Below are 120,252 nucleotides of genomic sequence, written 5' to 3'. Positions count from 1 at the left end.
ATCCCTTTTGCATTTCCTGCATTCTCCATGCATGTCCTGCAGGGAATGCATTTTTTAAATGGAACATATACATCACAAAGGTAACCTCTGTACTGAGGCTATGGACCTCAAGCCATACAGCTGCACTTGATGCAGCCTGAGGATTTGTAAGTACCTCACCAAGGTTTCTTCTGGATATGAAACATTCAAATACATTAAAAGACTCATTGTGCTACATGCACTGAGGTAACTTGGCAAAAAAAAAAAAAAAAAAAAAAAAAAAAAAAAAAAAAGATTGTCAAAAGTCTTTGATACTCTTTAGGAAGCCGTGTTTGTAACTAATAAAGCCAGAAGATCTCTGGGATCCAGGGACTACTTTACAAGACTTGGCAGGGGTTGGGCACAGACTCCAACATTTTAATCTGGCTAAAGTATGTGGCTGTAGATCCAGTAGAGGAAGGTGGTGGAAGTGAAGAGAGGAATACAATCTGCCTTAACAGCCACCACAATCATAGGCTTTCCTATAGATCAGAGCCTGTAGAAGATCTGGAAGATTATGGTATACACACCACACAACTCTACCTACAACTAATCAATCTCAGTCAACCACAATCTTCTCTAAGACAAGAAAAATCACCAGTCAAAAACTCCCTTTATGGACTGGAATCATCTTTCAGATATGGCACTATGTATTTCAAATGGTATTGCAGTGATAGATTGGACAACTATGGAGAAAACTCATATGGTTGAAGTGCATTGGAGGATGAAAGCCATCCTGAAAAGGAACACAGTGGAATGCTTTCAAAGAATAGAGGATGTTGCAGTAAATAAGGTACAGTACAGACCACCCAAAGCTATTAATGTAAGGACTGTGTACCCCATGAGAGAGAAGAAAATGTGGAGAATGCTTGTTAGCATTGCTCCTTACCCAAAAAGTTCACAATTCAATCTAAGTGATTATTTTTTAGAAGTCAATGGTCAACTTCTAAAATGTCAAGAAATCACATGACAAGGAAGCTAATAAAGATGCTCTGGAAGGAAATACTTGGTACTGAGGTTCTGTGGTTCCCCTCTTGTCCTATCCTGATACCCACTGCCTTAGTCCCTAGAATCCCTCTAGTCCCAAAAGAAGGCAACATCACAGATGGGACCAACCTCAGTCCTTCTGTACTCAGTCCTGCCCTTCAACCACAAGGGTGTCTTCATCTCATTTCCCCACAGTCTGCTGAAGCTATACTAAGAGCACTGCTGAACCCTGAACCACAATCCAGCCTGAACACGGAATTTGTATTTATCGAAGATACAAAAACAAATACTATAAATATTAAAATGTAAACATATTCATATAGTGTGTGTTCCCCCAAGGAGTCTGCTGGGTTTGTTCTCTATGGTTTTTCAGGTTCAGACTTTCTCGAGTACCTAACTTGACCAACACACAGGCAGCAACAATTTGATTAAACAGTTCTTGTTTTACGTAAGAAAACAAGAGCTTATGGTGGTTATGCTACCTGTTATCTGTTTGCTCATGTGTCTGTTTCCCATAGCATCTTTGGAACTGGTTAGCTAATTTCAAACAAATGTAGGACAGAGGTCTCAGGGACAATTAATTTAACGGAAATCAGCACTTTTTTATGCTTGTCCCAAGGCAGACAGTGAGAAGCTCACCTCTTTGGGCAGCAGATTCTCCCATCAGTATTGGCCAGAGATTCTCCAATCTAGGCATTTTTTCCCTGCCAGAGGTATCCAGCAGGACACAAATGGGAGACGGGAAATACTGACACAAGTGCAAGAGATGTGCCCAAAAGAGGGAATCTGTAGGAAGGCAGACTTCACAAAATGTGTACTCTTTGTTACCAGTGGCCAAAGTTCCTTGTGATACATGTGCCCTGCCAGCAGGCAAACAAGGCCATAGTTTGGTGATTCAACACTAACAACAAAATTGGTCCTTTCAAATCCTGCCAGCTCTAACTAGAGGATTCCTTCATTCTCTTTGCTAGCAGAGGGAAGAGCTCCTGATTACCAACGGGCACCCAAGTTGCTGCCCCAACATCACAGATAAAGAATAATGAAAAGATCAGCAGTGCTGAAATATGGCACAGCATTCACCCTTTTTCACCCTTCCCCAACTCTGCATCGATCCCAGCAAGAAGTTCTTCCTGGCATATAGAGGGCAGAGCTGCATTGCAATGTTTAATCTTGAAGCATCCTTGATTGTTCTGGTAGTCACTCAAAATGTAGAAGGCTCAGAGAAAAAGGGCTGGCTCTTGGCAGTAGCTGCCTGTTATCAAACCACTGTAAAAATCTTTAGGTATAAATACAAGTTACTTTGTCACAGAAATTGACATTATCTTAGACAAGATGTGTGGGAGGAACCTGGAAGGTCAAGTAGTTCAAAAATGTCGCAACTTTCTTTAGTCAGGAAAGAAAAGGTTACGAGCCATTAAGCATTACAGGATCTGAGAGTGATTAGCAGGGATGGCAACACATGGGTAAATTACTTAGTATTTGGTGAAAGTGTTGACCAAGGTTTTACAAAATGGTATTTTTCTCCCAAAATGTCAAATAATGCCTCAGAGTAGGGGGCAGAGATAGGGGGCTAGGTGCAGACTGAGGGGTATCTTTAGATTGTTTTCCCATTGCCCTTGCTTGCTGCATGGGCCATGTACATCTCATGGACTGTTTCTCTGCAGTCCATATTTCACAGGATAAAGATGCTAATCTAGCCCATACCAGCTGTGTGAATGCATGAACATTATTTTAACCATCCCTATTATTTTTGGGCCTGATATCCTTCTTTCTCCCATGTAATCTTTTCAAATGTGTCACTGTCTTAACAAGTGGAAAACATCTAATCTGAATTTCCCTTCCTGTAATTTCAGCCAGCTGCATTTATCTTATCGAGCAGAGAGAACAGATTATACCTTTCTCTTCTGAAGCACTCCTGTAATTACATGAACAAGGATCATATGACCCCCAAGTTACCTCTTCTCTAAATTAAAACAACCCTGGCTTTTGTTCAACATTCCTTGTAAGTCCTGCTGCCTGTGCAACTTGTTTATATTGAGACAGGCACAGCAGTCAGATATAGCAAAAATGCAACAGTCTACCTTCTCATTAGACCTGAGCATGATTACTGAAGCTACTGAGTGTGAAGAAAATGTTCTAGGCTTGTAGACTATACATTTTTGGGACATGGAGCTAGAAACATCTAGATTCAAACTCAGGTTCTGCAGCTGCCAGTCTAATCCTGGGCAAATTGAATCCCAGTCCACAGCTCCTTCACTTGAGAGAGAGGTCTAGAAATAACAACTTGCTTTAGTGAGCGAAGGATGGCCAAAATAATTTAAAGCTGAAGATTGTGCAGATGTTGTAAATTCCAGTGGAAGAGCTCACTGTTATGATAGTCTTCCAGGTGGCCAGGTGTCCTTTTAGAAGTTATTTTAATTTTTTTTCTAAAATATTCCAGGTGTTTTTAAAAAAATCAAAGTTCTTCAGGAAGACTACATCAAACTGTTGGGATATCAGTAGCTTCCAAGTAAACATGGGGAAGTTCAGGATTTCAGAATACCAGGAACCTCCTGGGTAAGTATTGATATTTGAAGCTCGCCAAGTGAATGATTAAACCAATTTGCCTAATGTTGCTGTGACCCATGAGTTTCCCAATATCAAGCATCCAAGCCTGCTGGGAGGATTCTCTCTATAGTAGGTGTATTCCTTCCTGAAAGTTGATTACAAGTAACAAAATACTTTTCAGTGTAGGCTGTTTTTTTAATTCTTGGTTCACCGTAGGAGAGATCTACATGGAGTCACTAAAAACACTTACTGATGAGACTTTTTCTCCAGACTGGAACTTTCCATAAAAGCACCTTTCCTTAGTTGTTCTAGCTGAGAGACTCTGTATCAAAGCTTCATACACGTTTCCTAACCTAAAACAAGAACTATTTGATTTTTTCTGGGCTTAATACATTAAATTCTAAGAGACATCTCTCTTCAGAAACATTCACAGAGAACACTATTTCAGAGCATTTTCTGAAATAGTGTGGACATATTAAAAGACATCAACTTTGTTTAACTCTATTGAAAGAATATGTCCCACATGAACTGATATAAGCAAGCAAAAAGAAGCCTGTGGTTTTTTGTAAAAGGGGGTGTGCATTAATGAAAATTAACAATCCCCAGGTGAGTCAAGCCTACTTGCAAACATTCTTCACATTGCACATCCACTCACTGCACTACAGCCACTCCTGTGTGATAGCACGAGTGCTGAGGTTTAATCTCAGAGCTCCTCTGCTAAATACCACTCTAGGGACTACTTTGAGGAGCATGGTGGCAGAACTTGTCTGTTCTGCTCCCAGTCTCCATCCTCTTAGCCCACTGGGATATTTAACTGAGCTATACCCAGCTCAGCATGTTTAACCTGTGTTAACCATAGGCTCGCTCACAAGTAGATGAAGTAGTTCAGCCTTCAGCTCTGCCCATTGCACAGCATCCAGATCAGAAGGACAGAGACAGGGCTGGCACCATGCTGGATAAATGCTGAGGTAGCTGACATGTGCTGCTGCAAATCTGCCCTGTGTGATTAGCATGAATCTGCAGCTCATTACCCTAAAGAAAGATCAGTAGTGCCTCCTGAATTTTAGCAAGAGACGTATAACAGAGAGCCGCTCATCTTGCAATACTAAGAAAGGCAAGTTTTTTAGGGTTTGAGGGAAGAGCAACCAAGGCAGAAACAAACTCCTATTATCAGTGCTTATTTCAATGCAACTTCAGGCAAAGAAAGCTTTGAAAGACGTTATTTACTGAGAGTGGAAGAAGGAATAACTTTTCCAGGCAAGTGGGACAAGGCTGTTTTTCTACAAGAAAGAGATACTTATCTAGGCAATGCATCAATAATTAGGAGAGGTGAGCTTCTGGAGTTATTAACCCTTGCTTAGAAAACTCACTTACTTATTTTTGGCTTTTCATTTTTAAAAAATCTTCTGGGACTTTATCCCACTCAGGAGCTGAATTAGGACTGAGGAGGTTGCTCACAACAAAAGAGCAACATGGGTTGCTGCCTCTAACCCTAATGAGGCCAAGTGCAGCCATCAGGGAGCTGCTGTCATTAACACAGGCAGTGGGACTTTGGCTGCAGGCTGCATGGATCAGTGTCATGAGCAGTTTTACTTGTATTACAGTAGGTCACACATAAAGAGATAAAGAACAAAATACCTAGAAATTAGATGTTTACTATGTGCCAGCATTGGTGGATCTCCACCCAGCTTGATGAGTCCCACAGTAAATAAGCAGTGCTGTCCTTAGACTTGGGGCAGTGCAAGGGTCAGTCACACTCTCCCCACACACACTTGTAGTGCCCGCAAAGGACTGTGTCTTTTCTCCACCTATGGGCTAGGCCTGGCATGACACTGCAAGGTAAGAAGGTGCCTTCTCTGGTCAGCTGCCTGACACTGGACTCTCTCTTCCTTTACAAAAATTTGAGGCAAGGGGTGTTCTGTCACCTCTATGACATAAGGTATCAGAAACATTAGGAGGTTAAGAAACATAATATTTATCCTCAGCTGAAACCACTCAGGATTTCTCCAAGTTAAATATGGCCAGGTCTCTTTGTAGAAGACAGAAAACATGGGCCCAAGGAATGGTGGGGTGGCCCTGAAAAAATGACCTGTGCTACCTGGCTTTACCTACTCTCATACAAGAGATGTTAGAGCCTGACATAAAACAATATTTAGGTCCCATCTTACAGTCATTTCTCTTCAAGAAAACATGAGCTCACAATGATGTCGAGGTGTAAAAAGAGAAATTACTTTGTTGGTAGAACTGCCTTGTTAAGGTTTAAAGCTTAACATGCTTCAGTAATTTCGGAGCTAGTGGCAAGTTAACAAAGCTTGGGGAGAAGGGTGTACTGCTGATAGTGGACAAAAACAAAGCAGAATTTATGTGCCACAAGGACTTCAGGCACAACTCCTACGATAAGGAAGAAACTAATAAAGCAAACACAGCAACTGTGCTGAGACGAGCTCCAACTGGGTAAAAACTAATTCTAGAAGAGGGAGACGAGGACCACTGACTCACAGCCCACTCACTCAAAAGAAAAAAAATCTGTACCTGTGAACTAATTATTATGACAAGAGAGATAATAATTTAACCAGTAGAAGGTATAATACGAATTGATATGAGAACCGTGTAACTTGTAGAGAATGAAGTGTGATTTCTTTGTTTACTAAAATAAACAGCTGGTGTAAAATTTTGATGATTGGGGGCCAGCTTTTTGTGGGTAACCACCTAGCTCATACTATGCACAAACTAGAATAAAGAAACAGAAATACCTTGTCTCAGTGTGTATGTCAGTGCTGCATTTGAGACAAGAAGAATGCAAGTGCAACTTTGGCTAAATCCTAAAGAAAATCTCACTCTCAGCTTCCAGAATAAAGCGTGTCATACACATAAAGGAGAAGCAAGTAAGAGAAGCCTACAGAGAGTTTTAACTAAGGCAAGGTGATCTGGGTGATTTATCAGCACCATTTAAGGTCTTAATTTTACTAGGGAAAATGTAAATTGAGCTACTTAGTACCTGTGAAGTAAAAAGTCAACCCAGTTAGGTCTTCCCCATATAAGCCTCTCATGTTGAATCCTTTCACTGCTCTTTGTAGCAAAGGCCTCCCAATTCTCAGCTGCATCATCCTTTAAATATCTACAGTGTGAGAAGCTACCTTATGTCACCCCATCTGTGAAGACATGCAAGCACAGCATTTGGGTTTTTTCCTAATTAACTAAAAATGGATTTACTAAAAGGAATATTTCACCCTCAGCTTTTAAAAATATCATTTGCAGAGCCCGAGTAGATATTCTGAAAGGAACAACTGCAATTAGAGTGGTCAAGTAATAAGCATAAAAAATTAACACCATTTTTAAATATTGTAATATTTTTGGCCTGTAGACAGGGAAGAGCTTTATATATATATATATATATATATAATTCAGAAGTTTTGAATAAAACCATTTGTACAAAAACAAGTGGAGGATTTCAGTGTGTATGTTAACATGTCCTTCTTCTGGAATCATTAAACTTTAACAGATTTCCCAGGAAATAAAAAGAAATGAAAAGTCCATTAATGAATGAAGAAACAGGCCTTCTAAAAAAAGAACAGGGAACATTTATGAATGTTTTCTTTTGAGCTTAATTCAAATGAACATAGTGGCCTGCTACCAGGTTTGTGCTACAGCTACTTGAAAAATGAGCAGAGAGCATTTTGATACAGTAGAATTTATCTCCTCCAAGATTTGATATAACCATTGACACAATGTATCATGATGACAAACATCAAAATTAAGTGTTTTAAAAAACCCAAGCACTATAAACAATTCCCTAATTCCCTTCCACATAGCCATAAGCACCTGCTCTGCCCTTTTTCTTCCAGCTGTGCAGCTCTGAAAGACAGTGTCTCAGCCAGTCCAAGAGAGCTGATGGGCTCCATCCTGGTATGGTCAGGGAATATGTCAAACCTCAGCATATATTTGGGTGTGGAGTGGATGAATCCAGAGGGAACAACACAGACTTGCTTCTCAGAGAGATGAAGTGCTATGTTGTTGTCCTGCTGCCTTCTCCAGCAAAGCAAAAACATGGAACCAATTTTCTCTGTGCTCATTCACTGCCTGGTAGAGCACCTGCATATGACTCTGGTTCAACCGTGTCCCCAGGCCCTCGGTACAAAGAACGCTTAGGTGACTCTTAGCCCTGTTAAACACAAAGATGGACATTGGTTCTTTCAGGCATGCTAATCAGTTCTACACAATAAATATTTATACACAATACAGATTGTTTTAATGAGATGAGGAATGTACACTGGCTAGGAAAAACAGAGAAGAAAATACCAAGTTTGCTAAGTTATTATCCAGATTTTCATATGGAACAGCTGAGAGAATGGAAACCAGAGGATATTTACATGTTCTGGCCTACTGGGAACATACCAAGAGGCTGCATTACATTCAGGAATGTTGCCTTGTGTGCATAGCAGGAAACCACTTGTTGCTTGCTCACACAGCAGTAGACTGAGAGAGAGGAAAGGAAGCACTCAGTATGAGAGATCTGTGAAAACTTAACAGCAAAAAGCCCATATCTAACAAACTAAACAAGCTTGTTGCACACCTTTCTCAAGCCTACAAACAGCACAGCACTATATAATGGAAACCCTACTGCTACTGAAAGAAAATGCACAGTGCATTATACCCTCCTATACTTTTGAAAACTGCCTTTCTGAGAAAGGAATTCAAGCTGAAAGATTTATGGAGAAATGGAAGGAAATGTCTTTGTTTTATCACTCTTGCAATAGCAAACTGGAAGCTGTGATTTGCTGGAAGCAAATGGGAACATCCCCCTAGCTAAGGAATAGGTATTGTGCTTTCTCATTTTCCAAAATTCTGAGTTACTTTGTGTTTAAGCAAACATTACAAAGGAAGTTTAAGCTGCTTTTGAAAGCGTTGAACCTTTTGATACCTTTTATCCATTACCACCATCTCACATGGAGTATAACCCCTACCCAGACCCACATTCACAAGACACTTACAGATAAGATTAAAAGTGTTTCCTATTCCCTGGGGAAATGAGAATGGATGAAAATGTTTCATGCAGGGATTACAACATGCACAAATCACTTTCTTACATTTTGTCTACATGGAGCTGTGGCTTCCAATAGAAAGAAAACTTTTAAATAAACCCTACTTGGATAGCTCTATCAATCACAGCTACATAAATTGAACATAGCACAATTCATGAATTCAGTACCAAACTAAAAATGTCCCATCAACAATAGGATACCATTCAGTATGAGTTCTTCCACATTCCCAGATGTTCAGTACCATCTGTGAGTTGTCTGTGAAGCACAGCTCCTGTTCCCCATTCTGTGTATTGGTAAACAGCCTCTCAAGTGGCTGACAGGAGTTGGAGCTACAACCTTCTCTCTTTACCACTGTCTCTGCCATGTCCACATAGAAAGACAGAGATACACAGGGGCTTCTAGAAGAATATGAATAGCAAAATACCAGGAAGTCTAGCAAACCCAAATTCCAGGCAAAATTGCAGAGCTGAAAGAACAGTCTTCTCAACAAATTTTATCTTAGTCATTTACTTGACTGCAGTTTTCTCAGATTTACTTGCTGTGCAAAATCATTTGCTGACTTGTTTCAGGGAATCATTTCAGGCCTTCATTGAATTCCAGGGCAGTTCTGCACATTTTAACTCTGCACTGTTTTGAACTGTTATGCTCAATTATGAAAATCATGATCATTTTTGTATTCCCCAACCACACAAAAAATAAATTAAAAATCAAAGCTTCTTCTTGGCTATTCAAGTTAGCAAGAACAAAATCTGCTTTTTATCACTACTCACTACAAATCTTGGCTTCTGTGAACTTTACTGATGAGAAAGCAAACACAGAAAATGTTCAAATGATAGAAATAAGAAAAAATATAATTTTTTCAAAAAATAAAATCTTTTAGGAATGTGAAGGAATATTCCACTACAACATGGTTATGAAGAGCATTACTTCAACCACACAATTAGATAAACAATGGAGAAGCTTAAATATTTTGGAATTTGCCCTCTCATTCTTTGCCTTCAGCTGAAACACAATTTGTTCATAAGTGAAAAAAACCCCTCCATGTTAAACCAATTTTAAACTGGCAGCAACTGCGTCAGTAATCACACTTCATGTCATTCTGTGATTATGTGATTCTGCTGGAGAAACTCTGAGATTTATTTCATGCCATATTGCAAAAAATCTGTAACAAAAGTAACCACTTGCAAAACAACATATAACACATACACAATGTAGGTGCTTCATTCTTTCCACAATACTCTTTTTATTAGAACAACATTTTCTATCTTATTTTAATTTAGACAACCTTTCTTCCTGAATTTGTCTTTAACAAAATAAAAATTTGTTTATTGTGAAAAAAAGTATGAAAGCTCGATAGGCATGAATTCATAATTGCTCTTATCACATTTAATTCCATGCAGAGACTCTCAAAATCAATTATTTGGTGTAGAGGAAGGAATGTGATGCCTCTATTAAGAGGAATCATAAAAGATGCCTTTTAGGTAGTCTTTCATAAAGCATCCTTTGCTAGGATCTGATTTGTCTACCGAGGACAAACTCTAGATGGCACTGATACCAGAAGAAAGTTTATCTTTTTATTCATCTTAATCAATATTTGACCCTGCGAAGATATCATCTCAGGCATCACAAAATCTCATCCCTTGGTACCTAGGGGGTTGGAAGAAGTCTGCAGTTGGGCCCAGAGCTGTAACGGGGTGAGGGCTCCTGGTGCTGTGCGGAGCCGGCACCTCTGTTTTCACTCGAACACCACAGAAGAGTGCCATGCAATTTTCTTACGGAGGAGAACTGCTGATGAAGGATTTGTATCTGCACAATTTGCAGTTTGATTCGGCAAAGGAGGATCAGTGTGATCAGTTTGAAGGTTGATCTTGGGGTGTGGGTGATCTTATTGAGTGATTTGCCCCAGGGCAGCCTGTGAGGGACAAGGTCCCAGGTCTCCTCAAGCAGTTAGGAGATACTTTTCATTGTATTAGGTGCATGGGCAGAGCTAGGGATACCACATTCCAGGCACCGATGCCGTGTAATTTAAACGTGCAATTCTCAGCTGTTGCCCCTAGTTATATCTAAAGTAGAGTTAATTTCTTCTCAGTAGCTATTACAGGGCTGTGTTTTGGATTTGGAATAGGAATACTCTTGATAACACACTGATGGTTCGCTATTCTGCCAAGTCGTGTTGATCGTAAGTCAAGGACCCTTTTTTTTTTTTTTTCTTTTTTTTTTTTCTTTTTTTTTTTTTTTTTTTTGCTTGTCTGATGGTCTGCCAGGGAGGCGGTACGCAAATGAAAGTGGGAGGGAGCAGGGCCGGGACAGGTGACCCGAACTGACCAAAGGGATGTTCCACACACAGAACGTCATGCCCGGTATGTGAAGCGGGGGGAGTCGGCTGGAAGGGCGGATAATATGGATTTAGGAAGGGGAGTCTGGCCCAGCCCGTGGGTAGTGAGCAACTGCGTTGTTACGCTTGTCGTTGTTGTCGCTTCAATGATTAAACTCTTCTTACGTCACCGTACAACTTGTAATTCGATTCTCCGCATTCCACCAATGGCAGGGGAAAGAGGTTGAGGGGCGGCCTGCTTTATCTCCAGCTGAGATTAAAACCACAGTAGCTCTGCCTTCCCCACCCCGATCCGTGTGCCCCGGGCCCGTGCAGCGGCGGTCCCACTGGCGGGGCGGGCTCCAGGCGGTCCCACTGGCGGGGCGGGCTCCAGGCGGTCCCACTGGCGGGGCGGGCTCCAGGCGGTCCCACGGGCGGGGCGGGCTCCAGGCGGTCCCACGGGCGGGGCGGGCTCCAGGCGGTCCCACGGGCGGGGCGGGCTGCAAGGCAAGGCGGTCCCGGCGGCGCTCCGCCCGCAGCAGGGAGGGCCCGTCCCCCGTGCCGCCCCCAGGGGCAGGCGGGCGGTGTCTGTGGCCGGGCAGTGCTCGCCATGCTGCCGCCGCCGCTGCTCCGCCGCCCGCTGGCCGCCGCCGCCCGCCTGGCCTTGCCGCTCGCCGGCCCGCAGGTAGCGGCGGGGCGCGGGGCGGGGGCGGTACCCTCTGGCGGGGCCTGACCCTGGCGCCGGGCCCTGCCCAGAGTCGTGTGGGGTCCTTTGGGATCCGTCCCGGGTCACGGGATCGATCCGGTTGGCAAAGACTGCTGAGATCAGCGGATCCAGCCCACGCTCGAGCACCACCCCCTGTAACCCGACCGTGCGCCGAGTGTCACGTCCGGCCTTTCCTTAAACAGTTCCAGGGGCGGCGGCTGTACCGCGTCCCTGGGCAGCCAATACCAATGGCCCATCGCCCCTTCTGTCAAGAACGTCTTCCAGATGTCCCGTCCGAACCTTTGCCGCTGCAGCTTGAGACTGTGATATCTTACCCTGTCAGTGTGCTCTGCCTGCAGTGAGAGGCCGCCCCGCACCTGGCTGTATTCTCCTTTCAGGCTGTAGGTCACCCCTGAGCCTCCTCGGGCTAAACACTCCCGCTTCCCTGAGCTTCTCCTCATAAGACTTCTGTTCCAGAGAACGGCAACAGAGCTGGTGAAGGGTCTGGAACACAAGTGATCCTGCAGTGTCCCAGTATCTGCCTACGCGGCAGAAAGCTTCAGGGCCTCTCATTTCCCGCAGAAATCCAGTGTGGAATGGGTCACTACTGCAAGCTCCCCACGCAGTCAGGATCCTGCTGGGGTTTGTAACAACCCCAAGGAGCTGTGACTGGTGGCAGCCAGTACTACATGTGTCGTGCTGCAAAGGGCCATTGAAGAACAAAGCCTTTGGTTTTCATCTTCTGTATTCAAGGACCTGGAAGTGCAGCCAGTGGGGGGCGGGTGTGTGTGTGTGTGTGTGTGTGTCAGGCTCTTCTCCCAGGGTAGTCAGTGACAGAATTGGAGGAAGTGGCGTCTAGTTGTCTAAACCAGGAGAGGTTTAGATTGGCTGTGAGGAAAATCTTTTCACTGAAAGGGTTATAAACCACTGAAACAGGCTGCCCAAGGGAGTGGTGGAGTCACCATCCCTGGAAGCATTTGAAAAAACGGGTAGATACATCACTTTTGGATATGGTTTAGTGGTGGACATGGCACATGTGGATTCACAGGATTGACGCAATGCTGGAGTCTCCTCTAGCCCAGCTGGCTCTCACTCCGGCACCACACGGAGAATGGGACACCTCTTGGGAGTGGCTCGACCCGAGGAGCAGTTTAGAGCTAGTGCTCTATGGCGGTCGCTTTTAGCAGGGCGCATGGCAGAGATAAAGGACGAGGAGATCTTCAGTTTGGGTTCCAGGGAACGATTTATCCTCTGAAGGGTCCAGGGACTAACCTGGAAGGCAGCTAATACAGGCTTGTGAAGACTTACAAACAGGGGAGGCTACAATTCTTGAGCCAACCCGAGGAGGCAATGGGAGCGGTAATTGGTGGGGCTTACATTTTAAGGGACCAGTGGGAGAAGGGAAGGGAGTAGGTCACATGGACCAATGGCACTTTATGGCTTGAGGGATATCCAAAGGGGAGGTCCAGACAGGGGGTTGGCCTACGGGAGGGTTGACAGCTGGGTAGGGTGACAGGCAGGGAACCTTCTAGAACAGGGGCAAGGGTGAGGTGTGGCTGCAGTGTAGGAGGATACGACTTGGGAACAAACCATGGACCTAGGGGATAACAGAACAAGCTATAAAAAAGAACACACACCTCAGCACAGGATGGTCTTAAAGTAATTCATAAACAGTTCTGTTCTGTGGCTTGAGTTGCATAGTACTCATGCCTGCAGAATCTTGTGAAATAGGACACGTCCAAAATCCATCCTGTAGCTGCCTCTGTGCAAACATGGGCTAAGGCCAAAGCTACGTTTTTGCCTTAATTTTTCGTGTTTTATTTGAGATGTGACCAGCATGTTCCAGGTTATTGAGGCAGTTGCAAAAGTACACTTAGTCTGGGACTCCCAAAGAGTTTTATCTGATATGAACAGAAAAACTGTTCTTGATCAGCCCTTGGGAAGCAGATAATAAAGGGCTAGCATGTGTACTTAAGCAATGTTATGTTGGAATGAATCACTCTTTCCCAAGCGTTGGTATCCTTTTCTTTTGTTTTCCGCTAATATGGAATTTGTTAATACTGGTATAAGATTGTAAGTACAAAACATGATGCAATAGCATGACTTGGTTGGGTAAGTGCAACACAGGCAGATGTTGGTGTTGCTTCCTTTTTGGTGGCATCTCAGCAGCCTTGCTTTTGAATAATCTGTTTAGCCAAATGCATCTCGCCTTTGACTTCCTGAGGAAGAGGTTGAGAAAAGGAAAATCTTGCTTTGTTATGAGCTAATAATTAAACAGTTGAGTGCATCAAATGAAAGACACATCACAGTCTGTTGCATTGCCGAAAGGAGTGGCAGTACATAGTGGACATTGGAACTACTTCCAAAGAAAAGTGTCAAAAGGTAATTTTTTTGTAGTGGATGTCATGAAGTAAGTACCTCCCTCCCAACCTACAGTAACAGATCCTTCTGTAGTATTGCATTAATTAAAAAAAAAAAAAATGGACTGAGTATAACTTTCTGGCTTGAGGACTATTTTTATTATTTTTTCTAACTATTTTCTTTCAGGCATGCCTTGCTACAGGGCCCAGACAAAATAATGGTGTTTTCTATGAAATTCGCACATATGATATTAAGCCAGCGAAGATGAAGGAGTTTATGGAAATGATCAACAAGTACTTGCACTTTCGCACAGCTCACTCGGAGCTGGTGGGATTCTGGTACTCGGAGCTGGGAGCAATGAACAAGGTGTTACACATTTGGAAGTACGGTACGGTCAGCATCCCTTTGCACTGCTCTGCTCTCTCTGTGCCCCCTGTCTCCTAGGCAAGAAGGTGAGGGGAATGCTTACCTGGCTTTTATTTGTTGCTCTTATTGCAAGGATGTGCCCCTAAAACATTGGTTCTGTGACAAGAACATTTCAGAGCTTATCAGGACAACTTTGATGTGTTGGGATGAGAAAGTTACAAATGTGGTTCTCGTACCACAGTCTCTGTTCAAAACAGGTATAGTAGAGGAACTGTGGCAGAGTGGTTCATTCATGGTAAATATTTTTAACGTAGGGTCAGTTCTGCAAATGTCTTGAAACTTTCAAAATTAATGGAAAAAACTAAATACACACACGTATGCAGTCTGTGTGTGTTTATATGCATATATAATTGTTGTGTTTTAGCTCAGAGTACCATTCATTTCCATTAAAAAATAAGCATGCATTTTACATGTTTAAACTCCTTCTGCAGTGAGCCTGTACTGAAGTAGGAAACCACTCCACCAGGTCTGACTTCTCAGGCGTGCAGAGTGTTTCTGTTGCAGCTTTAACCTTGCTAGCAATATGATTTTTGCGGTATGATCAACTTTGTATGTTATTGGAGTTGGTGCTGACATGGAAGGTGCTGGTAAGCCAAAAAAAGCTACTATTATGCTGAAAACTAGGTGTGTTGGCTGTGCTTTTTGTGGAGCCCAAGGGAAGTGATACTTGGGTTACAGAGGGGTAGGAAGGCACACGGGTATAATTCCTCTTGAATACCTGCTGCAATCCAGGTATATCTGCATGTTGAGACTGTGCTCATTGAAGTCCAGTGTGGTCACAGTACCTATTTAGACTAAAGGATCACTCCTTTTGTTTTGGAGGGATGAATTGTAGAGTCATAGACTCAGAGAATTGTTTGGTTCCTCCAAACCATGTTGCTCAGGGCGACGTCCAGCCTGGCCTCTAACATTTCCAGGGATCGGACATCCACAGCTTCTCTGAGCAATCTGCTCCAGTGCTTCAACATTCTTACAGTGAAGAATTTCTTCATTGTATCTAATTTAAATCTTGGTCCATCCCAGAAGGTATTTAAGGCCAGGCTGGATGGAGCTCTGAGCAACCTGGTCTAGTGGCAAGTGTCCCCGCACATGGCCAGGGGTTTGAAACTAGGTGATGTTTAGAGATCCCTTCCAATCCAAACCATCTTGTGATTCTAAATCTACCCTCTGTCAGTTCAAAGTCATTCCATCTTGTCCTATCACTACATGCCCTTGTAAAATGTGCTTCTCCAGCTCTCTTATAGGCTCCCTCTAGGTGCTGGAATGCTGTTGTAAGGTGTCCCTGGAGCCTTCTCTTCTGGATAGCCCAGACTCTTTCAGCCTGTCTTCACAGGAGAAATGCTTGAGCACTTGGATCATCTTTGTCACCTCCTCTGATGTCAGTCATTCTTCCCTCATCCACCAAAGCCATAACCCCATCACAGAAGGCCACCAAATTAGTCAAGCATGATTTACCCTTAGTGAAGCCATGTTGGCTGTCACCAATCACCTCGTGGTCTTCTGTGAGCCTTGGCATAGTTTCCATAAGGATCTGCACCTTGATCTTGCCAGGCACAGAGCTGAGACTGACCAAGCTGTAGTTCTGCAGTTCTTCCTTACGTTCCTTTTTAAAAAGGGCTGCCATAACTTCTCAAATACAACAAATTGTGGCTCAGCCGCTTCTTCTGACAGTTTCCTCAGGGCCTGTGAATGTATCTCATTGGGCCCCATTGATTTGTGTACCTTCGCATCCCTTAGGCGGTCTCAGGCCTGAACTTTTCCTGCAGCAGGTGGTCCTTTATTCTCATAGTCTCTGCCTTTGCCTTCTGTGACTTGCATGGTCTGGCTTGGCCATGTCTTTTCCTTCAAGAGAGGGCCATTCATTTGTCAGTATTTTGAGTTCACTTGAATTTATAAATTGTCCTGCATCTCAGAACATTTTAGTCTTGGCTATTGTTACTATCTCAAAATAAAATAAAATAAAATAAAATAAAATAAAATAAAATAATCTATGGGAAACCTTTAAAATGCGAAACTAAGGGGAAACCTATACCTTTTGTTTCCTAACAGTGTTTTACATGTCTAATTGTGGTGGTTCCTTTCCCCACCATGAGACCACATTATGATTTGAGAAATGAACAAACTTTACAACATCCTTCCTCCTTGATTCATCAGGCCCCTGCTTACATAATTGCTATATTTACCTCTTAGTCCCAAGATACTGATATTTCTCAAGGTTCTTCTCATTGTCAGATGCTGGATTTCTCTTTTGTAGTATCGGGAGCTGTCTGCATAAATATATTGCTTAACTTACCACTGCAGCCTACACAGTTGAATTTCACACTCTTAATTAAGTGGATTTGTTTTCCATTAAGAAAAAAAAAAATAACACAGAAGAAAAGGTTTTGGGCATTTAACATCTTTGTATGTAACTGAACACACAAACATTAATTCTACACTTTTAATGTCACTTTATATAAGCCAAACCACATTTATTCTTTTTTTCTTGGTAGGCTATTACTTCTCCTGAGGTTTTTTCCCACTTCATTTCCATTTCCACTGTGCTTTCTCCAAATCTTATCCTTGGTAACTGTTGCCACATCCAGTAGTCCCTAAAATTGCCATGTGTAAATCTTTTTTAACAGTAAAATTGCTTAGCTTATTTTAACTCTTCCGTGTACTTTCTAGGAAAATTTCATTTGGCTTGAATTCAGTTTAATCTGAGAGCTAAAGCAGATTTTAAAGAATGTTTTGTAAAATTTAAAAGAAGCTTACCACATCTGCTTTGAGCTAATATGATGTCTAAAAATACCAGTTTCAAAATTAGATAAGTGTAGTTTGCCTTCTTGTAATTATACATTTTGATTGAGCCTGACATGATATCATATGCATGTTTTTATGGGGTTTTTTTCCCTTTCTTACAGATAATTTTTCCCACAGAACAACAGTCCGGCATGCACTAGCAAATGACAAAGACTGGCAGGGAAAATTAATCTCTGCAATTCTCCCCTTGGTGGAGAAACAGCAGAATGAGGTTGCTTATCTGGTGCCCTGGTGCCAACTTGGGAAGCCTCCGAAGGAAGGGGGTGAGCTTATATTTTCTTTTGCTGATTAAAGTTACCAGTACTAACAAAAAAAGGCTTAAAGTTTAAACCAGGTATTGCATAGTTTTATGACCCTTTGTGTAACAAATGCATGTACATGCACCTGTGTGGAAAAGGTGATGTAACACAGATGAGGGACAGAGTTTTTCAGAAGGATTTTACACTAACATACATCAATAACTGACTAGAGTGCTGATCATTGAGGTTGTTAATGATCAGGATTGTGACTTGCTAAATGAACATGCAAAAAGGCAATGCCATAGCAGGGGTCAGAGCAGTCATCCCTGACTTCCTTTGTCTGTCCATCAGTGAGAGGACATTTCCTTGTTCTCTTTCACAGAGATTTTCCTCTTATCAATTTGCTTTGATGTTACTTCTTCTTTTGTATAAAGTTTAAAAGATTCTCTACTTTTTTAAAGATAAATGAAAGTCAAACATAAGGATCTGCTCCATGATTTTGCCAGGCACAGAGGTGAGACTGACCAAGTTGTAGTTCTGCAGTTATTCCTTATGTTCCTTTTTGTAATAATCATAGGTTAGGTGTAGAAGTCATCTGCCTGTATATTTTAATTCTCTCTGTAGCAAATTTGATGTTCATAATATTGACTGTTCCCCAGTTTATGAACATTTGCAGGCTTTCTTGCATGAAGTGACAGGGAGCAGACCTTGCTTCAGCCCTCAGCACATATATAGATACAGTAATCTTTGTTCTTTATTTCCCCAGAATTAGGAATTTTATGTTACTGTTGGATTTGAAAGCAGTCCAGATTTCTTAAAACCTGGAGAGATGACTTCAAACACTGTTGTAGTTTATGTCCAGCCTGTTGCTGGAGAGTGACACCAGACACTGCCAAGTAGCAAGTGGTCTGGCTTTCTAATACTGTGTCAACAATTGTGATTTGAAGTAACAACCTGAACAGAGAGAAGACAAGTAGCTTTTAGCAGGATTGGAGTATTTGTAGGATATCCCTACCAATGAGGGAGATCAGCACAGCAGAGGTGTTAAACTAGTCCTGCTGTGTTGATTACACTGTCAGATCTTACTGTGACTAGCTGCCAGGGGTCAAAGGGGTTGATAATGTCATAGCCACTTCAATGCCAGAAAACATCTCCAGTCTTAGAAGAGATACCTGGCATTACTCAAGCAGCCACCCAAATTCCTCAAACAAGTATGAACACTTGTGATACCTGCAAAGAAGTCTGAATGTCCTGAAGTTTCCTTGCAACATTGAAAATTGCAAAGTTGGGCTTTATGTGAAGTTTTCTGTTCCTCAGGGCCCTGGTACTTAAATTAACACTTGCATTAACTGCAGTTAGTGAGCCTGTGCTCTTGTGAGGCTCTGGATGCTGTGAGTTCTTGTGCATGTTGGGAGGAAGGAGCAGTTTCCTGCTGTCCCCAAATGACATGGAAATGCTATACTGGTCTCACAGCAATTACACTGTGACCATGAGACATGGTTCAAGATCTGGTTGTATTAATTTGTATTTCTTCCTTGTGGTAATGTGTGGTGGTGCTTAAATTCAATTCCAATTGGGTTTTCACTGCTCCAGTTTGGTTTTATAATTTGTGTTTTATAATTTTGTAATTATTACTATTGTTTAAGATGGCCTCTCCTTCCCTCTCCTTCTCTCCTTCTCCCCTTCTCCCCTTCCCCCAGACTTTCCCGCCAAAACCTTGGTTGTCCTGGTAACCCTATCCCATAATAGTTGTTTACCACCTTTCTGTTAAGTGTCAATCTTTAAGTTATATAACTTCCCCACCCCCTCATCATGTATTCCTCCTCCCCAAGTTACTTATTATTGGTTCAAAAGTTGTGCATCCCCTCATTATACCTTGGTTGAAGGTTGTAATTGGTCCCACGCAATCCCACCCCTGTAACCCACTCAATAAAAAGCCGTGCCATTTCGAGGCCAGCGTCTCTCTCCGGAGCGCTGCCTTGGGACCACGCATCCCTTGGTTGCACACCCTGAGAGTCCCGCCTTTCTATTCTGCGCACTATCCGCACCGTGGTCGGGTTTGCCCACGCCTCTGGCAAAGTGGCCCCCTGGATGTAGTGGCGGCAGGGCTGGCCGGAACTGCACCCATTGGAAAGCCGAACCACTGCAGTAATGTTTGCCTTTTCTTCTAGGTGTATATGAATGGGTTACTTTCCAGATGAAGCCTGGTGGGCCAGCATTGTGGGGTGAAGCATTTCAAGCTGCAATCAATGCTCACATCAACACAGGATATACCACCCTGATCGGTGCTTTCCACACAGAATACGGATTACTGAACAGAGGTACTTGTAGCATCACGTAGCTACAGAGTCCATCATGTCCAGGGGAGGCTGTAGCTGCTGGCACTGGCAGGGGAACAAAAGAGACAGGCCTCCATTTTGTTAAGCTTGAGAATCCATTTATTACCCCTGGGGACAAGGAGGGGGACACAGACAAAAGACCCAGTAAAGACAGGGTCGAGAGGATTTATAGGGCATTGCAGGGGTGGAGTTAAGGGTTTGGTCGAGGGAAGAGTTAACACAAGGGGGGTAACATCAAGTTCGCCCCTCCTCAGAATGAGAGCACTCCACAGGTACTCATCAATTTCTGATACAGACTTTGGCATGGGGACAAGCTCCCATCCTGCATCAGAATTGGCCAGCTTGCTGAAAATGTTGGTATGGATCACCAAAGTCCTGTAAACAGTCCTTGAACCCAGCTTTATGTATTGGGTTATAGGCTTAAGACAGTTGCTACAGTCTTAAAAGATGCAAATCTGATGTTGAAGTCAAACCATGCAGTGGCTCAGTAAAAGATCATCCCACCACTGGCATGCCTGGAGAATTGTTTCTGATAACTGCAGGGCATGTAGCAGATGAAGGCAGATTGCTAGGACTTAGCATGCATGTTGTATTGCAGCATTATAGTGCTCAGCTGACTTTTTTTGTACTTTCTCAGTCCATGTGTTATGGTGGAATGAGAGCCCAGATCACCGGGCAGCAGGAAGACACAGTGCCCATGAAGATGCCAGAGTCGTAGCAGCTGGTAAGACATGATTAATATAGAGAACTCACTTGTGTTACCTGCATGGATACTGAGAAAAGTATTACTTTTCATTGGAATACTGTCTTAATTAAACATGCATTTAATTTTAGTGCGCAATAGTGTCAAGTTCTTGGAGTCTCAGCAAAATATGCTTCTCATTCCTCTGCAATGCTCACCGCTGAAGTAACCTTCTCCTAAAGGATGTAACTGATAGCAGAAGAGACAAGATGGAAGTGCTGTCAGCAAATGACATGGATCCCCGTACCCTCATGAGCTGAGCTGTTGTGCAGTTGACAAAAAATGGATACACAATGCTGACCACTAGCAGTGTAAATCAGCACTCTGATACCAATTGTTAAACAGAAGTTTATGTTGTTCCTTCACCTCCAAGACCAAAGAACTTGAGCCGTATCATGACACAAACCATGCTTCACCAATCATCTATTGTAATCCCTAAGTTCTTCATAATTTTTTGCATAGCTAAATCACTTCCCAAACTGAGTAAATCAAGTTCTCTTGTCCAGCATTCCAGCCAGAGATGGTATCATTTTTATAATATACTTTGATGCCTCTTACAGTTATCACATCTCAGTTATTCCATACAGTTTAAGAAGGAAAGCTCCCATATATATGTCCCAATTATGTTTTAATCAGACTTCTCACTGGGATGCTTTGTATTAATTCTGAGCCATGTACCACACCAGTGTTGCTGGAATTGCACTTAAGTGCAACAGTGAGGCTGATTAAGTAGTGTATCCTATTGATCTCTGCCATGAGACTTTTTACTTAATAACTTGTTATGGTTCATTTCAGCCTTTTCCTTTTTTGTTCATTAAACAGTGCCTCAAAACTGTGAGTTATCCACACAAGTTTTGCCTTGGGTATTTTAATATTTGTTTAGAATGCTAAAGCTGATTAGCCCTCCTTGTTCAATTGTGTCATCAGACTCATCTGATTTACATGTGCTGGCATTCTTTGAAATACTTTTTGTCAGACTGTTACAAGCTAAATAAATGAGCATAAAACATTATTTTTTTTGTTTATGGCTCAGGCTCTTACTCTTTTTAAACTATGAAATGATAAATCCCATTCTCCAAGTACACTATTCATTTTGCAGGTCTTGTCTTTTGGTTAACAACAAATTGCTTTAGAACCAGTTAGCTAGAGTGAATAGCAGTAAGGCAGAGGGCACATGAGCTGAGAAGTCAAACTTCTATTTTGTGTACAGTGGTAGAGAGCACCCTCTTCTGCAATTTCTAAGTATTGACTATAAATTGCAGAGCATATGGGAGGCTTTTCTGCATGGTAATCATGGATCTGCAATGAGCAATTGAGTACTGAAGTATCTTTGTGCAGTTTGCCTAATGATTATTGCTTCTTTAAAGTGCATGAAGATCTCACAGAAAGCACTAAAACGAGCTGCAGGCCATTATGCTTGTGCCCAGGGTGGGTGCACGGGATGTGGCTGCTGTAGTTAAAGGAGTGTAACAGGTCTCAGCTGCTATATCCATGTCTTCATACACTGCTCCCTCCAACAAAGGCAGATTTAGCAATCTCAGGGAGGAACAAACAGTACTTCAGAGACCCCTGTCTTACATTTTACAAATCAACTTTTAAAGGTACAAAGAGTTGATGAACCAGTATGTTGTTCAGATCGTTGCCTTAAAACTGTTCTTTCAGAGGAAGATTTTTTTTTTACTAACAAAAATGGGTGTAAAAATGGGGAGAGAGAGTTGAAATTACTTATTTTTTAATTTGAATGCAAGAATTGTTTCACTGGGGTTGTGTTGGTTGGTTGTTTTTCTTTTTTAAAATTAAAACCATTTTCTTTAACACTAGCACTGAGAGTAAAGAACATTCAAGATGTTAGAGGTGTCCTTTATACTGAGGTGCCAGCTGGACAATAGATCAAAATAGAAAACCCAGGAAATTAAAAGGGCTGGACAATCATCAACCACATGAAGTTTAGCAAGGGAAAGTGCTGGATTCTGCACACAGGGTAGGGCAACCCTGGGTGTACAGACCTGCTGGGGAACAAGATGTTGGAAAGTAGCAGGAATGGGCCTGGGGGGTCCTGATCAAGAGAAGCTGAACATGAGTCAGCAGTGCCCTGAGACAGGAGTGTCACTGTGTCCTGGGGTGGATTAAGTACAGCATGGCCAGCTGAGCAAAAGAGGGGATTGTCCCACTCTGCTCTGCACTGGGGTGGCCTTGCCTTGAGTCCTGTGTGGAGGTTTGGGTGCCACTTATGCCTTTTGGGACTACCTAAAAACAAAGGCCAGACAAAATTAAGGGGAATAGAAACCAGTTATATTTATTGAAGGGCTTTCAGATACATTTCAGGAAGATAAAGCCTCCCCCAGGGGCTACACAAAAATGGACAACAGGTCATGGCCTTTCATAGTTTCGTAAGTTTGGTCCATTTGCAGATTCAGGGTTAATCTTCCAATTACAGTTCCAGGTAATGAAGTCATTTACCCAAGTTTGCTCCCCACCCACTCACTTTGGTTTGCATTTCTCAGGACCTGGAACAGTAAGGTGATCTTGATTCCCAGGCCTGGAGAGGAATGGTTTTGTCTGACCAAAATGGAAAAAACAATAGCTAAGATTGTATATTGAGTTTAGAGTTATACACTAAAAAATTGCAGGATTACAAATACATGAAAACTATGAAAGCTAAAATCTTAAGGCATCATTACATCATTGTCATAAATTTTAAAAAAAGATATTAAGCCATTAGAGAGGGTTAACAGATGGTGAAGGAGCCACAGGGGAAGGTGAATGAGGAGCATCTGAGGTCTCTTGGTTTGTTCAGCCTGGAGGAGATTGAGGGGAGACCTCACTGCAGTTAAAACTTCCTCCTGAGGGGAAGAGGAGGGACAGGGACTGACTGTGCTGGCACCCAGTGACAGGACCTCAAGGAATGGCCTGAAGTTGTGTCAGGGGAGATTTAGGCTGGATATTAGAAAAATGCTCTTCCCTCAGAGGGTGGTTGGGCAGTGGAACAGGCTCTCCAAGGAAGTGGTCACAGCACCAGCCTGACAGAGTTCAAGAAGTGTTTGGACAATGCTCTCAGGCACATGTTGTGACTCTTGGGGATATTGTGCAGGGCCAGGAATGGGACCTGATAATTCTTTATGGTCCATTCCAACTCAGCATATTCTGTGATTCTGTGAAATTTTAATTGGCTTCATATTTCAGGATGAATTTTCCTCATGAGTGTAACTTCATGAATTGTTTAGATACTGGAAGCTGAGTGATGGTGATACTATAGGCAGTAGCAAACAACATTTTAGGATCAATTTATCCTTGACCAATCACACCATTATTCTGCTTTCATTTGTAAACTGCTGTTCAAAATCAACTGAGTGTATAGGGTATTTTAGCAAGGAGGAACAATCAGCAACTCTCATCTCTGTAATAAAAATTCAGAGGCAGGTACTTGAAGTTGGGATTTAAGCATCCCAAAAAGTTTCTTACGCTTTGCAGCTGGATTTAACAGTTAATCACTTGCTAGAGATCTTTTTATTTACTAACTTTAGAAGTTTAATGTAGCTTTATACCTTGCATTTTCTCCTTTACCTGAAAATAGTATATCTACTCTGTACTAGTTTTTAAAGCTATTAAAATCTCATGCATCAAAGTTCACAACAAAATAAAACCAGGCAAAACAAAAGCTGCTAGCAGTGCTCCCTGAAATAACAAATGCAAAAATTACACTTGTGAAGACCAATGGTGCAATAACAGCTTTATTTTTTACTTAATACAAGGCAATTAGAGTGCCTTTTAATACTTCACATAACAGATATTAGCAATACAAATATATACTCCTTTTTTTTGCTTTTAATGAAAATGTCCATTTTTAAGGGTTTAACTTAGAAATTTCAGTTGTGAAATCTCTCTAGATTTTTGCAAAGTTAACAGATATTCCAGTGCAAAAATAGATCCCATTACAGATAGCATAAAGTGCTTGGAACGAAGGACCAACTATAATTCAGGAGGGAAGGATAAGCACAAAAGTGGGTGTTTAACCATGGGGAAAATACAGTAACTCCTTCCTGAAATACAAACATACTACAAAGAGGGATGCAACATGTCAATAGTACTGAAATTTAAAGTAAGTTAACACCTCAGTGTAGTTTCATTATCAAGAGTGGTTCATATAATGTGCATGAATCTAGAGTGATTTTTCCCCAACAAATACTTGAATGAGTAAAAATTAGTGGCTGTCTGAATGTATTCCATGACAAATCCTCATGCCAGTGTTGCATTTTGCTGCCTGTTCAGTATAAACAATGCAGATCAGAGCTGTGAAGTAGTTTGGTAAATATCCATATTTACTGCAACATTTTATCACAGATAGCAGACCCTGTAAGCATGACAGTCATGGGGCAACAGAAATCAAGAATCTTTTTGGTGGGCAAGGAAAGTATTACCATGTAACTGTTGTTTCCTGATACATGAGTAATTTAAATGAGCAGTTACCAAGAGCACATCACAGCCCTTTCAGGACCAAATCTGAATCCTCCTAGAACTCATTCTAGCTCTATGCGCACTAGTTTGGTGCAGTGCAAAACGTTAGCCCTTCACTTCAGTGATGTAATGCTGATTTGTAATAGTGACTTTGAGCAGTGGCAAGCCTCCAGTACATGCTACTTGTTCCATGATGCTGCAACATACTTGCAGCCTGTTTTGGAATCATGGCTGGAGCTCTGCTGTTTGTGCACCTGGAAGTCTGGTGTATTCATCACCCTGTTACTCATCCCCATAGAGTGATGATGTCAGAAAGGTAATAACAAAGCATGTTGTAAGTGAGGTATACCAATCCCCTTTACACTCCTTTTCTCAATCCCCTTAGCAATGAATTATACAGATTAAAAAAAAAAAAAAAATGAAAAAGGCACTTCAGCAGAGCCTGTACTAGGCTCTTACTTTACCTCAAGGCAGGACACAGAGGGACAAGGAACTTGTTTAACTGTGTTTTAAAAATATTGAGTTGGTCAGTGTTATTACCAAGAAGTATACCTGGAAATATGTAATCAATCTTCTTCAGGCTCATGCCAGCCTTTTCAGCATTTGCTGGGCTGCTATAGTCATTCACAAAAGAAAATGGTCCATGACTGATTCATGGAGTAGCACAAAACTAGTGCAGAACCTGTGTGGATATTTAAGGCAGAGGCATGGGATCCAGGAACAGCTCAGGAACTGCAGTTGTGTTCAAACCACATTACTGAACCAATTTTCAAATGTAAAAGCAACACAGAGGGGCCCAAAAACTATACTCTCCTCCCATGACCGTTGTACAATATGAACAAGAATTCTTACTATATAATTTCCCCTCTAATATTACTCTGGCTTTGTAAAACTTGAAAACTTGACTGATGCACTGTAGCATTAGTATCTTGAATTCTTTTGTTTTTCAGGGAGATTTTTACTGAAACAGTTGTTTGTCAAGTGTATAATAAGGGTGTATTCTCCAGTTAGGGATCACCTAATGACTGAAACTACACTGCACAACAGAAACAGAAACTTATACATTAAGGTTATACCAGTTTCCAAACAGGAAAATTTTAGGTGAACAACTTGCAGTTGTTTGCAGATAGCAGCTTGATTGCTAGAATCTGGAAAATGAATGCAGCTATCCACCACATGGACAGAAAGAGAGCATAGCATTACAGGCATATGTAAATACCGTGGCTACAATGATCGACTAAAAGCATTTTCACTCCCTAATTATGCTACCTACCTACTTAAAGTCATAAATAATACTGTTTAAAAAAAAAAAAATCTACATCTCGTTTCTAGTTTTATCTGGCAAAGCCAGAAACAGCAACATGCTTGTGCTAAGCAGTAATTCCAGATGATGGGTACCTTTCTGGTGCAAAGCAGGGGTTAAAGAGCAGATATTACAAATCTGAGTGACAGTTCATGATTTAGAATTTGCTCTTGGCATTAGCAGCTTGTACAACTACTGAGTTTGCTGCTGTGGTCCAAACCCTATGTCTGCTTCTCACCCACTTCTTTCTACTAGATGATCATGCAGCTGCAACAGTACCTCAGAGGAGCAGGAAAGTACTTAACTGCACAAACACCTAGTCAGAGTATGCTGTTGATTGTGATGCTGGTGGGACAATCATGCATTGGGAGGGTTCACAGTTCTGCCTATCACCACTTGCTGATGAGGATGTGTGGTTATGATGGCCTGTCTCTTGCCATCTCACCTGCACAGTACTGCTTTGTGGCCTCAGCTTTGTCACCACTGACCCACACCAGCCTAGAGAAAGCCAGCTGGTCAGGTAAGTTTTCACAACTTAGGGCTACAACACTGGTGGTGACTCTTCTTGCCACTGACTGTTTTGGTGCATTCATTGCCAGCAATGGATATAGCACCAGCACATTCCCACTCCTGACATGAATGTTCTAAAGACTAAAACATGCATGTCTAAAATATCTGTAAATAACCACTGGCCATGAATCCTCAATGAATTATTTTAGCAACCCTAATAAAAACATACTGTACAGAACAAGATATGGTATGGTTGAAAGCCCACAGCATCTAGTGGGGTGCTTTACCACAGCTTCAGAGTTATCCTGTAATGAGCTAAGTTCAAGTCTTTCATTGGAGAACAGTACAAGACGACTCCATGAGGCACTGCCCCTGTAAAGGAATTGTTTTCATTGCATTGAATTGCATTGCATTGAATGGTTATCAGTAGAGTGTCCAGTTGCTTTTCCTCTAGCTTCTTTGGGAATATCTTATCCCAGGAAAAGGAAGTTTGCATTCTGCTCATCATTTCTTTGACGAAACTGGCTCACACACAACTTTCTTTTACCTTCTCATCTTGCAGGAAGGAGTTAAGGATTGCAATGTCTACCACAGTCTGGTTTTTGTGCAATGACAGGTCCTTAGTATGGTCGTCATCACTTTGGTCCTTAGCAAAATTTACAAAAACCTACAAGAAAAAAAGGCCATGTCACACACCACCATAGAATTTCCTTAATTCATGGCATTTTAAAAGCACTGGACATCCTGAAATAGTCCTGGGATTCAGTTACTTTGTTTAAATGCCCTTATAAGATACGTCAGGTAAATTGGTGGATGTACTCCTACCTCTGCAAAAGTAGCTTTTGGCATCCAAGCAACTGAAAACTTACTTGGTCAAGTGTGGTCTGAGAAACGGAGTAGTCTTCTATGTGGAGTCTCTTCTTGTTCTGGGAGAGAATACTGAATATTTTGGCCAGGGAGGATGGTGAAGAGGGAAGCTGGTACTGCAGCATATTCCGATGTTTTTCCTTTAGGACACTTCCAGGGAAGGCATGTCCAAAGAACTCCTCAACAGGCTTCAGGTCTGGATTTGCCCCTGCAATTCTCACCACTATGGTGTAACCATCTCCAAACCTGCCAACAAAAGTGTCAGTACAAGTGTTATACAAGTGGGCTAAAAATCCAGCAGCATTTCCTATCGTCAGAATAGGAATGGAAATGCTGCATGAGAACTAAGCCTAACTGTATCTCCCTAAAAATGCAAACTCTGTGGTGTAAGCGAAAATAAAACACCTACCTGTTCTTTAGGTGCTGGACACTGCCCAGACACCTGAATCGCCCATTGACCATTATTGCCATTCGAGTGCACAGGGCTTCACATTCTTCCATGCTGCAGGCAGAAATAATTTCATTACTACTGCAAACAGCATTGAAGGGCAGAGCAGAAGGGCTGAGCTTAGCATCCAGCCCTGGCAGATGTAAAAGCTAAGGTATGACACAAGTGGGCTGCTGCTTACCTGTGAGATGTGAGCACCACTGATCTCCCCTCCTTGATTACACTCAGAGCACAGTTCCACAAGAAGCGACGTGCTTTGGGATCCATCCCTGTTGTTGGCTCATCCTGCAAAATGTATACAAAAACCAGATTGTGCTGCTACATTCTACTGACAAACACCTCATCTTTGTCCATTCCTGATTATGGAAACATTGAAAATAAGCAAGTTTGATTCATTTTCTAAAATGAGAAAGTAATTTATGCACTGGATTTTTAATTAGTTTTCATTTCTATCTGTTTTTCAAGAAAATATTGATGAGCAAAGGTTGCAGACTCACCAGGAACACCACAGGTGGCCCTCCAATGAGGGCAATGGCTGTGGAAAGCTTGCGTCTGTTCCCTCCACTGTAATTCCCAGCGTATTTTTCTCCATATTTCACAAGGCCCAGTTTCCGAATTGCCCACTCGCCAACCTATGACAGACAGCACACCACCACCTTCAATCAAGCATAGCAACATCTGCACAAAGATTTTTCCTACAAGCTTTGGCTTCAAAAGCAGCTTTCAGAGGGGCCTTCATCTGAGGATCTAATGTGGCATGGATACAGGTTTTGAAATATCCTGTGCACCTCTGGATTGATATATATGTAATCCTGTCCCCAGGAGGCCTGAAAAATCAAACGGGTGCAGCTTATTGGCCAATGGGCATGAGTTCAACATCAGCTGAGCCATATGAACAGTCTAGTCCTCTTAGCAGCACCAGCGTCAGTGAGCTTTCCTATTGCTGCAGGCTTACAGCCGGGACATGGACACTGCTGACCCACAGCACTCACACCATAGTGCACCTTAGCCCTTTGGATAGATGGAATAGACTGGTATTGTAACCTCATTCTGAATGCTGAAATAGCAGCACTTTAATGATGCACCATGGCCAACTGGAAAGCTTTTAAACTCAGCACAAGACTTCTGCTAAGCTGTAAAGTGTTTGCTTCTGGGGACTTTAAAGAATTAACACTTGACAGCAAGTGTTCTGCATGACCTGCAGTTCCACAGCCCTTAAATTCTTAAAGGAAGAGAGTTGTTCAGTGGAGATGAGCATTCACTATGAGAACACAGGACCCAAAATTATCTGCCCTTCCATTTAGTACATTTTTTCCAGGCAACACTGAAAAAATAGGGCAACTCTTGGACTGCCCTGAAGAAAAGTGGGCACATTTCACCATACAGTATCTTCAACGGCTTCACATCATGGCATTACATGACTTGCAAGGAGGCTGCACACAAGCAAGAACTTGCAAACTGGTCACTGGGGTGAGTCCTATGATGTTTCATTTACCTTGCAGACTTCTTTCTCTGGAACACCTCTCAGGAGTGCAAAGAACTCCAAGTGCTCTCGCCCTGTCAGCAGTTCATTAACAGCATCAAACTGTGGGCAGTAGCCCATGTTCTGATGGACTTCTTGGATGTTGGACAAGATACTGTAAAAGAAAAAAACCTTTGTTAGGATTTCATGAGCATATGCTGCTACTTTAGATGTTAAAACAGTGTGAAACTGTGTTTCTGGAATCACTGAACTAACAAAAACACAGGATCGTAGAAGTCCATCTTGATCAAGTTAGTTTTTATCTCTCTCCCTTTTCCCCTCCTTTAAAAAAAGACATTTAAATGTGGAAGAGCTGTTACACAGAACTGACTACCAGACTAAAACGACTTTCCTAAGCAACTGATACACTTTACTGGACTCAAACAAGGGCTGAAACAGATGCCAGGAGTTGTGGAAGAGAGTTTTGATGTAGAAAAAAAGCTGTTAGAACTGGAGGAGAAAGCACAGAAAAGATGCATTGTCTTTCACCTGTTTCCTTTGAGGAAAGCTTCTCCTCCTGTCACATCTGTATCACCAGTTAGCATCTTAAAAGTGGATGACTTGCCAGCACCATTTACTCCCAGGAGTCCAAAGCACTGGGGATATAAATAAGCACAGTGTATTTGAGAACAGGATCTAGCTGCATTATTTTCAGCATTGACGAGACGGGAAGAAGCAAACTTGACCCTCAGGACAGCTGGAGAGACTCTAAGTCCATTTTCAGAAAAAAAAAAAAGCAAAAAAACAAACCCTTCTGGGCTTTTATTTTAAGTATAAACCTTAAGGCTGGGAAGATGAACAAACTGTGGTATCACCTTCATACACTGCCACCACAGTTCATCTGTGCCAAACCCTGCATACTGGAGTTTGGCTTCTGGTCCCAGACACTGAGAATTAAGTATCTTATTCAAAGGCAGAGACACACAGAACCAGAAACTGCTTCAGTTTCTACTTTCCTTTTGTGCAATTTGAACATTCATCTGGTTTTGATCTTACTTTACCCTGTGCTGCCTTGCAGCTCCCGAATTCTGCAGTAAGAGCAAAACAAAGCGTTCAACGAATACACTTACCTCTCCAGGGGGGATTCCAACACAGATCCTATCAACTGCTGGCTTCCTCTTCATTCTGTAAATCTGAAACCATAAGAAAAAAGAATGAAAAGGACAGTGTCAAAGAATTCTAATCCGAGCTGTACATATTCAATGCTCCCAACTCGATCCAGTTTTGACCCCACTAAATTCCTCTGATAAGGCACAGTGAACTGCATAGTTTTGTGTCAATAAGTATGAATTCAGAAGTTCTGTCACCTTGGTTAGCTCCTTGATTTCCAAAATGTCACTCTGTCCTCCTCCACTAATTATCCTCTGCCTCTCTCTGGTTACATCCTCGTCTTCATCATTCACAGGAGGCAGCTTGGCATACACAGGCCTGAAGAAAGCAACATGATAAAGCCTTAGCAGAAAATGACAGGGCCTTCACAGGTAATATTCTCCCCATTTCATAGGCAACGTGAATGAAAACTTCACCTGCTTGTAGCAGCACAGTAGAGAGGACAACCTACCTAGGTTTGATGAAGAACCTGTACTGGATGAGCACTGTGATGAGAAAAAACACAACACCTTCTACTGCCATGGCAAAGAGGTTCCTTCCCACCAGCTCCCATGACAGAGGGGACACAAAACGATTCTCTCCTGCCAAAATGAGAGTAAAAACACAGTCACTTTTCCAGAGCAATGGGAGCTGTCTAGCATTTCTTCCAACAGAGCTCACCAAGTTGGCCACTGGGACAGCTGGTGATCAGCCAGTTGCAGGAGGAAAGGACTAGACCACACAAAGCACCAGGTATGGCTACATGCACATTTTTTACTGTAGCAAAGCTGGAACCTAGGCCTGAAGAATTCAGTCTGCCAAAGAGCTAGGCCACCTTTCCAAAAGGTTAGTGGAGCACAGAAAGACTATGACTCAGGCCTGGCATCTGCATGCCAGAAAAAAAAATAAATTTAAAAAAATCAAGCTTTCCAGAATCCACTCCTCACGCTAGGCCTAATGATCTCCATACAATTGTCTTTATACATTTTTATTTAATGCTCTTAACTCAAAACTCTTTGGATCTATCTGCCAGTTTCTCCTAATAACTTAGAGTGGAAGGCTTTGATGACTTGCTGTGTTTGACCAGGTCTGTGCTACAAACTGTGCACTTTCAGTTCCTGAAAAGTTAGAGGAAGTCGTCTGGAGCAGATTCTAGATTTCTCTGTTCCTTTCAGGCCATGGTCTCTCTGATACACAATTTCACTTACCAAATCTCTCCAGAGCATCAGCCATAGCCTGGTTTTTCACCATGTCAATAAGTCCCCGGCCCAGGCAGAAGTGGGGGAAGATGAGGAAGACAGACTTCAGGATGTCATTGATGTCCTTCAGCTTCTGTTAAGAAAAAAAAAAATCAAGTGCCAGTGAGCCAGGTGAGCAGAATGCAACCACCACCTCCCAGGAGTGACCGATGTTGTCACTGATCCTTCCTTCCCTTCCCCAACACTGCAACCCCACAAAAATTCAAGGATTAGAAATGTTCTCCCAGGAGCCAGGGCTCCTCTGGACAGTCAGTGTTGTTGTGTTGCTCAAGATGCTATTAACACAAGCGAACTGCAATAAAAGTTTTCCAAACACTTACAGTCTACAAGGCAGTGTCTGCAAACAATGATATGCAAAAAGGCTACTGGCTGAGGACACGGGAAAGTTGAACTTGCACCGACTGGTTATGTCAGTGGCTATAGGGAGTTCCTTCTTATCCCATATTGGCAGCTCTAATGCTTTTCCTTTGTTGTCTTCCAGCTGGCTTCAATCCCATGGATTGAACTGATAGTACCCCGAGTTCCTGTTCTGCCAGGTACTAATCTCTGGGCATATGCTCATTTCATCTGAGCTAGAACAGGCTTTGTAACAAAAGGAACCATCATCATCAACTCTGTCCTTATGCCCACAGGAAGAGGTACAATCAACAAGTAACTCCCATGGTGTCTCCTGAGCCTCCTCCCACAAGAATACCACTCTGGGTCAAACAGTGCTTGCTAAGACAAGCCTGAGAGGAACTTGTACCTTCCCCAGGAGGCATCTGGTGTTGAAAAGCTGAAGTAAAGTGTGTAAGTTCCCCAAATAACTAGAGATGTATCTACAACAGGAGACAAAATTCAGGGCAACTAAATGGTTGAGTGATTAAATGGCCTTCATAGATGGAAAATGCCCTTCATTAAGGACATACAAGAAATTCCATTTCAATGTAAGAAAATTCCTTTTTTTTTTTAACCCTAAGAATGACTGAAAAGTGGAAAAGGTTACCCAGAGAGACTGTGGAGTGTCTCCCTGGAAATATTAAAATCTAATGGCCCTAAGCAATCTGCTTGTAGCAGTTTGACCGTGGCCCCCTACTATGAAAAACCAGGCCACACAAACCCAATACACTGCTGTAGCTGATCCTGCTCAGAGGCTGGACCAGACAATCTCAGGAGCTCCTTCCCCACTTTAATTACTTTGTGAGCTTTTCTAAAGGAGGCTTTAACTCATTTCCACCAGAATACTGTTTAAACTGCTGCTGAAGCTAATGTGTGCAGGCCAGGGCCTAGCTTTTCTGGACATCTGGCAGATAAAGGCAACATGGAGCCAACACTGGAACTAGATTGTAGCGGCACAAGACAGTGAGGAGCCTCTGGAAAAACATACATCATTGGTGAAGAGCTCCAGGACAAATGTGGCCACACTTCCATTGATGCCAATGAAGAGATTCACACTGGTCAGCACAACATATGCCGTGCTAGGGATTTTGAACACAAAGGAGGCCGGATACATAAGAGGGGTGATGGACCACCTGGCGAGAGAAAAGGCAGCAACATCAGGCAAGAATCTTTCCAGTCCAAGAGCCTTCCCAGTTATCCTCTGATTAGAAATCCCTTACCCATACAGAAACAGAAGGAGAGCCAGCACAGGCAAGTTGGAGGAGGATACATAGGACTTCTGTTGGAAGCAGATGAAGATGATGACAACTAGTGTGGCTGGAACAATGTAGTTGCACTGGAAGGTGAAAAACATGACTTTAGATTTCTTTCCAGATGACATAAAAAAAGGAGAGATTTTTTTCTACTCTAATACAATAGTTTTCAAAACTCTTCAGTGTTCCCAAAGCTGTTTTCAATGGGAGACTCTTAGAAGTGTCGTATGTGTGAACTGTAATACGGTACACATGAATTTACATTTCTTGCTCCCTAGAAGTAGTCACTAGACTCTCAGAGGTTTCAGACACCACAGGTTGAGAAAACCTGCTTTGGACAGAGCAGAACAAGAGGCTACACAAACAAACATTTTTGGGCAAGTACTTTAGAGCAACATAATAAATGCTAATGATTTGAGCTTATGGTTGTCCTGCCATCCTCTGCTTTATTCCTTGACCCACTGAGATGAACCACTGCCCCATGATAGCAAACACAGAAGTCACAGTCACAGTTGTTACTGACTGAAATAACGTGGTGCCCCACTGGCCCAAACTGCACTGTGCGCTTCAAGCTACCCTGGAAAAACAAAATGAGGATAATTTAGCCAGCCTAAGTCCTTACCATATCCCACGCAAAGTTGGCCAGCCAGTAGATCACAGGCTTGACACCACTGATGAACTGCAAGTGTTTAGCCTTGCTGACACGTTCCTGAATAAGGAAAACCACAAAGCTGGCAGGAACAAAGGACATGGCAAAGATCACACAGATGGACACGAGGACATCCACAGAGGTGGTCATCCTGGATTAAAAAAAAGGAAGAAAGCAAATTGTTGGTATGCTGGTACTGGCTCCTTTGATATTAAATGGGGTAACTCACGCAGGGCAGAAACTATTTCTTCTGCTGCTGTCTTTATTTTGTCTTTATATTCAGAATCCTCATTTATACTCAGAATAAGTAAAGGGTTACCATGCAAGCCTCTCAACTGCACAGCTCTTCTCCTGCCATATAGCAAAGGGAACTTACACAGTCTCTTGGCATCTCAAGCACAGCATCACAACCTGGACACTGGTTAATAACTTCAGCATAATAGACTGCTTTCTGCTTTCCTTATCACCACCATTTTGTTTCCCACATAATCCATGTTCTGGGGTTGTTGGCATTTGTCTTTTTTTGGTGGTGTTTCAAAGTTCAGAAGTATCTGCCCATCATCTGTCACTGTTTTATGGATTGAAGGATATATATGCACACAGAGTATGAGTTCTGACTCTGATCATAGTGGGAGTGGACTAGTCAATGCCTCAGTGAAGTTAACCCTGTGCATTACTGTGTGGCCCCCAGCCTGAGACAGTGGGCAAAAACTCAACAGGACGTATTAGTGGTTCCTAGTCAAATAGTAGGGATAATAAAAATGACCATATTCATGGTGAGACACCTTTTTAAAGGTGGCTGAGAGGAATTTCCTAGAGTTGCAGAAGGCCTGACTCCTGGAAAGGACTGGTTCTTAGAAACTGCAGCGTCCAGGGACTCAAAGACAGAAAGGTTGTACAGCAGTGCTGTTCAACAAGTTCTCAGCAGCACTGGTTGCCAGCTGCCCAGACCAGAGAAAATAAGGCCTGCATGTTAAGAGCCTAAATAGCAGAAGCCACTGACTGTCCACCAGTGAATTCAAAACCTCCTACACTGCCTGTTTCCAGTATTGGAGCCCAAGACATCAGTCATCAGCAGAGCCCAAACCCATCCATATTCATGTCACAACTTACAGAGCTACTTCAGAGAGCTGCTGCTTGGTGAGGTTGAGTGGGTGATTGAAGGCAGTGATCCCATAAGCACTGGGGTTTTCACCCTGCTGGAGGTTGGCCCGAAGGATGGCATTGTTGATCACATTCAGGAAGGATGCAATGGCATGCCAGCCCTTGTTGTTAAACCACACCTACAAGACACCACATCAGCATCAGAAAGGCACCAGGTACATCAGCTACCCAAAAGCTTCCTAAGCCCTGCAGACCATCCTTTCCTCTGTTGAGGGCATATTTCTTCCCACATTCTTCCACCTAACTTGAGGAGGGGCAGAACACACTGCCCACACAGTTTAATCAGTAAACAGAAGAGGCTACTGGAAGCTATCACTGATCCAGCACTGAACTCCTTTTGGCATTTAGGCTTAGACTCCACAGGAGAAACAGATTTTGAGGAAGCCCACATAAAACTACAAGCTACATTTACTCCACTAGCAAATACAGAGAACTTTGGTCTACACAGTTTTCAAAGACAAACTGCTTTGACTCCAAGTCACCAGACCTTCAAATAGCAAGCAAGAAATGAGATTGGCTAATTTACCTTCACGTTGTTCTTTGTATCCAGGCCTTTCATGAAACTTGATAAACTGTTGAGAAATCGATCCCCAGAACTCCCCTGCAAACAGCAAAGAGACAGTTACTTCTCCTCTAATTCATGCCCTGGGGTCTAGCAGAGACTACACAATGTTTTTCACAGCTCTGACAGCTTTCTACCAACTCAACAGCCTTTACCCAAACTGCAGGTAGTAAGGCGGCTTCCCTTCACCCTTTCCTTTCTGCAGTCTCACCAGTAAGAGGAGTCAGTCTTATGCCTGTTTTTTTCCCAATAAAATTAAAGCTGCATGTAACCTTCAGAGACATTGCAGCCCACAGGCTGGAAGTCTCAGAGGAAAACTGTGGCCCAAATTCTCTTCTGAGCCGGGGCAGACTCAGCACAGTGAGGTTCAACTGAGGTTTTGAAGATGGCAGCAACCACTTCTTAACTCCAAGGCATTAAGGCACCATGTCCTGCCACAAAACATTCAGATGTCTGCAACCTCCACTGGCTTGCAAGTGATGTTGTGCAGAACCCACATCAGCAACATGGACTGGGTAAGCTTTAGCTGAGCTTGTCTTCAAGCCTTCTGCTATTCCCAGACAATGGCCTGGAGACCCCAGCTCAGAGGAAGTGGGGAGAAGTCAGTGGACGCAGCTAACAAACACATGCTCCTCATTTTATGACTTTCAAGTCATTTCCCAAGTAACAAGACTCAGTATCAGTGCATCCTGGGCTTATGGGGGACAACTGCTCACCTGTGCCAGCTCCAAAATTTTCTTCACCCGTTTAATGGCATCAGTGACTTCATGACTTGGAGGAAGCACGAGGGAACTGCTGGCTCCCAAGGAAAAGCCACCATACCTGAAAGTTCAGATAGATAGAAAGTGATGCTAAGACATGACTATTCACTGACCTCCAGAAAATGCCACTCCTCATCCCTCTCTCCGTATGTCTCCTCTTTCCGCAATACACTCAAGCCTAGTGTTTCCACTCCTAAATGAAGGGATAACTTTTATTCTCCTACATGGTTGCTTAGCCATGAAGTCTTCTACTCTTTGTTTCTGGGGTTAAATACTCATATTACCATTGCTCAGCATGCTGTCCATTTAATAAAGACAGCTATTCTCTGCTGCAGGTAAAGCACAACATCTCCCTGCTGCCCTTGCTTGGAAGAATAGCATCTCCCAGAATAGAGTTACCAGCACAATGGTCATGCAAATCTTTTCCAGACTGCTCTCTGCATAAGGCAGAGACATATTGTCCACTGCTCTGGGGTTGTCCCACTTTATCCTTAAAGATCTTCCTCCAACACCTGGCAGTTAAGAATCCTATAACAGAAACTGCAAAGCAGGGTGGATGTGTCCTAAATACTATGTTCAAGGTTTAGTGGACACATACAAGCTAAGGAAAAGGCAGTAACTCACCTGAACTCATTCACCCAGATTTTATTCTTTAAGCTGCAGAGAAAAAAAAAAATTGATATATAATACATGGAACTAGGAGACATAGACCTAACAAAGCTGCAGGCACACTACCAGGGAAAAGAGTGAAATAGTCTCTTACATCTGTTATAGCTCCCACCCTCCCTCTTCAGTGTAATCCCATGGCTTCCCCCACAATCTGCCTATGAGGGTCAAAACACAGAATCATTAATAAAGCAGAAACATCACCTGAGCTGAGGATCTGGGCTATCTGAGGACCTGAGTGGATTTAGCTCACTACTGAAGAGTTTTGGCTCACTATTGAAGAGTTTTTGCTGCCACAAATAAGCCTGATCTGTGCATCACCCAGGGAGCAAGCAGTGTTTGTCAGGGAGGGAAGAGAGAGTGTCCAACAGGTACCTTTTCCCAATGATCTGCGCGTAGGTCTTCACTAGGTAGTCTGATACATTGCGGCCTGTCAGATTCTGGAGGATGTCAGTTGTGTCTTGCTCACGCTGGTGTCACCAGTGAAAACACAGATAAATGCTCATCAGAAAACAGGTGCTGAGTGAAATAAATCTTGTGCAATGCTGCATGGAAGAACCACACCCAGCCACTCTACTCCTCATGAGCATTCCTCACTGCAGTACCACTGAGCTCCCCTCCTACCTGTGGGGGTGGCAGGCCACCTGCACCAGCAGGGCACACAGGCAGCATCTTCTTGATCTTCTCACTGCTGCACTCGCAAGATGGAGAAGGATTCTCCATGCTCCAGTTGCCTTTCAGGAAGATGTCCAGGACTGACTCTGGGACTGAAGCAGTGGTCCATTCCTTCTGCCCCACAGTGCAAGGAGTGTCTCTGTGTTTGGAAAGAGGCAAGAAAACAAACAGTTTTTAAGACAAATATGACGGCCTTTGCCTACAAGACGTTTAAAGATCAAACTCCACAGTCCCCAAAAGAGGCAGTGTGTTTCTCAAAGGACCTTGACCTCACTGAAAGAAACTGCTCAGAGCAACAGATCAGACTCTGCAGCTTTTAACAGATCCCACTCCCAAAGAAACTGAAGCCGGCCAACACTGAGTAGTGCCAGACACTCCCCCCTTTTCATTATAATTAAATGCTTTGTTTCAGTCAGTCCCAGCAGGCACACTGTCCAGAGTTCAGGAAGCATCCAGAGAATACTCCTAGTCACGTGATTTAGTTTGAAGTAGTCCTCCAAGGAGCAGAGAGTTGGACTCAATGATTCTCATGGGTCTCTTCCAACTTGGGATATCCTGTGATTTTAAGATCAGAGCAGACAATCTTCCTGGATGACTCCTTGGATAATATATCTGCCTTTGGGGCATCAAAACACTGCTCATCCCCAAGGTTGCGGTGGGAAGCTTTTTCCTCCATGGCCCATTGGTGGAATAGCTCAGCTTTCATGCTTGTTACAAAGGATGCAGCTTACTTTCCACTACTGGCCAGTATATCAGACACCTTGCCTCCCTCCCCATCATCCTGTGAACATGAGCTGCAGGTCTTCTGGACACACCCTCTTGGACTCTTGGAGTGTACTCTTCTACATTCCCAGACTAGATCTTCAATGACTCGCCCAAGGCCAGGCATCAACTCAGGTGGCAGAGTTGGGAAACAACACAAATGCTGTCCGGCTTTCTGCTCCTAATGCTGGTGTTTGTGGGGTGCTAACTCAGGTTTCTACTGCAGCTGGAAACAAAGGATTATGTAGTGGAAATAGCTACAGTCAACACCATACAGCAACATAAATAGGTCCTTTATCATGTTCAGGACCGAACAGTAATTTGAGTGATTCGCTCTCTTCTTTCAATCTCTGTCAGCAAGGACTTGCACTCAAACCTCACTTCCTCACCAGACTGAGGGCTGGCAACTTTTTAAAAGGTTCTGAGCAGAAAAACTGAATGTAATTACAACTCTTCTGGCTTAAATCCTGCTCTGGCCATGTATTACTATGATTTCCTAAAGTCAGCTAGAGCTACTAGGGGTGTGGTTCCTGTTCCCAGACCAGAGTTATACTTACGGGATGGAATGTCCCTGCATACAGCGTGTCCCAAACCCTGGCTTATCAAGAAGGGCGTCCAAAAGCTTGTGAGTGCCTGCATCTTCTGGAGCATCGTTGCTATGGAACAGCAGAAAAACACTATCAGTCAGTGTGGTAACAAGCACACAGAAAAAGAAGCAACAGAGCAAGGCTAAGAGTACAGTGAAAAGATGTGGGTGGGGATTTGCCCTTGAAGAATGCTTGGCCTAAGAGGACACACACATTCCAAGTCTTTGTACACAGTATTAGGAGAGTCACAGCACCATTCAGAAATGGACATGGCCTTGCCTGTACTTAGAGCAGGCATTCAAAGGTTGAAGAAGAAAACACCAAGATTTTTTTAAAAATTGTATGTCTGAGGTAAGCACAAAACCCAAAACAACCTGATAAGGAACTCAGTAACTCAAGTTTGCAAAGAAGACAATTTATAGGCCACAGAAAACATACCTAATAAAAGTGTACTGCTCATCATACATCCAGGGTTGTAATTCCAGGCTGGGATACTTCCCAAAAGGAGGAACAATCAGACTGAACATGAGGGCAATACAAACAAAGACAGCTGGCAGAACAATCTGAAATTGCAAGGGAAAAACAAGTCCTTTAAGCAAATGCTTCCAGAGTCATCAGGAGTAACATATGAGTCACTTATTGGATCAAAACTTTTTCCAAGTTTCCCAGGAATACCTTTGCTGTTTACACCAAAGTAGTGCTAAACATCAATTCAAGACCTGCCTTGGCATTCAATCAGGGAATTCACTTCAGATGCAGAGGATTTAGCTTGCAAATGCTGTTCTCAAGAGCAAAATTACATTCTGCTGTGCAAGAATACTGTAACTACATGGTTTATCATGCAACTCCTTTCACTTGCACAGGCCTCCTTCTGCCCACATGTGCAGTGAAGGCTAGTTTTGGTTATCTGCACTCCCTTGAGGGTTTTAGCCCACCATCAACAATACACAGTCCAGAGCTGTCCCTGCTTCATGACCTATGTCCTCCACCAGTCTTGCCTCAGGAACATGTTTTGTAATGAGATTTGTCCCTGCTGAGTGAGTCTGCTCATGTTGGAGCCTCTCACCTGGGCAAAAAACCCCTTTCGGCTTCTCCTGGCAATGAGCATCCTCTTCCACAACAGAGCCATGAACTGTTGCTGGGTGAGCTTCCAGCCCTTCATCTGGTAGGAGCCTTTTCCATCCATGCCACTGAGAAGGTCTGTCTCTCTGGATTCTGCTAGCAAGAAGAAATGACCCTCATTCAAAAATTCAGGTAAGTTCTCTGTGCTGAAACTATCACAAGGTGATAGCTAGAGTAGCCACTCCCACTCACAACAACAACAACAACAACAACAACAACAAAAAACAAAAAACAAAAAACAAAAAAAAAAAAAAAACAAAAAAAAAAAAAAAAAAAAAAAAAAGGCAAAAAAGCACAGTCAGCAACAGTAACAACAGAAGTTTACATGAATGTACCTTTCCCCTTATCTCTGAGCTTTGGAGGGAAGATTAAACTGGCTGTATATGCTGCACTGTCCACTATTCCTATAGGCAAACACATCACCACACCTCGGCAGTCTCAGCCTTCAGATCTGCAGTACTTATTAAAGAGCATCCACAGGAAGAAAACAGGCTTGAACTCTAGCAATACCTGGATCTATGTCTGAGTCATTAGGATCAAAGGCATCATCTTCTGTAAATGGACGAAGGCAGCTCTGTCTGTCTCCAAACACACGTCTGTTCCTTCTGGCTGGCAATGTACCATCTGAAAATAATGCACTTATGGTTAGCTGAACTGCTTCAGGTAATCTCCAGCTAGCCCCAGAAAAACCAAAGCAATACAATTTTCATTTTAAATGTCTTCCATTTGCAAACTGAAGAGTTCTGCAGTGGGTCATGTTTTATGCACCATAATAATTTGTGTGATGCCCAGAAACAACAACTTGTGCACTTGATGCTTTTTTTTTCCCCAGGGGAACAGCAGGCTGCTCTCATTGAATGAAAACTCACTTGCCACATGAGTCATAGGTGGTCACATGACTACAAGTGCAATTTGCTGTTATGAGCACTCAGTGCAGTGATCTGCTCTCAGAGAAAGTAATTTGGACCCTACTGTGGTCTGATGTGTCAGGAGTTCTTCAGAGCAGACCACAGTGTCAGTGAAGTAATATGCAATAAATTCAAACACTAGAAACTCTTCACTATTACAAAATAAATATGCTACCAACTGAGTCAATTGACCTTTACAGCACATAAAAATATGTATTAAATACACTAAACCCAGCTATTTCAGGTCATTAAAAATATTAGGGTGGAAGTGCTTCAGTTCAGTTTCAATCAGGGTCTGTCACACCTTGGCATGTGTCACTTCTGTAGAGGACAACTGTACCCACCTGAGGTTTCTGCATCCACACCACTATCATCAGCCACTTTCAGGAAGATCTGAAGAGGAATGGTAAATGTCAATGAAAATCAAAAGAGAAGAGATATGGTGGGTACTGCTTCAGAAGATGCCATGTGAGACTGGCAGGTGCAAGGAGAGAACTGATGATACTGAGTTTATCTTCTGCATGATGGAGATACAGACTTTGTGGCTTCTCTCCAGTTTCCAGGAGCCAGACTGCTACCAGCTGGTCCCCCTTTCTAATATCAGTTCTCAGGCCATCTCAAATGAGCTCCTTCCTGTGTCTCAGAAATAGACTGAGTAACTAAACTTGGTGAATCTCATATTTCCCCATGTCTAACAGTGGTCTCACTCTTGCTTGAATAGGCACCTTCATGGAGCTTGACCCATGTACTCTCCTGAATCAGAAATAACCCATTTTCAAATTGCAGATAACAACCAAGATCTTCACAGCTGTGAAGGACCTAGAGGGCAACCTCAGTAAGTGACAACACCAATATTTCAGTTTCCCTTGTCATTCGTCAAAAAGAAACAAAGATTCCACACAGAGATAATGATACTTCTGTGATAAAAAAGAGTGACTGGGCAGCTGGAACACAGTCACAGGGAATAAACTGAAACTGTAAAAAAATAAAATAATCCCTGACAAAAGCATATGTCTGAATTGTTTACATAATGTATGTATCCAGTACTGAAATGTACTGTTTCAGCTAAATGCAACACAAAGCATCTCTAAAAATAACACAGACATTAGAAGCCAAATCAGAGGCCAATGTACACATGATAGCACAGTGCAGACAAGTACACAGGACCTGCTTGTGCTTGTCTGTACCACATTTCAGTTTTTAATGCACACCTCTGTAAGTACACACTTACACAGGCAGAAGACAATCCATTTTGGAGAGGAATGCAAAGCTGCCTGTTCTGTCAATTTTTACAGGAAGCAATAAGGCTTCATCTCATTAATTCTGCCATGACTTATTTTGCCTAGTTAAAGACAAAGTGGAATCAGCAGCTCACTAACCTCCTCCAGAGTAGTTTCAGAGATGCCATAGCTGGAAATGCCAAGATCAGAAAGACGGTCATCAATTTCATGGAATAGCTCCACAAAAGCTCCCTCTTTAGCAGCTTTGTATGGCAAGACATAGGTTAATTCATGACCTATGTCCTCCACCAGTCTTGCCTCAGGAACATGTTTTGTAATGAGATTTGAAATTGCAGAGACATCTAGAAAAAACAAATATAAATGATAGTTGTATTCTGGTTACTGCTCATTAGATGGAAAAAAGAGCCCAGCCTTAAAAATCCTGCCAGAAGGAGGACAAATAGGACATCTCTGGAAATAAGTTCATTTCCATTAAATGTCTTATTTGTTTTTAATTTAACACAAGCCTGGATAAAAGTCTGGCTATACTTCTTATGTGCCGAACTTGGGAGAGCTTGTATATGCTACTGGAAGACCTGCAGATCATTGATGTACAGCTCACCAACATTATATATTGTTAACAGGCCAAGCAGCTACATAATAAGCTTATTAACTCTCAGGACAACTTAAATTCAAAATGGCTCACTCAAGAAAAGCATTCCAATATTTAAAATACCATCACTATGAATTTAATAATTGTCCCAAAACTGTAGCTACACAGGAGCAATAAGGTTAAGGCAGCTGTTCAAGGCAAGCTATAGAGCAATGTCAACTAGGATCCAATCTTAATTTTTTTTTTTCCAAGCCTCACCTATTGTCAATGTATCACTTTCATGATCACTGCCAAGGCCAGCATCAGAACTGCTCTGGGAGACACTGTCATCCTGGTCACAAAAGAGAACAAAAACATTATTTCCTGCTGTTTATTCAAAATGGGGCCCACCACATGCTACACTCTAAATAATGCTGTAGATGGTGACACAGCACTGCAAAGGGCTAAAACAGAAGTAAGAGATCATGAGTGAAGTAGATGTAATGAAGTATATGTGAAGTAGTGTAATACTCATAGAAGTGAGTATTACAAAAGTGTACTTCACCTATTCTGTATTCTCTAATCAGCTGGAGACTACTGCCACTGAACGAAAGTATAATGGAGCTGTATGTCCCACATGACAGTTTAATTAGACATGGTCTGGAACAATCCTCCCAGAACAGGTAATACTTTTTTCAAAGAACAAAGACTTTTCCTTTGAGACATTCTACTACAGAAAATCTTAGCCTGCTGCTTCCAAAAAGCCTACAATTTCATGAAGAAAGAATAAACATGAGCAGAAAAGGCCAGCTGTACCTTTTTCAAATAGGAAACTGTGCTGCTGCTGTTTCGGCAGGAGCTCAGAGAGGAATCCACATCCTTTTTGACTAGGGTCAAATAATAGCCTGTTCCCAGCTGGTTCTTCAGGAAGAGAGAAGAGCCAACACAGCAGAGCTTGCCATGAGAAATGATGGCAATCCTGTCCCCTAGAATGTCTGCCTCATCCATGTGGTGTGTGGAGAGAATGATAGTGCGACCTGGAAGAGAACAAGGAAGACATGGTAAGTCAAACTGGTAAGTCAAACTTGTGTTGCCATGCCAGAGCCACAATCACCTGCATCTTGCCGTGAAGTTGGATGGGGTTTGATGCCACAAGTTTGGCTCCTTTGAACAAGACTAAGATTAGGGAGAAGATTCACAACTGCTGCCATGGGTTTATTCTCCCTACTGTCTGCTGGCTCTTCTTGTGCTCAGCAAAGGCAGGTTTAATTTCATGTCTGCAAGGTTGGTTTTATGGAACAGAACAGGACATTGCTAAACACCAAGGGTTTCTTGACTTTACCTGCCCTCCCTCATAACCGAGTAAAAAAGTTTGTTCATGAATTCTGACATGAATAGGAGGAGAAAGGAATAGAGATGAGAGATCTGAGCATCCTTGTCCTGCATTGTGTTTGTTCATTCCTTGGTGCAACAAGAAATTTGCAAAGACACATTGCTATTTTGAGAACAGTCATTAGTCAGATTGATTTTCTTTTGCCTTCCACAATACATTTATTAAGAGCAGAGAAAAAGATGACATACCTTGCCGATACTTGAGAAGCAGTTCCCATATTCCTCTGCGAGAATAAGGATCCACCCCAGCTGTAGGCTCATCCAGAATGACAACCTTGGAGCCACCAACAAATGCTAAGGCAACAGAGAGCTTTCTCTGCATGCCACCTGTCAGGCACAAAAAACCAAAAAAACACACAAAAAAAAAAAAAAAAAAAAAAAAAAAAAAAAAAAAAAAAAAAAAGTGTTTAGGCTGATGCAGAGATGAATAGAACAGCAATACTTGCAGCATGGTGGATAATAAGTTCTCTGAAAGAAAGCAGACTGAGGAGAACAAGTACTGATGCTGTTTCAGGCCTTCAGGGTCCCACCACTTTCTGGACAGTGGATAATTCATCTGGACAGTCTTTCCTCAGTGGAGTCTAACTCTCCTACTGCAGGGAACCACACCTTGCATGCTCTTCCTTAAGTGAATTATACTGTCTCAGCACCAGGGCTAGCAAATTGTCAGCTTGCAGGCCTATACATATTTGAGGATCTGGAACACAGGTCTCCAGAGCTTGAGCTGCAGAAATAAGTCCCCATGAGACTCCACTTCCATGGAAGTGTTCCAGAAGCAAAAGCGAGGAATTATACTGCATTCCTCAATATTAAAGTCAACTGTGGTCATCTGCTCTCCCTCCCCGAAGTCAAATGTGCAGTCTGTACTGATAATTGAGTAAGAAAAAGGCGTCTCAGTCCCTCTAGTATGTAGTACAGACTGATACAAAGGTCCCTCCTGAACAAAGGACAAGGACACTCCAGGTCACCCCTTCTGAAGGGGCAGAAGTCAGTGTAAGGAATGCACGTATGCTTCACAAACAGCAAGAGACTTGGAGACTATGATCCAAGCCACTCTCACCTAAACTCATAAACCCCAAATGTATCAGTAAGCTTTGGACAACACACTGCAAATGCAGCTGAGCTATGTCATGATGGAAACAAGTACAAAATACTCAAAGTGAGTGATTTGTTATGGCCATCAAATAGCTTGAGACTGTGCAAGATTGTGATGTTTACTAAGATATGCTGATTAGGTACTTAATAAGTAACTGACTTCCTTGAATGCTTAATTGTACAGTAGTCTATATATAATTGCAGGAACCCATCAAGGTCCATAACACAGCCTCTGTAAAAGCCAATGGAGTGTTTCTGAGGCTGAGAAATGTAAAAGATCTGAACCTACCAGAGAGCTTGTTTGTCCTAGCTTTCAGTTTGTCAGGCAAACCAACATCTGTTGCCATCTGCTCCATCTCCTCTTTCACCTTCTTTTCCGGTAGCCCTTTGAGCCGAGCATAGAACCAGATGTGCTCCTCCACAGTCAGCCTAGGGAACAAATGTGGCCTCAGGGCACAGTTGAAAGCACCATGCTGGGATTTGTCCCTTAGTAATGCTAATAGCATTACTGAAGACATTTCTGTTTGCTCAGAAAAACATATTTTAGGGCTGAGGTTTCAGGAAGAAGCCACAGACTGAGTGCACTCAGCTTGGGCCTGAGTTCAGGGTGTGGCTCTATTCAGCACCGATGTAAAGAATCCTTTTTAAGGGTGCTTGATTTGACAGTACTACAAATAATCGAAATCACTAGGCACTGGGGAAACACTTGGCCTAGCTGAGTGGAGTAGATTATTAACAGACATGAAAGATGAAAGTATAAGCTCTTGCTGATCATTCCCAAGCACTTAGGAATGTGCTAATAAACAGATTGCTCCTGTACCAATCCCATACCACCCCACTGTCTCAAACCATGCACACACAGAAAAAGGACTGTCAAAGCTAAAAGCCCACTGCTGCATCCTACAGAGCCCAAACACCTGTTGGATAGCACCAGTCTCAGATGATACTCACAAGTCAAAGAGCACATTGTGTTGTGGACACACACCCAGGTTCTGCCTGATGGTGCTAAGCTCAGAGCGGATATCTTTGCCCAGGATGAAGGCTGTACCTGAAGTTGGGGGGAATAAGCCAGTCAAAATGGACCTGAAAGAAAAATAGAATTGATCAGCAGGCTCTGCCACTAGGAAACAGTGGATGGCTGAATTAAGAGTAGGTGGAAACCCTGGGGAAATACTCTATCAAGAAAGTAGCCTTAAAAACATCTCAGTAATGGATTTTAAATAAACCAAGGCACAAATCATCGCCAGTGATGATCAAAGAACACCCACATGGCTGACTGAAGGAAAGATTTTTTTTCTCCTCTACAAGCTTCTTGTTCTTTCAGTGCCAACTTGCTTTCCTTCACTGATAAGTCAGAATCACAAATGGCATTACTACAAGATGCCACCTACAGATTAATTTGACCCAGCCTCAACCTGAACCCCCTGTGGTTCTACTCCCCTGTATCTGTGGGGCTACCTAGAGTAAATCAGCAGAGGCACTCTAGTCTGCACCAGCATGCACACTGCAGTTCTATGGCTACCTCTACTATATGGATAGGAGTTGCAGTATTCAGTCACTTCCCTACTGTCTTAAATGATTATTTTGTTCTTACATAGTAGTGGTTTTCCCTGCTCCATTATGTCCCAGAAAGGAGGTTATTTGTCCTTCATAGAAGTTAAGTGTGAGACCATCCACAGCAACTTTCTTGCCATCACGGTAAACCTTGACCAGGTTCTGGATGGAAACACCAAGACTCAGATGCACTGGCTCTTCTTCCTTGCAGACTGGAAGAAAATACAACAAAGTCGAGAGATATGGTAGATTTTAACAGAAATTTCATTGGAGTTGTAGTAGGCATCACATTTCCCCATGCCTGTGAGGAAATGAGCTATATGAAGAACTGACCACATTTCTTCCTCAGAAACAGCAATCTTCCACAGAAGATTAATCATTTAGCTATTTTCTCTCTCCTGGGCTAATCGGGGAGCTAGCGATCTCCAGTGTTATCAGGGTCAGCAAAAATAAAAGGCCTTCTCACCTCCATGAGCCTGGAGTACCCAGCTGCATTCAGGTGGGCAAAGCACCTTGGGTTTATATGGATGCAGCCACCTGATCAGCATACCCAAATTCTGATAACAAAAGAGTTAATTTCACCTATCCATGCCAGCACTGCTCCTGCTGTCCTTGAACTCTCATTTCAGAAAAAGGTAGATCTTAACACTTCACTTCAGAAAGGCTCTGTGTCCAGCTCTTACCTTCTGAAGACTCCTTCTGGTCAAGATGGGAGTGTTGCCTGTCCTGTTGTTCCTCCCCAAACCAATAGGACTTAGTGAAAGGAAAGTACCAGGGTCTGGGAATCCCATACTGGCCTAAAAAGAAAAGCATTACATGACCCTGAGTGCATCTGTCCCTTTTCTTTTATTAGCTTTCAGGAGAAGAAGGGAAGTACTCTGACTCCAGTAAGCATCCAGATGAGGCAGGACTAAGAAGAAATCTTTCTATATGAAGACACAGACTTTGGGTAAGAGACATCCAACTTCACTTTAGAGTTAAAAATCCTATGCTGAAAGGTGCTAAGTAGCACATGTAGTACTGATACTCTTAACTCTTCCCTTGCTGTACAGTCTATGAACTTTAGAGGAGGGAACAAGTGAAGTACAGCAAAGCTTCTGAGGCTAGATCAGCCATGGCCACAATGGGGTCATGCTTCTGTGCTGGGCAACACTCACTGCTACCAGCTGGCAACAACCTTGCTGTGATGCTGGTTTTGCTCCACGACCTTTATATAGCTCTGCTTAAAAATGGGACAAATTTGCATCTTAGCAAGTGAAAAGGGCAAAAGGATTTATTTGAAAGCCTTAAGACATTATTATCCCTTAGAAGTAGACCTCACCTGGGAAAACAGATTCAATGTACCAAGTCATGACTCCATACAGGAAGGTATCAAACAGCATCATGACAGCTGATGTGGTGATGCTAAAGCCATCTTCTTCCAATGGGCTCTCAAAGAAGTTGTCCCACTGAACACCAACTCCCTGTTCCTCAAACAGTGCAAAGTACTCACAACCAAAACCAAAGGCCACTGGAGACAGCAGGCTCTGAAAATGAAGGCATGAACAGACACTGAGTATTTTTACGCCTACTCCCTAACTAGTTATCTCAGTTGTAGCGCAAGGCTAAGGGACATTGTCCATATGAAAAGTTGAAGTTCCAAGGACTGTCACTGTATTTGCAGACACAGAAGGGTAGATTTGGTCTAGGTTCCAAGATGCCTGAAATCTCTACTGGACCTCCATCCAGAATTGTTTGTTTCCCTATCTTCTTTCCCTTACTCTCTGAATTTTCCTGCAAGGGAACAGGTTGCTAACAGTCGCCAGACAGGTTAGAAGTGCTGCGCAGAGGAAAGGTAGGTAGTTCCTGCAGCCTTCATGTCTAGTGGTACAGTATCACAGCATACAGAGATCCAGACAGCTTAGTCCAGCTGCATTACTTCTACTACCAAAACCAACAAAACCCTCCCAGCAGCTTCTACCAGGTTCAGTAAACCTCTTTATCAAACCCAACCCTGATAGACTCTTACAGTGAAAATTAACTTTCCATTGCTACTTTCCCCCTTGCAACAGTGTCCAGCTGAATGCCATACTGGTGGAGACCCAATGCCCAGGAGAATTTCATCAAGACTCACCGCAAAAATCTTGAGTGAGAAGTTGATATGGTCCTGCCAGGCAACACAGAGCACATAAGGCAGGTACAGCGTGAAGTAGACAATGCCCCCACAGGCAGCTGCTAGGTTGGCCCTGGAGAACACGGTGCTGATGAGGAAGCACTGGAGGATGGTCACAACAGCGAAGATTGAGAGGAAAATGAACACCACACTAGGATCGCTATAAGGCAGCAGATTCCCCACCTGGCAGGAGAACAACAAGTGCATCAGGTTTTGAAAGGGCTCTCCAAGGTACCTCTGTAACAGGCAGCTCTGGAGAGGTGCTGCTCAGGGGAAGCAAGGCTTCCTGCAATTTGCACAACAACCTTCCCAGAAGTGAGGCAGTATCAGAGGCATCTTTTCAAGAGAAATGAATCTACAACATTCCCTCCTGCTGTTTTCAGCCACACAGTCCAGTTGTTCCAAAATCCTGTTCCCCAAAATGACTGGTCAACACACACCCACAAACTCCTCCCTACTAGTGTGCTAGTGCAGACCACTGCTTAGCAGGCTAAGGCTCTAGATTCTGCTGCCACAGGCCAAACCAGGCAACTCACCTTCAGGATCAGCACCAGCAGTCCTGCACTCATCAGGAGAGGTACAAGGCTGCTAATGAACCAGCTTAACCAAAGGATGCCATTGTCAAGTCCCATAATCCTCATTGTTTCTTTCAGCCGGGCTTCCTTCTCATACACAATGCCCTTAATTATTACAGCCACTGAGTAGATCCAAGCTAGTGTCATGAAGAGAGGCATGGAGCGGCTCATGACACGCAGAAATCTAAAAAAATGAAGAAAAGGGGCCAGGAGAACTGAGTGAGAAACATCACTGTGACTTCAAATATCACTTCAAGGACTATCATCAGAACATGGCGACAACTAAGGCCTCACTGCACATAGTAGCTGATGTGCAAAGCCTGACACAGGATCCGTGTCTCACTATGAGGTGAGGTGGATGGGTTTACAGCACACCACCAGTTAGGAGTGGGAGCTGGAGCTGCAATTGTCACTCAGTGGAAGAGTGGGAGCAAAGAGCCGCCTTGCCTGGGGACTGCTCTCAATTGCCCTCTTTCCTCTCTCCTGTGCCTATTTGTCTGCTTTTCCCCCCGGTGTTATTTCTGCTTGTGTCAAGTGTGGGGATATGGTCACACCTCAGGAAGGTACTTTGTATGTTCGGCTCCAGTACTCACAGGGCAGGACTTCCTGGGCAGGACTCTGCAAGCCATTACATATTCTAAATCCTCCATTTGGGTACCCTAATTCTACGGATTAGGAACACTATGGAGATTACCTCCTCACTGATAATAGGGATATAAAACATGCCCAAGGAGTGACAAAAGCCCATGCCCCCCAAGCACATCTCCCTGGGATCTTCTGAAGCAGCCTGCATACATACATGTCATCCACGTAACACGGATAGGGCATCTGCTGCACATAAACTCCTGTCTTCTTCTCCGTGCCTGTCTGAACCCTGATGATGGCCTGTTCTATCACATCCTGCAGGTAGACAAAGCCTCCCCAGACATAGCGCATGTCCTCAAAGGGGTCAGCACGGGGACCAGGATCCCAGTACCTGCACCAAGGGAACAAGATCTTTCCATTAGAAATCCTCCTCGCCTCATCCTTCATAAGAAATTGATCATAAGGCAGGATGTCAGGGCTCACCCATCCTTGATCTTGTTGGTCCTTTCCACATTATCAATGTCCATGCGTATCTTGTATTTCACATGTTGAGGAAGGTCTGTGCTGTCAGGAGATATTCCAGTGAAGACTATGCCAGCCCAGAACCTCCTTTCATCCAGAAGTTTCAAGGACTTGTTAATGAGCCGGACTTCCGTGGGCACAGCCTCCAGTTTGTCCAAGTTGACACACTAAATAGGGACAGAATTAGAAGCATTTATGGGATACACTGCCAAATCATAATGTATTTTGTTCAGCTGTGGGGTGGAGGGAAAGAAGAGAACACTCCAATGATAACGTCATGCCCAAGAAAAAGACAACAGCATCAGACTATTTTGCAATGGTTTGTTGTAGCCCACCAAGCTGCAGTCATTGCTTTTTGCTTCACAGCCACCTACCAGTCCAATATATATCAATGAGAAATACCCCAGCAAAAGCATTTCCTGTACAAGAGGCTACACTGCACTGCAGTATGACCTACAGGATCTCATCTAAGTATCAATTTCCATATATCATCTTATTTCGTCTGTTGCCAATAAATCAAGTCTGATTCAAAGCCTCTAAACATCAGTGGAGAGAGCTAAAGATTTGGACCAGGCTCTTAACAGGCCATGGCCTGTTTCTGTTTGCATTCATCCCCTCATCACAAGCTGATTAGGTAAAAAGTAGAACTAATTTTGTTCTGTCAATTTAAAGCAGCTTCTAGCTTCACCAGAGTTTCCAGTTAAACCCCAGACTGAAGTATGAGCTCCTATGCTGCTGGAGACAGCAGCAGCTTTCAGTCACCCAGTAACGGAAAGGCAAGAAACCATGCACAGTGACAAAAGCAAAAGCTTCAAATACAAGGCCTACAGTTAGGCTAATATATCTATACTTAGGCATCTGAAAAAATGATAATCTTCTCACATGCTATTCAGACCCACTAATGCCTGGCTGTATTCAGAAAATGGATGGAGGAACATCTATCTTCCCTTTCCAGAACACCCAACTGCATGAGTGGAGATCAAGCTGCTGCCCTCCCCAGCACCTTGCCCACACTAACAGGATCTCACCTCCATGAAGCGGGAGATGGTCTGGATAGCCCGGTCTGTCTCATTGAAGGCATCCACCCAGGTGTACACAGAGCCATTTTCTGTCTCAAAGTCCTCTGGACTGTTTGACAGGAAGCGGGCAACATCCTCCACTGTCCAGTTGGAAGCTGGCAATGACAGGTCCCAGAGGGCTTTGCCTTTCAGCAACGTCTGCAAGTGTATTGTTTTCAAAGAAGAAATAATTGTGAGAAGTAATGTTAGATTCCTCTCTCATAACAAAAACAAGCACTGCAGGGAAAACAGCTGTTAAAAAGTGTAGGAAGAGCCTCTGTCATACAGAGGGATCAGCACAGAGGCATTCTTCCCCTCACCTTTCCTTTGAGAAGGATATGCCTGCCATGGTACAGCTACACCATATCAGTGGTGTTTTGCAGCCTGGCTGGCTGCCTCTGTGTCCTGCCATCCCTCTCCCAAGGAGAGGGCAGCAGAGAGCCATGCACAGCTCTGTACCCCACATATGTAAACCAGGAAAGAAGGATATGCTTTTCCAGCAGAAATGCATTTGGCTAATACCGGTTGCCTAGCTTTGCTCACTTCTCTCAGAAAAATCTCTCCCTCCAATGGGATGGAGAGTGACTGAGGCACGGTTGAAGGCTTGAGCAGAAACACCAGCAACAGAGGCCAGGTGATTTTTGTATGTTGCTTTTGTGCCATCAGTGCTGGCTGAAGCAGCCCTGTACTGCCATGATATCCCACCTTTGCTCTCCTGTCTGGGATAGTGCTTTCTTCACCCAGTTTAACTGCCAGCTTTCTGAGGACAAGCTACCTGTATGCACAATGCCTAGCACAAAATACACTGCAGAAGAAACCACTCAACTGGGCAGACAATATAAGGCCAGGCAGGAAGGGAATAGTAATTGTAAAGGATATAGTTGAACTGAAGTCAGGGAAATAAAAACCTGCACAAGAGAAAAAATTGCAAAAACCCTTATGATTAAGAACAAGAAGTGGATTTTTTACTACCACAAAAATGAAAGAGGTAAAGATCTTCCCCATACTCTGCTGTTACCAGCAAACCAGAAAGCAGTGGGTCACACAGTTACAAAAACAGCTTTGCAAACTGGAAAAACAGAACAGACCAAGCTAGCAAAGGAAAACATACAAAAAGGAAATCCAAGTAAACAGGAATTGGATGTGCTGTGCTCTCTTCTCATTTGGTCTCCGAAGTTAACTTCTACCACCATGTCTGCAGGGAAATGGCTCAACCTCATCTTGTTCAAGTTCAACATTAAAGTTCCTTAATTCTATGGACACGTCTCCCTTCCTGAAGTTCATAAGCACATTAGCATCAAGCTAGAAGTGGCAGGGACAGGCAAGCAAATCACTTTCCTCTCCCTCAGCAGGAAGAAATATGCCTAACAGATTGTACAACCCAGAAAGCTGAGAGAAGCTAAACCCAGAAGCATGGCAATGAAGGAGATGCTGTCTGGGAGCTGCCAAGGCACTGACAATGAAGTACTCATGCCTGTGTGAATGTCAACAGGTGACAACAAAGGGATCTCTATTACTACACTGGTACAGTGAAGACTAGATTACTGGGAAGATCAGTAATTAACTACTAGAGGCAACAGGATTAACCAGCAACATAAAATACAAAACCATAAAAACCCAGAGCTCTGTAAAATTGAAGAAAAAAAAATAGGAGCAACATTCACTTTTCAGAGGCCATCACTGCAAATCAGTGTTTTAGACCTCGACTTTCTGCCTGAACTTTGCAACAATCTGTTCAACTGTCTTTGGCTCTCTAGTATGTCATGTTGATGGAGAAGTACAACAGGGCAGGTCACAGATTATTCAGCAGAGCATTGCACCGGGGGAAAAGAGGAATTAATTTCAAGGTCTATAAGACCTGGAGAGGTCTCTGTACACAAGAAGGTGCATTGTGATACCCAACCATGTTGCAGAGAGAGCTGGAAAAACTACTCTACACTGGTTGCTCTGTTTCTTGATGACAGTTTTACATCACTGTGCCTCCAAAGACATCAGCACAGGGTGCAAAGATCCATTCCTCAGAGTTGCACCTGAGGAACCATGGTGATGTGCACAAGACACATTAGGGCAACACTGTAGACAAAACAGCACATTTTCCAAGAGAAGCAGATTAGAATGGGGTGTTAAATGTGCACTGCTCCTGTTTGCAGGAGACTGTTACATGAAGGAGGGAATGCCAAGCAAAATGCAAGACCAGTACAATCAAAATATCTTTCAAGAAGGGGTCCCATCCATAATATTTATCTGCCAAATTCAGTACGGAAGCACCACCTAAAAAAAATATTTCATCACTTATTGCAAAAAATAACAGTGGTGGTTCAGGCAAAGGCAGCATACTGACCCGAATGAGATCCATTTCCTGACTACTTTCCATAAATGTCCAAATCTTTGGGCTTATCTCCTCCCACATTCCCCCAAGGTCACGAAACACACCCAGCTCCTGGAATGTCCTGTTCACCTGTCACAAAGAGGAGAGGAAGGTTATTTCCAAAAGCTAGCAGAGACCCATCATGGGCTGAGAGGGTACATTTAGCCTTCAACAGTAAGTGCATGGGAGGTGAGATTAGGGAGGCTGTGTTTTCGCAGACAACCCTTTCTTGGCTTGTGTTTGGGTCCAGTTTAACTAGAGAGGATCAGCTGCACAGCCAGAGAACATAGCTAATGCTACATTATCAGAGGACAGGGCTAGAGTTACCTCAGACATGACCTTCCTTACGGCTGGCGTATCTGGAGTGTACAAGATCTTCCCAATTAGCAGAGGTTTCAAAGCCCTCCAGATAATCCTAGAGAGTGGGCTGGATTCCAGGTTCTTCATTAGTTCATTGCAGTAGGGTGCTGAGGAAGAGTGCAAAGGTGAGTGGCTGAACAGCATAGTGATAACTGCAGAAGACAGAGCTTCAAGAACAATCAAAGCTGAAAGCAGATTATTTTTCAGATACAAACCCCCTCCTTTACTGCAAACCTCCACAAAAAGCCCCTTTTAGCCCAAGCCTGCACAGTCTGCCCAGTGAACAAGGAGCCAACAGGTAGCCTCCAACACTAAGAGCCACAGTACTAGTTCTGCAACACTCCCACAATCCCAATGCATAGCACAAACAAAATTTGTCCAGAAAAGGTGAGATTTCCAGAAGCTGCATGTGACTGTGCTCCCTCTCACTAGAACAGGTCCACTGCACAGCTTTCTGTGGACTCTACAGAAGGTCCTCGGGAGACCACAAGTTCATAACTTACTGGCCCTTAAGGGAATATGCAGGACAACATTTGCATGCCTTACTAAAACAGCAGTGAATATGTCCCTCAAGACCACCTGTTTTCATCTGTGGAAGTTTGGAAAACACTAGCAATGACAGTCATGAAGTAGATGAGATCTCAGACCATGCTGTTATTACACTTACTTGTGGAGTTATCATAGAAGTTAATCACATCATCTTCAGTGCTGTTGCCTCCAAACAGTGCTTTGTAATTGTTATCCTCATACCAGTTGAGGGATTTAATTTTGAGCCCTCCACCTTCCGGATGGCCACACACAATACGTGACACAGCCTGATAGATCTGTGTAGATGAGTTCGAGGCATTCACATTGGTCAGGAACATCACCTCTTGCCTCATGTCACTCCAGCTCTTCATGCTCAGCAGCTGGAGGGGAAGGGCAGAGAAAAGAATGGAAGCAAGTACCAAACAGCATTAGTAAAAGGAGATGTTCTTTCCATGCACCTTGAACACAACATCAAGGCTAAGAACCAGAGAAAACATTTCCCCACCACCAGAATGGAAGACTATAGAGGGAAGTCTTTTCTGCGGAATGTATCCTTGCCAAGTTCTTTACTCTTGAGTTTTCTCCTCCAGTGATGTGGGTGGTTCCTGGCCTCCCTGCCCTCTAACACAAGATGCTTGTCCTGCTGGTTGCACAATGACTTACATTCCACTGGAGTACCCTCACAAGAGCAGGTGGGGTGGGGTACATCAAGTCAGAATAGGAATTAAAGGAACACCACCAAGTGACTGCAACTCATGGGTCACAAGCTGGATAAGCCACAGACCACAGCAGTGTCACCTGGCACAATTCCACCAAGCCTCCACCAATTTACACCAGGCAGCCAGTTTGACCTCCCAAACTAGCATCACTTATCCCTGCCCCAGAAACTCCTTTTTCCATTGTCAACAGCATTTCCAGAAAATCCTTGAAAACAAGCCCTGCTGCAGCCAGGAGCCTGAATCGCAGCATAAGCTTTGCACACAGCCAGTCACAGCAAGGAGCCTTCTCCTGGCCAGCCAACCTGACACCAGGCCTGAGGTGACAACATACAACCAGCCAGAATGATTAGTACCTCCACACTCATTTGAGTGGCATAAGCCAGACAATATGCCTGCAATGTGTCATGAACAAAAGCATCTTGACCTCACCCTGAGATACTCACTGCATTAATGCTGCCATACTTGGACACAGCCAAGCTCACCCCAACAGGAAAAGCAACTTGCCTACATGAGCACTGGTTTCATGCTACACTGGAGTATTGCTTTGAGACCCTCCACATCCTGAGATGTCAGAACATCGCCTCTTTGATGGTGACAGTAAGTGGATGTTATGAAGAAATAAGACAAAGGCAAGAATCTAGGACACTTCCTCTAAGTAACCTTCCAGCTTCCATTTATTTTCAGCTCACTTCTATTTCCTAACTCTCAGTAAATTTCTTTCATGGTAAACTCCTAGAATTTAGAACACCCACAAGTATTTAACATCCAACATCACAGGAAAGAACCTCTTCTCTTCTCCTTATCTGGCTGTGGTTAGTTCCATTTGGTCTCGTGTGGTTTTGTTTTTTGTTTTTACTGCAGAAGACAGTGAACATTCAATTCCTATCTTCTCTTCATGTGCCACTCAACTCTATAGGTCTTTGTCATATCCCCAAGTCATCTCTTTTGCAAGCTGAACATTCTCAGCCTATTCACTTGTTCCTTTTGTGCAAGCCATTATACTTCTAAATGTCCTAACTGCCTTCTCTGAATCCAGTATTCCAGTTCTGCTATCCCTTTTCAGAGAACAAGAGCGTAGATCTGTGTTCCATATCAAAGGGTTTTGTACAGTATCATGGTAAAATGCTACAGTTGGTTCACTATACCTTTTTAAGTGTTTTCTAGAATTTAATCTGATTTCTTGACTGCTGCTGAAATATCACGTGACCTTAACTTGGATGTTCCTACTGTGCTGTCCTGAACAGGCACATGCATTAAACAGGGCAAGCAGAGCTGCTGAGACACCTATTTGTAACTGCTCATCAACTGCATCTCAGAAACAATTTTAGATGCTGTGCTTCAACTGCCCTGTTTTCAGAGACAATAAGAGAGTCAAAGACCATCTGCCACTTTTGCTCACTGTGCACTGGTCTGTCACCTTTGCTTAAATTAAATGCAAAAAACAAAGTCTAAGACAGCTGGTAAAGCCAGCAACAATGCTGAAACCAGCTGTGTGCTGGAACAATTCAATCCAAGTTCACCCAAGGAAAGCACAGTCAAGACTCTTTGGCCTTACAGTGGGAGGTAAACCTGACCCTCTGTGTGACCCATCTGTAGCACCGTGCATGTTTTAGATGTGCCAACATCTGGAGAAAAATTCTTGACGCTGAACAACAGCTACTACGTGTCACCTACACAAGGAGCCTCTGTTTTCAGATGCCTAAAAGCACATGATACACTGATAGAATGGGAGACAGTTGTGAGAACAGCAAAAGCCTGAGTGCAAATGTCCAGATTGACTGATCCAAGTGTACTTTTATTTCCTTGCTACTCACTGCTGCCTTTAAATGCAGCCTGGTGCCACTTAACCTGCCTCCACAGGTTCAGGTGACCTACAGAACAGCAGCATCATGGAACATGAATGAAGACTGTCACACAGCTATTTTTGTTTGTCACGTATGTTCATGCAGATTTTTGGATTTGATGATTCCCCATCCAAAAGGCCAAGGCTGCTTTTCAGGTGTGACAGTTTGAGTGTGCAATTCAAAGGGATCCCTTGGGGAACTTTTGGTATCTTAGCTAAAACAGCTCATTTTTGCTCAGCAAAAAGGCAGGTGGTTTAGCTAAAGTACCATAAACTCCCTAACATGATGAGCAAAGGTATGCAAATAGGAAGTGCAGCTAATTCCCATAAACATTTGAAGTGTCAACCATCTTAAAAAGGGACTGCATTTATAAATACATTTCTACACATTATTTTGAAACAGCTTGAGCAAGAAACTTTGTTTCGTCTTTGGCACCACCATCTTTACAATTTACATGCAGAGCTGATCTTTTTACCCTCTGGAAGCAAATATGTCAAACGTGAAGGGTTACTAAGCTGTTTCTTCTCCCCAGACATCAGACCTGGCTCCCTAAGTGTTTCTAAATAGCTGTCCTTGCTCTTGGTGTTTAATCTGTCCTCCCAGAACTTGATTTAAAGAGTCCAAGGACACAGTTCCAATCAATCCCCATACTCCAAGACAAATATTTTGTTCAGACTATTTTCTAATTAAAATTCCCTGCTAGAAAGGCTCCTAGACATGGCACAAACAATAGTTGTCTCCACCCCCTCAAGCTGCTGCCCTTTGAAACAAGGGAGCAAGTCCCTCTTTTTCACACAGAAATCCGCCTGACAGAAAATAAGTAACTTTCGGTCAAGCCATCTGGAGCAGCTCATGCTGTACACAGAGCAAAAAGCTGCCTTTGTTTGCACAGCAGGGCAGAATAAAAGGTAGTCCTACCCAAAACAGCTGCCAAGCAAAAGGCACATTACCCTGGGATGTTTTCGGCCACATCAGCAAACTGAGCATCACGTGGTTTCAATTATTTTAATCCCAGACAAGAAAAAAAGCCAAGCTTAAATGACGCAACAGGAAACAGCTGTAGTCAAACTCTGAAGAGCAGCCTTCCTGCTAGCAGCAAAAGTTCTTCCATGGTCCTAACTGGAGCTGATCCTGAAATCGTCCTAATTTCAGTGTGCAGGGACTGCGCAGCAGGTTGTAGGGTGCGAGGAGGGGCGCGTGCCAGGAATTGTTGGCTGGCAGGGTGCAGGCTCCCAGCAGCTGCTCCTTCGTGGGAGCGAGGCGCAGGCTAACCTGGAGTGACCCGCTCTCGTGCCTGCTCCCAGGGGTTACTGCCGTTCACTGCGCAGAGCTCGGAGCCCTGCTGCAGAGACCGAGACCAGAGAAGGGAGGAGGAGGCGGCGGCATTGTTTAGCTTAGATGGAGGCGGAGGCACTGTTTAGCTTAGATGGTTGTGATCTCTGCTCCAGGGAGAGAATGTTTTTGACTAATAGCAGCACTTCAAAGCCAGAGCCAGACAAAAAAATTAGGATAAGTTTCTGGCTCGACAACCAGCCCCCACCCCCCAGATTTGGACTTCTGAGTCATACTTAGGTACTTGGGCAAGGCTTTTATTCTTAATCCATCATTTCACCTGCAAAAACAAATCCTTGCAGCCTCTAGAATGTCAATTTGAGTCTGCAAATTGTTGTTTATGTTTACTGTTGTGATGTCATTGTGCTGAGAGCCCCACAAGACTGGAAAGCAATCTCTGGCCCAAAAAAGCAAGACAGATAAAGAGGAAACAGTAGCCTACTGCTACTATTTAAATTCTAACGGCCACAGCATCTTTTCCACATGCCATACTCTCACTGCACAAGAAACCCAGTAGATACAACTAAGTAATAACCCTGATGTGGGTTGGCAACTGGATGGAAAAAAATAAAAAGGAAAGCCTCAACATGTAGTTTGCAAGGCATAACCTGGCAGCAGATGTACTGTGAGCCCAACCATTGTGCCACTGCTGAGAAGTACAGAAAATGTCCTAATTTCTGTTATGGTATTTGTAACTTGAAGTGCCAAGAGGTTGCAAAGTGCATGCTGCTGGCACTGACACAGGGAAAACAGCTGTAGGACGGGGAGAAGTTTCAAAACAAGCCAAGGATTTGACTTTGAGTTGCCTCTTGTACTCGATCACAGGCTAAGATAGCAACCACAGTGGTGTGTTCTCACACAAAGACTCTTCTTACCTCTTTAACAAGATTGCCAACGCTCTCTCTCAGAGTTTCCACAGTTTCTGACAGATCCCACAAGGAAGAATTGAAAGAAAGTTGTCTCTGCAGGAAGAGAGAAACAGAAACTAGAAGTTACTGCAAAGCACAAATGAAGAAATCAAACTCTTATAAACATTCCTGTATAGAGCAGTTCAGACTGTTTACATTGGTGGGGAAGACGGAGCTGGCTTTCTACGTAAACTTGAACTTAAAATACCATGAGCTTCTGCACCCTGCAATGTGCTAGGATCACCTCTTTCTCTTTTCAAAGGTTAAGTACACAGATGTCATAATCAGAACCATACCAACAAAATGTTAAATGCATGCACATACACTTACAAATGCAAAGGATGGCTTGCATTCCAGGTCACAAAACGGGGAGACCTACCTACAGGAGAGCATGTGACATCTTGCAAGTCAGTGCTAAGAAGTGGATGCAAAGCCAGTACAGTGGAGGAAAAGACAATTTGGTGCGTACAAGCTTTCAGTGAGACACAGAGATACCAGCTCAGATACAAAAGACTCCCTTACTGCAGTGTACATTATCATCACTCAAGTCCTCCCATCAGGCCTTGATGTTCTTTATCCAAGCCAAGGGTGTATTTTAAAAGAAACAGCTTCCAGGAAATAACTGGCATGCACTGTCACCAAAGAGCAAGACTGACAGGCTTCCAGAAGTGGAAGGTATAGCTTTCAGGAAACTATTTGTCACATTGAAGAAAATTCCTTATTTCCAATTGCTCTACATGTAACTGGTGGCCTGGAGTTTGGTTTGTGGGGCTCTTTTTCCCCTCCATTCACATATCTGGATTATCTACCATGGAAAACACTTGGGCACAATCCTTGTTTCAAGGGAATGAATATTAAAATAAATTCTTAAGATTTCACATTAGTAGCTCCATATTGCAGCATCTGAAGGCATACTAAAGTTACAGCATTGCAACACACAGATGAACAGCCAGGGCCCTTGATTTTAGCCCACATCTTTTAAGCTAAATCCTTTTCACATCTTTCCCGGGCAATTTCAGGAAATAAAGTTGGGAGGTTTTCACTTGTTCTACTTGATCTCCTGGAGATGGGTAAGACCTGGTAAGAACCAACTGGTGTAAAGGGGCACTGTTCTGCTGATCTGCTGAGATGTTTAAAATTCAGATAACTTTTCTGAGTGCACAGCTGGTCTTTACTCCAAAGCCAGTTGCAAATTCAGGGAGGATTCTCTAACCTCTATGGATTTCTACTAAATGCAGTCCTCAAGGTTTGGATAAATAAAAACATATCATCCAGGAGAAAAGCAATTAAAAATTCCCACAGACTTAGACCTTCAAGACATATTTAAAGAAATTTAGCCAGCAAATATCAAAGCTACATATCTGCTCTGCCACTGCAACTTTAGCAGTAAGATGAGGTAGAAAGTTGCAGGTCCATGCCTAACAAGACATGTGTCTGTTCAGCTCCAGATACCTCATCAATCCCCACAGAGATTTGTATTCACTGCATCCAGAGGTGATTCAGGGACAGAGTGAATGAGGAAAAGTTTTCTGAAGATTCTAACTGGTTTAGAACAGTGAAAAGCCAAATTCCAATTGCAAAGGATTAGTGCACATCCTCCTACTGACACACCATTACAAAGTGCCAGACAAAATTCAGCACTGCAAAGTAAAGTGCATAGGGAAAAGACAGTTCTACCTAAAGATACCCTTGTATGGCCCTGCATTAGCTAACGCCACTCAAAAAGAGGGATTTTAGAAATACAGTGAAAAAACAGGTCAACATCACCATAAATCCACAATGCAATCCTGGTTCTCAAGTACTATGCGCAATTTTGGGTTCTCCAGCTCTGAAGGAGCTCAGAAGGAGCAACAGAGAAAGGGCATGATTCAAGGTAAGAATGGTTTCTGAAGGAAGAACAATAGACCACAGTTCTTCCAATGCGATGTGTAAGGACAAACAAAGGTTATGACAAAGGTCTGTAAGTCTTAGAAGTGGGATGGGGAATGGAAGTGGGACGATTGCCTTCTGTGCCTCATCATACAGGACTAGAAAACTTCCAGTGAAATGACCGGTTTGAAGCAAAACCAAAGAAGCTTCTGCATACACAACTTAGTCAGAACAGAAGAAAATCAGTAGACTCTATGCAATGCTGAAAGTATAGCGAGTTTGAGAAAGACTTAAAAATTCATTGAACATAAAAATCTTACCAAATGCTTTAAAACAACAAGATCCCAGCAGTAGATGAGAAAGTCTGGGTTACAAGATACTGAAGAACAGCACATTACATTGAAGAAATGTTGTTATGTACTTGCCCAGTGGCTGCATCCTTCCATATGCCTCCATTAAGGGCCACTGCTGACTATCCATTAGGGACACTGAGCTTAACAGGACTATGTCCTGACCTCGTACGTAAGTCTTAGGTGATTCAAGGAGCTTGAAAACCTTATTCTGAAATATGAGGAGTACCCATCTATCCGTTCATACCACAGCACCCTGACCTTTCTTCCCTAACAAATTCATGTAACTTCAAGATCATTTCTCACCAGAACTTGCAATAGTATCATTGATATGGAGGAAATTTTACTCTCTCTACTTCTTGAACCTCAAAGCCCACTCAGGAAGCCTCTCATAAGTCATCTCTAGAGACAATTAAAAAAAAAAAAAAAACTCAGTCACAAGGGCCAGTCTTCTCTGAACAGATGAGCATGTCATTAATCTCCCTGTAATAAACATCTTTGTAGTGACTCACTAAGTAGTAACTTACATTAATAAGAGACCTCTAGATTCAGGGTAGATTCAGGAAGACTGTTCCTACCATGAGACTGTCTTTAGCAGATATCTGTACTACATCTAGGGGCCAGGGAGGGCAATGATTCATTTACTGGCAATGGGCAGCCAAAACAACACCTGTCTGCTCTAGGCACACTGGAAAGGAAAGACAAAGCTCTAGCAGGTTTTGAGCACAACTGCCCTCTACAATTACTGTGGTTGTGGCTACAAAGCCACTAAATTTGTCTTTTGGGGTAGCCAACATTGTAATACTCTTGAGGTACTGAGTGCACTGGAGGGGCACTCTGTGCTTGAATGTGCATACTACAAGATTTACTCTAGTGACAAATACTTGAGATGGTTGGAGTTGACAGACAAGCCTTGAATAAATTCACATGAGAGTTAGAGGGTATGGACAAATCTGATTTTTTAACATACATGAGAATGCATAGGTATAAAGTGTTGGGAAGTCAAAACATTCAGCCAAAATTAAGTCTGCATCATACAGATTACTGTTTCTCCTTAATAAAGACAACTCTTACATTTGCTTTGAAATAGTTACGACAACTTTATTACTGATCTTACCAGAAACTTTCCACTGGCCTCTGCAGAAAAATCACATGTTTTAAGCTTCTGCTTTTGTTTCCTGAGAGTGGAAGTCTCAAACCACTGCTGTTTCAAAGGATGATATTCTGCTTGACTGAAAACACTCTCAAAAGACCAAGGGAAGCTTTGAGTTCAGTTGCAGCACATATTTACATTAGGAGCCCTTTTTAAAAAGCCATTTTTCAACTGCAGCTCATTTATTATCTAATGCTTAGTTCATGCTAACCATTTGACAAAATACCACCCATATTACAGAGGGAGAAAAAACAATTGGATTTTCATGTGCTCACCCACAATCTTCCAGCAACCTCTGTAGAACACAAGCCACAACATATTTATGGGTTATTACAGATCCATACAGATCTGTAATATGGATCTTATTACAGATCTGTACTTGCAGATCCATACAGATCCATACTGGAAGTGAGTACGGCAAAGCCCTTATTAGGCAGTCTAGACTGCCTAGTAAGGCAGACAAGAGACAAAATCTCCCAAGAGCAATCTGAATTATCACTCAACTTTCTCCCACCAAATCACACTCAAAACTGGGGAGATTTGCAGAGGGATACACAAACTATGATGTAAGACAGTCAGAAATGTCCCACTGGACTGTGTTGTAATGGCTGGGAACTTACTGCCATTGCTCTTGTTAGCCTTTCCCAAACTGTGTAGTTCTTCTATGGGACAACTGCAGGCCAGTCACAAGGAGAAAGCCAGGAAGGAAATTGGCATGCATGCAGTCAGATATACTGCTTCACTACTGTTCTCAAACCAGCTTCTCCTGCCTCAGCCTCACTCAGTCAGCACAAGGCAAGCCTCAAGAAGAGATGATGTGTCCACAAGGAGCTTGTACAACATGTCCTATGTCCCACAGTATTGTTGGTCAAAAGGCTTCAGAGAATGAGTGCTGATTAAGACATGGGTCACAGAATAGGGAATTTGACTTTTTGAAACTTTTTTTTTCATCTTGTGGAGTGAACACTCAGAAGAAGAAGGAAAATTGATCCTCCACCTTGACACCCTATGATCACACCCAGATTTTTTGCTGGGTTTTGATCTAGACAGCCTGCCTCAAGTAGGTTCTTACATGCAAAAGAGTTAGGACACAGCCTTTAACCTCCCTATGCTTGGCTCTGTTTTCTCTTCCTATAGGAGAGGCTAAATTGAAGTAATACAAAAGATCAGTGATACAACTAAAATTCTAGTGTGAAATTTTTATTAGAAGTTCTTGTCTTAACTGTATCACTGCCCTTTGGGCAACACTCAAGGTGTTCTGGATATAACTGAGGAGTATGTATGCAATCCTTACCTTTCATTTTAAAAAAAACTCAACAGTGCTGTGATATTTAGAGCTCATGCATTTCATCATGTATGCATACTTTTTTTAAAAAAAACCTTGATCTATCCATATTTTGCTAGTGATTATTATTGCATTTTTGAGAGCTACTTAGAATTTCCTTGGGGCTGCAAATGCACACACACTTTAAGCCAGCAGAACTGAATGTTGTCATCAGGGTCTCAGCCCACACACTCTCTCCCTGATCACAGGGCTGTCAATCTTGCACCCTCCCCTTCATGTTTTAGCATAAATATTTGTGTAAACATACAATCAGGTCAATCACTTTTAATCTGGATCAATTCCATGATGAAATTTACTGCATCATCTTGCAGAGGGAATAACAAACAGGAATGCAGAGTGGAAAAAACAAGCAGGTGGATGTCAGGCTAAGTCATATGTATTAAGACATTTCAAGAAATCATAGCCACTTCACTGACCAGATTATCAGAGGCAAAAATTTCCAGTTTACAATTCAAGCCCTGGGTGTTGAATTTACAGAGTTCTTGCACACAGTTGCAAGCCCTTGTATTAACCTTCTTGTACTGAGATGCTGCCTCTCCATAAATCACAAAACAGTGCAACCACAGTAAAGCCCATGTCCAAGTACACAAGCTAAAAACTTAACTCCAAATTGCTGTTGCACCTGCATTTGACTTGTCCCTTACTTTGCTTAGTGAAATGTCTTGCTGTGAAGTACATAAAAAGAAAAAAATTCTCTTGACAAATTGTTGGCATTGGCTTACAGAGTCTGTAGTAGACACAGCTCATGCTATCTTCTGAGTGCATGTCCAAGATCTGACACACAATGCCTTCAATAAGCTGTGTCAAAAGCCTCCTTTGTTCATGAACAGAAAGTTCCCTCTTTGTTCAAAGATGTTACTGCAGGTCAGAGCACTTTTTAGCCTCTGAAGACACTAAGTTTCAAATGTGTTGGGTGCCATCCTACAGTTCAGCTATCCATTTTGCCTGGCCAAATTGAAACCAGTTAGTTTTTGTTTCACTCACAACAACAGGATACACTGTGACACATTTCTGAGGAAAACCGTGGACCTTTACCAGACAACAGTGCACAGCAGGTTTAGAACTGCAGGCTTCTGGACTCCAGCTTTTTTCCCGTTGAGGATAAGATCATGAGCCAGCTTCTCAGAAGACTCCCAAAACTAGACATAATGTCTTAAACCCATCCTGCTGCTGCCAAGAAGCACAGAGTGGCTTATGAGTGCTTCCTTTCACCAACAAGCAATATAGACCTGAACCCACAGACACACTCAGTACTTGCTTCTGTCAGCTAAGCTGCAGAAGCTTCCATAAATAAGAAAAGAAAGACTGAGTCTCCACAGGACCCAGAAAACCAGTTCAGAGTGGTACAACAGCTGGCTATTTTCAACCCACTCAGACCCCAAAATCTTCAAATGGCTTGAAGTAAAATACGTATATGTGTGCTCATACACGTACAACTGAAGACAAGAAACAAATTATAGCCATTCCTCTCTGAACAGCCCATCTTTGTTACAGCTTTAGCGCTGTTACCCCATCCCCTAATGCATATGGGTTGTCTTGCTCTTGCAGCAAGAAAGACGAAGTGTAGATGGAGGTCACGTGGAAAACAGATCAGCTGTGGAGAGAAGCAGCCACTGACCACTATGTAGTGTGCAGGAGAGCAATATGATTCCAGTACTTGATAATGACCCTCTTTAACTGGGGACAAAGCCAAGCAAGTGGTACATGACTTCTGAGTACTGAAAGGCTCATCAAATCTGAAAACTCACATGGCAGACAACAGAATATTTGTTTTAATGGATAACAGAGTTGGTTCCGTGGCCCTTTCTTCACTCTACTGTCATTTCCAGCACTGAATTCCCCAACCTTCCATAGTCTAACAGATATTGCAGATCTGTAGCAAAACATCACTGGATTTTCCTAGATCTAAGTCTGCTCTAATCTCCAGTCACTCTGCAAATAATGTATTTTCTTGAAATTCAATTAATTCTTCCCCCAATACCCATTTAGTTGATTAATTTTTGAAACGGGACTTTAAAACTTGACTCACTTTACATGATTTAAACCTACTTAAAGGCCTGTCAGTGGCTAGAAAGTTCTGCTCTCAGTGGCCCCATGCTATGGGCAGAGGGCAGTGATTTCAGTGCTCAGCACAAGCCAGGCTTATATATGGGCCCATTCCAGCCAAGGTACAGCATTTGACTAAAACACAGGGACAACCAAGAGTCTGTCATTGTGCAGCATAAAGACTTTCCTCTTGACAAACTAACTGCAGACCACACACACTTACACTCTGCAAGTAGCAGACTGAACAGAAAAGGTAAGAATGAAAGGAAGAAGCAATGTTGTTCATGCTCCCATGACAAAGACCTACCTCTTTCTTCTTTCTAACTGCCTCTAAGCAGTTCTGGAAATGCAGGGATGAGTTCCTAGACTGAAAGACATGGAAAATGTCACTGTGTCAATGACAGACTCACTGGTGGGGCCAGTGAACTCACCTGAAGAGGCTTCAAAGGATTCAGGTTAGCACGGAAGGATTGCTCAGCTGCATGCAGTTTTTCCTTTGACAAGGTACAAATGAAGGCTTCAGAGTCCATGGCTGCTGTCTGATTTTGAGTCGTAAGAAATTCCAGCGATGCTGAGCCATTGCAGAGATCTCGCAGTCGCATTCGATAACCAGACACAATGACCTATGAAAGTGGGAAAAGCATGTAAGTCTGCCTTCATCTAAGACTCCAACAAAAGAATTTTACTCAGGTTATTACCGAGGCAAAGCAAACCATTCATAACATTTCCAGATTTGGGGGGGTGGGGTGCAGGGGGGCATTCTTCTCTACAGTTTGAGCAGCTCTGATTCATATGCAACTTATTTCCAAGAAAAACTCTTCCCTGTTGAGAACACGGGAGAGAAGTCCGGGGGGAGGCAGGTCTCTCTTCACTTCCCTGCAAATATGCACAAAGCAGCAGTGATCCTGTCCTCCACAGCAGCCATTTCCTCCAAACAAGGGTACATGCATTGCCTAACATTCAGTCTTCTGGGAACTGAGACACAGAGAAAAACAAGGCTTGTGACCAGACACAAGTCTGACAAATCTATGTGAAGGGCAAAAGACCTATGTCCCGAACTACTTAGACATATCTGCCAGCCACATTTTCTATGCAGTAATGATTCAGAATCATCTTCCTTAACTCTGAAGTATCTACTCACTAACTGCTGAGACAAACATTTTAAGGTGTTTTTGAGCAGATCATGTATCAGCAAAAAAAAAGTTCTCTTACTGGCTGCAGCAAGAGATAAGATCTTAGAGTCTTCCTTCATAGGCATACTTTCTTAAGGTAATGGTCCCCTTGTCAATAATGTTTCCTAATCCACATGTAATCACCTTATTAAGGAAATTGACAAAATCCCTCTGGGTTATCACCAGGCTGTTTCACACCTGATAAACAAATTCTTTTAATAAGGTCAGTTACCAACTTCATGTCTGCTGAACAACAAAGTCCATGTCAAAAAGCTGCGTACTTCTCAAAGGCGATAAACAAGGAAAAATCCAGAGTCTGCTACTGGAAAGAAAATTTATTTGCCTTGGGGCTAGACAGATGGAACCATTTTACTGTAAATGCACAGGTAACAACAGCTGTGGACTTAATTTCTTCTGTCATTTCATAAGACCCAGTGTGCGTTACCCAACTTACAACAACAACTGAAGAGGATTGATCTACATTCCAGAAGAGTTAGCAGCTCCTGAACCAGGCTGGTAAGTCTGGGAGAAAAAGTGCATTACAGCCAGGAAAAAAGCAAATGGAATTGACAGGAGAAAGAAGGGATTTTTAATGCAATACTCATGCAAACCCTTAACCTTATATCTGTATCCATATGCCTAAAACAGGATTTTTTTAATGCTGCACAGTTCTGATATCAAAAAGACTTGCCTTTTGAAAATGTGGGGTACTTTTTGTCTTGCCAGCCAAGATACTACTACCAGTGTTAACAGCCATGCTGAAAAGGAGGTATCTGTGGGGCACTGAAATAACATTCCCAGAACAAGCTTCCCTGGGGAGACATATAGAAAAAAACACATCTCCCGGTGCCTCAGTGTTCACTTATAAAAAGGGAAGAGTGACCAACCTTCCACCATTCTGAAAATGTCCACCTTTTTCACCCAGATTTTATACTCTTTTGGAGAGAAGCTGCCCTTTTCAAGCACTGAGGTCCATAGCATGAGACCTTAGAAAAAACACTCTCTACCTATCCACCCCAGACTGAAAGTCCCGACCTTACCAAGTCAGCAAGTTCTCCAACCACTTGCAGTCATCTGAACCTATAGTGTCTTCTGCAGGCAAAAATACATCCTAAATGACAGGTTTAATCCTCAAAGGACTCTCAAAGTACCAGGCTCATGCCTGAAAGTAATCATAGATAATTGTTCTGTCCTTACATGTCACAAAATTCTCTCCTTGGGACTTTTCCTGCTTCATGAAACAGATCTGTTCCAAGCAGAATATGCACTGGACATTACTATTTACTCTCCACTGTTATTTGATGCATCATGCTAAAGCCTGGGCCCAGGAACTCACTGTGCCTTCAGCTTTTCAGAGGAACAGGACCTATTCCCACCTCCCAAGCCACAGGAGAGCTGTCTGGCCACACCTATGCAACAGCAGCATACCAGACCTGATTACATAGCTGCCTGCCTGCTGCTGACCCAGGCACCTTCCAAATCCCACACCCTTCTGAGCACACCTGCCATCGCTGGAAAAACATAAGGCTGAGCCACTGAGCCCAAGGAAGCAACATGCCCATCAAGACACTGGTCACTGTGATCTGCTTGCACTAATTTCAGTATGCTGGATACACAACCCTGCTGGACATGCTGGAGTGCTGTCATTGCAGTCACATTGGTGAGCAGTCCCATCTCCTTGGCGAGTTCAGTTCCTTACTTGATTGTGTATCATAACTTCCACTCTCGCTGAAGAACCCCAGAAAATCAACAGACTACAGAAGAAAGCTATATTTTCTGTGAAAGGTTGGCATACTCTGGATAGGCCCTTTTACTGTATGACTTTTGAATGAAGCTGTGACCCACTCATTCAGAGACCTAACAAATACTGCCTATTAATACTGAAGTCACTAGTCAGCTCAGCAGGGATGTCAGGTATCCAAACCAGATCTCCAGCAAAATCAAAGACATCCATTTTGTGAGTCAGATGAAAGTCATTCTGCAGGAAGAGAGAAGTCTGCATCTCTTGTTACCATCTGTATTACAAAAGTGCTCAAAGAAAATTTGGTGGGCCAGTGCTCTGCTCTGCAGCTTAATGTCCTGATGTTCAGATTAGCTCTGCTTGCCATCCCTGAACATGGAATACTGTTATGACTTACCAGCATCACTCCCAGTGCTTTAGCAGAATCAGCTCAAGAGCACAGCTTGAATCATTCAAGGAACAACAAGGTGACTGATCAGCCTTTCACTAACCTTCAGACACACTATGTAGATAAAAGCTAAGCCTCTTTCCTCCTTCCATTTCCATATACAACCAATGCAGTATGGCAGTCACACAATGTATGGAGAGGTTTTTTTGCCTGTTTGATAATCTTTCTGCCTCTCCACTAACTTAGGGAGATTGATAAGAATGCTGTTACTGCAGTCTTCCAGTTACCCTCCCAGAATCATCTGTAGCATGGTTCTGTCTTAATCTAATTTGTTTCAATTAAAACAAAACCTGCAGCCTAAACTGGGTAGGGATTTTTTCTCTGCTTTACATTTTTTAGTAGAATGTATCCTTAACTTGTAGGATAACTTATCAAACTGCACTAAAACAGATGGCTTGAAAGAATTTACTGAAAAACAAGACAATGTGTGCAAGGAGAGATAGCATTTGTAACTACAGGAAAAGAGACTAAAAGGACAATTAATCCATTCCAGTTCAATGAAAAGATCTGATATGGAGCTGAGGATCAAAACTATTTCCTCCTCCTCTTGCATACCATCTTTTGCATTCTTTCAAGAGAATTCTGGATCTTTCTTTGAAGTCTGTTATGACTTCTTCGTTAGAAAGCATGCTGGTGGACTAATTCATCAAGCCTAGAAAAAAACACTTTACAAGCTTGATCATGACAGACAGCCATCACAAGACGGGGCTCTAGCCCACTGTCACCACCGGCTATGTTTATGACTGCAATCATGGAGAACTCAGCATAGCAGGACTCTTGTACTATGTAATTCACAATGTGCTGTCTTGATGCGTTGGCCACAAACCTAAAAGTAGAGCTCCTTCTGCTGCACAGTAATGTACGGCATAGCAAGACCTAGAAACCCTGCTCCATTTAAATCTGAGTGACTGAAAACAGTCAGAACAATGCTAGCACCTTAATTAATGTTTTACTTCCATTAAAAAAAAAAAAAGGAAGGAAGAAATTTGGTTTAGCTTGAGGATAGTATTTTCTTACGCACATTGAAACATTTGCTCAAGGGGTCCTACTGTCTTTTTACAGCTTAAAATCATATAAGACAGTAAATTGAGGGCAAGAGGGAAGAGAGAAGCAGGGAAATACATTTTCTTCTGTGTTTCTACAGCACCTAGCACAGAGAGGTCCAGCACTCTGGATCTTGTCACTACAGCTAAACAAACAGTAGACAAGCATTATGTTAGGAGTTCAAAGTACTCTTTACCTGCTGGAGGTTGATTCCTGCATCCAATAGCTCCTCTACTGCAGATGATGGCATGGACACGTTTTGATGGAGGAAGTCAGAGAATGTCTCATTGTCAATCAGGAAATCCCGAAGTTTCAAGTCTGGAAAAGGACAAAACAAGCAAAATTCTGGTCACAGCAAAGCCAAAAGAAAACTCACGTGAGAGCACTGAACAGGAAAAGTCGAGCTGACAAATGGGGGAGAGGGAATTACACAAATTATAACACAAAAGGAAGAGGAGCTGGTAAAATGCTCTGAAACTTGGCAGGCTTCAGAAATGTCAATCCATGATGTCTTGGTCTCAAAAAAACCTCCCAAACCAACAACAAAAAAAAGCAATCAACCTTCAAAACCAACTCTCATTAATATCATTACTTCAGGTCAATTTGCTCATACACACACAGAAGCAAGGCACACTAAGTTGGTCCACTGAACTGAAACCTACCACAGATTTAGCACTTAATCCCTGTGTTGTTGCTGAACATGGGACTGAGCTGGTGCTTGGACCACTGAGGGACTTACTAGCCTTTAGTTAATTACATTAACAGCTGATGTACTCTAACATAAATTTCAAAGTCTGACATATGCAGAAACACAGGTATGATACAGAAGCGCACACAGATTTAGGAAACAATCTTAGCTACTTGGAATTAAAAAATAAATTTGCAGCATTGTTTCCATTTTCTTTGCCTCACCTTCTCAAGCCACTGGTGTTTCAGCTCTTGACTTTGAAAGAAATTCGTACCTACATCACAGCAGATTGGAACCATCTGGAAATCATAAGCCAAGCACACTATTAAGTCCACAAAACTGGACCTTCAGAGGCTGACTCTCACAGCTGACACTATTTTGGGGTTTTTTTTTAAGGGGGGGGGGTGGTTTGTGTGTGGGATTGCTTTTGTTTGTTAGTTTCTAGGGGAAGTTTTGTTTGTTTTGTGGTTTGATTGGGGGTTTTTTTGGAGGGTGGGGGAGGGGAGGCAGGGTAGCGGAGGGAGCAGTGTTTAGTTTTTGTTTGGTTTTCATTGTTGCTGTTTCTTTAAGAGAGAGGACAATTCTATGTCCACAATGCTTAAACAAGTGATGAACAAAGCAGTTATGCCAGGAGAAGGTGAGGGACCAGTCCTATAGGATTTACCAGAGTGAGATAAGACAACTAGCTAGGTGTCATGCTGTATTTTCTACTTTAGGAATACAGGATGCAGTAACCCAGAGCAAACAGTGGAAAACAATGAGTTCTAAAGAGAAAGTAATGATACAGAAGAATTAGGGGCTCGTACCTTTCCCCTCCTATAGGAAACAGCTGTAACAATCTTTCCCCTGCCTCTTATGCAGGAGGGTTTTTTGGTTTGACTTGGGTTTTTTTTTTTTTTTTGGTTTTTTTTTTTTTTTTTTTTTGCTTGGGTTCATTTGTTTGTTTGTTTTGGGGTTTTGTTTTTTGGTGGAATTTGGGGGGTTTTTTTGGTTGGCTGTCTTTGGTTTTGTACAGGGTGGGTTTTGCTTAGCTTGGGCAGGTGATACTGTCATGAAAGGGCCCCATCAGGAAAAAGTATGGTCTGCACTCGGGGTGCTACTGAAGCTGACAGGGAGACCGGCAGTGCAGGTGCCACTTCTGCTTCCCAGCCCGATCCTGGCGGAGGAGGCATGGGGAGGAACCACGCGCTCTGCTCTTGAGGCATGAAGTACACGGGGTTACTGACGGTCATTGCTCCCTCATCTACATATCCAGTTACAAATTCCCCGTTGCCTTTTTGTTCCACATGAAAAAGTAAATCACTTGCCTCAGCTGAGGCAACATGGAGGTTACTCTGGGGCAGAAATTTCTCCCTCACCCTCCTCTCTCCCACAAAGCAGGACCACTCATGAATATGCTGGTTTTGAGCACACCCCACTTGAACTCCACTAGCAAAATCCACCATCACCCACACTCCCTTCCCAGCGTAAGGCTGGGAAAAGATCTGGCTCCTGCAATAACATAAAACCAGCCTTTTCTTTCCAGCAGAGGCTAAAGCACTCTCCTTCACTGCAAGTGGAGGAAAAACCTCCCCCACCCCGATTCCTTGGTTACTTCCTACGTGTGCCAAACTCCCTAAACATTTCTGCAGCTTGTTTATTTTTTGGTGAGATCATCAACTGTTCAGATGGACAAAGAGGTGGCTGACTGAAGGCACACTGGCATGCAGAGATCAGCAGAGATCAGATGTTTGCAAGCTGCTTCATTGAATCTGCCTCTACTTAAGATATTTTTCAAGCTTCTCTTAAAGGGCTACATGCCTTATTTAAAAAAAAAAAAAAAAAAAAAAAAAAAAGTAACCGAGTAATATTCTGCTTCCTCAGTGATGTATTGCTTTTGATTTGGGCAGTCTACTTTATCTGGGTTTGGCTTGGAGATTTTGTGCCATATGGAGGCATGACTTTCATGGTCAGGGAGATACTTTATAGGCAATTGCAGGACTGCAACCTGAACTACACTGAGATTCCTGCTGACCTCCCTGTAATCATGAGGGGGAGTAACAAAGAATCACCATCTTTCACAGCTGTAATTAACCAGCCCAGCATTACCAGAACATTTGTCCCCTGCCTTTTTTGTTATGCCAAGCTTTTTCAGACTTGCTTAGCACTAGAATTTGCCGAAAATCAATGCTGCCTTTCAAGGAACTCCTACAAATATCTGAACAAGTTTTCATCATCATTTGGAGTAAAGCATGAAGGAAACAGAACAAGGTTTGAACAGAACAAGGAACTAGAACTGTAGGGCAGTGTTTGGTTTCTAGACAGCTGATCATGAAGCTGCTATCACTACACCCAGGACCCCACATGAAAGCTCGGCAAGACCAAGGCATCAAGTCCCAACACCACAGTCCTGGCTGCAGTGCCCTAAGCACAGAGCCAGCCTTTTGTGCCCTGCATTTTCTCCCCACTCCATCAGGTCCTACTTCCAGGACTTGTGGGTCAGTGTCTTATGCAATCCCTCTGGAACATGGAGGCACACATAACAGCTTGCACATGAAACCACAGGAAGCACTCCGCAATGCATCTAAATTCTTTCTCAGGATACCTTAAAAAGTCAAGAGCTAACAGGTTTCCTCTTGAAAACAGCCATTCCCAACCAAGATGACTGCTGGCCCACTAGGGCCTAAGAAAATAAAAGAGCATTACTTAGGGGAAAAAAACTCCAAAAATAGAAAGCAAAAGAAATAGGCAAGTCTTCTGAAGGCTAATACCAAGGTTACTTAATAATGCAAACACTTTGAGTGGAAGAATACATTTTACCACCACAGGTCTACTACTGCAATATTTTCCTGCCATAAAAGTTTAGACACACTATCAAGTTACTCAAATAAAGGAGACAAAGTGTCAGCTCAAACATGATAACTTGCATGTCTACTCTCTTGCTTGAGAGTGGCCAACAGCATCATTACAGGCAGCCACTGCAAGCCGGTGGGCACAGAACAATGCCAGGCAGCACACTGGAGACCAATCTCTCCATGTACTTTGACATGTAGCCTCTCCTTGCCTCCCACTTCACCTTCAACAAAAAACCCAGGAAGCTGCAGCCTTGCAGATTCCCTCAACCTCAGGATAGGGTTCAGCCTCCTGGCTGAAGCAATAGGCCCCAGCAAGCAAGCCAAGCCCTAGGCACAAATGGGGAGATAAACCTGAGGTCAGACTGAGCAAACACACTCAAAGGCTGTCAAATCTGATGTGAACCATCTTGCTGATTCAGTGGTGGGATAGTAAGGAGAAATACTGAGACAGCCATTTCCCCATCAGAGTCTACTTTTGCAGTTTCAGTCCTGACATCAAGGCAGCAACAGCAGACAGAGACCTATGCTTATAAACCACGCAAATAACCCCCAAAACCAACAGCAGGGCTGAAATGTCTTTGTTGTAATTAGGTCCAGTTTGGGCACAGTATGACAATCCAACAGAAGACCATCACCATGAAGCAAGCAGAAGAGACGTCCATATCTCAGGTGGGACAGGGAGAAAGATCCTTTGTAAGGTCACATAAGGAAGCTTCCAGCACAACTGAGAACTCCCAGATCTGGGGGTCTTATGCCTTAACCACAAAGCATCCCTTCCTCTCTGAAGTCACTAGTCAGGATTAGACAATTACACATGGCAGCATCGAACAGATACTGTTTTCACAAAAGGCACAGCTGTCCTTCATTTCCACATAGTTCAAATGAACCTCCATTCTGGGCATCAAAACCAGAAACTCTCGGATTTTCAAACTGCAGACCATCTCCTACTGTAACATTGTATTACATCCTAAAATTTACATTTTACTGACAATCTAATCTTTTCCAGAACCTTCATGCCTGGGCACAGTGGTAGGCCAGTCAGTCCTTGCTTAAGGATCAAATATTTGTGACAAAAAAAAAAAAAAAAAAAAAAAAAAAAAAAAAAAAAAAAAAAAAACCTAAAACATGTATTCAAAGAGCTCAAGACAATCACACGAATGAAGAAAAACAACATCTATGCTTGCCATATTACTGATTTAAATGAACATCAAAATGCATTATTAAAAAAAAAAAACAACATCAAACCAGTTCTATGTGAGAGGCTCTGGTTCCATGCAGACCAAAACTGAGCACTGATTGTGCAGTGAAGAAAGCATCTGTGGTCCAAAAGCCACGGGGTTTTAGTTTCTTCATTCCAGGAACACATCCCCAGTTACTTTCACAAGCTCAAAAGGTGGGTCAAAGTGCAAAAGAAGCCATGGCCAGGAATCAGCTTTAATTTGCTGATATTACTACAATTATGATAGCAGGTCCCGCAGTGAGCAGTGACAATTTCCATCAGTACTGGGAAGATCCAAAGACAAGGGCAAAAAAGAAAAGCTTCTAGGGGTAGGTTACAGAACAAGACTTCTCAAACTTCTCTCCCATTCTTTCTTCCTTCACAGAGGTCTCATACCTTCCTTAATGGTGCAGCAGAGTGGGAATACAGAACACCACAGAAACTGTCGCTATGTTTTTTATATCCTGAACACTGTGTTCTAAAAATAAAAGGCATGCAAATGGTATTCACTGTTATCTCAATCCACTGTAGAGTACAAAGCTCACCAAGTCGCAGGTTAATTTATGGGGTTTCTGTCCATAGTCTACAATATACCAGGTTTTCAGCCACTTTAAAGCTAACAAGCTCAATGAAAACACTGTGACAGTCAGACCTACTTCCTAGCTTCACATACCTTAACTCCCTATAAAAAACAAATTAAGGGAAGGGGAGAAGGAACTTCACGTCTTAAGTTAATTCAGCAGCTAAGAGGAAAGCAGAGCAATACATCTGATCTACAATCATGGCTTTTTCTTGTTGGGAGATTTCTCTCTACTGATTAAACATGCAAGTGCGAAAACAATTACATTACTTTCGTTATATACATTGCAGTTGGGGAGACTTCTAGCCTTTGGCTAAGCCTGTATTCATCATGTGTTCAGCTAAATATCAACCCAACACAGAAACTGGTACTAAACTCTGACCCTTATTTCTTACCATAAAGACTGCTCATAGGGCAACCCAATATTTTTTGTAACAGCAACTAAGGCGTCACAGCAAGATGAAACAGTGAGATAGGATGAGGCACAAAACACTTCAGCTTCATTTTTTTGAATCAGCAAGGTTCCACAAGTGCCCAAAGGAGACAAAAAAAAGAGAAGTGATTACCCAGCTCAGGACCTGTCTCCACCAATTAACAGAAGGAGCAAAGCAATGAAGAATGTTAAGCAAGCAAACAAGGTACTTTCTTGTCCCTGTTCAAAGACTTCACATGCACAACTCCCCATTCAGTTATAACGGCACTTCTACAGGAAGGGAAGGCCCAGCCTGATTGCACAGCTGGCTGTCAAGTCTGTGCAAAACTGTGCTCAGGTGTGACTGGAAAACAAGATCACAAGGCACCCTGGTCACACAGGGCACTGCTTTGTCACTGATGATACCTCAGCAACAGGAGATTTGGACAACACAAGCCCATGGAGATGCTGAAGCTGAGACCAAGAGCAAAACTTCCAGCAGCTGAGAGCATTTACTGGTAGCACCATTACAAAGATTCTGGCTAGAAACTTGTCTTTTAGGACAGGTGAGATGACCAGGGCAGGGAAATCAAATGCTGCCACAGAATTACCTTGTAGACTGGAAGTTCGTACTAATTTTTCATTATCTGGGAAATATTTCTCTTGAATAGGTGGCAGGTGCATTTGAACAGCTGGACTGATTTTCACACTCATTACCTATCACTTTATTGAAAAGAGATGTCTGAAGCTACTTCCCATAAAAAGGGGCTCTCAAATAATTTCAACAGCAGAGCCAAAGACTAAATGACTTGTAATTTTTTGACCATCCAGAGTAAACTAAAAACCATCTAGAGGAAACAGCAATTTCCTAATGGTGAACTATGCTACTGCAGTGTACCCTAACTGACAATGTGAAAAGCTAACTTTTCACAGTGCTGGGCAAGGCAACACTTGCCTTTTTTTTCACTTGCCTTCATTATAATCCTAACTTTGGACAGCACATCCAAAAAGCATGATAAAGTAATTTTCTTAAATATTTTTGGCCTGGGCTTTTTTAGCAGTTATGATGTTTTAATGATTCTTTTCCTGTAGGACAGCTTTCCCCCTGTGAGGTGAGACCAGCTCTCAGAGCTGCCCGTGTACCTATTAATGCTGGCAAGAGCTAAACTGCCCTCTGAAAAAGTTGGACAGCCATACCCTGATTTGCTTACAAGAAATCAAGCAGCTCAGCAGGCCTGTTGTGCAGGATTGACTAGTGTGAAAATAGAAGCCTAATTTGCTCACAGTCAAAGTGCTGTTCTGTCTGCAGCCATGGCCTGACCTGTTTTTACAGCAGCCTATGGCTCTCTGCTCTGAAGCCATCACACATCAAACATTGCTGCCTCTGCAGACACTAGATAATACTGAAGTGAACACTCCATTAACCCGGGCCCATCACCTTCATATATCTGCCATGCCAAATGGTGATATGAGTAAAAAGGGGGCAGCCTGTCATCTGTCTCCAGCAGTTTGCATCTCTCCTGAGAGAAAGGAAAATGCTGTGCAACAGGCCCAGATCTTCCCTCTCATCTTGGGACTATGACATTGGGACCACCTCCATTCCTCTCTAAGTCATTATTTTTGCTTAGAAGAGCTTTAAATATAAAAAGTCCAGCACAATTACTCTGGCAAAAAGCACAGCTCTCAACATGTTCTAACACACATACACAAACCAATCCTCAGCTAGCCTTCACTAAGGGTACAACTGACTTCAGACATGCAGAGCCCATTCAGCTGAGATCCCACCTCTGCCCTGCGTGGGAAGCCAGCAGCAAACACAAGGCTAATACATCCCTTTGTGCAGCTGTTCTGTGCAAAGGCCATCAGGCTCTCTTCCTGTATGACACACACAACAAGAGAAAGACTCTGCGTCAGAATGCCAAGACACAAGGCACAGAGGCAAAAGCCTCAGGCTGGCCACCACAGCCCTGCCAGCAAACACAGCCTGCAGAGCTCCTGCCTGAGGAGGGGCACACCCAACCACCTCCCTAAGCCTCACATTATGGCTCAGAGAAGATATTCTCCTGACTTTCCCCACTGCAAGGCAAATTCTGTTATCTGCACTGACAACCATGAAATAGAACTTGCCAATGGAAAAGCAGAAAGAAATTACAAAGGCTTCTCATGGTGCAAAAAATTTAAGCAGGCTCAAAGAAAACACCCTATGAATAGTCATTGTATTGCTTTAAGAAGCAAAACCTGAGCAGAGCTCCAAATTGCATGGCATTATTACTGGTTGAAAATTCTCCTGCTAGTGTTCACAAAATAAGGACAAACTGCAAAATTCTTAGCCTCTGAACTGGCAGGTCAGTCACAGAGACAACGGACCAGAGATGGGATGATATAAAATACTTAATTATTACAACAAAATTGTTTTCAGGAGTGGTGAACTGAATACATTCAGGGATGGTATAAACTATAGAGAAGGCACTCCAAACACAGCTCAGGGCAAGATGGGTTCTTCCCTCTGCAGTAGGACTATTATGCCCTGGATAATATACAGGCTTTAGATGTTTCAAAACATCAGCTTGGAGAGTAAAATCTATTAAAAAAACCCAAACAATAGAGAGACTGAAAACCAAATGCCGTAGTCTCATCCAGTCACATAGCATGAGTCTAGTGGCAAACATCAGCACATAAAGAATGGCACTATGCTATTAAAAATGCATGGAGCTAGGCAGAAGTTGAAAGAGTAAACTGTGACCAAAGATGACCCTATCCAAAATTCCTTGTACTTGAGCAAGTGGCCGTAAATGTAGGAAAAAGCAGGGCTAGACATTCTAATTAAACGACCATTACTGCTAAGAGCAGATGTGTTTTCATAAGCTGGCTATGTAAGCACGCATCCATGAGACTGCTGGTTCAAATGCATCCAGAAGACATTTAGATGAGAATCATTCTGAACCTCTAAAACAAGCAGGCAGAATGAATCCAGCAGCATCTTCCTACTTGCAAATTATCACAGCACCACCAATCCAGTCTGAAGAGCTTCTCCCATGAAACTGGTGTGGGTAATGATGAACCTTAAGCAAAATAGCAGGCAAAGCTTTCCAGGATCAAAGCAGCCTGACTGTCCTGCACTTGTATTTGCTCCTCCCTACACATCAGAAAGGCTGATGAGAAAAAGCTACCCCTCCCTTGGGTGTAAAGTCTCATCCTGCCAGATATCCGTTCCTCTTACTTGTCACAAATTCACGGAACCTATTGACATCTGACTTATTCTAAAGTTTAGCAAGATACCAAGTCTGCAGTTAGCAGATCATAGTAGCTCTTAATTCTTCTATGCTCAAGAAGACCTGAACCTTCTGAATTTAGTGCTAAATCCTAATGCTCCTTATCTAGCACACTGCAGCATAAGCCACCTTTAGAACAAAGAGTAAAACCAATCAAAAATGCCTAAGATTAATAACAATAAGCTAATCATTATATTGCACTTAGTTAACCAGAAACACTGTCTACTTCCACTGAAAACATATCTACATCTTAAGTATTTCAACCTCCCATGATTGCAGTGACAAACTAAATTGAAATGTAGGGAGCAAAGTCACCCTTTTGGATCATTCTTTGGGTTTGCTTTTGAATCTCAAGTCCAACGGAAGGGAATAAAACACTTAAACTTCAGCAGTAAAGAAAAGATTGTTTTATGCACCTAGTTTAGGGCAACCTTTGCAACCATTCAAGCCCTTCACCACTATAAATCAGACTGTTGAGCAACACCTCTTTAAAATAATTGAAGAAGTTTCTCACTCTTTGGGAAAGAGTAAAAAACAGATGCTTAGTAGATAATGATTGCCCAAATTCACATAAAGTTTTGGCTGCAAATCATGTCTCTCATATTCTAAGCATCATACTATGCTACACCACATCAGGATGGTCCCAACAGACTCCGCCTTGGTAGTTTCAGGAGCTCATCTTTCCATCTGGCTTTCTATTGGACTGTGAATATACTAACCAATCCTTCCCTCTGATACTGACATAACTTGCTGGCTCAAAACACACCCTTTGGCACCATTTGGTGCACGGAACATTTGCACCACTCTGTTTTACAAAGGACTGGATTACTTCTAGGCACAGAGAAGAGCAGTGCCTCCTGGTACTTTAGGAGCCTGATTCTGATTCTTACCAGAGTCACTGGTAAGCACTCAATTACCTGAAGAAAATGGAGTATGTACTACAGGAGAGGTCCTATACATTATTTCTATGGATACACTGGTAAAATTCCTTGCACTTACAGGTAGGAGCAGAGAACATGAAAAAGAAGGAAAAAGACCAGATAGGTGAAGACACATGGGGCCTTAAAGGACTACTTCATTGTCCTGATTTGTGTTCTCCAGCTTTAGGGCGCACTGCTCCCCATTTGCTAGGCAGGAAGCGTGTGAACAGAGCAGGTCAAAACCACAGGTGATGGTTCCTGACTATGTTGTCAGAGACGTGCCTTTGATACTATCAAAGCTTTTGGGACAACTGACTTCCAATGGACAGCCACCTCACATCCCAAGTGGTTTTTTTTCTCCCTACTGCTCTGAAGCTTTTTGTCGGGTAGTGGGGTAGGAAAGCAGTGCTGTTTTCCTAAGGAGATGGTTGGCACAATCCAGAATAGGCACTCAGACTTCAGATATTGCTATCTTTGCAGTAAGCTGTCTTGTCCCATCAGCAAATCTCCTTCTGGCACATATCTATTCTCAGTCAGCTTCAGATACGGTCCAGTTTCAGCTGCATTTGTTACAATAGATAGCGATCTGTAAGGAAAAGACCTCCAAAGATATTAGTTTATGCTTATTAAGTTCTGACTGTCTGTGGTTACATAAACCTTCAGATAATGTCAAGAAAAATGCATCTAAATACTACCTGAGGTAGTATGTTCCTCTAAAAATATGTTTAGAAGAACAGAAAGGTTCAGGGAGGGCAAAAAAAACACCCACCACAAAACACCAAACCTCACAGGAAAGGATCTTATTTTAAATCCTTGTAAAGGGTGTTTCATTGCACCATTCTTAAAACTGAAGCTGAATCGGAAAGGGAAGGAAACTGGCTGTTTACAGAGCATATTTGTCACAGAACAGCATGAATCTCCCCCACACGGTACTGCCAGGTCAGCATAAAAAAAGAAAGCTAGGGCAAGATCTTCAACTAATAGATGAACTACATTCCACTAAATGTTCAGAGCTACACCAATTTTTTATCAGCTAAGGATTCTTGATACATAGGCCTAAGCAATATGTAGCTTTAACAAACTCTGTTAATTATTGACCCTCAGTAAATACATAAGCATATGCCTATTTTTTTAAAATTCTGTAGCTGTTGCATTTAATTCAATGGACTTTTCCACTGAAATTTTGAAAATAAAACATACGAAGGTGTAAGCATAAAATCCATAAAGAAAATTAAAAACATATTTCAAATAATTCACAACTACTAAATGAAACACAGCAACAGCAAGAACACTCTAGGGTTGGAAGTGGAGAATGTCACGTATTAATGAAGCTGCAATGAAATTCAGCAACAGGTGCAGAATATTTTGCTCCATTTTAGTCGCAATCCTGGAATTAGAACTCACTTATTTTATGACCAAAAATATTTAAATAGAACATGAAAGACTGCCATGGATTCTCAAAAAAAAAAAAAAAAAAATCAGGCAAGCAGTGCTCTGTCCTCTTGACTGTGTAAAAAAGAACTTGATTGACCATCAACATTTTTTTAAAAGCCATCAGGTTTTATTGCATCCTGACTGCATTGAAAACTGCCACATCCTACTGTGTTTCAGTATGAGGGCAGCTGTTTATTTATTTAGCTCACAGGAATGCTGTAAAAATTAGGTAATAAGTGTTTGTAATGCATGCTGAAGATAAAATGTATTATTACTAAAGACAGTTCCAAAGCTGAATATTAACTTGAGAGATATGGGAGGTCAGACCCAAATTAGGTACTCTGGCCTCAGTACCAATCAAACACAAGTGTACAGGGCTTTTTCCAAATGGGGCAATTTCATAATCTCCACTCTCATGAGAGCTCAGGCCCACAGAAATCCCCTGAGAAAGCTGAACTTTTCATCAGATAACAGTGTTACAAATTTCCTAAGGGACTACTAACACTAAGCCCAATGTGGAAAGTCTCTATCCTGCTGTCTCAACCCACCTCAGACTGTAGCTTAAATAAACCCAGTGCAATCTTCCACAAATAGGGTAATTTTTCAAGATAAGTCAAAGAACAAAAATGCAGAATTTGCCAAAGTTGAAAACAGAAAACAAATGCAAATTGAAGCTAACATGGCCTAAGTTTTGGCAACATAGTCCCGACATTAACAAGCTGTACTGACAAAGCTACATACAAAGAGGGAAGTAATAGCAAAGTGTGAGGGGTTTAACGGTTCACCTAACAATCTCCACTTTATTAGCTGGTTTAAAATAAAAGTCAATGTTGACAGACAAGGCTAAAGACTAAAGAAAACACCCAGAACTTTTAAAGATGGTCCTACCTCTGCAGCACACACTAATACTAATTAGTGATAAGTACAGTAAGCAAATCTTGTTTTCTTTATCATTGTGTCTTTATCTAGACAAGTTAAGAGAGATAAAGGTGAAGGAAACTACGAAATTGCAATGTGGTATCTACTGGAATAGCTCTGTTGCTAATTGCAGTTATCAGTGCTGTTGACTCCCCTGCACGCAGTCAAAACCATTCACCGGCACCATCAGGTTAGCTGGTTCTGAAGGAACCATGCGGCCAGTGCAGCCTTATACTGACAAGTTTGCAGTTTTCCTTGTGTTTTTTAAACAGGTTTCACACAATCTTCTGCAACAGGATTCTCAGAAATGTTTTTCTCAAGCTCTTGTCACCTAGTGCAGTTCAGACACTACAGCAAGGCCATATTAAACATAACACTGCATACGGTTTTTCAATTCCACATTCAAAGAGATTTCAGCCTTGCTCTATCGAATCCATACACATCTACCTGGAATCCAAGCTGGCATAATCCTAAACTTCTGTCTTCAAAGGTATCCCTGTACAAAGGAGGTTTAGACAAAAAGAGAAAGCCCAGTTCTACAGAATCAGAATACGGCAATATACATTATGCTGTATGCTTTTACTCATCTCAGCCTCTAAGCAAAGTCATATAGTAACAACTGTTCATGAACAATTCCATGGAAAACAAGTATGATTCTCTTGGAAACAGATTTTAAAGTACAGCAGACTTTTGTACCTTGACCTCAATTAAGAAAATTTTATGAGTTTAATGACATCCTTGTCATCCAAATAATAAGGAAAGCAGAAGCAGGCTCTATTGAAAGTGATAATTCCGTATCTAATTATATTGTACCTACATGACGCTATTTTCTGAATTATGCAAATATCATGCCACCTAACTAATTAAAGCTATATACCTAACTACCCAATAAAAAACCTGGGACAAATGCAGCCATAAGAAATCTTTTCTACCTTTGCCTATCTCGACTGCCAGCCTCTCAGTTTCAGTTGAGGACAGAAAAAAATAACAGACCGATTGGATTCACAGAGAGACTTTGTCCACAACTTGTAGTAAGCAACTTAAAAGTGCCCTTCGAAGAAGGTTTTGGAAATGTTTTTCCAGAAGATCTGCAGTTGCCTAAACAATTTTCATATACCTAAAAAAACCCCAATTCTAAGGGCATTCATGTATGTACCTGTTCAGCAGCACAGAGACTTGAGGAAAAAAATTAATTCGGCAAATGCGGGAAAACTGCCATGTGTACCCGAATCTCCTACCTAACCAACATGGCACACCACAATCTTTGTGCAACCCAAGCACCCATTGGCAACTTCTTCTGCTTGCTCACTGGGACAGGCTGCATCTGACCACAGCAGGAATCACAATGCTTCCCACACAATCCCAGACTCCCCTTCCTGGACGGATGTTTTGGGCTGGGAGGTAGTAGCAGCCAGGAATGCCCTAGGGCATTCTGCTAAGGGCTATTGCAAGGTAACTGGTACTGAAAACACAAAGGTAAAGTAGCCTTCTTACCTACCCCAATAAATCCAGATCTCTCTACTGACACCACAGGGCAGCATTTTTGGCAACACTTTTCTCCTGACCTAAAGTAAATGCAAAGACCTGAATGCCATTGTGGCGCACACTATCAGGGAACCCAGATGTGGATGTGTATTTATGCGCAGCAACAGGAATGCTACCCTGCCACAACTGGTGTTTGCAGGTGTTTCTGGGCATGAAGGCCACCTGGACATATGGTTTGCTAGTCTTCATTCTAGCCTGGCTGGTTTTTATTAAGATTCTTTCCAGAGCAAGTCAGGGAGGACACCAGTTTAATTAGGCAGGCGTAGGCAGGTGTAAGAATCAATCTGAATGTTTAGCTTGAGGGCGTAGGTTTAATTTTGTTAGGGACAAGACACTGAGGAGGGAGTTAGCCATCACCTTAATGTCACCTAGCAGATAATGTATGACATCCTGTTTCCCTGAGAACCCTGTAATCATATGGTAATACACAAGCCACCAGAAAACCTCTACGAAGGCTGTTCTTTAGGTCAAGCCCTCTACCATCCTTTACCTGTTAAATAAAGAAGCACTTATAGCACTGACCAAACAGGCTGCAAACTCATTCAATCTGAACATCTCTGTGCAGTAGAGTGCAACATCAGCAAAGAATGCCACCCAGCTGATGTTTGTCTCTTCCACCACAAGCAATGCTAATCCAGCAAACAACTGGGACAGGCAGGGCCCATGTGGAATAATAGCCCAAGATATGATGCAATTTCTTAGGCGATGTTTGTTTCCCTCTATTTCATTGCTCCATTTTTGTTTAGTTGGGTTGGCTTCAAGAAAAATAGAAACATGCCCTCTGGGATCACTGAAAACTAAGAGCAATGCAGTAAATGCTAGCCAGTCTGAGTTACATCTGCAACTTTCAGCAACAACCAAAGAAGATGGTTTTCATTATACCTGTTAATTTATTGCCCTGTGGCACTGCAGAACAAAGTATTTTGGCGTCTTGTAGAGAGAAGGAAAAAATAAAGCGTGCCTCAGAGTCAATAGCAAGCTGTATCTCCATCTTTCAAAACAGAAGAAAAGCTTATTTCTTGCAAACCCTTAGCTGATAAAATGGCACTGAGGCCAGCTGCAAATTCAGTGCCTGCAAGCAGCAACCCAAACCTACTGCAGCTGGCATTCCCGGCAGCCGTGTTATGCTCTTGAAAGTGCCGTCACTAAGGTCTTTGACTCTCTGTACTGATTTGCACTCTGCCTTATCATGGGTGTTAAAGACCTTGGTGACATCACTGGACAGAGATGTAACAAGTGGGAACAGAGAGGGCACCTGGTACCTCCCTCCAAAATTGATTATGTTATCATATGTGTGTGCCTGCACGTAGATTTCGCTGCTCAGGGCTTACTGGAAGCAGCCATACAACAGCAGTGGCCATAGAACACAACAGCTGCATATGCTGAACTCCTTCACACCAGCACTTAGCCCTTTATCCTAGCACCCTGGCAAAAAAAGGTGCTACATGAAGCAATATTGGACTGTTCCCTACTGACAACACCTTTCTCTCTAACAGAGCGCTCTTCTCTGCTGTTCCTCCTCAAACTCCTGCACAAACAGCCCTGTTATGAGGAGTTATCCCCTACCTTATGAAGAAATGCCTAAGATACAAAGCCTGGTGGAATAAGTGAACAGTGTGGCCTGAACAAAACCTTTGTATCCTACCTAGTCTTCAATTAAGGCACTGTTTTGCACATACCTGTGCAAGCAATGTGAGCAACCTGCCACCTTAAGTAGGTCTCTTGTCCCCAAGGTTCAGCTCACGCCTAACTTCAGATCAGATGACTAAGAGTCACACCTTGAACATTAGTTCGTGAGGGCTATTTTAAAGAAGGTTCAAGTGAAAGGACTTTGGCAAATACTCCCTGAACAGATTCAGATATCAGAAGCCAAATACAGACATGAATGCTCTGCATGACTAGCATTAGCTCCAATTTACATGCTAGCAATGAGAGATCAACTCCTGGAGGCCTGTTTCAAAATCATCAGGAAGTAGTAGGAAGAGTGTGTGACAGCAGAAGGGAGTTGCAGACACTCCAACAGAGTCCATGTCACACATCAAGGAGCATACAGTCCATCCCACTGGGGAAGCTGCCGAGTTGCACCTGTCTGCACCACCAATTCACATGGCTTCAGGTCCAGGCCAGAATTAAAACACACAGGATAGGATACTACAACGTTTTCAATCATTAGCTTATCGATAGTTAACCCTCCTGCTACTGGGGGAAACATATGTATAAAGACAGTGCTTTCAGGCAGGGTGGTGCACTTACATGTGACATCCACTCCTACTGTCTCCTTATGTTCCCAGAGACACTGGAGGAAATGCTCCTGAATGAAGAGGATTTGCATCTCTCACACCTCACCGTCAACAGCAACTGAGAGCTGACCTTCCTTTCACAGAATTCTACACATGGCTAAGTATAAATACACGAGTGCTTCTAAGATTAGAGGATGCTGTTTCATGCATGCTGTCAGAGAATGAATCACACAGCCAAGGAGTGGGCAGCAGGGTCCAACAAGCTGGATGGGTTTGTAAATGAGCATGAGAAAGACAAACAGGCTTTGTTCTCCAAAACCCTTACCAACAATGGACATTCTGTCATTCTAATGACACAGAGGTTTGATTTTTTGATTACACATTTGAAATATAATCTGTGATGACTGGGCCTGTGATGACTGTTTTTGCAGTCAGTCCAGTAGTCTTTAAGTATGGAGAAATATGAGCCTTCTGACTTTCAGCTTGTATAGTATTCCATACGCAAAACTTTTCTCGGAATCAATCCTTCCCCTCAGACTTTCCCAGCAGCAAGAACTTCATCTTATGGCTTTGATATGTGTTCTTGTAAATGTCCATGTCTGACATTCAACGCATGTCTCAATATAAAAACACCACAGCAAGATCTATTGGTGTAGTAACTCTTAGGAAAAGTTAACTCACCAATAAAACTGTAAAAGTAGTAGTAAAGAATAAAATACTACTACTAGAAGTGTAAAACCAGTAACAATAATATCTGTCATTCTGATGGAGAGAGCTTGTTCCCAGCAAATCAAACCAAACAACTGAAGATATCCATGAAAACTAGTATTAAACTCCTCCCTGGGAAATAGTCATCCTAACTCATTTTGGCTGTGCTCAGTATGTGCCCATCTCTGCACTAAGGGTTCACTCTGCATTCTCTCCCCTCTGAAGCTGCAGCAGATTTAGCTAAAAGCATGAGAATGCCACTCACCAGTCCTCTCAGTAAAAACAGAAGAGGCCTGGTGATATGGATACTGAGCTCCTCAGCAAGGAGGAGTGTCCCTTATACACAAATATCAACTAAGGGTCAGAGTCAGTAGACCACAATAAGTATTACATGCAGATCTGATCACATCAGAATTCTGCACAACCCTGAAGGGGAGAGAGGGGGGTAAAATATCCAAGACCTTGCATAGTCCATGTCTGTACACACATTCAGCACATACCTGCCAACCTGTCACTAACAGTACAGATTATTCCAAGGTGACCTGCAATGTACTGAGCACCACAAAAGAATGTAAAAACACCATCTCTGTTTTAAGTGTGCTCAGTACACATGTGACACTACTCACATCATACCAAGTCAGATATTTTTCTTCCTGCAGCCTGTCTGAGCCATCCTCAAACGATGAGAGCTAAGAAGAACTAAGGACAATTTTCACAAAACACTAAAATACTACCTCTGCTGCTCTACATGCTGCAAAAAGGCTGTAGGTAAAGACCCTCAGTGGGTGTGCTCCCTTATGTATTTCCCTGCTGTATGTCTTTCTAAACCATTACTTTCCATTGCCTCCACTAGACACATGCTACATTAACACAGCAGCCAAGACAGATAATCTTTCAGGGACGAACATGCCAAAAAACTTTTACAAGGTGCCATGTCAGAGAAACCCAGCAATAGCAAGAGACTGCCACATTTCCTGAGACTGAACAGAGCTCTTTCACATCCCAGCTCTGCTGCAAGCTTCCCATGTGATCTCACACTAGTCACTCACTCATCTGCACAGGACAGGAAGGCACACCATCTTCTCACACAAGCTAAGAATGGGAGGATTCCAATTTTTCATAGGAAATAGGGCTGTGAAAGCCCCCTAGACAGTTTTCTTTTGTACCCTGTCAAATCCTGCCAGACAATATCAGAGTATACTACACCAAACAGTGATACAGGAACAACAACAACAACAAACCAGAAAGGAAACAGATATTTTACTGTCAGATAATAACCAGCTTTCAGTTTGTAAATTGGAGGCCAACATCAGCTTTTCCCCATCTGTGTTCTTCCAGCACAGCTCCCTCTGAAGCTCAGGGGGTAGAACATTAAATCGTAGCTACATTGTGTTCACTGCTTCACAAAATATCAAAATAACTATTGCTTTCCAAAAAGACACAGTACTTCGGCTCCTTTGAGAAAACAAGCACTTTGACTAACTTCAGCGTGCCCAGGATTATAATTTCACATCCAAAACAGCTGCTGTTCTTGGCAATACACACCACACCTCTTTCCTTCCAACAAATAAATTAAAGAGCACACAAAGCTCTGACACTGGAAAAGCTTAAGGTACTTCTGCAGGATTGGAAAAGGCTTGATAAACTGTAAGTTATAATCACACACATTCCTGAAATTTACATGCACATGGAATTAGCCAGTCAGAAATACCAGATATTGACTATCAGGCTGTTACCTAAGCCAGAGGAATTTCCCAATCTGCGTAGTTTTTCCAGGACCTTCTGGACATCCTTTATACTTGTGTCCTGTTGGCTGTACAACAGTAACCTCCTGGCATCCGAGAACAGGCGGGAAACACTGCAGGAAAACAGAAAAACAACTAAGCAGTCATCAGCCTCTGTGAGCCACCATCCACAGATACAGTTTTCCATACCAATTCCAAACTTTACCCCCTTTAGTTATATCAGTCTAGTACAAAACACTCTTCAATGACTACCCTGACAAATGACAATGACAAACCAAGGAGCCTAATAAAAGATGTCTGCTAATGCAGGGCCAATCCAAGTTACACTGGGAATATCATATATTTGAAAGCACTTTTAGGACCAGGATGGAGAGGGCTTTCTGCCTATAAACTGCTGCTTCTTAGAAGCACAATTTAAGAATATCCTTGCTCCTTTCAAATGCTTCTCCAGATTCTAGACACTTTATACTCTGCATTAAGCCTATCCTTCCTGACACCATGAATGTAGCAAGTAAGGCAAGGCATAGGAAAGCTGGCCATAAACTGTGCTTCCTGCATCATGTTAACCAGTAATAGATAATCAACATCAGGAGTATTCCCTAAACCTGCTCAATTGCCTCTCACTCTACACTGTTCAGAGGTTCATTAACTAGGGAAAATGATGGTTTGAAAAAAGAGCATCTTAAAAAGCCTTACTTTTTATGGGTCAAATTCTGAGCCCAGGTAAGAGAATGAACTCAGTCCTTACCCAAGGCAAAGTGTTTCACTCACCAAGAGCTTCAGGTGCTTGGACATGGGAATTTTGGATACTTACCAGCTGTCTGCTAGTCTCTATAAACTTGGTAACTGAAGAATCTGGTACTTCAGAAGTGGCAGAAGTTACAAAACTCTCATAGTGTAAGATTTCACAAGTGATAGGTGACTTCCAAATATCCCTTTCCCCCATGTTTCCCCAAGAACAGAGAGTAAGCAAAAGTAGACAGACTCACATAGAGGCATTGAAGTTTCCAACAATACCAGGGGATTCCCCAGGAGTTGGGTAGCGGAAACATGGGTTGTTGGCATTGCAGATGATCCCCTGTATCCATGGCAAGGTTCCTGCTGAAGGCATTGCTTTATTTGGAAAGTGACCTAGAACAGAAACACAGGAGTTAGGAGACAAACACATGATAAAAACCTCTACTACACAGCATTGCATTTGAACAGCAGTGCTAACCCTGCACTGGTTATTGCCCCAAAGAGCTATGAAAGAGCAGAACAGCCAACACTAAGAAGGACTGAGCTTGTATTAGACTCTCCATACTGCTCTTTCCAGTCTTTTTACTTAAGTGTAAACCTTTCTACTAAAGAACTAGTGAAGTCATAGGCCAGAGTTTACATCCTGTTTAAGAACAAAGCAGTAACAAACTACTAACGGCAGACATACACCAATATGCCACTTGTATACTTGTAAATCCCATACCCCCAATGACTGGGGAAGAAAGGCATAATCCTGCACCTTACATAAGCTGTTAGGCTGCTTTTTGCAATGATATTGCTTCCTCACCCCCACACTAGGGAAGGGATCCTGGAGGAATGTTATGCCCCTTCCCCAGTATCTCAAAGCTCAAGACTTTGAGGATCTCTCCCCTCTGGTACTCACTTCATCCTTCCAGCATGTCTGCAATCACTCAAGGGGCTGGCTCCCTACCTCCACAACCTAAATGAAAGTACCAAAGCCCAAGAAAGAAGTAGTATCAAAGATATCAAATTACAGCAAGGCTGATTAATGTGGGTGGCTGAAGAAAGATGGGAATCTTATCAGCCCTCCCCGGAGAAAGCCAAGGACTCTGTGCAGAAGAATGCTTAAGGGAAGCGTTTGTTTTTTCCAGTACCCAGGGAACTCTTGCTCCTACTGCTCTGTTTAAAATAGAAGAGTTTTTTACCTGACCTGGCTGACTTTTGTTTCATTTTGCTTTTTTGTTCTTTTTGGCAGAGGGGCTTGGGGAGAGAGTGAGGAGGGAGAAAGAAGAAAAATTCTAAGACTTTCAGATTCTTCTTGTAAAATTTCCCAGAGAATCACTCTCTCTGTCCTCCATGCCTTTCATTTTACATTGTTAGGAACTCCAAGACAATGTTCAGAGCAATGTATAAAGAGGAATGGCACACAAGAGTTTATGGTAATTTCTCACACACAGTGATGCATGTAACACCTGTTTCTCCAAGAGTAAAGCAGTAATCTGTTGGTTTTAAATCAGATGAGATACATGAAAAAGAGTGCAACAGCACATAATTTTCAATTACATTGCTGCAAACATTTAGCTTTTCAGAAGAGATTTGTTACTTCTTGTCAGATTCTCTCCCTGCCACCGCCAAAAGACTTCATTTTGAATACTTTGAAGGGTCACGGGAACAGAAAAGAAGAGTTCTACATAACAAGACAACACTCTGGCCCAATAGCAATCTAATATGTCTTCCCTGACTGGTCTGGCAAAAGCCCCATAACTATATCTCTTCAAAGTTAATTGTTCCTCCATGTTTTAAGAGAAAACTTCCTCACACTAAGCCAAGCCATTAGAAACAAGAAGCCGTGACAACAGTCCAATTCTTGGTTCTTCTTAAACCAGGAAGGAAAACAAAATTTTACTTGTTTGTTGAAAATGATGACCATTAAAATATTGAAGGTATGTGGAGGCTACAAAACGCTTGCACACAGCTCTGTTACTGCTATCATCAGGCACTACCTACAAGTGATTTCATAACAGTACACAACACTGCCACTACAGATAACAATCCTACTTCCCTTAAGGCATCCACAGGGCTACCAAAGAGTTTGCCATCAACCCAAAAGCCTTTATTTTTTCCAACTCTGCTCACAGTTCAGCAAAACCTGCTTCACTTCACAACACATCCCCATCTCTCAGCATAAGCGAACATTCAGTGAAACCAACCCAGACAGCACAGTTCAGAAATCTACTCACAGAAGCTTTCAAAAAATTAAGAAGAATTAGCCACAGAAGTGAATTAAAAGTTACTAGATGCCTTGTGCACTATAACTGCTGAGGACAATATAAGAAGACGGACAAAGCAGTAACAGTCAAGACAAATGGGAAGGCAAAAGGATGACAGGTGAAAGACTCAAAACTGTACTTATGGCATGGTGCCAGACCCAATGTTTTACAAGAAGGCTACTCTCTAGCAAGATCAAACCAAGTAATTCTATGAAATCACAGCTCTTGCTAGGTTTGAGTTTATATACAGCCCTGCCATACCTGAAATTAATTATCACTGAGGTTACTAGTTATTTATAAAAGCTGAGGAGAGTGCTTATTGCTTCTCTTCAGCTTCATGTCTATATTACAGGTATCTCTGCTAATGTCATCATAACATTCAGTCTGAAGAGGCAGCTCAAATTCCATGTAAAGTATGAGATTTAACCTAAAGAAGCTTCAACTATGCTGTCGAGTGCTGGAAAAAGTGAGTTAGGCAGTATCCATGAGATCAGCAGAGTCCAAAGTGTAATGGGAAACTGCAAACACTAACACTTCAGCTTTTAAAGATACCAGCTTGAACACCCAGCAAACAGCACAGAATGCCCCAGCGACTGCAAAGACAGGGTAAGTGCTGTAAGAGGGAGTTCTTTACTTATTTTAAAAAAGAGGGCTCTTTCTTAAGGGGGCCCTTAAGAAACATGTTTTGCTGACCCTTAAACCTTACATTGCAGTAATCAGGTTAAGTAAAAATAAACAGAGAGCCCTTCCACTATCAGTTAATTGCAGTATGAAGCTGTCACCAAACACAGTAAAACAACATGATGTTGCTAATAAACAAGTCATGCTTCCTAAATCAAATGGCAACTAGAGAGGTCTACAAACTTCCTTTGAAAGAAAAGCAGAAATGTGCTCATTTACGGTGCAAAGAGAAAAACAGATTTTTTTTTTTTTTGTCAGCAGTGTATGACTGCTGAATCTACTAGATGCAGAGCTGACACTGTAATTATTAGAAGGGATGGAATTGCTCTTGTGCTCTTTAATGTGATACATTAATGCACTTTACTACCTGGAAACAAGATTGCTTTCTTAGAGACCAGAACTGCATTCTTTTATGCTAAGTCGCACACACATATCAAAAAAGAAAAATAAAATTGGAGTTCTGTGCAAGTTTTACAGATATATCAGAGTTGTACGGCAAATTCTCAGGTAATATAAATGCAAAATGAGAAATAGCAAGAAAAAGAGCAGCAACATGTAGTCCTGGAGCAACATCATCAATTAACTGCAGATCATGAGTTGGAAGCAAAGGAGTTTTGAAGCCCTCCTGCAGATTTCTGACTGGAGTAGGGAACCACTGGTCTCTGCATCTTGCCAGCTGCATTATTACGTTCTAAACATGAAACAACAAGCATTCTGGGTGCAGCTGCTCTGTTTGATACTTACATTCATGCTGCTCATAGGGCGGATATGAAAGTCTTACAGAGATCAGGATGAAGAAGATAAACAGAGGCCAGGCAACTTCGATCAGCAGCTGGAACTGGAAACAATAAAGGCAAAGTATTAAGACATCATATTGAAAATAAAGGTCAGAACAGAAGTTCTAGGACAATCCACTTGTAAGCCAGTACAGTTTTGCAAGTACTGTCTCATTTTGCTTTGCCTACACATTCCAAGATCAAGAAGTTTGTTCCTCCAATTTCACAGGATACTCTGCAAAGAATTACAGTTTTTTCTCATTGATATGTGCCAGTTATCCAACTAAAATGGATGTGTTTAAGAGCTATTTTTGGCTTCTTTTTATAGTTTCTGTCCCCTGACTGAAAGAAGCCTCCCAATGAACTTAATTTTTTTATCCCATATTTTGCTGTAATGGGATACTTCTACCCACACTCACAGTAGACCATTAAGTTTCTACCTTAAAACATCAGGCACAGAAACTGTACTGATGCATGCTATGCCAGCTCTTTCAGTACTGCAGAAATATATTGGTATCTAGAAAGCAGAGCTACTAAGATTAGGCTCGTATCTAGTTTCTGTTTTGTTCCGATTTATGTTTTTTCCTGAAAGTAGGCAGCACCCACTGGTGCAGGTCATCTACAGAAAGGCAGTATCAGGGAAATAAAGAACTCAGTTATTAAGAGGGATGAGACAAGAAGAAAAGGCCTGCTATGAAATATACAACATTTCTTAGACAGGGAATTGAAGTGCAGAAAAATTCACTGTGATGTGTCACATACCACAGGAGCATGTGGACAAAGCAACTCTCCAGCCTAGAGCTTCTGAGAGACAAGCTGAGGTCTCCCAGACTTGAGCTTCATTAGCCACACCTCTACTTTCCCACCCTAGAAAGGCTGCCCAAACACGTATTTTCAGCAAACTATGAGACAAGGAAAGCCTGAAAGCTTTTTATCCTGCTACTTCATATGTTTCTCATCTATTTCTAGTCAGAGAACACAGTGTTTTCTTGGTCAAATGAAGAAAAATCTTTTCCACTTCTTTCCTGAAAAACTCCACCTTTTCTAATAAGAGGTCTACAACATTCTCCTTAAAAGCCAGAGTGTAAGACCTGCAACCCAGTGGGAGGCAGAATCCCCACCCATAAATATGTTTTTGCATGTTCCATCATTAACAGCTAAAATTGGACTTAACACTCAGCACAAGGCATCCCATGCAAACTTTGAGGTGAGAGACTTCTAGGAAACTACTATACCTCAAAATAAGCTGCTCATGCTGTAGAAAAAGGCCACTTGATCCAGCAGAGGAAATAATGTAGGATGGCTTTTCACAGATACCTTTCATAGCTGACAAGAAACAGCAAATAGCATCCCTATCTAAAACACATAAAATTTGAGCATCAGTCTCCCAGGCACTCCTGGTAACAGTGCCAGTCTCTTCAAGATAATTTCAGAATACAGTCATCCACTGGACCCTGAGATTAGCTCAGCTGATTAGAGCATGGTGCTAATAACACTAAGGTTGCCAATGAGCCATTCACATAGGAGCTGGGCTTGATGGTCCTTGTGGGTGCCTTCCAACTCAGAATATTCTGTCATTTGTTATTATCATACACACATTGTACAACTACTGGGTAACAAGCTCCACTGAGACCATACTAACAGAGGTGCCAGGAAGATACCTCAGCATCTTTGGTCTCTTATTACAATAAACTATGTAGAGGCCACACTCACACACTCAGCCATTGACAGCTGCTTGCATCTGCATCAAACAGTGCTCTGACTCTCAGAGATCAAAGATGTTTAGACCTAGGACAGCAACAACTTGTCTACTCCTGTTTTCAGGACACTCTCATAGCAGCTACCAGGATGGCATAGCAGGACTTTTCCTCCACTTGACAGAAAAATGGCTATGAACCCAGGACAAGTCCATTCCATCTTCCAGCATCAATGGTCATACTCTAGCACATGTCACAGCCTTCTTCCACCCTGGCTGTAGGCAAGCAGCATGCACCCCAAGCAACTGCTGCTACACTGTTGAGGGAAGACCAGCATCAATTGGGCTTGTGGAGGCTTCTGGGGTGACCAAGGAGGACAGAGAGCCTCTCACAGCCCTTTAACTACTACAAAACCAATGAGAAAATGCTGCCCTGGAGCTCAAGCCCTGGCTTGCTCAGAGAAGCATCAGCCCTAGCCACACCACAATAGAGTGGACAGCAGTGCCTAAGTGCCCGGCTGCTGAACTGGCCATCTGCACACACAACTGCTCTTCTGCACACCTGGTTACACAGTCACAGAGGTAACCACACGTGTGCTGCACGTACAACACACCTAACCTGCCACATCAACAGGCTCAGGGAGCATAGAGAAAGGAGGGATGCAGCTTGGACTGACCAAGCTGCACCTTTACACCTGAAGGCAGACATCATAGCAGGCACCAGAATGCTACACTGTGAGAGACAGCTGGCAACTGCTGCACCAGAGGCTTGCACTGGGACAAGATCAGAGTGTCAGGAGCATGCCAGTAGAGACGCCCCAGGCAGGTCTCTTGCGCTGCTCAACAAAAACTGAGTTATCTTCCTTTGCTTCTAAAGGTCAGCAGGTTCTCTCCCCTACTGCTTCCTGACCCTGCAGCGACAGCACTTTTCATCCACTGTGGCCTTACCAGACAAAGACAAAGATACTAAAAGGGAACATGTCTCACTGAGACTCATTCTAAAGAGATATTGAAAAAAATCAAGTCTCCTCTGCCACTTCTGTGCTGCAACAACCAGCCCAGTAAATAATGAAATTAATTTTCAGTCACCCAATCCCTCACCTATCCCTGCTCCATGTCAGTTGAAGAAGGAACATTCCATTTGCACACAGCAGGTGAATTCAGCTAAGAACAAATTTGTCCTAATTTTACCAAGGTTAATCCCTAAAGCATGCCAAATTTATACCTGGTTGCCACTAAACACTGAGCTCTACACTGTGTCAACAGGAAACCTGTTGAGCAAGAACTAAGCAGACTATCACCCCATCCCACTGTCAACTCCCCCTCCCATCTTTATGGTCCAGTTTCAATGCAGGGAGCTAGCAGAATCTGACCAGTCTCTCCATACAAGTTTGAGGTGTCTCCTGACTTGCAAGAAAGCAGGGAGAGAAATGTTTTTACACAGTGACCCCTGAACATGATTTTCTTTCCTCTCTCCCCATGTGAGCTCCTTCCCCCCACTCCAGTGCTGTTGGAAGTTATCCAGTATAAAGTAACACTTGAACTGCACACATCAGGGTGAGCTTTGAACCCAGCTTTCGCAATGCAGCCCAAACTCACAGCAGCCAGCGAGGGGGTTCAGTGGGAAGCCAAGGCTAGCCCACATTTTTCACGAAAAGGGTAAGGATCAAACTATTTCTAAGCTACACCTTCAGTAAGCACAAGTGGGAGAGAGCCTACATCAGCACAACCCAACTCAAGGACAACAGTCTCCTAACAGGAAAGCAAAGAGATGAACTGTGCAGCTGTGATAACACCAAGGTGAGAGGAGATGTTCTGTTCTTTCTCTACCATTTCCTGTTAAGTGGGCTTCTCCTCCTGACATCTTCAGGAAAACCCCAAGTGAGAACCATAAATGAGAAAACCACTGCATAACTGAAGAGCCCCACAAAAACAAGCTATGTCTCAGGCCTTCATTATGAATTCACTAATAATCAGTGTGGAATAGAGATTATGAGCAGTGTCATGCCCTCTGGGATACCTGATGGGAAATCAGTTGGGAAATGGCAAAACAGCAGTTGCCAGCAGGTACCAAGAAATAGCTGAGCAGATCCAGAATGGTTACCCTACTGCATTTCTCTGGCACCTCTGCTGCCCAGTAAGCCTACAACTACCTTGACATGACACACACACTAAACTCGGACCTTTTCACTCAGACCTGATGCTATTCAGCCTGGAGAAACACTCTTTACTACCTGAAATGAGGTTATAGCAATATGGAGATTGTCTCCCCATGGAAATAGTGACAGGACTAGAGGGCACAGCCTCTAGCTGTGTCAGGGGTCAGGTTAAACATCAGGAAAATTTTTTTCACTGTGAGCATGGTCAGGAATTGGGACAGGCTGGGCAGGGAGGTGGTGGAGTTGCTGTCCCTGGAAGCATTAAGAAAATGACTAGACATAGCACTTAGTGCTGGAGTTTAGTTTGCCTGGTGGTGTTCAGACAAAGGCTGGATTTGATGATCTTAGAGGTCTTTTCCAAACTTAATGACTATGATTCTATTATTTTCAGAAGATTCTGCCAAAAAAATACCAAGCCATCATTCTTAGTGTAAAATTCAGCTCCTCTGAAACAGCCTCCTGGTTTAAACACCACTCCAGAAAATCCCACAATGTTCTAGAATTCCCCTACTTCTTAAAGGCAGTTCTGGTAACAGCCAAAAGTTACACCTCTAGTAGCAAGACAGGAAGAGTGTTTTTAGCTCTTAGGGCCTAGGTTACATGGGCAATAGCTGAGAAGAGCCAACCTTAAGGAGTCATAGCCAGTTTTAAGACTACTTCCCCAGCTTATTTGTAACATTTTTCTGAACTATGAGGCTGTTCCAAAGCCCAGGATGTGACCCACTTCTGAAGAGCAGACAGTCTCACTCTTTGCAGCTGGTACAGTCCATGACCTCTCTGGTGGGCAGTCCTGTCCTGGGAGACCAAGATTCATGAAAGGCAAAAACACATACAACAAACTCTGTCATCACTGGCAGCTATGTTTATACACAAGAGAAGACAAAGAGGCCATTAGCATCTTTTGTCTGTTATTTAAGAATGGACTAATTCCATCTCTGAATTCACTGGACCCAAGTCCTAAAAAAACTAGCCTCAGACACCTGAGTAAAGACTTCAGGGACTGTGACCATTACCAGTAGTGAATATGATAGCCTTTCCTCCCTTGTGATGCTGAGTTTCTAAAACAACCCAACCCAACCAGCTGGCAAGCATCCTGACATTTGCAAGGCTCAGAAAGCTTATCAGAAACCACTTTCCATTCACCACTTCACTAACTCGTGTTCCTTTCACATTCCCTACTGATACCTCCTCAAGGTCAGATCTAACAGGCCAAATCCTCTGAACAAGCCTGTTGCACAAATCATGCCCTTGTCCAACACAGATACTCCTTAAACCCCTAGATATTTAATACCATGTTTTCTCAGATTTTTAGCTGTTTGCAAGAGACATAGCATCCTATGAGGTCTCAATCTAAAGGCAAAAGAATTTTAAGAACATCATACTGGATCCACACTCCTGTGCCCTTTTAATCACAAGGAGAAACTCTTCTTATGCATTGTCTATTATTTACAGGTAAATTTCCACACTGTTAACAGATGGCGAGGACAGCATTCTAGCCACTCAGAATACACTTTGGCAGAAGAACATCAGCTGCCTGGGTTTATCCTCATGCCAATTCAAGAACATGCCTCATGCCAGCCACTTAATCTATCTTCTGTTGTAAAGTTACATAGCAGGTTTGGGATTCTCTCAACAATTAAAGTGACTGGAGATGTCTGCTACTGCCTCTGCCATTAGAAATTGACAAGATTTTGTTGCCATTGTTGCAGCTTGCAGCATTCAAAAGGTTTTAGACTCATGGGCACATCCCTGCAGCCTGGCAATGCCTCACGCACAGAGCAGAGCAGGTCTCAGCAGGGGTTTATCATTTCACATCCTTGTTGCTGAACACAGCAGTCATGCATCCTCTCTGCCTGATCTAACACCAGTGTTCCAGTACTCCAACACACTCTCACACTGGAATTCAGGACAGAAGCCTTGAGCACCTTCAAGCCCTCTGGTTTCTGTCCACCCATCACTCTCTCCAGTTTGAATAGGGTCTTTCCAAAGCCAGACCTGTTGCTCAGCCAGGGATCACTAGAGGAGGAACATTAAGCGAGATACAGGATATTTCCCTGGTTTTCTTGAAAAGCTGTACTGTCTTGTAAGCTACAAGACTGTAACTTAAGATCTCAAAACACCCTTGGGCTAATACTTACAGTCTGTCTTCTTCTGTAAGTAAAGTTCTTCCACAGCAGCAATCCCAGCTGTGTCCAGAAAGCCATCTTCCTTCAAGCAAAGCCAGAAGCTCCCTTTGTGTAGCAGCAGCAGTACACAGTACAGATATTGTGGCCAGGCATTAACTAGTGAAAGGAAAGAAAAACAGCAAAAATGTTGAAAAGGAAAAGTTCTGTCATTCATAACAGAAAAGGCAACAAAATAGGGAAAGACAAGAGGCTGTACTCTGTGACCTTGCAGCCCCTCCATGGAACACCCCACTGCCTTCTTTCTTACCCCATGCACTCCAGCCTAGTCTCATGGGTCTCAGTAAGCTCAGATTTAGACTCACTGTTTCTTATCTCAGAGCTCCAAAGCACAAAAAGTGGTTTGCAATACACTTCTCTTATTTTCTGCCCCAAAAATTCCAAGAGAAGGACAGACCAGATTGCAAATAACTAATAGGTTTTGAAAGATTGTTCAAAGATCCCTCTGAGTAAGGGTGAACCATACAACTCAACCCTTTTCCTTAAAGCCTCTTTCCATATCTAATTTTATAATGGTGAAAAGCTGGCTGCCGAATTAGGAAAGCCTTTGTTTTGAAGTCCAGTCAACACTGCTTGCAGGAGAAAGTGCTGTGCATTTAACAGGCAAGGGAGAAATGCCTATTCCCTTGAAGGTAAGTGACTAAGAAGGATGCTAGAGTTGTTAAAATTTAGATGAAGTAAATGGAAAATTGTTTAGTCAGTGTTCGGGTCTTGCAACCACCAGGCCTCCAACACTGTCGTGAATTAGCCGTGTTAAGTGTGTGTCTTGCTGCAGTATGAAAGCACAGAGGACTAAAAAATATTAATTATAATAAAAAATTAATCTCTTTGGTGGCATTTAATAAGAGTATAGTATAGGCTTGGTACACCCTTCCAGCATGGCTCAATCTTTACACTCCAAGGTGAGCTTTCAATATATTAGTTAAATGTCATTAAACCTTTTTTCCAGAATCAATTCAGCACACTTTCATTTACTTCTTAGTTTCCAGGCCACTTCAAATTAAGAGCAGTTGAATCCTCAGAAAGTGTCTGCACAGGAACTTAGTTAATCCACATTAAATTAATTCTGATTCACGTACCTGAATACACTCTGTTGACAGAATCAGCATTATGATGACAACTAGCAGTTGATTCAAACATACCCCAAGAGAACCACTCTTTCCAACACCTGTTAAATTGGGAATACACACGCTTTTGACTCTGGTGTCCTACATAACAGTACCCTAGCCCTAAGATTCCAAGATGCATGTCTGATTGCTAACTACACTGAAAAGATTACCAAAAATCCATAAATGCGCTAGGAACATAACACTTCCTCCAAAAACGCTCTGACCAGTCCCACACTGGAGTAAGACTAGACAAAAAATTCTGGATGTGAACTTTAATATGATGAACAATTGCTGTCTTAAAGTCTCATCCAAAAGTAAATTCCATTATTACAATGACTTGTGAATTAAAATCTGATCTCTTAATAACGTAGGTCTGTGTTACAAAAAAAATTCTCCAACATGACTAAAAAAATAACCTGTTACACTGAGTTCTGTAGATGATTACACTGCAGTATCGCAACAGGACAACAGTGCTTTTTAATGCCGGTACAGCAGTAATAGATGCCTACAAAACCTTACAAACTGAACCTCATACCAGCATGGCAGCAATATACAGTCAGCATAGGATCATCACTTCTGTCAGGTGCTGGTCTAACTACTGAAAGGACCTCCACAGATGCTCCTTCATAAGGGGATGCCTGACTCATCAGACAGGATAGCCATCCTTCCCTGCCCAGGGCATCCCGCTGGCTGGAATACCCTGGCGCTAACACATTGCAGATGCATGCACATCTGGCTGGAAGAGCAGAAATTCCCAGACATACTTGAGAAAGGCACTTGGCAGGCTACCAGCATACAGCAGGGAAAAAGCCTGCTCTTTGTGGGGAATCTCAGAATAAATACTGGCTGATGATTGCACCCATGTTCATGGACCCAAAGCACACCTCTGCCTACAGCCTTGGACATGGTGGCGGGGGGAAGAGGGGATTTGAAGTACTTCCTCTAAATTTCAGTATTATATATCTAAAGCTGCAATCAACCTAGCAACAGAAGTTGGGAATATTGAAAACTAGGGAATACTGTTACCTCTCCTTTGTACTAACTACCTCCACTCAAGTTCCTGCATAATATTTGGGGGACCTGACAACACTTTTACTCACTCTAAAGAGAAATGTCACAAATAGTACACAGGCACTTACTGACCACTAATATGGCACAAAAATCTAAGAACACTAAGATAATTGCTCTTTTCAAGCATTTTTCCACAAGGATACTGGTACTGGTCTGTGAGTCACAGACCTCCATTTGATTTTTTTGTGCTGTTCACGGCCACAAAACAGTCTTTGCTGCCCGAGTCTAATCCTGCAGCCATTGCACAAGTTTGGCATACAGAAGCAAGGACTGGAAGCGACTGTACAGCCTTCTACAGTCACTGGTAGTTATGCAACAGGTTTTTTGTCTTCAGAAGGGTGTTCAGAGTACCCACTCCACAATTCATGCTCAGGCCACCAATATGGTTAAATCTCTGCAAAAAAAGACCTTATTTCCAATGCTTTCCAGAAATTAAAGCTTAACACCAAATCCAGTAAGAATAAAGTGCCACAGGAAGAATACAAAAAGTATCCCATTGACAGTCAAAGGGACTTTTGGTGTTCTCATCAATGGAATTATACCCTACTCCTGCACCTTAATACCCTGAACAGAGGCAAAACAGAAGTTCAACCAGTCTGTGGAATGAGCAAATCAAAGGGCAGATGGTTTAATGCACATCATTTAAAATTCAGATACTGATCCCTTGCACTGCAGTCAGTCCACAGGATGCAGACCACAGAAATACTATTTTATAGAGGCTGTAACATTCATATCACATTAGCAAACTGTAGTGAGGGCACGTATTTTATCATTTAACTCATCTCAGGTGATCAGTAGAAGTGTTCACAGCCAGGAAGACTCAGCTGTGCCACCTGCTTGAATTTCAGCTCTCTAGAGTTAAGCTAAACTTTACTGGGAACAAAGCAAGTGATATGGCCTGTTCTGCCTGGACAAAAGTTTGAAATAACAAAAATACTGACTTTTAAGGACTGCCCAGATGTAGGCACACCAGCTAATTTCCTGCATAAAAGTAGGGCATGGAGCCTAACAGTGGACTAATCACCAAGAGCACAACACTTGAGCCTGAAGTGTATCCAGTTCTTCCAGCCATGCTGGGTGACAGCTGCAATGACACTGTATGCCCAAGGCAGTATCTGTTAGAGACCAGGGAACAGGTTTGTTAGTAGTCACCTCTGATTTTCCTCCACAGAGGCTGACATATTTGGTTCACTGCTGACAAGTTAACCAGGTGCACTTGAATTACTGATCCATCAGAAAGCACTCAGCAAAACAGTATCGGAGCAAAATGGCTTAGCATCCTTTCAGATGTTTTTCCAGCTCACAACAGGCAAGAACTGTAAACCAGAGATGCAGAGAACTGATCAACCCAACACTTCCAGCTTGGTTAGAGCTGAAGTCCCACTTTATCTTCACTTCAGACCAATCTGATAAATTCAGCATAGCCAGGAAATGCAACCTGCCATTTAGTTAGTACTGCAGTGCCAAAACTCTGTTAGTTTCCAATGATGACTTTTTATGCCTCACCTGCGTAAAATTTTGAACCAACAGCAGGTATCAGTAATCCCTCCTGACACTTACCCAGAACTCCCTGTAGCAGGAATACTGCTTTCTGTCTAAAGTAAGAAAAGCTGCAGGAATTCATCCCCACAGCATTAGTTTTCCTGTGATATAAAGTGCCACAGTACAACACCCACCTGCACAGTTAAAGCACAGATTCCACACACTCATCCCATGGTCTGCCTTTGCAGAAGACTCCCTGCACATGACATTTCACCCAGCTGCAGAAATCCTGAACAGCCTCCTAGCCTACATGGCTGCAATTTCATCTCATTTTCTGCAATTCAGAAAATTACTCACGAGAAAGTTAGGCTCCAGGGCAACCTCTGAAAATTATAACAATGAAACACATCCTTTGGCCAGCTCTCTCTTTCAAGAAGGGTGCTAGCCGCTATTTTGAAGTAAAAAGGTTGTTGATGAATCCATTAGCTGGTATACCAACAGTCTCCAGACCTAATCCCTCTTAAATAAATGTATTTTTACAGCTGTAGATTTAGAGAGTAAAAAGCTCAAGTGGCAGAAAATCAGTTCCCCATCCCCCTGCCTGGTGTCTGTACTAAGTAAACATAAAACAGCCTTCAAAAGCGGCTTTCTGCAAACAATGCAGATGTTTGCTTTCTTTGGGGAGGCAAAAAAAACCTTTCCCCTAGAAAAAAAAAATTAATCACTATTTCAAGAGGGAACAAAGTGAACTTACCAAATCTTAGGAGACTAAAGATTTCAGGGCTCTGGCAAGATACTATAGACAATTTAAACTAAGTCCTTGTCAGCAGAGCTAAAAAGCTTTCACCAGTTGACAGAAGGCTCAGTGGCCTCCACGAAATAAGGCCCTGTCCTCTCAGTCAGATTTTCCATATCACAGAAGCTACCACCACTGGCAACTCTCCACAGATCAGGTGGCCATGGAGAGTACCAATCTAACAGCTACATATGATGCCCTTATAAGTTACAAGAGCCAGTACTTTCCTTTCTCAAAAGCAGACATGATCTAGCATTTCTGCTACCTGAGCCAGACAAAGTTTGTACATCTGCTTAACTCCAACAGATCTTGTCCATACAAGTATCAAGTCAAATAAGATCAATTTTCAGAGAAAAGAAGCAACTAAAACAAACATCAGATTTCTGCAGAAATATAGTCCTTTTTATGAATATTGATAAATGCATTGACATTTAATTTCTGTTAGGTACTGTCAAGCTGCATTTTGTGAAGGAAACAATATCATGAGCCATGTGAATTCTGCAAATCCCAGATTTAGAGTCCCCCAGTGATCCATACACCATCAGTGGAGAGCAGATCCCTCTAAAGACTGTGCATATGAAGGCAGAACAGAAGGGCGTGACTCATGAACTGACATTCTGATCTACACAAGACAAACCACCAGACAGGACTAATGACCTGGATGGGCATTAGTCTAACAGAGGTTCAATTAAGTCTAGAGTCCAGAACTAAATCCCCATCTCCCAGATCAAGGCCTAGTGCCTTGGCCACTTCTCTGCCAAACACCAGAATTCCCTTCTTCCAGCACAGTAGCTGTAACTAGAAGGAAAAAACCAGTATTGATCCCCATTATGCTAAGATTAGGCTAGATAAAGAGCAGCTGTGAGCAAGTGCAAGCAATTTTTGTCCTGCTGCTAGAGATCTAACTGAACATAAAATCTGCCAGCAGAAACAAGCAGTGCATAAAGAACCAAAAGTAATAACCATTCTGTGTTCTAAAGTCACACTAAGCTTGCAAAATCCAAAGGAACAAATCTGACATTCCTATCTCTAAAACTTCCAAGCGGTCAAAAAACTTACTGACATCTACTGGAGCTCTAGGACAGAGGGGAAACTGCCACCTGAACAACAACAGTTTTATACAAATAACAGTAGGGATCTTCTAAAGTAATCTTTTAAGCCAAAGAGCCTGAAATAAGTTACAAAAAGGTGCCATAAAAAACATTAACAGCACAGAGTTCAGGTAACTCACCTAAGGCCACAAGCAAGCAAAAGCAGAGATTAGAATGAAACCATCAGATCCCACACGTCCGTCTTGTGTAGCAGTCACAACCAGTGCAGGATCAGCAGTGGAGGTGTGAGCTTTGGACCTACAGGCTGCTGCCTGGGACAGGATCGTTATCAGTGGAGGCACACAGACTAAAAGCTGGTCTTTCATAACCTCCCCACAGAGGACATCTCCTCCCTTTTGCCAAATGAATACGGGACACAAAGTTTTCTATTCCATCTAAAGAGTCCTTCAGGGAGAAGTGCTTTCCTCTTCAAAATCACCAGGTCATGTCACAGAGTTTATTTACATCGACTCCTTGTTCCTAGCAATGTGACTGGAGAGCTTCTGGGTCAGCAGACAAGAATTTGATTAGTGTGACAAACAACAATATTTTAGTGGCAGTTCCTGGCAAGATCCTCTACTGGTTTACTTCGCACACTGACTACCAGGCCTGGGTTAGGTAGCAAACAGATTCTGGTCCTGTTCTTCAGCACTTACTAATACTGAAGGCAACTAGTAAAGGGCTTTCAACATGGCCACCACTTGTTTTCCCTCCTTGAGGAGCATGTGAAATGTGGTAAAACCAACATTTAAAGGATAATGCCAAAATATCAGGAAGCTGATGAAACAGTCTCATGAAATACCTCCACCATCCTGCCACCTCTGGTCACAGACACAGCCTCTCAGCCATCCACAGGACCTTTAAGGCAGTATGCACACAGCTACAAAACACTGAATAAATAATTTCACATTAAGGGGGCTCCGACATAACAGAATACTGGAGACAACCAATGGAAAAGGACTTTCAGCACAGGCCAACAATAAAATACTTATTCACAACCTGTTCAAACTGCTGCTATGAAAACAACTAGTGAGAGAACCCAAGTCCAGTATTAGGTTCTACTTGCTGCATTGGGTACTACACAGAGCCTGGATCTTGCTCTGACATGAGTCAGGCTCAACATAATGCCATGTTAGGAGCAGAAATCTGGCTTCCCAACTCTAGGCAAAATGGCAAGGGGCTTCTGAAGTTATTTAGCCTTGGCATGAGAACTGAGCAAATGGGTATTTCATAAGTCAGAATATTATGTGCTGAGCTCTCCTCAATGTTCCACTATAAACAGATGAGCAGATGATCATTTTGAAAGACCTGGCCCAAAATTAATACCACAAGCACTGACATTCCTGACCCTAAATTGTTCAGAGTATCTAACTTGCCTCTCTTGTCAAAGTCAAACTCCTAGGAGGTATTTCTGAGACACTGGTGGGCCTATCCTCACCAAGCAGAAAAAAAAAACACATGAGAGTTCCTCAAACAGGAAAGCACTACCCTCGAAACTGCTCCATAATAAAGACTGAACTACATTTTTCAGAGTCCTTAGCATCTCCTTAGAACATTTAGAGACACACATTTTCAAAAATGGCTGCTGCTGTACAATCTTCCCTTGTGACACATGCCAAGCAATTTTGAAAAACCCGTCACAGGTCAGCAATATCTGCCTGCCAGAATGATCACAACTGATTCTCATTACTTCTAGCATGCTTATTGAAGGCTCATTGATGAAAACAGGTCATTGATGAACTCCAATGCAATGGAAGATGTCAAGTTTGCATGCACCATAGCTGGACTTACCCTAAGGAACGCCCATGCAAGGGACTGTGGCATGTACTTAGGCAAGAGGATTGCTTAAGTGTCAAGCACAATACGCAAGATGAAATGCAGCCATCTATTTTACAAAAAAAAAAAAAAAAAAAAAAAAAAAAAGCTTCCTCTAGAAGGTTGTGAAATATGCGAAGCATTTCAACTTCCAACATGACACTGAGTGTCCCCTACTTTCCCCATGGAAGAAAAAAGAGGCAAGAATCTAGTCCATTCTTTGGCAAAAACAAACACAAAATGTGATTTGCTTTATCACGGCCAATGTCCAAAAATCCATAGTCCATATTAGCAGATGATTTTTTTTTTTTGGCTCTCAAAGAATGGCTCTTTTCTAGTGGAATGTAGAAATAATAGAACATCCTGCTAAAATAATAATTGCGACATTTGAGCTTAATTCATGCCATTAAGCTTTGATCTCTGAGCAAGTATAGTATTGTCAGCTCACAGTCTGCAAAAAGCTGTGCTACACAGCACCAGTCTTTTTTTCCAGCTTTTGACACATCCTGTTTAAGGACAACATAACTCCAGCTAGGAAACAGGGGTAAAGAATTTCACATTGCAAAAGGTGCCTTTCAGCAACCACAAAGGGGAGAAGGAAGACAGAGCCTCCCCAAGAAAGCAGTTTTTCTCAAAAGAAATCCACACATTCAGACAAGGTTAGGACAGAAAAACTTTCAACCACCACTCCTTCCACAGGACACCGAATCATCTACACTAATCAGCCAGGTACCTGGTTTTAAAAAGTGCAACACTGACAGGTCCTCCATGATCCTACTGCAGAGTCACTGAAACATCTGGCATATTTCTATCTTCTATTGAATAAAGTTATGAAGCCTTGTGCCTTTGTCATCACATTCAGACGGACTTTTTTGGAAGGCAGTGACTTCTCCTACATCTTGCTTTTGGAACACGCTGTTTATCTTGGGATAAGATGAGGACACCAACTGTGTTCTATACAAGATTAAACTGCAGTTTGAGTGTATGCTTGTCCTGTAACATCAAAAGAAATTGTATTGTCATTTTCCTCTCCATCTTTGCCATCTGGGAACATCGTGCCATAAACCAGCACACGTTTTCAGTAACAGAGCAGAACACAACATGGCCTATAGTGTAGAGAACATCACAGTGGTGTCTTTCAGATTCAGAGGCATAAAGAATAAGCTGTCTGTTAAGCTTGCCATCTACACAACTACACCAATATCTGCAGCACAGCTACAAGCAACAGCAAATGAAACAAAAATATCCCTGAAATATGCAGAAAAACATTGGCCAAGAAAAAGCCTCTAGCACAATGAAAGGAAATTACATTGACGAAAGAAAGCAGTAAACTGGCAAAGTCAGTGTTTAGCAGCCATTGTCAGTTTGAGCAGAGTTGGAATCTGTAAAGCCTACAAGACCTCAGCTCCCACATGGCTACCATCCAACTGTGCTGATACAGATGATGGTAATCCACTAAAGTGATAAAGAGATGTCCAAGTACTTCTGAAATCAGTGTCAGCTATTAAGAGGAATAAGTTTCTGACCAATCCTGGTAACCCATACAGACTTCAATAACCACTTATCTCTAAAGTTATTCATAGAATATGAAAATAGCTGGCACACCTGATAAGGCAGCCCGCATACCTGCTGAGTCAGGTGTGGCACAGGGCAGTTAGCTCGGAACACTGCCAGAAAGCATGTGCCAATCTTCCCGTTTTGCCTGATCCACACAGCAAACAGTTGTTACTCACAGTTTCTATTCTTCAGCTCCACCTGCACCCCTGAAGCTTCAATCCTTAGGGCGAGCATGGCAGTTATAGCCATGTAAAGCAGGCTAATGTATGCCTATATTCAAAATCAGGCACAGACATATCCAGGAAAGAAGGATGACTAAATTTGTTCAAGCCCTAAGCTACACCTCACAATTCAAGTATTTTCAGGATGGGACTCTATTAGTTTGTTCCTAAAGCTTCAAGGGACTAAGCACAGAGTTGAAGAGCAGTGGCCAACTAAACTTCAACCGAATGACTTCAAAGAGCTGGCAAGTGCAGAAGTAGAATGAAGTGGGAAAAGCAGTAAGCTTACAAGAGAGCAAGGTGAGCAAAATGAATTTTTGCAAGGTTTTCATGAATATAGAATCCAAAACATATATTTTTAACTTTAAGTTTAGAATATCCTTAATGGTGTTGAGAAAGCTCCACTGGACCCAAAGCACACCACAACAGACAACACCATTTTGCAATTATATCTGGTTTTATATATGAACTAAGTAGGAGAATAGATGTAGAGATGTGAACGTTAAGAGTATATCACAAGAACAGGGAATGCAACTCTAGGAGACATGGCTGGCAATCAGGAAAAATAAAATCTGTAGAAATATGAAAACTGATGGTGGACAGGTGATTCCATTAGTTTGCTAAAAGAAAGAAGCAAGTCCAGATCTCTCCAAACACAGTAGAAAAACTCTTATTGCTTACTTTAGCACAAATACTTAAATACAGGCTTGAGAGAGATGGGAAACAAAGCAGGAAGAAATGCTACTCTGATTTAATAAGGTAAAGAATGATTAAAATATATAAAATACCTCAAAACAAATAAATTAAATAAAAAGCACTTTTATCCATCGGCAGAATAAAAATACAAATGCAGGATCCATTCATTCAATTTATTAAGTAAGAACATCACATTCAGAGGAAGAGTAGATTTTGAACTTTGGCTCCTGTACTAGTACCAAGAAATATCCATGGATCTGCAGTCAGAGAAGCTAAGTGCTGCTTTATTGTTTGGATGAATATTCTGGGGTTGTTTGAACCACTGAAGTTTGGTCCTAACTGTTTTTATTGGCAGCCATAGCCAAACTCTTGCTGCAGGAACATAGTTAAAGTAACAGGAAGAGAAAAAAGCCACCAATAGATCCCCAGAATATCAATATATTTGTCATGAATACAGCTCTCAAAAAACATTTATGATAACTTGCTTGTTTCTTTTTAAGGCACAAAAACTCATCTGTAAGAAGAGGCCTATCTCTAAAAGCATTGGACTCGAATCCAGGTTCCTGGCACTAGCAACACAGCCTGAAGTCTTTAAAAAAATTTGTGCTACCTGCTGAATATGGGAAAAAACACACTTTGACTTCTACTATAAAAAGTATAAACTTTAGTCATGCCATTGCTAGAACAACGGTGAAAGGTAGGTAAGAGGAAACAGTCAAGTCACCACTAGAAGGGCAAAGGTGCTGGGATCCAAGTTTTCCCGGTCCCTAATCTTGCTCATCACCTATATAACTAAAACTGCTGCTCAGAGACCTTCCACATGGCTTGATTTTGACCTTTCTAACCTAAGAAGTACTATGCTAATGAATATTCACTGCATGGCTTGTTTGCTTGCTTGCTCCCAGGAACAAACACTCATTTGGAAACAGGCTAGTAAAATTGCAAGTTGTTTCAGAGAATCAAGCAAGTAGAATGCCAACAGGTTTTGACCATCTCTGTCTTCCACACAACCCTGCTATTTGGTATAAATGAGATCAGATCCCCAGAATGATCTCTGAACTATGTGGTAAAAGGCTCCAACTTCGATCTTTCACAGAGCTTGATTTCTAGCCCAAGCCAGAGCAGTCTTAGAAAGGCTCTTTGCTCTCCTTTTTCTGTCCAACTCCAATTGTTCTCTAACAAAGTCAGAATAACGCAAACCAACCTCATTGCATTAGACAGAGCTCTGCTAAGCAACACTCCTCCAGAAAAATAACAGAAGAGGAAAAAGGTCAGCCTGTATGTGGATACTCGTGGCATTCAAACTGACATGCATTTTTATCACCTATGATCAAGCATTTTTGCTAATAACCCACAAATAAAGATCTGAATGCTCCCATTTTTCCTACAGTGTTAGCCTGCTGTGTCAGGAAAGCTGCATCAACAGTTTTCCATCCTACTCTGTCTGTCTCTTGGTCCTTGAAGCAAGTAAAAATACTTTTTGTCCCCATCAAAGATGCTAAAAAAGACAGGACTAGGTTTACTGCCACGTATTTTAAAGAAAGGCAACAGGGTACTTCAGGTATTCTATTCAGTAGTTTTAGCCATGGTATTTCTTCTGAATTATCTGCAATCAACACAAGCAAGACATGCAGCTACAGAACGAGACATTTTTACTTTTGGGTTTTCTGCGGTGATCATCTTTTAAACACTAGAAGCAGAGTCTTACCATGGTATGTTTTATCTATACTCTCAGTATCAGTAACTGCAGATGTGCATGCTCATCAACTACACTAAAAAAGTTTCAAGCATTCAGAATTCAAATCCTTAGCTAGCACAAATATGAAATAATCTTAGAGTGAATTTCTGCCATGACAAACCCAAAGAAAGCGGGCAGAGTCCCTAGCAGCCTCAGATAATCGAGGAAAATATGTATACACTGTGTTTTACTAAACACAGTAAACCCTGGCTCTAGCTCCCCTCACAGGAGTCATAAAGAATAACTAGCAAAAGAGAAACATGATGTTTGGTCAGCCACGGCCTCTGGACTTATTTCAGGATTTGGTGTGTTGCCCAACATAGAAGACCTACATAAACACTGAGGGTGCCTGCTTCAAGGTTACCTAAACAAAGCGATAGTTTGGGTCCTTCTCTGCTCCCTTCTGTCACCATCTCTGTGCTGGCAGCAGTGCTCACAAAGCCATGAAAAGACTTTGAACACAGGATGCTGGGGTGAAAAAAAAAAAAAAAAAAAAAAAAAACAACGACCACCAAAAACAAACCACCAAGCAAAAAGAAGAGTTTGTTTTCAATTACTCACCCTGCGATGGTGAACTCCAGTGCCTGCACAAAGGATGAAACAGACAGGGAGAGAAAAGAATAGGCAGACCAGGGGAAATTAAGTAGGTCCATTACTAGCCCATTAGCAACCTTCAATTACTCTGGATTAAAGTCCTGGAGAAACCACACCCTACGAAATACTGTGTCTGGATGGTGCAATGCATGAACACCAGCAGAGCTGATCGAGTTTGGCCACACAGATGAGCTCAGCATCAATCCTCCTCCTGCTCCTCCTTTGTGAGTCCAGCTCTGCCAGGTGAACTCTCTGGTGAGAACAGCCTTGCAAAGATGTAGGCAAGGGAAGACATCCTTTCTGAAAAGTGATTATTACACTTGATTAACAGGTGAGAATGCTTCAACTCAGAATCCGCCAGAAGTTCTGCTGTCGCTTTAAGTCACTAAGGCTTATTCCTGAACCACAGAAGACTAATTTGCACTCGTATAGAGAGGGAGAAGTACAGTCTAAGGAATGCTAGAGGAAAGGCTGTTCCTTTTGTCTAAGGAACAAAGGCCAAAGTAAGTGTACTTTTTTAAGCTAATGGCGTTTCATATTCAGTAGTTCAGCACTTGACCAGGAGCTAGTCTTTATATACACAATGATGATACATACCAAACCTAGTGCCAGATCAAGTCTCTGATCACCCCAATGCAGACTGAGTAATGTTTGGGTTTGAAAAAAATTTAGCATTACAAAAAAGGTTAGCTAGCAGCTGCCTATGGCACACTGATTTATAAATGTGCCGTAGCCTCAGTTCGCGAAGAGACCATTAAGAAACTTTCAACACTCCTGCTTGCACTGCCATGTAGCTCTATTCAGAGGAAATTTGCAACTAACATCCAAAAGATTACCACGACTCCCTGAAACACTGTAATCTTACATATAGGTGTCCCCAAGGTGTTTTATGTCACATAACTATCATAGGGGTCTATGTCCTTCGGCAGCACCCACCCGGGGGAAAGTTACTGTGAATATTTTTGAGCTGGCTGCTGGAGTATTACACTCTAATGCCAAATTACAGCAAATCGCGATTTCTTGTAGTCCGGGGGCAGCAAGTTAGCCCCTCAAAACACCTACAATCAGCATAAAAAAACAGTGATATTTTATTATTTAATGCTAAATATTCTCAACGGAACAGGCTCAATTTAAATTCTACTATGCAACACTTGTGTGCCATGCTTACACCGAGCTTAAAGCCCCTTTTTTTTTTTTTTTTTTGTTAAGGGTTGACTTCTAATTTTTGCCCTACTGAGTTATGATTATGAAAAACAAGGTGCTCCATGTCACGAGTAAAGGCATCGAGCTCCTCCCCATACCAGCTATAGACCGTGTCACACAACTCACTCTGAAATAAATTTAAATTCAAATGTGCACAGTAATGGCCCACCAACACCATTCTTATCTCTTTCATCAATAAAACACTGCAGAGTCCCAGGCACTACCCATTTAGCTGAATACCCTGTTATCCCAGTATCCCGCAGTGATGTGAGTGACTGGACAGTGTCAGCACGTTTCCATTCCCACTTGTTAGGGAGCCAAGCTGTGCCACGAGTACAAAAAGCATTTGCACTGAATGTTTACTACCATGACCCCCTTTCAAAACTGAGCAGGACTGCTCCATTACAACAGCCTTTCGACAGCAGGCCTGACCATCTGTTGCCAATGGAACATCCCCAAGACACGGCTGCTCTCTGCAGCTCGAGGACCAACTCATTTTCAAAGGTGAAAATAAGTTTTAATGCATTAAACCATAGCAGCAATTTTCAAAAGGGTTCAACTCATCTTAAGCTTTAATTTAGAAGATGTTTACACCCCTCTGGCTTCAACGAGGTCTATCCAACACATCTGAAATCAACTTTGATCCTTCAAGTACGTTTAGGTGTGTACAGACTTTTAACATCGCCCATGCCAGCAGCCCGTGGGAAAGGGGAACTTCTGATTCGAACTAGGAAAAAATAGGGTTTAATAAGAACTTTTAACTTAGGATCCGAGTATCTTCTAAGGCATGTTTGAGGCACCTGGGCTGGCGGTGCTCGGTGACAAGAGCCCGGCGAGGGGCTGGTCCAGCGGAGCGCCCGGACCGCCCCGGCTCTGGCACGACCTGCGGCACAGACCCGAGCCTCCTGCCCACCGCAAAGGCAGACACATCCATTTTTTATTTTTACTCTCCCTCCCGATCCCAAGGCCCTCCCCTATCCCACCCCCGGACTCCAGAGTGTTCCCGAGGAGCGCGGGGCCGGGAGCGCTCCGTTATCCCGTTATCCCGCCGCTCCCGGCGCTGCCCACTCACAGCCGCCTCGCTCGGGATAAGCTAAAATAAAATAACTGGTTTGTTTAATAATCACGAACAGCCGCACCCCTGGCACACACGAGCACTATCAGCCCCTCTCGAGTCCCCGCTGCGCCCGCAGCCAGACCCGCACCCGCCGCCGGCAGGATCCGCACGGAGCGCCCCGCGCCGGAAGACAAAACCCCCAAAGCGACAAGAAAACAAACAAACCAACCCCAAAACAATAACAGAGCGCTCCTCTCACCACCATCACTTATTTGCGTTTTCCCTCTGCCTTTGTGCCGCCGGCTCCAGCCGAGGGGAGACAAGCGGGGATCTCCCCGACACCGCCCGGGATGGGATGTGTCCCCCGCCTCCCCGGCCCGCGGTGTGTCCCCCGCCTCCCTCCCCATTCCGCACAGCCCGCGGTGTGTCCCCCGCCTGCCTACCTCCCTCCCGTCGCGCACGCCCCGCCGGTCGCCGGGAGCCCCGGCCGCTCCGCTCCGCTCCGCTCTCCCCGCGGCTCCGCTCGGGCCCCGCCAGCGGCCCCCGCCCCCTGCACGGCCTCTTATATCGCGGCGCGGAGCGGCCCCGCCGCCCGGCCCGCCCCTGCACGGCCGGGGCCGCCCAGCACGCCGCTTCTCCCCTCCCTCCGGGGTCTTCTCGCCCTCGCCTTTTCTCTTCGCGGTCTCCTTTCTTCTTTTTCTCCTCTCCTGCGCGGCGCGCCCCCCTTTATTGTGCTATTTCCCCTGGGCAGCGGGTGCTGTGGGGCCGGGCCGGGCGCGGTGCTGGGGGCGGGCCCAGCGCGGCCCAAAACAAACCGCGGCCAGCAGCGTGGCGGCCCCGCTCGGCCCGACGGCGCTTCCTGCGATACCCGCTCTCGCTGCGTTCTATGGCGCTCCCAGGTGCACCAGAAGCATCCCAGAGCCCCGCGTCGCCTCCTGCGCCTCTTCCCGGGCACTGGGAAGGAGGGGCAGAAACCCGGGTACGGAGTGACCTGCGAGGCGGGTGTGCCCCGCTCGCCCCCGTCCCCAGGCCCGCAGCGCCCCCGCATCCCCTGGGCTGAGCCGGCACAGACGGGCACAGACCCGCCCTCAGCTGCAGAGCTACCGAGTGCACCAGGGCAGGAATCAATCAATAATAAACAGCTCCAACGGGACCAGGCGTTCCCTACTCCATGTCACTTTTACAGCAATAAAAAGGCAAGGAGCTGTGAAAGGTAACGCTTGGACAGATAGGCACAAATAAGGATGAATTCGGCTGTATCAGTTTATGGAGAAATTTGCAACTATTCACAAACTTTATAAACAAAAATCTCAATTTATTTTTAACAGTTTACAGTGAGCCGACTTGCTCCAAATACAAAGTCTGTCAATGATAGTGTGTTTTATCTACCAGAGAAATGGCCTGGTCTTAGCAACACTGTTTGATGGCTGAAGGTGTCCTCCAACATGGAGCCCTCCCTTAGAAATCACCCATCATGCAAACTCTTTCAAATATTTTGCTTGTTACATGTCAGGAGTCCTGTAAAATCATACAGTGCAATTTGTCAAAGTATAGCAGTCATTTTCAAGGCATAAAATGCTCCATGAATGAAAACAAGTAATGCACGAAAGGCAGGCAACACTAAATTATGGTTCCCTCTACAGACATAATGCACTGCCATTTCTCTTCTGCAGTGAAGTGGTTGATGTTATCGTTCATGCTATTAATGCTTTGCCTTATTGAGAGCAATCTGGATGACACATGGTTACTGAGGGAACCGTATCTTACGAGTTTCCTGGCTTTTATTTCCATGCTCAGACTACCACCATGGTGTTTTTTTCAACTGGCACAGAAAAACAAACACCTGAAAGCAAATTCCAGAGAGCTCAGGCAGATTGTAATCTGACATCATGCACTGGAGTATCATAGGTAGCAGTGAATATTCAAATTAATAATGCAGACCCTTCGACACTGAGTAAAAGATGACACATTCATTTTCACAGTGACCCTAGCTCCTTCCCTTAGTACCTGGGTGTCAGCATCTCACAAACGGCTAAGGGTTGGACAAAATAAAAAAGTTCCTGATTCTGACCATGGTTTCCCCAGGGTAACTGCTACATAATGTCACTGACTTCAACAGATTCATTGTTTGTAGCTTATTTTGGTGGAAAACTGAAATAAAAACAAGGTCTTTATTTATTGTATAAATGCAGCTCTGTGTTTTTCACCATATGCTAGAGCTTTGCATTTTACACATTTCCAAGCATTGCTGGATTGTAATTTCAGATTCTAAAACAAAGAATTTCTGCATGGTTAGTCAGAACACAGGGAAAAAGAACACATTTAGTTTACAATCAACAAAGCATTATACCTCATCCCACATAAACAGGAGAATGAAGGAGAAGTTATATTAGAGGGATTTTTTTTTAAGAATTAGTGATTTAACTTCAGTGGAAACAGAGCTGTCAATACTGAGGAGCTGACAATTGCTCTGCTACTGATGCCTATTTAAACCTAGGTTCTTCTAAGCAAAGTGGGAGTTTTTGCAACATCATCAGAACACTGGATTTTTTTAATTTTGGGAATTGGTGCCAACTGTTAAAACATTTGAACAACATTTTCCAATAAGACAGCTAATATACAGCTGTTCATGAGAAGTGAATGGAGCATGTGATTTATTTTGTTCTGTTAAAATACCCGTAGTATGGTGGTAAATCCTTGTGCACCACTGGATATAATTTCTCCAGTTTTGCTTCTCCTTGTGTCACGGCAACAATGGAAGGTCACTGAGGGGCAAGCACTGGCAAATGGTGCCAAAAAGGATGCCAGGGAAAGGAGGCACAGTTAGATCCAATGAGTAGGTTGTTCAGAGTCAATAGCCACACTGCAAATAGTTTCTAAGAATATTCTTATGTTTGAGTAGTTTGAGATCTCAGGGCAGATGAGCACATGTGACTCCTATAGATTTTCTCAAAGATATTTGTCTTTGAGAAGACAAAGACATCCCAACTCTTACATGCACAGCAAATATTCTGGTTTCTGTCTCCTGTAGAAGGTAGGATAGGTCTTTGCAGATAAAACAAGTCTCACATGGGACTTCCTGCTTAATTTAATTTATTGATGGCTAACAGAAAATTTCAACTATTGATTGAAATACAGAGAGGAGAAAGTCAGACATAAACACTTAGGGAAAGACCTTTCTCCTTTCTTCCCAAGCTCAAGTTAAGCACCTCTCGTACCCCTTTCTGGTCTTGACATCCCTTGCTTTCGATAGGTGTTAATGATCAATGTTTGCCCCAATTCTTTCTGTGAGGCACTGGGCATTGTGTACAGTTGAGATCAGTGTGTAATGGTTCTTTCTACTGTTGCTTGGTTCTTACTCATTTTCCTCCACTGCTTCTTGCCTTACTATTCCACTGTTTCACAGTGAGTCTTCCACGTGCCATAGTTCCCTACAGGGTGTCCGTTCTTTGGCATGGGGTGACTCCTTCCAAGACTCTGTCTCCTCCTTCCGTGTGTCTCCTCCACTTCCTCCATCTCAAATTTTCTCATGTTTCCTGTGCTAGGTGCTGCTCTTTTCTTAAATATGTTTGAGCAGAAATGCCATGTGCTGCTTTCACCCAGCTGAGTTTTTGGCATGCAGCGAGTTGTTTTCATCCCTCTCAAACTGGCTGACAGCAGCTCTAACTGGCCCAGAGGAGTCCATGGCCTCTTCCCTTGCAGCTTCCAATACTAAAGGCCTGCCAGTTATGCCCAATATGTAGTTCACATGACATGCACTTTCACATAAACCTGATCTTTTGTCTTTTTCCGAAAGCTAGTCCTCTCCTTCAAGCCATTCCCTCATTACATTGGCTTTGAACAAGCAGCCCATACATAGTAGGGTCCAAGGCTGGCTGGAAGGGAGGGCTGCAGACCTGCAGAGGGACTGGCTACTGCAAAGCTGCACCAGTTACTCAGAGGTCAGAGGACATGTAAATTGCTGTTCATGGAGAAGACATTATGTAGTGGAATGAAGGGGTGGAACTGAAAATAGAAAAACACGCTGTGTTCTCACAGGAGGAAGTGAGGAGGAAGTTGTTTCTTTGTACTTGTGACTTCTACAAGGCAAAACACACCATTGTTAACTCTGAAAGATTGATGTTTCCTAATGTCAGGATACTACAGAAGACTGTGGACTTAGACAAGCACACCAAGAAATGTCTTGGTATAAACCAAAGGTTTCTATGACAGATTTCAGCAATAAAGACAGCTGCAGTTTAATACACCTTTAGTTGTCAGCTTTTAAGGTATTTCATCTGGAAATCCAAGCTCTTTTTAGCCTTAGATTATCTAGTTTGGACTAAATTCAAGAAGCAGGAAAGACAGCAGATCAGCAATACTTCCGTTTAAAAAAAATTACTTTTCAAAGAACTTTGCTCACCTCTATTTTTTTTACTTGTCATTCTTGTTGTAGAAGCAGAGCTTCAAAATTCCTCACTCTTGGGAGACACACTGAAGATTATTCTGTGTTTCAAGCATCCATTCTGTCTTGGTTTACTTTCCCTTGATTTGAAATATCTGAGTCATAGGATGGTGACTGCTTTTGTAAGGTCTTCTTGGAAAGAGCTTCCTTACTTTAAGAAAGAAGTAATTGCATTGTTAATACTTTATAGCAACCTAGGCTCTCTCGGAACGTCCTAGTTTCAATTTATATTGCCTAGCATGGGAGTGTTAGTCACTCCGGCCTTGGTGTATGGCCCAGTGAGTACAAATGACAACAACATGCTGTTTATTGCAACCTTCCACGTACACTTTTCTCCTCATCCTATTTACAGAAGAAAGTAGATAAGAGCTGCTGTTTAGTTATTGCACCTGCAAAGAAACAGAAGGTTTAAATACATCCTCTGCTATGCCCTGCAGTGGGGAAGCTTTGACGTGCTTATCTGTGCCATGCAAAGAAGTGAGTCTGGGAAGTTGCTGCCTCTCAATCAAAGAGTATTGCAGGCTTGTCCCAGTGCCTGACAGGGACAAAAGACCTTGTGCTCATCCTCTCCATCTTTCAAGATAAACATAGGCTTCAAACTGGCAGCAGTCATTAATAAGATGGTTCTAAGTCCTTTAAATAAAATATAAATATATTGTAGCTCAGATATGAGCAAGCCACAGTTTAAGCAATTACTAGAAACACTTCTTAATGTTATCTTGTGTTTAAGAAGGGTGATTTAAAAGCCACTTCTCCTGTGGGTTAGTTGCCAGATGATTGATGTTGTTTTAAGAAAAAAGACCATCATCACAAGCATCACCTTGTAATTTGACAAAAACATTTAACATTAATATGAATAAAATTACATCTGGAGTTAGCTATATAAAGTAGGGTGCTGTGAAGCTCACTGTTAACAAAATTACTGCTTTTTAGATGTAAAATA

General features: G+C 42.7%; 2 protein-coding genes across 6 annotated transcripts; one reads left to right on the top strand and one right to left on the bottom strand.

Annotated features, from left to right (window-relative positions):
* The first annotated feature begins 11,517 nt into the window (after window positions 1-11,517).
* On the top strand, window positions 11,518-21,535 carry NIPSNAP3A (nipsnap homolog 3A). The gene is made up of 6 exons (XM_083884206.1): window positions 11,518-11,593; window positions 14,162-14,363; window positions 17,305-17,466; window positions 19,614-19,763; window positions 20,419-20,505; window positions 20,616-21,535. Exons 1-6 carry the CDS (start codon window positions 11,519-11,521, stop codon window positions 20,690-20,692), a joined length of 753 nt encoding a protein of 250 aa, XP_083740332.1. The 5' UTR covers window position 11,518; the 3' UTR covers window positions 20,693-21,535.
* Window positions 21,536-24,356: 2,821 nt separating this feature from the next.
* ABCA1 (ATP binding cassette subfamily A member 1) lies at window positions 24,357-106,142 on the bottom strand. Of its 5 annotated transcripts, none has more exons than XM_083882981.1 (50): window positions 106,125-106,142; window positions 100,391-100,534; window positions 94,366-94,459; window positions 90,940-91,081; window positions 89,942-90,063; window positions 71,632-71,753; window positions 67,462-67,653; window positions 60,235-60,321; window positions 55,604-55,844; window positions 54,904-55,043; window positions 54,550-54,666; window positions 52,179-52,367; window positions 51,112-51,317; window positions 50,843-51,019; window positions 50,005-50,227; window positions 49,430-49,651; window positions 48,638-48,842; window positions 48,000-48,113; window positions 47,357-47,528; window positions 46,714-46,845; window positions 46,052-46,191; window positions 44,857-44,994; window positions 44,092-44,312; window positions 43,555-43,627; window positions 42,843-43,045; window positions 41,808-41,856; window positions 41,066-41,179; window positions 40,500-40,651; window positions 39,872-39,996; window positions 39,404-39,502; window positions 38,034-38,223; window positions 37,785-37,879; window positions 37,368-37,400; window positions 36,699-36,804; window positions 35,947-36,021; window positions 35,370-35,539; window positions 34,230-34,407; window positions 33,575-33,690; window positions 33,343-33,487; window positions 31,926-32,049; window positions 31,190-31,319; window positions 30,936-31,056; window positions 30,699-30,761; window positions 30,118-30,224; window positions 29,602-29,743; window positions 28,604-28,738; window positions 28,288-28,391; window positions 28,068-28,160; window positions 27,661-27,904; window positions 24,357-27,458 (listed from the first exon to the last, which is right to left on the bottom strand). In XM_083882981.1, the coding sequence occupies exons 2-50, from the start codon at window positions 100,454-100,456 to the stop codon at window positions 27,318-27,320; spliced, it is 6,789 nt and encodes a 2,262-aa protein (XP_083739107.1). In that variant the 5' UTR covers window positions 100,457-100,534; window positions 106,125-106,142; the 3' UTR covers window positions 24,357-27,317. The 5 variants fall into 5 exon arrangements, with proteins under 5 accessions (XP_083739107.1, XP_083739106.1, XP_083739108.1 ...); XM_083882980.1 differs by lacking the exon at window positions 106,125-106,142 and adding an exon at window positions 101,515-101,603; XM_083882982.1 differs by lacking the exon at window positions 106,125-106,142 and adding an exon at window positions 101,515-101,603 and having other exon boundaries at window positions 40,500-40,648.
* Between the last annotated feature and the right edge of the window lie 14,110 nt (window positions 106,143-120,252).

Source organism: Zosterops lateralis (assembly GCF_965231275.1).
Source record: "Zosterops lateralis genome assembly, chromosome: Z".
NCBI lineage: Eukaryota > Metazoa > Chordata > Aves > Passeriformes > Zosteropidae > Zosterops > Zosterops lateralis.
This window is presented reverse-complemented; position numbering and strand designations above follow the sequence as displayed.

Bases quoted from the DNA above. Each gene is read 5' to 3' on its own strand.
- ABCA1 (XM_083882981.1), bottom strand. From the start codon at position 100,456: ATGGCTTTCTGGACACAGCTGGGATTGCTGCTGTGGAAGAACTTTACT. The intron at 34,408-35,369 runs GTAAGTTGTGAC...TTTTTAATCCAG, and splicing joins CAGCTCTCTGAAGTAGCTCT to GATGACCACCTCTGTGGATG. The intron at 28,739-29,601 runs GTAAATGAAACA...TGTCTGTCATAG, and splicing joins CAGAGAAAGAAGTCTGCAAG to GTTGGCGAGTGGGCAATTCG.
- NIPSNAP3A (XM_083884206.1), top strand. From the start codon at position 11,519: ATGCTGCCGCCGCCGCTGCTCCGCCGCCCGCTGGCCGCCGCCGCCCGC. The intron at 17,467-19,613 runs GTGAGCTTATAT...CTTTTCTTCTAG, and splicing joins GAAGCCTCCGAAGGAAGGGG to GTGTATATGAATGGGTTACT. The intron at 20,506-20,615 runs GTAAGACATGAT...ATTTAATTTTAG, and splicing joins TGCCAGAGTCGTAGCAGCTG to TGCGCAATAGTGTCAAGTTC.